At 35.4% G+C, this 144,179-nt stretch overlaps 11 protein-coding genes and 1 pseudogene across 17 annotated transcripts; 6 read left to right on the top strand and 6 right to left on the bottom strand.

Annotated features, from left to right (window-relative positions):
• Window positions 1–3,843: 3,843 nt before the first annotated feature.
• LOC145579369 (ras-related protein RABA1f) lies at window positions 3,844–6,079 on the top strand. The gene is made up of 2 exons (XM_081636607.1): window positions 3,844–4,064; window positions 5,647–6,079. Exons 1-2 carry the CDS (start codon window positions 3,844–3,846, stop codon window positions 6,077–6,079), a joined length of 654 nt encoding a protein of 217 aa, XP_081492733.1.
• Window positions 6,080–18,683: 12,604 nt separating this feature from the next.
• Window positions 18,684–22,578, bottom strand: LOC145579370 (uncharacterized). Its single transcript, XM_081636609.1, has 9 exons — window positions 22,556–22,578; window positions 22,234–22,332; window positions 21,111–21,145; window positions 20,930–21,001; window positions 20,694–20,780; window positions 20,581–20,615; window positions 19,915–20,000; window positions 19,073–19,138; window positions 18,684–18,969 (listed from the first exon to the last, which is right to left on the bottom strand). Exons 2-9 carry the CDS (start codon window positions 22,298–22,300, stop codon window positions 18,932–18,934), a joined length of 486 nt encoding a protein of 161 aa, XP_081492735.1. The 5' UTR covers window positions 22,301–22,332; window positions 22,556–22,578; the 3' UTR covers window positions 18,684–18,931.
• A 6,998-nt stretch (window positions 22,579–29,576) lies between these two features.
• On the top strand, window positions 29,577–32,042 carry LOC145580299 (uncharacterized). Of its 2 annotated transcripts, XR_014099373.1 has the most exons (3): window positions 29,577–30,641; window positions 31,421–31,902; window positions 31,984–32,042. XR_014099373.1 is itself a non-coding variant. In XM_081637724.1 (2 exons), exon 1 carries the CDS (start codon window positions 29,726–29,728, stop codon window positions 30,620–30,622), a length of 897 nt encoding a protein of 298 aa, XP_081493850.1. In that variant the 5' UTR covers window positions 29,577–29,725; the 3' UTR covers window positions 30,623–30,641; window positions 31,421–31,947. The 2 variants fall into 2 exon arrangements, 1 of the variants encoding a protein (XP_081493850.1); XM_081637724.1 differs by lacking the exon at window positions 31,984–32,042 and having other exon boundaries at window positions 31,421–31,947.
• A 669-nt stretch (window positions 32,043–32,711) lies between these two features.
• Window positions 32,712–34,252, bottom strand: LOC145579371 (cyanidin 3-O-galactoside 2''-O-xylosyltransferase FGGT1-like). The gene is made up of 2 exons (XM_081636610.1): window positions 33,343–34,252; window positions 32,712–33,228 (listed from the first exon to the last, which is right to left on the bottom strand). The coding sequence occupies exons 1-2, from the start codon at window positions 34,250–34,252 to the stop codon at window positions 32,735–32,737; spliced, it is 1,404 nt and encodes a 467-aa protein (XP_081492736.1). The 3' UTR covers window positions 32,712–32,734.
• Window positions 34,253–34,300: 48 nt separating this feature from the next.
• Window positions 34,301–41,483, bottom strand: LOC145579372 (uncharacterized). 2 transcript variants are annotated; one of them, XM_081636611.1, is made up of 9 exons: window positions 41,030–41,483; window positions 39,073–39,276; window positions 38,433–38,921; window positions 37,426–37,539; window positions 36,812–37,009; window positions 36,275–36,505; window positions 35,374–35,494; window positions 35,156–35,293; window positions 34,301–35,002 (listed from the first exon to the last, which is right to left on the bottom strand). In XM_081636611.1, the coding sequence occupies exons 1-8, from the start codon at window positions 41,435–41,437 to the stop codon at window positions 35,181–35,183; spliced, it is 1,878 nt and encodes a 625-aa protein (XP_081492737.1). In that variant the 5' UTR covers window positions 41,438–41,483; the 3' UTR covers window positions 34,301–35,002; window positions 35,156–35,180. The 2 variants fall into 2 exon arrangements, with proteins under 2 accessions (XP_081492737.1, XP_081492738.1); XM_081636612.1 differs by having other exon boundaries at window positions 34,301–35,005.
• Window positions 41,484–46,972: 5,489 nt separating this feature from the next.
• On the top strand, window positions 46,973–47,407 carry LOC145578194 (DNA repair protein XRCC3 homolog). The gene has a single exon (XM_081635557.1). It carries the CDS (start codon window positions 46,973–46,975, stop codon window positions 47,405–47,407), a length of 435 nt encoding a protein of 144 aa, XP_081491683.1.
• Window positions 47,408–68,710: 21,303 nt separating this feature from the next.
• Window positions 68,711–77,364, bottom strand: LOC145580300 (COP9 signalosome complex subunit 4). The gene is made up of 14 exons (XM_081637725.1): window positions 77,103–77,364; window positions 76,812–76,963; window positions 75,108–75,211; window positions 74,941–75,001; window positions 74,455–74,547; window positions 74,240–74,340; window positions 72,822–72,930; window positions 72,699–72,743; window positions 72,526–72,594; window positions 72,327–72,418; window positions 72,170–72,212; window positions 71,463–71,522; window positions 70,300–70,359; window positions 68,711–69,200 (listed from the first exon to the last, which is right to left on the bottom strand). The coding sequence occupies exons 1-14, from the start codon at window positions 77,230–77,232 to the stop codon at window positions 69,126–69,128; spliced, it is 1,194 nt and encodes a 397-aa protein (XP_081493851.1). The 5' UTR covers window positions 77,233–77,364; the 3' UTR covers window positions 68,711–69,125.
• A 1,425-nt stretch (window positions 77,365–78,789) lies between these two features.
• Window positions 78,790–86,452, top strand: LOC145580301 (uncharacterized). Of its 3 annotated transcripts, none has more exons than XM_081637727.1 (6): window positions 78,802–79,275; window positions 79,661–81,007; window positions 83,330–83,395; window positions 83,484–83,682; window positions 83,811–83,910; window positions 86,196–86,452. In XM_081637727.1, exons 1-5 carry the CDS (start codon window positions 79,273–79,275, stop codon window positions 83,879–83,881), a joined length of 1,686 nt encoding a protein of 561 aa, XP_081493853.1. In that variant the 5' UTR covers window positions 78,802–79,272; the 3' UTR covers window positions 83,882–83,910; window positions 86,196–86,452. The 3 variants fall into 3 exon arrangements, with proteins under 3 accessions (XP_081493854.1, XP_081493853.1, XP_081493852.1); XM_081637726.1 differs by having other exon boundaries at window positions 78,804–79,275; window positions 83,327–83,395; XM_081637728.1 differs by lacking the exons at window positions 83,330–83,395; window positions 83,484–83,682; window positions 83,811–83,910; window positions 86,196–86,452 and adding an exon at window positions 82,836–83,293 and having other exon boundaries at window positions 78,790–79,275.
• A 2,952-nt stretch (window positions 86,453–89,404) lies between these two features.
• LOC145580302 (transcription elongation factor 1 homolog) lies at window positions 89,405–102,503 on the top strand. Of its 2 annotated transcripts, XM_081637730.1 has the most exons (6): window positions 89,430–89,556; window positions 98,003–98,129; window positions 99,621–99,748; window positions 100,940–101,010; window positions 101,997–102,018; window positions 102,104–102,503. In XM_081637730.1, exons 3-6 carry the CDS (start codon window positions 99,639–99,641, stop codon window positions 102,162–102,164), a joined length of 264 nt encoding a protein of 87 aa, XP_081493856.1. In that variant the 5' UTR covers window positions 89,430–89,556; window positions 98,003–98,129; window positions 99,621–99,638; the 3' UTR covers window positions 102,165–102,503. The 2 variants fall into 2 exon arrangements, with proteins under 2 accessions (XP_081493855.1, XP_081493856.1); XM_081637729.1 differs by lacking the exon at window positions 98,003–98,129 and having other exon boundaries at window positions 89,405–89,556.
• A 119-nt stretch (window positions 102,504–102,622) lies between these two features.
• Window positions 102,623–104,731, bottom strand: LOC145578195 (ABC transporter G family member 20 pseudogene; annotated as a pseudogene).
• Window positions 104,732–107,048: 2,317 nt separating this feature from the next.
• Window positions 107,049–110,569, top strand: LOC145579373 (putative pentatricopeptide repeat-containing protein At5g37570). The gene is made up of 2 exons (XM_081636613.1): window positions 107,049–109,212; window positions 110,298–110,569. The coding sequence occupies exon 1, from the start codon at window positions 107,200–107,202 to the stop codon at window positions 108,838–108,840; it is 1,641 nt and encodes a 546-aa protein (XP_081492739.1). The 5' UTR covers window positions 107,049–107,199; the 3' UTR covers window positions 108,841–109,212; window positions 110,298–110,569.
• A 985-nt stretch (window positions 110,570–111,554) lies between these two features.
• LOC145580304 (transcription factor VOZ1-like) lies at window positions 111,555–117,835 on the bottom strand. 2 transcript variants are annotated; one of them, XM_081637731.1, is made up of 5 exons: window positions 117,680–117,835; window positions 116,183–116,443; window positions 115,921–116,076; window positions 112,972–113,488; window positions 111,555–112,595 (listed from the first exon to the last, which is right to left on the bottom strand). In XM_081637731.1, the coding sequence occupies exons 2-5, from the start codon at window positions 116,408–116,410 to the stop codon at window positions 112,042–112,044; spliced, it is 1,455 nt and encodes a 484-aa protein (XP_081493857.1). In that variant the 5' UTR covers window positions 116,411–116,443; window positions 117,680–117,835; the 3' UTR covers window positions 111,555–112,041. The 2 variants fall into 2 exon arrangements, with proteins under 2 accessions (XP_081493857.1, XP_081493858.1); XM_081637732.1 differs by lacking the exon at window positions 117,680–117,835 and adding an exon at window positions 117,494–117,628.
• Window positions 117,836–144,179: the final 26,344 nt, after the last annotated feature.

Here is a 144,179-nt window from a genome sequence, read left to right on the forward strand (position 1 = left end):
ACAAAATCAGATATCAAAAGTTAAAATTTGAAAAATGCTCAACCAAAACACGATAAGCAGTATAATACGGAATGTCGATGTTCAATATTAACAATTCAATTGAATTAATAGGAACAAATTTCGAATTATGTGGAGTACTTTACTAAGATAATTTAGCAGTTGAAATTGTCAGTGAACAAATAAGTAAATAAATAACAAACCTTGTAATTGGAGTACGCAATTTTTCCCACTTTCTCGCTTACCACGGTTCATAGATCAAGAACAAAATATGGAATGTTGGACTGTGGAATGTAGGATGGAAGCTGCCAGCAGGAGTCATCCAGACATCCACAATCTTTTATGTACTCCTTCGTAATTATTTAGCAGATAAAATACACTAAATATTAACGAATACTCCCTCCGCGTTTTAATAAGTGTTACACTTATCAAATCCGGCCTTGTTTTAATAAGTGATACACTTCCTTTTTTGGCAAAAAGCTACATTAAAATATTATATCTCTCTCCTCTCATGGTCTCCACTCAAACCAACAACTACTTTTTTTATTATATCTTTCCTCTCACATTCATTACATTTCAATAAACTATTAACCTCTCTATCTTTCTTTTACAATTTTTTAATACTTCAACTACCCCACTTATCTCTTATTTTATTTAAGTTAATTAAATTACCTAAAACTATATGCCGGTCAAACTGTAACACTTAAAAAAACACGGAGGGAGTAACAAACAAAAGTGAGTGCATCTAGGCGTATACGGTCTACGTGTTTCACATGCACATAGGAGGGCAATATGGGTTTTTTATTTTTTTTTGTTTCTCTCTCTCTCTTAACGGCACATTTAATATATCATTATGCATGTAGTGGTACTTTTTGCGATCAAATTTTCAACCGCTGCTTTTTCTCATGTTCCCATTATGGGTGAGCAAAAAATCAAGGTACCCTTTATTGAAATCGGAACCTGTTAGGAACCGCAGGTTCAGAAATCGAAACCTGTACAAGAGGTTCCGATTCCGGTTTCAGGTAGCAAAATGGAGAACATGTTGCAATAGGTTTCGGTTTAGGTTCTCAATTTTTTGGAACCAGAACTTGTAGAGTCTGTAACCTGATAAAAGTATAACTTAATTTCAAATTATACACCAATTATTCTAACTTATTTTTTGAATAATAAATTACAATTATAAATATATGTATTAAATTTGTTAGACAGCTACTATTAGTTTGTTTTATTTGCAAGTTGTAAACGTTATAAATGACCAAGCAGTTTTTTGTTTACAAAATCTACAAAAAGTTAGTAAGCGTATCACAAGACAGGGTACCCTGAATCGGAACCAAAACCTACAAGTATTACAGGTTTCGGTTCCCAATTTCCAAGAACCTATTCAACAAGTTCTGGTTCCGGTTCCCATTTTGAGGAACTTGTTCCAACAGGTTCTGGTTCTAAGAATTTTAACAGAGTACGTACCCTGTTTTGTTCACCCCTAGTTCCCATTATTCACAAAAATATCATCCTAGTTGTTTCATTGGTACATAGGCCATATGCGCCAATACTTCTCCAACAAAGCACACAAATTTTCGTGATTCAAACATCATGGGTTGGTAAGATGTTATTCTTCTGTAAAACGCAGTAGAAAATTGAACAATGAGGAAAATTTTCTCATGAGGAAAAATTCCTTATGAACATCTCATCAATGAGGAAATGCAATTTTCCTCATGGCGTGAGGAAATAAATTGATGAATAGTAGCAAGTGGGCCCCACCACCACTTGGCCCACTTGCTACTCTTTTTTTTTTGGCTTACTACAGTTCTAAATGTCGTGTTTTGTGCATCATTGTTAATTACAACACCTCAAAACTCATCGTTTTGAAGGTGCTATCAGCAAAAATTGCTGTCAAATAATAGTAAATACTGTCAAATAATTAATTAAACTAATAACAGCAAAAACTCGTCATGTAAATTCTTAATTAAATTAATAATTACTATCAAATAATTTTATTTTTTTTTATAACAAATTAATTATAATTAGATTTAGTTGTTTTATAATCGTTATTTTATAAAAGTATAAATTGTAATAAAAACATAAGTTAATAAAATATGGTTTTATTAAAGTAAAAAAAAACAATTCATAAATAGTTTTGCCTTATTTAAATTTTTTGACTTTTTTTTTAGAAAAGCATTAGTCATAATTGCATAAATTAAGGGAGTAATTTCTTTACTTAGAGTCATCTCATCAATTCACAATCAATTAATTTAACCAATCAGAATTTAATATGTATAAAATAGGAAATAAAAACTAAGTTAAAAGTGAAATATATCCAATGTGGGTAAATCTTTTTAAAACGCCCAAAATAGTATAAGAACGAAAATTCACAATACTTCACCAAGACTAAATTATTAAACTCAAATTAAAATACCTAATATGTTTCACCATATGTAAAACGAACACACTACACCTACATCGGCTACATGGTGTAATTTTATTGAAATTAATGACAAAGCATGAAAAATTAAAAATTATATTGGAAATAGTCAAATTTATTCGAAAAAATCTTACTAATTCAATTTAAATTCGGATCAGTTTGGCTCGGAAAAATTATGGCTTCGACCCCAACTAGTTTTTCCATTATACCCTTAAGTACTAAACATAATTATTGGACACATATTTTGTATATATATATTTCCTCCGTTTTTTTTTTTTAGTTAACACCGTTTGACTTTTACATTATTCACATGTTATACTTTGACTCACTTTTGTGATTTATAGATATAATAAAATATAATCATGTGGGATTTTGTTTGAATCGTCTATATGCATATTTTATTAATATCCACTTTTTATAATTTTACAATGTTGATAATTGAAGTTATTAAACGTTAAAAACATACGTTGGCAAACGTGATAATAAAAATGTGTCAACTAAAAAAAACAGAGGAAGTATTTTTTTTTTTTGGGTAATGCTATATGCAGTCCATATAAGCATTTAATATACTTTAATTTTTAGTATTTAGTTATAAATTTATCGACAATTCACGAGTAAATCGGCAGAAATACTTGCGTGGACCTGATCCACAATAATATTATTGTGGACTCGAGATTTATACACACGCAACTGGCATTATATTGAACATAGTGACCCTTATTTTTAACATAGCAACCTTTAATAAAAGTTGTATAACGTGTAATACTATTGTGAACTTGAAGTATGACGTTATGACCCTAATTTTAATATAGTGACTTTTATTATTTATATTGACCTTATAAAATATTTCATTAAAAAAATTAACCTCTTATACCCTATATATTACCAAAATGACTTTTATTTTCAACATAGTGACTTTCATTTTATTATAGTGACTTTTTTTTTATTAATAAAACAACCATAGTTTCTCTAATGTTAGTGGTCCACAATAAATTAGTGTGAACCAACCATTTAAGAATTTGTAGTAAATCGGTGTTATAAATATTTATTTATTGTCAATTCTTTTCATTTTTAGCTTTTTTCTATATGCAGCACTGCTGTATATATCTTTTTCCATTTTTTTTTAAAAAAATAAATCTAAGATCCATCTTTGATTTTTGTTGTTCACCCTTTTGACCCCACAAACAAAATAAAAACAGCCTATGGAAGCACGCAAATCTCTCGCTCAATAATTTCCGTTTACACTTTGCATTTTTGCAAGCATAGCAACCCCCTCGAAAGCAGGAAGTTAAAGGTAGAGAAAAAGATATGAAAAGAGAGAGAATTTTGCAAGAATATTATTTAAAAAAAAGAGAGAAATAATATTGCAAGAATATTATTGAAAAAAAGAGAGAAATAATATTGCAAGAATATTGTTGAAAAAAAGAATGGCAGCATATAGGGCTGATGATGATTATGATTATCTGTTTAAGGTTGTATTAATAGGAGATTCTGGTGTTGGAAAATCCAACCTTCTTTCTCGATTTACTCGAAACGAATTCAGCCTTGAATCCAAGTCCACCATTGGTGTCGAATTCGCTACTCGTAGCATTCGGGTTGATGATAAGATTGTTAAGGCTCAAATTTGGGACACTGCTGGCCAAGAAAGGTAACGTAAACAATTGCTTATTAGTTATTACATTTTTGTTTTAACAAATGCATGTTTTTTCATCCGTTTTATATTGATATAATTCATTCTTTGGTGTACATTTAACATGAGTTTTGTTTATTAAGTTTTGTGCATGGTGGCGATGTTTCGAAATGAATTATACTGTCCCTTAAGATTCCTACTTCTTTCTATTATGTGAGGAATAAATGTTAAAAGTAGAAATCTAATTAAGGGATGGAGGGGATACCATAATATCAAAATAATTAAAAAATTATGAGGGGAATACAATGTGCAAGCACCCAAAGAAATTGCACCAGACATTTAAGTGGGTGCATGCACATTGTTTACTATTAAATACGAAAAAAAATAAAGAAAAAGGAAGATATTAAGAGCATCTTCAATGGTAAGCTAATTGTTAAATTAGCTTGCCATGCCACATATGATTTTTAGCTAATTCTCTTTGTAGCTATTTTGTACTCTAATGGTTAGCTAATAGCTTGTTAATTAAATAAGCTTGATTTTCTCAATTAGCTATAAATTAATTATTTTAATATGTTAATCTCCAAAAAAATTGGAAACATTTTTCTCAAGCAAATTAGCTTAAACAAGCTAATTTGCTTGGCCAAGCTAATTGTAATTTGTAACTCCAATGGTCAAGGTAGTAGCTAGAAAATTTTGAAAATTGCAAGCAAGTCCATAGCTATAATCATTAAAGTTGCTCTAAGAGACCCTCCTTACGAGAAAAACCGCTAATGTAGGATGCATGCATTTTTATTTATTTATTTTTTTTTTTTTTTAACAGAAGGATGCATGCACATTGTGTATGCTGTATGCATGTGTTGTGTATGGGGAAAATTTGAAAGTATATATGGAGATTTGCTACATGTAAATTTTAGGCTTTTGCTGTTCGTTCAACTGCTATGCATATTGAATTGACGGTTAATTTGCATGTATATTGTCATGATAGATCTTTAGAAATCGCATTACTATGGGGTTTAGCTATTTGTAAAATATTCCGAGGCCAAGAAATTTGGAATCAAGTTTTGTATACAATGTGTAATGTTTTTGGTGCATTGTTGCTGTTGTTGTTGAATGCTTGAAATATGTAATGTACTTGTGATTTAATGTACAAGTGAAGCAAAAACATTTGAGAAATTATATGGGATAGCATGTCAGTGTGTTTTAGAATGATTTTATAAATTGGACACAATTAGGCTTTTGAAGCTGATTTTATGCTGTGTATAGCTCAACATTTTATATGCAAGATTGCAAGAAAGATAAAACTTTTACCTTGACTTGAATTAAGGCCAAAACTGTTTTCTTAGAAAGAAAAGAGGTAGAAAAAAAAAAAAAAAAACTGAATTAAGGACAAGACATTCAGCCTCCTCGTCTCCTCGTCTCACAGGCAGGATGGCCAAGTTGTGCTAGTGTATAAATAAGCAAGAGTTGCAACGTGCACCATCTTCATGGCATTTTCTCTTCTTTGGTTCTGATGCTTCTACAGTTGCTTCCCTTGTGGATTTTTGATTGTTTTGTCCTTAGTCGATTATGGTCTGACTTTAGATCTTTTGGCTTAATGAAGGTACCGTGCAATAACGAGTGCATACTATCGAGGAGCTGTTGGTGCATTGGTTGTTTATGATGTTACCCGCCATGTCACGTTTGAAAATGTGCAGAGATGGCTTAAGGAACTCCGCGATCACACAGATTCCAACATCGTGATCATGCTTGTTGGGAACAAGGCTGATTTACGTCACTTGCGTGCTGTCTCTGTAGAAGATGCCAAAGGTTTTGCTGAACGGGAAAACACTTTCTTCATGGAAACATCTGCCCTGGAAGCATTGAACGTTGAGAATGCCTTTACTGAAGTTCTATCCCAGATCTATCATGTTGTGAGCAGGAAGGCACTCGACATTGGAGATGACCCAGCAGCATTGCCCAAGGGACAGAACATAAACATTGGCTCCAAAGATGATGTATCAGCGGTCAAGCAATCCGGATGTTGTTCCAATTAGTCAACAGAGAAAGGGAAAAAAAAAAAAAAAAAAAAAAGAACAGAAAAGTGCAGATTCAGATAAACAGGAAAATTAAAGAGGATAAATAGTTATATTCTGCTGATACACCCTGTTCATATCATTAATGAGGATTTAATTTGATTAGTTACTTTGTATAGTTGCTACAGCTATTTCTGATTAGGCATGGACTTGTACTTCAGCTACTTTGATAGTTTGTTTATGTTTCATTCCTCTTGAATTTCAATTTTGCTGTCTATGAATCTGATTAGTCTGATGCTTACCTTGTTGATAAGTTGATTCAAAATGTACCATGCAATTGTAAGCGATGTCTACTAAGATTAAAGGACAGCACAGCAGTCGGATAAGAATAAAAACCAAAACCTCAAAGTACAAAAATGACAATGTCTTGGTCAAAACAACAGCACAAAAGTCAGATAAGAGTCAAAATCTAAACCTACAAGTTGGAAAATGACATTATTCTACTTCGTATTTTTCTTTGAAGCCTCAATTGATCTATCTTAATGTTGTATGTCTATGACAAAGCAGGAAAGAAAAATGTAACTTTCTTGGAGTTTCCACAAAGGTTAAAACAATCTCCATCATTAAATCGCAGAGTTCGCATTTTTGAAATTAACAGCTACAAATCTGCCTATGGAAAAGAGAGATTTCCGACTTTTTGTACAATCACATACTAGTGAATCAAGCACACAGGGTAAAGCAATAAAAGTCAAGCTCTCGAGTTGAGCAGGGGTTGAAAGGGAGTTTGAAAAGGGTCACTAACATACATACTCCATAGAGCCAATGGTCTGAAGTTCAGCTCCAACATGATACCTCATAATGACACAATGTACATCAATAAAACAACCTGCGCCATTATCAGGGCACGTTCTACCTGTAACTGTTTCTCCATCTGCAATAATATAGTATCCAAAATTTAGCCAATCCAGACTAACATCGGAAAATGCAAACCACAAGAAGCAAGATAGGTCAATAAGCCTAATGCTCTCGACAATAACTAACACAGAAATATGCTCAATCAATACCTAAAAGAGAAACTTTATCCTTGATTAAGCCATCTGAATGAGCTTTTTATCGTTTTGTGGGGTTCTCATTAGAAAAGCATATCATAGACCAACATCAAATGTTCATCACGCACAGAGAATGTTCATACGTTCATTGTCTTCATACAATTTGAAAGTATACAGCAAGACACAAAGCATGCTTTGATTTAATTTACAGTAACAGAAAGGCCAAATAGCATAGCTTGCTGCTTTAGGAATTAGGTACTTTCATTTTGGTAGAAATCTGTGCTTTAAGTTTATAGAATATCTCAATACACAAACATCTCAACAGTAATACCTATTCATAAACACCTTCATATGGAAACAAAGCATGTCCCTTCTTTATATCCTCTTGTTGATAACCTAGCTTAGAGTTTACCTTTACCAAAAAAAAGGATGTCCCGATTCAGTTAGCAGTTAGCCTTTACCCATGTTTTCTTTAAAAGTTGAGTCCCCTGCCCACCCACCCACCCACTCATTTTTTATCCCTATATAATCTCCCTCTTAAATCTAATGCTCTAGCTCAATGATAAGATTGATAACCTTAAGCTGGAATACAGTATAAATCTTCTCCCAGGCAGCTTATCAGACAGAGGAGAACAATACTAGTGGCAATTCAAATGCCTCTTCTCTAGACACCATGTTCTGAAATCTTCTCTGGACTCTGGTAACAGTACTAGTGACAAATCAAACACCCTGCTCAATATATGCTACCTTTTATCTGGGCGGAGTAAATTCTTCTCCCAAGCAGCTTAGCATACAGAGGTGAACAATACTAGTGAGTGGTGACAATTCAAAAACCTCTTTACTAGATATAATAATCAGAAATTACTAAGCAGTGCCAATCACCATGCACAAATTTATATCAAGAAGCCTCATCCAAAATCTAGGCCATACAGTTTATCACAAACAAATTTTAGCCATGCATGGCACCCCATTACAGATGCTGTACTTAATTTCCAACAGTCTCCTCCATGCTTAGATTATTGTCTTGTAGGCCAACTCTCCATGCAATATAAACTTCTCACTCACGCCATGAGAGAAGGCATTAAGGCAAATTTCTTCGCATACATTTGGCTGTTCCTTCCATCTACTAATGCATTACATCATGTCCAGCATATAAGAGGATAGACAGTAAAGTTGTCAATCCAAGTACTGTAGTTTGGTCGCCCACATTCCATATTGGGGAAAATAATTAAATATCAAAAGAAACTCTACATTGACCTTTAGATGGGGTCAAGATATCCTCCAAACTAAACTTGAGCTACCCAAATAGTTTAGGAGTATTTCGTCAAAGTAAACATGCTCAACGCAGCAACCAGTTATTAAGTTGAGATCTCGTGTAATGCCTACTCACAACTCAATTCCAACACTTACTAGACAAGGAAAATGGAAGGATCATGAAAGTAAAGCTTTATTGGAAAACCACCACACAACAATCTTCAACATGCTACAGACCCAACTTATTATTTCATTCAAGGTTATACTTTGAGAACACCTCCCTATCCTAGTGCGGTTAAAGGGGTAAGTAGCAGAATAAAGACAAGATCACAAGAAATCATGTCAAAGAAAAGTTTGCACAAGACTAAAAAAGCTATATACTATCGAAAGAGGAGAAACAACTATATGTCTGGGTTCCCCTCAAAATTTGGAAAGATAAGCAATCTACAGGATCCGCCACATAATGATCTTTAGGATATTACAGACCTATATACTTCTCACTTTCTCAGTTCTTACATAAAAAACCAACACCTTAAGACAATAGGAACCTTCAAAAGCTTGGGGTAGGCTCAGTGTGGTCAGTCAAGTAATCAGCAGAACACAGATGCATAAGATTAGAAGAAATTATGAGCTAGAGTCCTAGATAATCTTGCACAATACTTAAACTAACACAGACACTATCGGAAGAGAACTAGCTATATGTTTGGGGTTCCCCTGAAAAGTTGGAAAGTATAGGGAAAAGATGAGAGCATATTTATTTCAATCACTGAGAGCCTCTAACTATCCAGTATTCCAGTCCCTCTCAGCTAACATCTCCCTCCCCGCCCCCTAGGCTATCAACCTATCCACAAAGCATAATCATCATTACAGCCATAAACATCCCTAAGTTAGGTTACAAAAATAATGATTAAACCATTCCATTATTCTCTTCCCTCCTCTATCGTCTACCTGCACAATCGTCCTTAAACCAAAGACTTGCTCTTTCATCAATATTTTATCTTAAGCAAGTTTAGCTTCAAGTCTTAAGACTTGGATGTGACATCATTTTTGGTGGTCCCCATTGAAAATGATATCATTAAATTCTTGTTAAAACTCACTAAGACTTGCACAAATTTATCACTTTAGCCCTAACCTCAAATATATGACATATTATATGTAGAAAAGTGTAAAAAAAAAAAAAAAAAGTATAATAAAAATAAAAGTGAGGTGGGTGAAGTGGGTCCCAATCTCAAGTCTTAAGTTGAGTCTTGGAATTTCAAGACTCAACTTTACACTTGTTTGAAATTTAAGAAGAAAAATGGGAAAAGTCTTAAACATGAGTCTTAAGACTCAAGATGATGATGTCACCCCAAGGCCACTTGCTCTAAGAGCAAGTTTAGCCCCAAGTCTTGACATCATCATCTTGAGTCTTAAGACTCATATTTAATACTTTTTCCATTTTTCTTCTTAAATCTCAAACAAATCTCAAGTTGAGTCTTGAAATTCCAAGACTCAACTTAACATTTAAGATTGGGATCCACCTCCCTTTTATTTTTATTATTATTATTTTTTTTTTTTTTTACACTTTTCTACATATATATATAATATGTTATATATTTGAGTATTAGGGCTAAAGTGATAAATTTGTGCAAGTCTTAACAAGAATTTGATGACATCATTTTCAATGGGGACCACAAAAAATGATGTCGCATCTAAGTCTTAAGGGGCTAAACTTGCTCTAAGCCCGTCTAAATGACAGAAGCAATTCAACCCCAAAAGACAATGTCATCAAAATACTTATACGAGTAGTTACTAACTTACTATAATAATCCTGAGTCCCGACCCTTCAATTTACCTCAACTTCCTATACGGAATACTTGACACTAACACTTCATTTTGGACAAAACACATAAAAATGGTTGCATCAGAGTCTTCAGGCTAAATCCAAGCAACTTATTTACACATATACATTGGGCATTTGGGCTCCTTACTAAACTCAACAATCTCACAACCAAACATAATCATCAAACATTCATATTCACCCCACTAAATCACCAATCTCAAAACCAAACAACACAACATTTCCATTATACAAGTACATTACAAATCACACAACTCTACTCAAATCACAATAAATCGAGATTAAAGCTTCCAATGAAAAAAAAACGACCCAAATAACATTTCCCCAATAAAAACACCCATGAAAACAAAACCCATTTGACAAATTGAGATAAAATTCATAAAAAAAATTGGACCAAGATCAAAAACTAACCCCAGAAAATCATTTTTCTCCTTGATTTTGAGCAGAAGTTGAAGAACCCTCAGATTTTCTATGGTCAGAATCTTTAGAAGGAAGAGGGTTACCACCTTTGATGATCCAACCAAGAGCAAAGAAAGCACCACCAGCAAGAATAGCAGTACCCCAAGCATGAGAATACCATCTGCTGTATTGCCTTATAGCAAACCTCCATTGATCTCTCAAAGTTGCAGCATCCGGGTTGAATGATTCGGGTGGGTTTGGAAAATGGGCCCTTTGACCCGAATTAGAGCCATTAATGGTTCTGCCATTGCTGCGAGCTTCTATTGAGGGTTTTGTTGACGGTGATTTTGATGTTGATTGTGGGGTAGATGGTTTTGGGTGTTCGTGGTGGGTTTTCGGGTTATTGGGTTCTGCCATTTTTGTGGGATTTATTTAAGCTTTTAGCTTTGGGAACTCTTCAATTTCAGTTGTTCTTGGTTTCTCGTTTTTTTATTATTTTTTTTTTATCTGTTTGTTAGAAATGTGCATGAAAATCGATATGCTACCGTTTGGATAGCACTAAAAAAACAATGCGTATGTAGTCATGTCTTCTCCTTCCAATCTTGAAGTTGGGAGTTAATTCTCATTAGATATAGGGCCTATTTTGATTGACTGAATTAAGCTGAACTGAATATTTTATGAGAGAACGAAATTAAAAAATGAACTGAAGTGAATTGAAAATAATCTGAAAAGAACATGCCTGTAGTTTGGGGTGGGGATTTCCTTAGCCTTCCCAACCAAAAAAAAAAAAATAGTCATATCCGATTAGATAAATCATAAATGTTTAGGTATTCAAAATTATGGATCAAATATAAAATACCTCATATAAGATGGTTATGTTACACACTACTTAAACACGTACTCAATTTGTCCAAGCCATTAGGTTAATATAATTAGCTTAGTTTACACATATCAATGAGTAAGGTCATAAGGGTGCCGAAGAATCCACCTAGATCGTACAAATAAACTACGTAGTAAATCAGATTAATTATAGACCAAACTAAAGAGAACTTGTCTAGTTTCAAGGTCGAGAAATATGCATTTTCAAAAATAAAACAACCATTCGATTATTTCAAAATAAAGCGACCATTCCATTATTCCAAAATAAAATAAACTTTGACAAACATCTGCTCAAAATAAAATGAAAAACCGCGGTAACCTAATTAATTTAATATGTTAGCTGGACATGTGTTGTAGCGTGATTTGTTAGGAATTTCTCCGTTTCAATTTTCTATCGAATACGATTCAAAATCCTTTAAAAATCATTCTCGGAGTGGATTGGTATATTGTGTAAAATTGTGCATAAAAATCTCAAAATAATTATGACTAATTTACTCCTTCAATGTAATTGTGTGGATTTTATATTATAAGCTATTTTAAGACATTAAACAATAAGCTTTCTTTTATTAATTGCGTTTAGGGGTGAACACCGGTCCAGACCCAGGACCGGAATCGGATTGGACCTGGACCGATTTATATGGACCGGTAATGGACCTGAATTTGTCAATTTGGTTCCGGTCCGGTCCAACCCGACCCAGTTCAGGTTCGGTTTTCGATATGGAGCATTTTATGTATACCCCTAATTGTGTCTATAAATCCATATTATTTTAAAAATTTTGGTGAATTATAAAAATCTAAAATTAGTTTGATCCAAGTGTTGGACAGGTTTTATCAGTCCGGTTCAATTTGAATCCATTTGTAGCATAATTGATTCGGTCCCTAGATGTTAAGTAAATTTTCAAGTTTTTAGTGTTTGATACAATCCTTTCAATTTTGGACGTGAACAACCGTTCCATGAACTTATAACCTTCTCAATTCATCAATCACCAATCTCACAAACAAACAAGTACATACACAAAATTTCCATTACATTATTGCACATTACAAAACCCAACTCAAATTACAAATATAGATGTGAATAATTTCAAGATAAAACGTTCTAGTGACATACATACTCAAAATTCAATACTCATATTTCCTTAAAAAAACAAAAGTAGGAGTACAAAACTCAATTGAGACTTTATCTAATCTAATTAAATAAAAACTGATAAGTGCAAACCCAAGAAAATCACTTTTGTTGTTGATTTTGAGCAGAAGTAGAAGAACTTAAAGATTTTGAATTATTTGAAGGTTTAGATTGAAGAGGGTTAGCACCCTTGATGATCCAACCCAAAGCAAAACAAGCCCCACCCGCAACAAAAACGGAGCTCCAGGCAAGAGAAGACCACCTTATGTACCTCTTCACAGAAAACTTCCATTGATCCTTTAATGTTGCAGCATCCGGGTTGACCGACTCGCGTGGGTTCGGGTAATGGCTCTTTTGACCCGAATTTGAGTGTTTCGCGTCTTGGTGTTGGGTTTTCGGGTTATGGTGCTCTCTCATTTTTCAGCTTTAATTTGTGAAGGTATACTTATTGCTTGCAAATTTTTAATAAAGATATAAAAGCGGTTGTGCATTTTGTTGTAAGCAGATTTGTAACTTGTGAGTTTGCCATCTGTTACTGTTAACATTGCTTGGTGTGCAAGTAGGATAAGATGCTCATGTTGTAGAAAGGTGGTGGTAATCTAGTTGTTCGGTTTGTGTTTGGATCCGGCAAAATAAGTTTATCTGTCAGATAAATGAATTTTTATTAATTTGATAGCATTTCTATAAATATATTGAAAAAGCGTGGTCATTTATTTAGTATTTTGGTGAGTTGTCTAATTACTTGTGATAAACTTGAATTTGCTTGTATATAAAATTGTCACTCGATTAACAATACTGATTGTGATAAACTTGAATTTGCTCCTTTTTCATTACTCCGTATAAAAGTATTAGAGAAATTAAGTTATTTGAAATATGCATGTTGCACAATTATGTTTTACATTTGTATTTTCATTGAAAAAATTACAAAATTGAATGTCCATAATAAAGTTGAGAGGCAACTGTTTTTTTTTTTTTTTTTTTTTTTTTTTGACAGCTCATGATTTGAAAATCAAACCTATCAATTTAATTACTTTTTTTTTTTTTTTGGAAGAATCAATTTAATTACTTAAGAAAGTTGAAACTTGAGATTTGAGAAGGCAAAGTTCATTTTTACTTGTGTTAGGTTTAGACTTTCAGAGTAACTTATTGAAAGAGTAGAGTACTAAGAGTTGTTCTAACTGTTACTCTGTTGAACTTAAATATTATATTGAAGAAAATTATTATGATCTTCACATTAAAAATCATTACGTTAGACCTTAACATGACTAGTTTGACTAATAATGTCCTGGCTTGTTTATATTAAAACGAAAGAATGAATTACCTTGATCAATTGAATCAAGGAGACGAAAACAAGCTCATTTTCTACACAAATAAATGTATTTAATCGTGTCAAATATGGGAAACACGGCTACACAATATACAACTACGTACGATTCCAAATACTATTGAAAAAAAAAAATTATAACAACTATTTAAAAAAGAAATCATTAAATGAACGTAATTTGATAGAAACTGAAGCACTTCCGTACACATATTTCCTCTTCTTAGATGGTCTTTGCTTCATGAAGTTAATTAATTGCCACCACCACCGTCACTAGGTCCTGATGCTAAACGTTCGAGCAAATAAGCCATTTTATTCTTTGTCCATTCAGACAAAGGGTACTTAGAAAGGTAACTATTACTCGTATTTGTAAAATCTTCTTGTAGCATTCTGGTAGCTTGAACACGAACCTGACACGAAATTGCTATTACTAGCACAAAAAAAATTATCAAAACACTACGTCGATCCATAACATTCATTTTGCTTCCTACTTAATTTGCGATCGTGACACTAAAATCCTCTCTTAAAATGATGAATTATTAGAAGGTTTAGTTGTGATTTTGTAGTATTTTTGCTAAGAAATGCTTAGTATATATAGTTAGCATTCTTACTAACTGGAGTTTCCACGAAAGTAGGGGACTTTAGCTTTGACCGTCAAAATGGTAACACATACCGTGACAATAACAAAAGAATAAATTCAATAGGCTGCTATAAAATTGAGTTCAAAGTTTTGAATTGAAAAAAGAGGCAAATTCATTCTTAGAGAAGTATCTAGTTAGGAATTTAGGAAGCATAACGTCATTTTTGATTACTCAAAGAAGAGAAGGTAGAATATATATATTTGACTGTTCTTATACCTAATTTCTTTTTATATTAAAAAAAGAAAAAAAAAAAAAAAAAAAAAAAAAAAAAGGCTGATAACCTTAAATCATCGTAAATTACGAGCAGTGGAAGTAAAATAGCTTCGAGATTTTAAACTTTTACTCTGTTTCAAGAAAAGAAAAAAAAAAAAACCATTTACGGAGTACTGTCTTTGCATTGAATTGAGTGAGCAAACTATCAATACTAATTTTTTTTTTCTTTTTTTTTTGAAGCAACTATAGTACTCCCACTGTTTTTTTTTTTTTTTTTTTAATTTTTATTTGCATCACTTATTATAGTAAAAGTAAGATGGAGACTATAAAAGAAAAAGTATGTGAGAGAGGATAAATATTTTTATTATTTTAGTGGAAACCATGGAAGAGAGAGAAATAATAAAATAAATTGAGTGGGGTTTAAAGGAAGAGAGAGAAATGATAAAATATAGTATAAAGTTACCAAATATCGAAGTGACGTATTTTTAAAAAACACGCCCCAAAAAGGAAAGTGGTGCAAATTAAAAAAGGAAAATTTGCAAATTGCAGCCATTTAAAGTTCGTATTTTGCAAATTGCAGCCATTTAAAAAAAAATTGCAAATTGCAGCCTAAAAGTTAGTATAAATTGTAAATTGCAGCCCAATTCAACTTTTTCATCGGTTTACATGTCACAAAAATTTCGGTTAAGGTTTTAGGGGTCATTTTAGGCCTTAAGGATCCGAATTGATCTCGGAATTAGCAAAAAAAATAACGTAAGTGTCTCATTTTTATAGTTTCTCACAAATCGATACATTTTAATTACGCAAAACGAGGCACTTGCGTTATTTTTTGCTAATTCTGAGCTCAATTCGATCCCCTAAGACCTGAAATGACCTCTAAAACCTTAACCGAAGATTTTTCGACATGTAAACCGATGAAAAAGTTGAATTGGGCTGCAATTTACAATTTATACGAACTTTTGGGCTGCAATTTGCAATTTTTTTTTAAATGGCTACAATTTGCAAAATACGAACTTTAAATGGCTGCAATTTGCAAATTTTCCTAAAAAAAACGAGAGAGTACTAATTAAACAGCACAAGAAATAGTACTAGGACTCTAGGAGTAATTTTTTAACTTAGAGGTTTATTGCAAATCAACCACTAAGACATTTAATTTAGTTAATACTCTAGTGAATCTCAATGGGCCGGGTTGTTGTAAAATTAGTGTTTCAAAAACTAAAAATAATAGAATGGACATTGCATTTGTTTGATCAACATAAGATGTTGTGGCCTGATAAATTACTGCCTCTAAAATGAATTCTAGCGTAATCGGAGTGTTCAATTGCATCGCTGGTACGTTTCCCGTTTCCGGCCAATTAGGGATGAGAATAATAGGTAGAGATGAGGATGAGAATGTTAGGGGATGGGGATGGGGATGGGGATGGAAAGGCCAACACCCACCCCACTCCACCCCATTAACATCCTAGCGTTTGACACAGGAAATAGAGATAAGGAAAATAAGAGTGGTATGAGAATAGGAGATTGACGACTAAAATAGGATTATAATATGCATCATCCTATGTTTATTACTCCACGACTCCATATAATTTAGGAATAGGAAAAATTCACATGAATAATCTTAACAATGGGTGGTCTTTTCATATTAATCTCAACTATGAGTTATCATGGAATAATCCGAACTATAAAGGGTGTCTTCAAGATATGATCTATGTTAACCATTCTAGAAGGTTATTGAGCCACATGGCATGTTATGATTAGCTAATAATTTTTATCAAATAAAAAAAGGTAATGGCATACTTTATATATAGCTAAGCATTAAATATACTTTCTAAAATGAAATTAAGTTGGAAATTCATGAGAAAATCACGCGCGAATCGGTATAATGAATATTAATCTATTAGGTCTGACAATCCCTGACCTGACCTAAACCCAACCTGAACTGAACCCGAACAATTCGAATTTGACCCGAATCGACCCAAATTTTATATTTCGTAATAATATTAAGTTTTACACTATTTTTTATAGTTTCTAAGCCTAACTCGAAATCTTACTCGAACCCAACCTACTGACCCGAATTGCCACCCCTATAATCTATCCTCATTATTTCCTTTTTTAGCTTCTTTATATAAGGGCTATGTTTATCATTGTGAAACACTAAACATTGCCCTCAAATCTTCGGGTAACGCCTACATTTATATCAGAAAATACGTTCCTACCCTTGTTATAAAACCAACCAAATTTACCTCAACTTTCCACCTTCACTCTCCACAAATAATAATAATATTATTACTAACATTTTGAAGGAAGAATTAGTGAGTAGTAATCATGAGGAAATGCGTGGCTTGAAGATTATACTCATGAATGTCATGAGGCTCTCGTAATTGTTCTGGCTGCTTTGCCCAATTAATAAGATTTCCTCTGTTTTTAAAAAAAAAGAAAGAAAAAACAAAAACTTATTAATTACTAACTAGAAAATAGCTTCAATTCTGGGTGTTAAAAAAGTACTTCCTGAGCAAAACACCCATTTATTTCACACAGCCAGACAGCTAAACGCCCAGAAATTTCAAATCTTGGATGGTGGTTCGAAATTTCTGGCGGTTCCACATGAAACGCCTAGAAATTACGAACCTCCATCGAAGATTCGAAATTTCTGAGCGTTTCCACCCGGAGATATCGAAATAATTAGGCGTTTCTGCCTGTTTCAGAAAATTAAAAAAAAAAAAAAAAAAAAAAAAAAAAAAAAAAAAAAATTCCTTTTGACGCGCTTTCTCAGCATTGTCGTGCGATGAGATGTGTAGATCTACACTTTTGGAATGTTTTTGTAGTGTGGGTGGTGGTGATTTGTAAGTAAAGGGAGGTGGTGAAAGTTTTTGGAGTGGTAGAGGGAACTGGGTGGTGAGGGTGAAAGTCGTTGAATTAAAGATGGTATTTTTTTGTTTATATAAGGGTAAGTTCGTAAATTTAGTTTTATTTTGCGGGCGTTACCCAGAAATTTGTTGGCAATATTTAACAACCCCTTGTCATTTTCCAATTAAAAAAAAAAAATTAATAAATCAACCTTAATATTCTCAAAAAAAAAAAAAAAAAAAAAAAAAAAAAAAAAAGCAGCCAACTTAATGTCAGTGCGAGGGTAGACATGCGGCAGAACAAAGTGTGGCGATGCTACGTTGCATGCGGACAGGGGTGTCTTGGTGGTTGATGACGTTGATTGATGCTACTTCATTAGTTTTGAATAAAGAGGAAAGAGAATTAGCGGCAACTGGAAATGAGAATTACAAGAGAAATTAAAGAGTGCAAGGAGGAGGCTTGGTCAATGTTAGGTGAAACTGTGAAAGGTATAGCAGCACGCCAGAGATTGATGCAGGTGGTTGAATGGGATGTGTTATTTTTATGGCAATTACAGAAATGGGGGTTGTTTGTTTGAAGCATCAAAACAAAGGAGAACGGGAAGTTCTACAGTGGCCGACGGTGGCATTAAGGAGGAAATAGGCAGGCAAGGGAGAGAATGAGAGTGAGAATGGTGAACGCAATTGGTCTGGTGGTGTGTACCAGTGATAGTAGAGCTGGGCTAGGGGAGGTTAGTGTTATTAAAAAATAAATAAATAAATAAATAACCTGCTTAACCGGTGACAAGTCATATCAAATCATTTTCGCAAGACACCCTTCCTTCATAGTTCAGATTATAATCCCCTCCATTGAACCCTAGAAGTGACCCACCCACCCACCTCTCAAGGTATGAATTCATACCTAGTTCCCAATCAACCTCTATTCAAAGGTTGATAAAAACATAAACATCCAAACTCAACTATCTCTTCATACCTAATTGACATAAATTTATGCCAAAGTACGCCACTGAGTCCTCAAAAAGTCGTAATAACACAACCAAATCCATATACTCCGGAGTAGAATGAATTGCACCTCAAATTAGAACAAATATAACTTACAATGCACAAAATGGTTGCTCAATGTTTATAGAAGTATAACTTTTCATTTGCTATAAGCAGAATAACATGGTCAACCATCAAGCTAAATTAAAAACAGGGTAAATTATCACAACCAGCACAATTTGGGGAATATTTATGCATAACTTTAAAACAAACAAATTATAGCTATTAAAAAGCGAAGATTTGTTCAAGATTTTTCCTCTGCCTTCAGGATTTGCGAGCTTCGACTTTCTTTTGTTCCTTGGCTGTGGCAAATACGTACAGTTAGAGATTCCCAAACACTTGGCATAAACACAAAAGATAACAAAATTAAAGACTATGGTCTTTCAAAACCACCAAAGACCTTACCAGCTTTTTCCTCCTCTCTCTTCCTAGCAGCCTCTGCCCTTTGTTCACGAATAAGTTTCAACCTCTCTGCATATGAGCGTAACAAAAAGGGTAAGTGGATGACGCTTTAACTTGGTTAAGCATACTATGTTAAAGGTGCCAGAGATGATAACAATAAGAGTATAAATACATATATGACCGGGGATTAGTACCAACAGGGATAATTAGGGCATCCCATTAAACCAAAAACCCTGTCTTAACAAGGCTTCAGATGACCTAAGCTACGAATCCTGAATTATCAAGGATACAAAGCTGCAATCCTCTTCAAAATCCTACACCATGCTTAAGTGATTATTACTTTATCATTGTAATCAGTAAATTATGATAATCAAATATTCACAGCATCATCCATGAAAAACACCTCCCACACTAAATGACATTTCAGTATTTTACGAGTATTAACTTTAGCACGTTAACTTGTCAATTATAAAATTCGAGTATTCACTATTCACTGCATCACCTCCAAATTACCTTCCTCACCTATAATGATATCTTGAGCACAGCACTTTCTCTTTTCTACTAAAAAAGTTATTAAAAGACAGCATTCCCTCTGTCACCAAATAAAAAATTTCATTTGTCTACTAGAAGTGGTAATAAGTGTCTCTCTCTCTCACACAACACACACAAAAATCGAGAGAGAGAGAAGTTAAAGTAGGACAGTCAAATAGGCAAAGGATGTCATCATGAAATCAAAAAAATTACTACGTATAAGTTTCCTGCATCTATGACAAGTGCAAAAAGATAATACAATCAATACAAATATTTGATAGCAGCAGAAGCGAGAATATAATCTCAAAACTTACCTAGATCTTTCTTTGCTTGTTCCGTTTTCCCTTGTTCTTGCAGCTTCATGTATCTTTCATGAGCCCTCTGTTTTTCCAACTCCTCCCTAAAAAATAGATAATATATACCATGGTCATATTCTGAATAGTGTCGCTATCTTCACTCAAACTACTTAAAAGCATCCATCAGATACAACCTACTAATCACAGCATTTTTTTCATATTTAGAAAATCTGTTTTTCAGTCCCCTGACATATCTAGGATGGTTGCCACAAAGTGCTATAAACAAGCCAAACTTCATAAAAGATGTGGCAATTTATATAATCAAGCAAAATACTCTAGCAACTTAGTCTCATTCCTGTATGTGAAACACATAAGTAGTAAAACACATAAGTAGTAGTCATGCCTACTTCTAACCAATCCAAATCAGCTGACAAATGCATATGATCCCAACCATGAAATAGTCCTAGGAAAGATGTTTAACATGTTCATAAAACTATGTAACAATATCAATCCAGTTATCTCACCAAGACAATGTTGCAAACAGCAGACCTTTATTGGATAGGGCCATCGCACAAGACATGCAATGGAATATTTCCAAAAATTATTTTTACAAGATGAAGAGCAAATTCAACACTTAATAAACAGCCTCAAAAAAATAAAAGCATAACAAAGGCATCAACAAACCTCTCACGTCTTGTAAGTTCAGTTGTTTTGTCAAGCTGTAAAAAAGTAGAAGTAAAAGTAAATTCCTTGCATTAACCATTCAAATAAAACAAGCAGAAAAAAATTGTACTCACATCAATATCTTTTGCCTTTAGGTTCTGTTTCTTCACCACGTTGGGGTTGTCGATCTCAATGATCCCCTGTGTCCCTTTCATCTTTCGCTGAAAAAAGAAACAGAATGATCACGAATAATACAGGATCTAATAGGGAACAGGACACAATCTAGAAGCATAAATATACAAAATCTATGGGGAACTTTATATAAACAGACAAATTAAAATGGACCAAGAAAAAAAAAAAAAAGGCTTACTTCAGTATCTTCATCAGATTCTTCTTCCGATTCTTCTTCTTCCTCTTCTACCTCTTCTTCTTCTTCTTTTTTCTGATAAAAAGGGTCAGTGAAATTGAATCATAGATGCATTGAACCATGATGATTTGCATATACTTACATATTACAGACTGTAATATTATATGACAAGTTAGACAGTTACCTGTCTAAAGGTGCGTGGACGAGAAGTTCCACCTACTGCAGTCGTTAAAAACAAAGGAAGATTATGTAAGACTTTGCTTCCAAGAGAACTAATGTGAGGTGTACATATACATGCACATGAATACATCTCCAGCTAAACATTCACAAACACACACAAGGCATATCCACAGTAAAAAGCAACAAAAATGTGTTCAACAAATTTGCAACCCTATTCAATTCATGAACTACTCACCAATGTGCCATGGTACAAGTACAACCAAGTTTTTTTTAAAAAAAAATGATTCAAATATGGGAGCACTGCACATAATGGCTTGCAAAAAACACAACAGACTAATGGACATAAGACGGTTATTATACACTACCCACTTATCAGAAATAGCTTGCTCAGGATATTTCACCAGAAATTCCAGTAGAAGTTGCTGTAAACACTTCAAACTGTCGGAAGTATTGGCACAATGAATCTTCTAACCTATGATATATATATAAAGGTAGAAAGCATATACTACTTATAACAACCACGGACCACCCGAGTCCCACTCGTGCCATTCATGAAACAGGGCCAAAGGTATAAAGCTCCACAATATATTGTCAATTATAAACAAACAAATCGATATAACTACTGGCATCCCGGCATCCCAATCCCCATGGCTTCCATGTACAGCAGGGTTTGTGAGAAAGATCGATGTACACAACTTAGACCCACAATTCCATATGCACCAAGTTCGAAATCGCATTAACTTCCTTGGTTTTACACTTTAACTAATTACAACCAAAAACTTTACAAGAATCTCAATAACATAATTTCTCAATTGTATAAACAAAACTAACATCAACCGTCAAAATTCGAAGACTCCATCCTTTAATTCACATAAAAGACAAAATCACAAAGCAATACGCTTCAATCTTCAACTCCCAAATTTCCCAATTAGACGAAAGAGAAACAAATTGCAGGATACGAACAACCAAAACAAATACATCAAAAACAATCAACACAAACAGCAACTAATTTCTACAATTCAATTAAAAAAAATCCCCAAGTATATGTTTGAATGAACCCCAAATTCGCAAACCCTAGATTCAAAAAAGACTCAATTTTTATAATATAAATTGAATGAAAAACTTACAAATATCTTCGGGAGTTGAAAACTGGCGGCGGCCAGTAGGCTTGCCCTTGAATTTTCCTCTTCCCATGGCGGATGCTGTTGTTGTAGTTTGCTCAAAAACTGCGTAAATTCAAAGGAGAAAGGAATTTGAAGAAAGAGAAAATTGGGTGTGAGAAGAATCAAAAGTTTATACAGAAAAGAGTGAAACTTTAATCAAAAATAATAATTGGGGATTATTGGGAATCCTCTTTATCTTCTTCGTTTTCTCTCTCTAAAAAAGGGTCGATTCGAAAAACCCTAATTTTTGGTTCACTTTGTATTATCAAACGGAATTTATGCTCACCTCGACAATTTTGATTTTTGAAGTCCACTTTGTTTGTACTTTGTAGTTTTGTAGAGTTGTATGACTTGTATGGTTGTTTAAGTTCTAGTGGTGCACAATATCAAATTGACAAATGACAACTAATTTGTATCTTAATCGAATTAGATTTTTATTTGCAATTTTTTATCATCGAGTATATTTATTTTTGGTAAAATAAAAATCAAGAAAATTTTATATTTGGTAAGTACATAATAATATAAACGTATTGACATTTTATTGATCCTTTTTTATCCTATAAATTAGTGTATAAGTAAGATTAAAGTTTGATCAAATCCAAAAATCATACTCCGTATCATGTTAATTGAACATAACCACTTAATATTTGCTTTTTCACTCTTGTATTATGCACTATTCTCACTGTACTTCATCCGTCCATGATATAGTGTATATGTCATTTAACGCGGTCTTCAAAATATGTCTTTGAGCCAACCGCCACCATTATCTTTGATCACGCATCAACAAATATTATAAAGTTGATATTAAAATACTATACACTGAATAATATCCTATGATATCTCACATGAATAAGTTTTTAGTAATTTTGTATACAATAATGAGAATTAGTGGTTGATGTTCGACCATGAAAAATTACATATGCACTATATTATGGGACGGATGAAATATTTGTTGATCATTAAAGAATGAGTATTAATATATACTTGTATTTGTATAATTTTTATAGTAATGAGTATTAATCTAACAAAAACTTTTTTTTAACAACAAAAACTTAATTTTACTTCAAATGTAATTTCATTTACTTTTTTTTTAAAAAAAAAATAAAAGAAATTTCATTTACTACTCTATATTTCACTAATTAAAAAACGCTATTAAATATATTTTTGACTAAAATTACATAGTTTAGCTAGGTTTTCACTTACTTTAAAATTGAAAATTAAAACTACTCTATAAAAGTTGCAAAATAAAGAAAATGTCATTGATGATAATGGAAAATATGTGGATTGTCAAATGTGTTGTTCTAATGCCAAATGATTCTTTGTTTTCATTTTAGACTTATTTCTTATCGGAATTTGATTTATTTTATCACTATGTTCACAAACCTTCTTCAATAAAAGCTATATATATCAATTTATTGTCGTCCTCAAAGGAACACTTTGTATTAATTTAAATTTCTCTCTCTTAAAAAAATCCTCTACCGTCTTTCTTCCCCCTTATTAACTAAATCCCATGAGAGGCAAACCCTATGTGAGCTCAAAGGTTTATGGGCGTTATCAAGTTCAATTTTCAATGAGCCTTCGACAAGTAATTAAAATGATTGTTCATTTAACATATTAATCAGTCTCTTGCTTGCAAAGAAGACGCATGGATGGTTTTGTGTTGTTTTACTCATCACTAAAAGGTAGGATTTATGGTTGCAATTTTTCAGAATCGTCAACAAAGATTTAGTTGTGTTGGGCTTACTCTACCACCACTGTCGGAATTCAGTTTGACTCAAACTGAAGTTTTGTCGCAATATTCCGACGAAAAAAATTCCGTTGGAAAATAGATTCTGCAACGGAAAAAATTCATGGGAAAATAGATTTTGCGATGGAAATATTCCGTCGGAAATTAGATTTTGCGACGGAAATAGTATCCTTCCGACGGAGTTTTTTTCCGTCGGAAAATCGCGAGGGGCATTTTCGTCGCTATTTTCCGATGGGCTTTTTCCGTCGGTGTAATATGCAGTTTGCGACGGATTTATTCCGTCAGAAGCAAGTGTAAAACTGTCGAAAATAATTCAAAAATACAATTTCAAATTTGTATTTTTGTTTTGAATAAAATGATGTAAAACCTGAACACCTGCAGAAGTTTTTGTTTAAAATAAATTAATTAACGACCTAAGAAATTATATTTATTTACATATATATATATATAAATTATGTCCTAGTACAAAAGATAATCCGAACTAATTTAATGCCCATACTAAACAAAAGCTATGCTAGAGTGAAGCTAAGCTAAACAATCGTCGGGGTACCTTGGCCTGCTCCGCCACTACCCGGGTCGTCCCTAGGGTCTCGATGCTGAGGACGAATGATGGAACATGTGTCGTTGTTGGTGAAACGACTCATCATCTCATCCATACTCTCCTTGTATCTCCTCTCCATTTTGGCCTTTTTGGATTCAATTTGGCTTTGGCATCTCGACTTCCATTTGAGTTTGGAGAGCTTGCGCCCTATTCTCCATCTGATCTTGCATCTGAGAAATGATAGACGGCGTGTATTTTTGTGAAGAATTGGAAACTCAACCCATCCGGTTGCCATAGTACAGCTATGCACTTTGGCCAAGTCCCTTCACACGACCCTTCTTATTGCGCCCACCCACCGTCTCTCAGAACAACTCATCCGGACTCTTCCGAATCCCTTGACTCCTTGCTTCTTCGAGCTTCTTCTGGCAGGTCTCCTACAAAATATACATGATATTAAAAAAAAAATTGTTAAAAAAAACTACCAACAACGTAAGGTAACGGTTCTTATTCTTGAACATTCAAGCAAATTTAGCCAATAATGTTTTCTACCTTGGCCATTTTCTATGTTTTTAATCAAATGAACTCATTATTTCTTTTAACATGCCAATAATACATAGTTTTAGGTGTCTATGGCTTGAAATCACATCAAATGAGCACTTAACACATTTTAGGAACCATATTCATCCAAGTTCAATCAATTTTGGGCTATATGGCTTCTAACTTGCCTATTTTCTACGTTTTTAATCAAATGAACTCATTCATTCTTCTAACGTGCCAATAATACATAGTTTTAGGTGCCTATGGCTTGAAATCACATCAAATGAGCACTTAACACATTTTAAGAACCATATTCATCCAAATTCAACCAATTTTGGCCTATATGGTTTCTACCTTGTCTATTTTCTATTTTTTTATAAAATGAACACATTCTTTCTTCTAACATGCCAATAATACATAGTTTTAGGTGCCTATGGCTTGAAATCACATCAAATGAGCACTTAACATATTTTAAGAACCATATTCATCCAAATTCAACCAATTTTGCACCATATGGCTTCTACCTTGCCTATTTTCTATGTTTTTAATCAAATGAACTCATTATTTCTTATAACATGCCAATAACACATAGTTTTAGGTGCCTATGGCTTGAAATCAAAAGAAATGAGCACTTAACAAATTTTAGGAACCATATTCATCCAAATTCAACCAATTTTGGCCTATATGACTTCTACCTTGCCCATTTTCTATGTTTTTAATCAAATGACCTTATTCTTTCTTCTAACATACCAATAATACATAGTTTTAGGTACAGGTGAGCATGGGACGGGTACTCGTACCGTTAGTACTAACGGTTCGGGTACCCGATAACCAAAATCACTAAAAGTGATATCCATAACCCGAACCGATAAGTCCGAGTACCCGGACTTCGGGTACCCGAATTTTCGGATCGGTTATCGGGTACCCAATAAGATATCCAATAATGATAATTAAACTTAATTATTTAGTTATTAAGATATCATTTACCACTAATTAACAACAATACCATATGATCTTAACCAAATTATTAATAATATTATTAATAATTGATATTATAAAGTGATTATGGAGAAAAGTAAGAGTTTAGATTTAAAAAAATAGATTTAAGTAAGGAAAAAAAAGCAAGAAAATGCTTATAGGATCGGATCGGGTAACCGTTAATTTTAAATGATACCTAATAACCATACACGATAACAAATTATCGAAACGGGTATCAGAACTATTATGGTTATTGGATCGGTACCCAAATTTTCGAAACGGTTACGGATCGGTTTTTCAGGTTTTCGGTTTTTCGGGTAGTTTTGCTCAGCCCTAGTTTTAGGTGCCTATGGCTTGAAATCACATCAAATGAGCAATTAACACATTTTAAGAACCATATTCATCCAAATTCAACCAATTTTGGCCTATATGACTTCTACCTTGCCCATTTTCTATGTTTTTAATCAAATGACCTTATTCTTTCTTCTAACATGCCAATAATACATAGTTTTAGGTGCCTATGGCTAGAAATCAAAAGAAATGAGCACTTAACACATTTTAGGAACCATATTCATCCAAGTTCAATCAATTTTGGCCTATATAGATTTTACCTTGTCTATTTTCTATGTTTTTAATCAAATGAACTCGTTCTTTCTTCTAACACGCCAATAACACATAGTTTTAGGTTCCTATGGCTTGAAATCAAATTAAATGAGCACTTAGAACATTTTAGGAACCATATTCATCCAAATTCAACCAATTTTTTCTTATATGGCTTCTACCTTAAAATAAAAAAAAAAGGAATACAATCACCACCTAAGTGAGAATAAACGTACAAGAACAGTCCCAACCGGGGAATATTCAAGACATACTCCTATAATGTGTATGCCTTGAACGGGTATCTAGGCATATGATTAGGCAAATGATTTTTATTTAAAGATATATAAACTAAACTAACATATATACATAATATTAAACAAATATATCATGATTAAACTTAACACAAAAGTAACATATCATAATACCATAATATTAATATAAACCAAATCAAATCAAACCAAACTAAACTAACATATTATAATATTAAATCAAAATAACATACATTATATAAAAGTAAACTAAAATAAGAAACATTATATGAAACTAAACAAAACTAAACTAGATTATACTAAACTAAAGTAATCTAACATACATCATATTAAACAAAACGAACCAAACCAAACTAACTTTTCATAAAATAAAACTAATCTAACATACTTATATAAAACTAAACTAAATTAAACCACATTATATTAAAATAAACTAAACTACATTATATTAAACTAAACAAAAACAAACTACATTATATTAAATAAAGTAATCTAACGTACATCATATTAAACTAAATCAAACCAAACTAACATTTCATTAAAGTAAACTAACATACTGATAAAAAAATAAACTAAACTAAACTACATTATATTAAACTAAACAAAACTAAACTAGGTTATATTAAATAAAGTAATCTAACATACATCATATTACTAAACTAAACCAAACCAAACCAAACTAACGTTTCATTATATTAAACTAAACTAACATACTTATAAAAAAATAAACTAAATTAAAGTACATTACATTAAAATAAACTAAACTAAACCACATTATATTAAAAATAAACTAAACTAAACTACATTATGTTAAACAAAACCAAACCAAACTAACATACATACATTTATATTAGGGTTTGTAATGTGACTAATCTTTAGATCTGTACTTCTTTCGGACAATTAAACCACCTAATTGTACAAATCCTACAAAAAAATTAAAAAAAAAATAAATAAAATAAATAATGGTTTTTTATTAAAAAAAATTAAATTGAAATAAAAAGGGGGGGGGGGGAGTAGGACGACTTACTAGAATTTTCAGTCGGCTACAATGGATGTGCTTCAGTCATGGCGAAGGAAGGGAAGAGGCTGGAGGCTGCTTGTGGTGGTTAGGGGTTACCCGGTCAGATTTGTCAATTTTTTTTAAAAAAAAATAATAAAAAAATAAATTAATGGGCAACACTGACCTAGCCGCGGCAAGTGCGTTGCCGACAACACCCACCGCAGTCAGGGGAGGCTCGACGGTGGCAGCCGCGGAATCTTTCTCTTCCTCCTTCTCTTTCTGTTTCTCTTTCTCCTTCTCTCTCTTTCTTTCACCCTTCTTTTCTCTCTTTCGTTGTTGGCGGCAGGTGTGCGTCGCTATCGTCAGGGGAGGCTCGACGACTTCTTTCTCTTTCTGTTTCGTTCTCTCCCTTTCTTCGCCCTTCTTTCTCTCTTTCGTTCCCGGCGCCATTAGGGCAGATCGTCGGCGCTGCCGTCAGGGGAGATCGTCGGCGTCGTTCCTTCTCTTTCTCCTTCTCTCTCTCCTTTTCTCTCTCTCTCTCCTTCTCTTTCTCTCTTCTTCTGTCGTTCTTTCCCCCTTCTTTTTTTTAGGTCAAACCGAGCACAAATCGAATTGGTTTTTTTTTTCAAAAACTTATTTTCCGACGGAAATTATTCTGTCAAAATTAAGCTGTTTCGACGAAATTTTCCGTCACAAATTATTTTGCGACGGAAAATTCCGTCGGAGGAATTTAATTCCGACGGAATATTTTTTCGTCGTAACAATTCCGACAGAAATGGCCTCGGATCACTGTTATTCCGTCGCTATATTGCGACGAAACTTAGTCCGTCGGAAATTTTGAAATTTGCGACGGAAATATAGGTCCGTCGGAAGATTTCCGTCACTATTTAGCCTTTTTCTAGTAGTGATAAAGCTCGATTTTGGAATCAGACTTGTTATAAAGCTCGATTTTGAAATCAGGCTCATTCAGGCTTGTCTTTGTTGTTCCTTCAATTTGAGATATTTATTAAGGTTGTTGGTTTTGGTTGTCTTGGTCCTTGTCAAAAGTGAATTTCTCTGTCTATCTACTATTGATATGTCTCTCAGTCCTTATTACATCACGTAACAAAGGTAAATTGTATACCTTTTGGAAAAACAACGCAAGGCAACAAGAGTTCATATCGTGCAATCAAGTTCCTCCGAACATGAAGATTTTTAGCTTTTGTTTTTATTACAGTATGGTATGTAAGAGCTAGTTTAATTCATTTATGTTTTCGGTTGAACAATTTTTAGTTATTAATAGTTAATTAGCATATGTCAAAAAAAATACACATAAAATACAAATTGTGGAAACATAATTATTAAAAAACCTCCTCGTTTCTCTTGTAATCCCTAGAAAACCCTTATAACTTTCCCAAAACTACAAATACAATTGTTTTTATAAAAACCCTCAAGATTAATTACCAACTCATTACGAAAAATAAGTTAGGATGAATAGAGTCTTCGAGTTGATTGAAATAGATGGTTGTAAAACAAATCTAACAATCGCCCGAGACATCACCCTATCAACCCATGAACCCGAAACGATCTAATGCCAAGAGCCCAAGATTGCCAACTCCAGCGGTCATCTTATAGAATTCTGCATCAACCCTTTCCTAAAATCCTTAGTCTGTAAAACGCCAAAAACCCCTAATATATTGTTTCCTCCTTTTCCCTGATAATCAAACGAATTCAATTTTCTAGGGTTTGTTTTCTTCGTATTCTCTCTCCATCAACCAGAGAATCAAACCTTCGCAAGCTCAACAATGGCGAGAAACGAAGAGAAAGCGCAGTCTATGCTCAATCGCTTCATCACTATGAAGCAAGACGAGAAGAAGAAGCCCAAAGAACGCCGACCTTTCTTAGCCTCCGAGTGCCGCGACCTCGCCGAAGCAGACAAATGGAGGCAGCAAATCATGCGAGAAATCGGTCGAAAAGTTGCCGAAATCCAGAACGAAGGTCTTGGAGAACACCGACTTCGAGATCTCAACGATGAAATTAACAAGCTAATTCGAGAGAAATCGCATTGGGAGCGTCGGATTATTGAGCTTGGAGGTCCGAATTACATGAAGCAATCGGCGAAAATGACGGATTTGGAAGGAAATATTGTCGATGTTCCGAACCCTAGCGGCCGAGGGCCTGGGTATAGGTACTTTGGTGCGGCGAAGAAGCTTCCAGGAGTGAGAGAATTGTTCGAGAAGCCGCCGGAGTTGAGGAAGAGGCGAACGAGGTATGATATATACAAGAGGATTGATGCGAGTTATTATGGTTACAGAGATGAGGAAGATGGAGTTTTGGTGAAATTGGAGGGGCCGGCGGAGGCGGTGATGAGGGAGATGGCGGTGGAGGAGTGGAATTTGATGGAGGAGATTAAGAGGGAGGCGAAAAAGGCGGTAAAGAGCGGCGAGGTTGCCAATGTGAAGGATATTTTGTTCGAGGAAGAGGAGGAGGTTGTGGAGGAGGAGAGGAGGGAGAAGGAGAGGCTCGAGGAGGCGGATGCGTTGCAGAAGGACTTCGTTGTGCACGTGCCGTTGCCGGATGAGAAGGAGATTGAAAGGATGGTTGTGGAGAAGAAGAAGATGGAGTTGTTGAGTAAGTATACTAGTGAGAATTTGTTGGAGGAGCAGACTGAAGCTAAGGCTATGTTGAATATCAATAGATAGAGTGATTTGCAGCGGCGTAGTAAGTGATTTGTACTTAAAGATTGCAATTGTTTCGAATTTTTGTTAGTTTGATGCTTAGCAAGAACTGGTTAACATATAGGTTTCTTTCTACCTTATGTTGGGTATAATTCAAATTTAGAATGTAGATTATCTATTGATATTCTATTTCCATGTCTCGTTTTGTTGGTATGTTTATCATGCTGTGTGATTAATAGTTGCTTTTACTATGTTGCCAATGCTATATCATTGATAGTGTATTATGCATTAGATATCTAGATGTTTATTAGTTTAAACAAGAATTATTCAATATACGATACTGATTAGTGATTAGTCTATGTTGATGAGCTTGTTAAGAATGGTCGGCGCTGGTGGAGTGTGAATTATATGCAAGGAGTGTGAATATTAGGCCAGGTCAATTATTTGGGGTTGAGAACCTTTTTATGTCGCATTCTAGTTGGTCTTTTGAGTGGTTTAGTCGGGTTCTTTCGCTGTAATATATTGAGCTATCCTCAGTGTTAAGTATCTGATAGGCTCTGGACCTATGCAGTTGGACCAGCTGCTCTAGTTCTGTTTTGATGCTTGTTGACATTGTAACAAGTCAAGTGGAATGGAGTGTATTTGGTCTTTCCTCTATTTGAAACTAGTCTTCACTATTATAGGGAAATTTGAACTAGTTATGCAGTAATTGAACTTGACTTGTAACATCTATTTATTTTGGTTTCCTGAAATACAATGGGATATTCTTAATGGGTGACATTGAATCCTGCACTTATATTATGTTTGCTTCCTTTTTTCTAGATGTGTTGATCATCCCTTTCAAGAAAAGGAGAAAGCTTACATGATTAACATGAGAGATGATTCGTGCTCTCTTCACCCATGGATAATTTTGAATGGTAACTTTCATATTGGAGAAAGAAGTGTTACTGCTTTAAGGTTCTGTAAATTGTGGACGTGGGAAGATAGCAATAACCTTTACTTGCTGCAGCACCAAGACTTTTACTGTTTCTGCTTCAGCATTCTGTGAAATTCTTTGATTTGTAGGCCTCTGATACATGGTTTTAAGAGGGAGGTATGTTTGAGGCATCGGGTTTTGCTGCAGCATTGTTTTATGAGAGTAATGATCAGTCTTTTATTCATCTGTTTCTTTTCTTTTGTGCTGCTTTTGGATTTGCGCTGTAGACATAATGGTGTATGTAGCAACGCAGACATTTTTTTAAAGAAACAGATAAGTCAACTGTTAGGTACCCCCTGCAGCAGTGTAACCAGTGTTCCAGTAGACGGTGTAGATTCTGAACCATATTACAGTATTATGAATTTATAAGTAATTTTAGTCTCAATTTCTAATATTTCTCTTTGTTTAGAATGGCTTATCCGTCTGACTCTGTAGTACTGCCTTCATAAACTGCATCTTTTGGAATCTCCATTAGGGCTGTCAAATTGGTCGTGTCGGGTTCTTGTTCACGTCGATATTAACTATCCGATGATCATTATTGATAACAATCTCAAATGTTTGGATTCATGGGAGTAGCAAAGAGCAAGTGTCTATATTGAAGTTTCTCATAAGAGTTGCGAAGTATAACAATAAAGGAATCAAGGGAAATCAACTAAAAATTCAAGAGACCTCCAACCCCTGTGTTTTCAATTGCCTCTTAGAGATCCTTTGTTCTTCTCCTGCAAACTCTTGATTAGCTGTATGAATTGTACAGGAGTGATACTCAAATTCGGTTGTATTTCCATATCATCAACCTCATTATCTTTCATGTCGTTATCAGAATTGGGATCTACGATTGTACATCTTATTCCTTATTTCCTTTCCTCTATTGTTTTATTTGTTTATTATGTTTACTCTATAATCTCTATTATACTGTCAAGGCTAGTTTTTGCAGCTGTTAAATACATAAGCCCTGGTGTTTGTCGATGTCTGAAACTAGTGAAGATGTCCATGAACCAACAACTACAACTAGTATTGAGCTTTAACTTCTGTCTTATATAGAAAAAGATGATATTGCATTAAACAATTCCATGTTCAACATTTACTACCTTTATTTTAAACATTCATTTTTGATGTTGCATAAGAAAAAACAGCAGATCTGGTAGTTAAATTTGAGCTGATCATACGAGAATGTCTTTCAGACTCTGTATGAACCCACTGATATAAGCCTCTTCGAGTCCATCTCTTAGCAAAAACTCCCTCCATTTTGAATGGCTAGCTCGCACCTTTCTTCCCACTTCATTCTCTACCTCCATGACTGTCGCCACTGCCTTACAAACTGCCTCACGAGTAAAGAAACCATCCTCATCTCTTTTCTCAATCTCCACCCCGAGTTTAAGATCAAGGCTCATCAACCTTGCATTGATAGATTGATCTACTGCGTGAGGCAACATCACCAATTGGCAGTTGCAAACTATAGCTTCCGACAAGGATCCAGCCCCGCAGTGTGTTAAGAAGCATCCCACTGAAGGATGTTGTAATATCAATTGTTGTTGCACCCAATCAATGTGAACAATACCTCTCCCCTTTGTTCTTTCCGTGAACCCTTCTGGTAAGGCTGACTCAAGCGTTGAGCACTCTGTAGGCAACTTAAGGGCGGCCAAGAATGGTTTACCTGAGATATTAGTAATATCATCAAACAATTATTCTCTATAAAATCAACTAATATATGTGGGATTGGAGTTCAGATTTTTGCTCATAATACTAGTGTAACAAAACATATACGTACCTGTTAGTTCAAGTCCCAAAACAAGCTCTTGGAACTGGTCTTTCTGAAGGAAACATTCGCTTCCAAGTGCACAATAAACCACACTACCATTTCCGAAATCCTTCAACCAATTGTCAAAGTACTCATCAAGCTGCCCAGCTGGTAATTCTGGCACCACTGGTCCAGCGAGGAGAACAGGCTTACGATAATTCTTCTGTACAAAGTCACAATACGGCCCTTCCATCTCCCTACAAGTCTTGATACAAACAGCATCACACTGTTGGAAAGCTATCGAAACTCTTTCCAACAATGACAGCCCACTGCCTCCAAACTCCGCTTCAGATGCACCAGCCAGACTGCGTGCTTCATGGGCTCGCAGCCTGACAGAAGGTAAGGGAAATCCTGGTGGGGGCTTCTTCATTTCTTCTTCTGAGAAAGAGTTGATAGGCAGATTCCTTGGCTGAGGAAGCAGGTAAGCAACTGTCACTAGGTACACTGTGGAATAAAATAGAGACTTAACCTGATGTTTTCGGGCTATTTTAGGCACCCATTCAGTGAAGTCAAAGAAGATAAAATCAGGCTTAAGACTAGAGAGATAGAACTCAATTGTATCCTGGGTCTGGTCCATGGCAGTCATAATGAGGGGCCGAGAAGAGGCAGGCACATCTGCAGTTGTTTCAGCTCCAACGGGTAATCCATCCACAGCCGGGACTCTGATAGGAATTAAAGTGATGAGGTTCGGGTGGTGGTTGTGAGAGGCAAATCTGTGTTTGGTGTTGGTTGGGAGGAAGAGCGAGATTTTATGACCCTTCTCAGCAAGTTTGTTGGCTAAGTGGAGAAAAGAAGTAATGTGACCGAAAGCATACCATGGACACATAGCTATATGCAAGTGCTTGTAATTTCCATTGGCAATGCCATTTTCCTTGGACATTTTTCAATGTGTATTAAGTGTATTATTTGTGCATTCCTCCTTGCAAGTTTTATGAGCTGTCAGGCCTTGCATACAAGAGGACAGCCTTTTCACAATGATCTATATGGCATAATCAATTTTGGAAATTTACAACTGAGTGTACCTATCAATGGCAACATATTACTACTTTCATTATATTTTTATGTTTGTCCCATTTGATTTTTGTCCCACCTTGATTAACAATATCTTTAATTACATAATTTGGAACTATATCTGAGCTTTTCAATTGTATCTTCTCATAGTAACAACTCCATTCTTTTTGAGACAAAATTAAATACAGCTTTTGATTGAAGCATGCCTGACAAAGAAGCAATTTCCCAACCAAGAAATGAAGTGAAGAAGATGAACACTAGGGAAATAGCAGCTGTAGCGTCAACATCAGGAAGATCTCTTTTGATATTCACCATCCAACTAAAACTTCAATTTCTGTATGCAACAGATTCAGTCCCCACATTCTAACTCGAGCTTGGTCACTTTGATTCTGGTACTTCTAGTACAACTTCTGTTTCTTACAGTGAGTTCTTAAACAGTATCTGAAACCAACACCGCGACCAAAGATAACAAAGCAATTCCAGATAGAACATGAACAACGGGCATGCTTTTGCGATTGCAATTGCAACCCCCATCTTGTTAGGAATGCACTCAATGTAGGGGGTGATAAAAGCCAATTCACCACTGTTGTCATTTTATGATTTTCTGAATAAAGTTACCCTGCTAAGGTACAAAAAAATTGGATTGGTGAGTAAAATATCACAAAACTAGATTATTTGCACAAGCCCAAACAGATTTATATCCCTTCCATTTAATTATGAAATTTTGAGTACACCTTCCTGTGATCTAACTCATGCTAGGGTCAGAACTTACATTAGAGAAACAACAGCCAATGGCCTCACAGCATTTGTCTGACCAATGCAAAATGATTATCTTGATTCAATGACATCAACAACTCCAGCACAATCACCTTCTCGGGTTTGTGGATCTTTAGACGAGGTTCCAAAAGCCCTGAAGTTCAAATTATGCTCAAAAAAGGTAGGAAATCAGCAAGAGAGGGCAGCAAAATATGAAGAGCAGCTAAAACATACCAGGGGACAGCTCCTTGCCACCATACAGCTCCTTGGCTATCGGATTGTTTGACCAGTGATTAACTGCCACAAGACTCGTAGGCTGGAACCCAACAATTCTTCCCTCAGGTGACAAAACAATCTGTATTCACTCGACAATTAAACCACAAGAGCCAATTAAAGTCAATTCCTCCTTGAGTCCTTCAACAAATCTATAGAAGCAGCAAATTATACATCACACTGATCACAGTACTAGTTCACCTCTACAAAAACATTTACGCCACAGTATGAGTTACTTGCCAATTAATTCTCAGCTACATGATAGGACATGTTGGGACAAATCTATGCATAATTACAGAGGGTTAGGGGAAAAAGCCCCCCTAAAAGTCCCCTAAAAATTCTTGCCTTTTTTATGTCAAATGTTTTGATATAGCTGAACAAAAATTTGATTAGCATTCTAGCCTCTAACAATGAAACTAAGAATATAGTTTTAGGCAAATAGCAGCCAAATCAGGAATTCAAAACCTAAGTGGACAAGCCTGTTCTCTTAAACTTTAGAAAATGAAATTCATTTTAAAAAAAATATAATAAAAAAAAAAAAAAAACTGATCAGTAAAGGTCAGCTTTGATCAGTAGTTCAATGACTGCATACGAGAAAAACACAAGAGAACCATCAAATTTTAGTTTTAATCAATAAAAATAAGATTTAATAAGTAACATTAAAGTTTCAGTAAAAACACTCTGTTCAAACATGTAGCCATTTAGCCCTAATTAAAGGGATTAAATTCATGATTTCACCATCAAATTCCTCAAGTCCACTTTATGTGAAATAATTGGCTTGGAATTTCTGATATTCATCACCACTACAGAGTGAACGCCTGATCAAAGGATAAGAAAAGAAAAATTAGCAAATGAAACATACCTGATAACTAGCAATGTCCTGGACAGACGTTTCCAGCTCCTCCTTATTTGTTGCAGACACTTCAGAACTGCTAGTATTATCTTGATCAATGGGATCAACTTGATGATTATACCTTAAATACATAGGAAATTCCCCAATCCAAGCTCCAACACTTGGTTCAAATGTTACTTCTCCATTCCAACCATAAGAATCCTTAATCTTTTTAACAATTGCAGAGCAATAAGCATCCAGCTGTGAAAGAGAATTATCGCTATAAGATGATATTCCCAAATCAAAAACCGCATAAACAAACTTAGACAGAGCCTTAGGAGAAAAGAAGTACAACTCATAAGAATTTTAGACGACACTTGTTGGACACAGACATCGAAACAAGAAAGTTACAAACAATTATGATTAAATGATAAACTGCAAGCATTATCAATTATTAGAAGACAATAATGATTTCTTTAACAGAGTTGCACCAATGACAGACTTCTCATAAAAATCTACATATAAGCTTATAGACAATTATGCTATTTTCAATTTTCAGACATATACCTCAGAATCCTCTAGTTTCAGAAGCTGCACTTGTTCACAATTGTTCTCTGAGGATGGAAGCACATAATTTTCTCCCGGATATTTTCTTCTAGTAATGTTTAGATGTGGCATAAACAGTTTGATCAGCACGCCAACAGAAACCAGTAGAGTTGCAGTGACAAGAGTGGTTCTCAGAAAACCAACCAAAGAAAAACCTCCCTGGCAGAAAACCAGAAGTTTTGGATTAGAAAGGTAAACAAAGGGTCGTAAAGGTATCAAAATAGTTGCAAAGCTATTCCCCCAAACTCAAACCCTCGCCCGCTGAGCGAAAGAAGGGAAGAACCGAAGAGGTAATCAAAAGATTACCAGATAAAATCATGCAACACTTTTGAATTTATAATAACCTACACACTCACATTGAAGAGGTTATCAAGCATTTCCTACTCACTAACCACTATATGGGTATTAGAACCATAATCTGATGAAGTCATTTCCTTAAAAGCAAAAGGCAATCAATAACACCGAAAAAAGGGAAAAAAATAAAAACAGAAAGTAAACATCTTCATCAAGTTCCAACTACACAAAAGCGCATTCCTAGGGGAGCTTGGAAATTATATATAACTGCATACTCACACCTTATTCTTTGACAGCTTTTTCGGACTTCTGACAGCATCACATGATAGCTGTTGTTTACCGGGAAGTGTGCAGACATCCTCGAAATATATATCTAGAATGTTAGCCAATCCAACCTGCAAATAGTAACATTTGTCAAGTATATGAAGTAGGCATTACTGTTGTCATGAAGCAAATATCCTTCACCAATATAATACTTATTAAGCTTTAAATTATTTTACATTTGGTAATATAAATATCTTTAATAACCTCTCACAAGGCCCGTAGCCTTCTTTATCCCAACAATGAAACATTCATCTGACTAACTTTCATTCAATCCAGATATTCTATCACATACTTTGTATTTTTTCAGTTACCATGGTTCAACCTACCTGTCCATAAACTCTCAAAACAAAACCCAGTCTTCCCAAGCTCACTACATATCTGAGTTTTTGTTGCTTAACAATTAGCTATAGAAATAATTTAAAGGTTGAGTATGAAAGATGACATTAAAAAAAAACCAGTTAATAACAATATTGATTTTTTTTTATTTAAAAAAAACATTAAAATAAAGCGTCTACAAGTCACACCAGTCAAACAACATAAGATCATCTTCCGCACTTCCTATTTCCATTCCATATACATTAGCACTCTCCCCGCATCCGGACACCCTATTCTTCCGTATACAACTATCTCTTCTCACATCACTCTTATATCTTTAATTCCAGGCTTCTTCTCTATCGTACAATCAATTTCCTCTACTCCCCCACAACCCAACCCGACTGCCCCCCCCCCCCCCCCCCCCCCCCCAAAAAAAAAAAAAAAACTCCCTCTCAATACACAAAATTCAAAGCTCTCATGAGGAGAACACCTTTACATTGATACTTGCACACTGCAATATTTTTGTCCAAATAACAAAGTATATAGAAATGGATACATTTCCTCATCAAATCTTTATACGTAGTACAACGAATTAGAAGAAGAGAGGGGGGGGGGGGGGGGGGGGGGGGGAACGAGGGGGGAAAATTACCATTTCCGAATGGGTTAAGAAAACTTCCCAACAATTTCCCATTGTCCTTTTCCATCCTTCAAACTTCAGATTAGTGAGTCTATCAGCATCAATCTGAAGCTTATAAGCAGGTACATACTCCATTGTCCACATACTAAATTCAGATCCACCAATCTTTTCCAATTTAGATTGCATCAATGACGTCCAAGCAGAGCTCATTGGTTTCTTGTTTGTCATCTTATACTTTGCTCTTACCACGTTGAACTTATCAAAAAGGCTTTTGGCCTTTTCAACTATTTTATCCTCAAACCTATGTATCATAACTGATGAATCTTTTGATGAAAACTGCTTAGTTTTTGAAAACCAATTGAAGAGACCATCTGATGTCCTCCCTGCTGATTCCTGAAAAAATTCCTTTTGAGTGCTTTCTAGAGCCAACATGCAAACAGCTTCTGCAAGTCCAGCAATGACCTTATCATCTGATGAGCTGAGAACAAAAGAAGCAGTAACCTGCCGATGGCAAAGGCATAAGAGAACTGAACCAATCAGTACCATGAGATACCTGCAGGCCAAACATGTTTTATGTGGTATTACAACAGAGAAAGGCAGATTATTTATCACAATATTGTCAAAACAATGCTAGTAAGGAATAAAGCTTGACCTCTCTTGGGCTTCCAAGATCCTCCATATTTCTTTGTGATCCAGGTCGAAATACTGCCAATTCAAAGTTCCAGAGCTCCTGAACTACAACTTGTCTAAACGTCATTGCAAGTATATTACTTGAATTTGTGCTAGACAGCATATCTCCAGGGAGGGAACTCCTTAGCTTCCTTGCTTTCTCTTTCACCTTCTTAGCTGGGAGAAACTATGAAAACAAAGAACAGATACTCAACAATTAATCAAAAGATTAGAAATAAACTCCATCAGACATTATCCTACATTCACTTTTGGCATCATTAAGAAAAATGTAAACCAGTAAGCACCCCAAGTGGGATTGTACAGCATATCATTCAGTCTGAGGTGATTTGCAGAAATAAATCAAGGCATAAAATTCAGTCCTTGACTAAGTACCACCAATATAGTCAATTTACTAAATGTTTTTTTTTTTATTGCAACTGTCATGATTGATATTACCAAAAGTAAGGGCCAAATGGCTGAGATATGCTCCATGATTCAGATATATTGGGACCAAGACACAGCAACTACCTAGCCCCTCTACCACTGGTAATTTAGTAGGCCTTGCCATCTTTAGAGGACCAAATGTACACATCCTTACAAGTTAAAACTGATGAACTAAAACCTATAGCAAGACTCTAATTTTTAAAATACCAATATAAGCATCAAATTGTAACAATACATAAGCTATAAAAATTCCCCTTCCTTCTTACAGAAACTAATTTAAATAAATTATCTTCCCAAACCAAACAAAAAAAAAGGAACTTTCTGTTACAAGCAAAAATCTATTCCATCTTAAGGGGCAATATCCACTTTCAAAATGGTAAAAAAAAATGTATTTTTTGGAAACCTGTAAACAATGTGCAGTCACTCCATTCATAGGATTTGAGGCTAGTAATAAGAAATAAAATTTAAGAGCATCTACCCTTATTTGAATAGATAATCCTGTGGAAAACGAATAGAACTTGGTGCTAAGAGATTTGATGTAAAATAACACTTACATTAAACAAAAAAGAAAGCCCTGTAACAACATAAATTTTGTGGGTATTCATCCTAAACCCAAATGCTTCCCTAAGTAACAGCTCATTTCACCTATATATCATTTGACCTAATGTCTTAATCTAACCCAATAGTCACCAAAAGGTCCAAAACAATACATTTCTTTTCTTTTTTTTTAAAGCAATTTGGACATTCATGTTTCCTCAATATCCACCTAAAGCCAAAGTGATATCCTTCCAAAGAAATGTGGGAGTGTATTGCAAGTTTATCAATCCACCTCACACTCCTTGGTAAATTCCACAGCTCCTCATACAACAACTTACAACAAAATAAGATTATGTTGCTTTAAAATTCTCTTTTAATAGGCAGAATCCCCACCTCCACCACACATTTGAAGGAGTCAGAACAGCAAAATGTTCACATAACTGACATGAGACTATCTAGATCAGTTACATAATTCAAAGGACAGCAATTTCCCAAATAATTACATGCTTTTGGCAAGGAATTCCCATACATGATCTCTCACTTTTTTAAGCGAAAATGAGTACATTATACACCTACATTCTTCCACATTGATAGAAATCATACCCATTTTCTTCCAAATTACTGTAATAAAGTTTGTGCTCATTTTCCTTCATAATACTCATGTTATATTGCCCAATTCTTTAACACTTATCGGCGGGTCGAACATATCAACATATCATGAACAAGTACACCCAGGTGTATAATCAACCTACTCTAATCACTACAAAGTTCTAATAAATGACTAATGAAATGAAATTCCATCATTCCCATTTAATACATTTGCAAAGGACAATAATTCTTCAAAGAAAAAACAACACCAATTACAACAACATAAACATAATTACACATCCATAAGAAACATAATTCTAAAATCAAAGCACAACAATATGATTAATATCCAATTAAAAATTCAAACTAACCAGCCTAGTAGAAACAGTGCTATGCTCATCATTAGGACCAGGGTAAAGAGCTTCAACAACCATGGCAGACAACCCAGCATCAACATGTTCACCGGCGGCTTCTCCGCCGTCAGAAGCGGCGGCAGTAAGGGCTTGCTCGAAGGCGACGGAGCCGGTGAGAGAGAGGCGCGCCATGTCGTTTTCGTAGGTGCGAACACAGGGGAGTGAATTGCCCTGCGACTGAGCCACGGCTTTAAGCATGGCTTGTTCTTCGGAAGAAGAAAAAGAGGAAGAAGAAGAAGGTAGGGAGTTGAAAGTGAGGTGATTTGGGGTTTTGAAGGGGAGTTTGAAAAAGGGTATGGAGGGTTTGAAGTGGGGAGAGAAGAGGGTGGAGAAAGAGGAGAGAGAAAGTTGTTGAGGAAACGCCATTGTTGGAGGTTTTTATGAGGTGGTGTGAGAATTTTGGAAATGGAGAAGAAGAGGGTAAACCCAAGTTCCTCTTGTTGAGAAACAAATATTGTTTCTCATGGGGGTGAATTGGGAATTTAGACAATTACAGCTAGTGACTTTGTCCACCTATTTTATCACTGTGTCCACTTGGCAGATGACAGTGTTGACTGGGATTTTAGAGGCGTTAACTCTTATAGATGACGGAAGGAACCCTAATGTTTGAGACGTTACTTCACTGTATAGTGTTTGTCATTGATTATTTGGATTTTTTACCTCAATACCTTTCTTTACCTTTGCCGGAGGAAACAGTGACGACCTAACAAATTGAAGTGGTAAGACGAACGGCGAAAATTAGAGTTGTAATACGACTGCGAAAATTCCAATTGGGGGGCGGCGAATTGCAGCCGGATCGACGGCGAAATATCAATTGGGCGCGGCGAACAGCAGCGGTAAGAAGTCGGCGAAAATAACAATTGGGTGCGGCGAATTGCAGCGGTAAGACGACTTTGAAACTTACAATTGGGGGCGGCGAATCCTCCGGTTATAACACTGCGGGGGGGGAGGATGGAGGAGCATACAACTGGCAAGCTTTCTGTCTGGTGTGAAAGGTGAGTTCCCGAATCAGCATATATTAACTGTTTTTTTTTGCGATTAATTGAAATAGATTTGAAGTTGGATTATATTTGAAATTGGTATTATTTTGTATCAAGTGGAATTAGTTATGGTATTTTTTTGCAATTGGAATCGAATTGAAGCTTGATCTTACTTTTGTATTAACTGGCATTAGTTATGGATGTTTTTTGCAATCGAAATGGAATTGAAGCTTTATCTTATTTTTGTATTTAACTGGCATTAGTTATGGATGTTTTTTGCAATTGAAATCGAATTGAAGCTTTATCTTATTTCAAATAGCAATTACTTGTTTGTTGACATGTAATAACTTTGTAGCAATTACTTTCAAATATGTTGACATGTATAAAATGGACCATTATATGAAGTGATTATTTTATATATGATGAGTGTGTTGAATGAAAGGATTTTGACTTCTAATGCGCTGAATGCCTGTAGGCTCATCTGAATTTAGATGAGTACATATACTTTATATGTTGAATGTTGATTATATCTATTTTAATGGTCCTTCATTTGACAAACCTATATACTTTATATACAGTGGTCTGAAGATGTGTTGTGGTAATGTGTCTGTTGATTGTAAGGTCAGTGAAAGTGAAAGCTATTCTTGTGTATTTTATTTTGGAGTTGAATGAATACATAACTGTAGTTTTTATTAGTGACATTGTTAGGTTTTGTGATATATGTTGTAGGTTTGTGATGGTGAGGGAAATGGTCTGGTGAAGAACAAGGTACGTCACACATATAAATCTTTAATTTATGGTTGCAATTTGTTCAATCTGGATCGTTGGTTGTCCTGTGTTGATAAGTATAAACGGATATCCCCTGAATGTAGATGCAGGAAATTGAGCAAATGGCAGAGCTGTCGATGCCTAAGACAATTAATTTACACCCTGATTTGTTTAAGGACAATAGTTCAAGTGTTGGTGGATCTGTCAAAGCTAGATCAGAGGTGAATGCTTTGCATAGAAAGACATGTAGCAGAGTAAGTTATAATTGTAGGACAGATATGGTTCTTTCCTTGAGTAATCTGCTGAAATTAATCTGGTGTACATTACTTTATGTGCAGCCTCCCAACATGAACTGTCGAATAGAGTCTTTTGGGCGAATATGTCAAAAATTTGATGAAAGAAGGAAACGGTGGGTTAATGAGATGGGTTTTTTTGGTCTCCTACACATGTCCCCTGAGATGCATTTACCCAGACAACTGGCATATTGGTTAATGACCCGGATTGATCCGTTAAGTGGAAAAATGGTCACTCCAAGCGGTGTAGAGTTTAAGTTTTCAAAGAACCAAGTTAGGTGGGTTTTAGGTATCCCAAATGGTCCTAGAGCTGTCCCTTCTATGAAATCGATGACCGAAGAGGGTAGAGTGAAAGTTCAAAAAATACTTCTCCGTCATGGGAAATCATGGGAGTCCAAGTCGAGCAAACCCCGTGGTGGTACGGTGTACACGTCTGTAGGTATACCTGTTACGCCTGAAATGTTGGATCGGTTGGAAGGTTACTTTGATGACTCACAGGAAGAGGAGTTTAAAACTTTGTTCTTGATTGTGGCCTTGGAGATGGTGTTATGTCCCACCCAATCTCCGCGTCTTGCTGCTGATCTTTTACCTGCACTAAGCTGTGCTATGCAGGCTGTTGAATATGACTGGTGTGGTTTGGTCCTGTCCAAATTCATGGATAGTGTTAGTAGTTTTGCCAGAAGATTTTATGCAAATGGGTATGCTGGAGGATGTGGTGGTTGTGCAATTTTTGCTGTTGTAGGTGTTTAAGCTTTCTATTCTTTCTGTATTTAAGATTATTGTTTCGTAAAATTTGTTTGGATTGCATACCATAAGTTTGAAGTTTGCCTTATTTGACATGGCAGATATTTTATCTGGACCGGTTGGATAGAGATCCTGTTGACTGGGATGCATTTCCCAGGATTAAGGTCTGGAATATGCGGCAAATTGGCATAGCATCGAAGTCCGACAAGTTATCTTCAGGGGACTATGGGAAACTAGGGGTAATTGATCTGAAACCCCCACTGCCAAGTTGTTGTGTTTATGAAATATATTTGGTGTTTATTTATGTTTATTGTGTGTAGTCGTTGGATGTTGCTTATGGTGAAAGACACCCCAGGGAGGCAAGGGATACAGAAGTCCCTGCTGATCATGAGATTGTCATCGTGAGTATCTATGTCCCTTTTTATGTGTTAATGCTTGTGAATTAGTACCGACTCAAATTCAACCAATTTTAACTATTTTGGTATTTTGTGGTGGTGTTGATCCAGGTCGCGGATCTGCCAGCAGCTGGTGTTGGATTCAACTCCAAGAAAAGGAGGGGTCGTACCTCAAGTAGATCTGAGTGTAAGCGGTCGAAGTCAGAAATGTGAGAGTCTCATTTGGATGTGAGTAATAAATCTTTCACACTCTGCAATGTTTGCAATGTCTCATTTGGATCCAATTTGTCTGCAATGTTTGCAATAAAGGACTTGTTTTACAAAGTTATTGTATGATTTTCAGTTGTAGTTGTAACATTATGGTACATTTCAATTGTAGTTATTAGTTTATTAGTTTTTCCTGTATTGAGTACATTTGAGTACATTAGTTGTATTGAGTACATTTGAGTACATGATATTATATTCGAGTTATATTAACACCACAAGTATAGGTAGGACTTCAAAGTGTAGACATTATAAAATATAAATTTAGACTGGGCCCTATAGGCCATATTACAAACAAACTATTACAAAATATAAAGTCTATAAATTTAGACATTTCTGGGCATATTACAAACAAACTAAGTACAAAATATAAAGTTAGGAGAGACTAGACATATTTGGACCATATTACAAACTAGCACAAAATGTAAATGGCCCACACACAACTCCAAGCCCCGGCCCATATTACAAACTAGCACAAAATGTAAATGGCCCAACACACAACTCCAAAAAGTTGTAATAATTTAGTGGTAGCAGCTATTTATGTTGTATAGCCCACTTTGAGCCCAGCTCAGTTAGCTCATCAAGTTGAAAACCAACATTTTTGCTGAAGATCATAACAACATAACCACCTATCACTCCACATCTAGATCTGCCCTTGACAATCCGAGCATGTACTGGCTGACAAATAACTCTGGCCATGTTAATTGAAACCCTGGTCTCTGTAAGTATCAAAATGTCGGGAATGTGGACTGATATTACATGGCTTAAGTTGTCCATAAATGATTTCCTTGCCATGTCACGGCAATTCCATGTGACTATACGGCAAACTGCAGTTTCTGTTGGAGCTACAGTCACTTCAAATATTGTAGCAATTTTCCGGCCATCTAACGGGTTCTTACTTGTCCAATTCGAAACAAGCGATAACTTTTTCCAGAGGTGAACACCACCCACACTTATTAGCTTGATGTCGTTGGAGTCACTGTTCGTATGCATAAGATGGTCGCCTTCCATAAGGGCACAACTTTCCCTTAACCGTGGCAACACTGAGCATGGGTCTAAGATGTTTTTAATTGACTTCGGAATGACATGCTCGTATCCGTCTCCTTTAGTACCACCTTCATCCAGCAGGATCCTCTGAATTGCGATCTTGAGAGGCTTTGGAAGCATAGCTAGGTCTGAGAGATCGGGAACATGTGCAGGGGAAACTTTGCCCCCCTTGCGTATTACAATGAGGTCACCCGTGACGTGACCACCTCTGGCTATTTTAAGTGCCACATCCCGAGCTCTTACAAGCTGTGTTTGAACTGTGTCACCATCCCCGATTAGTAGTGACTTGATCTCCCCCAAGAAACCGCTTCCATTGTAGCTGTTTCCCCCAATTGGCTGGGGAAACCTATGTTGAATGTCGAGTGTTTGAGTTGGTTTAATGATCAATGGTACTGGCTGGTTTGTGTTACAAACAAACAATTTGCTATTTGCGTTTTTCGTTATTGATGTTTTTGAATCTACACTCTTAATACTCCTTACCGGGATGGCTAATTCGTCTAAATCCATGATTGATGGTGGGATGGTGGGCTGTATTTTGAATATTGGCTGTGTTGGTTTGGGTTTTGTGGAAAGTATTACATATGGAAGAAAAGTTAGGTAGTGGTTTTTTTTTATTGTAGTTCTTCCCGCCATTTAACTCAACATGTGCCTTATTTTCCCGCCAAAATAGTCCACGTGTCAGGCCAAAATAGGAGGTAAGGTAAGGTAGTGCTACTAACCTATGCGTGCGTGAGTAGACTAAGGGAAGAAGGTCTCAGATCACTGTAGTTCGAGCCCAGCTCCTGTCCTTGTCTATAAAGGTGGGCCAAAAACTTTATGCCCTTTTTTAAAAATGTCCTTTGCGTTTCCCTTTCATTTTAATGTCCTTGTCTATAAAGGTGGGCCAAAAACTTTATGCCCTTTCATTTTAATTGATTTTGAGAGCTACCCAAAAACTCATTTGACCCCAAAAACTCATTTGACCCCAAACTTTATCCCAAACCCCTAGAAGTTCTTGGATTTTTTGCCATTATAATCCTATCTTATCCATTACACATATCAAATACGTTTATGTGTTGTGTTGTAATGCATCACAAAATTATGACCATTTGCAATCCAATCGACTTAATTTTGGAGGGCGGCATACAAATAGGAGAAATAACTGAAATTTATGGAGAGAGTGGGGTAGGTAAGACCCAAATATGCTTGCAGCTTTTGTTAACATGCTTATTGGAGCCGCAGGATGGAGGGTTGTACGGGTCATCAATATACATACAAGCATGTCCGGTGTTTCCTGCCGAGAGACTAAACCAAGTAAGTACATATTTATTACATAATAAAGTTGTCGATGAGAATCCGCTAAGTTTAGTCAATGTAAAGAAAATAGATTCTGCAGACCAATTACTTTTAGTGTTAAGCCAAGTTGAGTTGATGGTCTTGCATTCTCTTGAAGGATGTAGGCATACAAGGGTTGTTGTACTCGACTCAATAGCCTATTTATTTAGGCATGAACACAACAACACGGCTAAAGGGTTTAGCGATCGTAATCGTATGCTTATGTCTGTAGTCAATAAAATGAAAGACATTGCAAAGAAGTACAACATTGCAGTTGTAGTGGTCAACGAAGTCGCGGATGTCTTCCCTCCAAATGTGTCAGGTACCTTTACATCAGGTCGTGAGGTTATGGCATCTTTAGGACCCAAGTGGCAAAGTATGATTCCTAATAGGATGTTTATCTCTAATCAATACAATTTATCTAATGATTCATGGTATCGTGAGTGGAGGGTTGTGAAAAGCTCAAACTCAAACCTAGAAGGCCGTCGCTGTGCATTCCGCATCACCAAGAATGGTGTTACTGGTTGGTAGTATCAACATGTGTAACCGTAATTAATTAGCTATTTTATTGTTTTTTATTGTAGAAATAAACATATTATTAGCATGAGTTTGATTTATTAGCATTAAAATAATTTCATTGGTAATTTCATGAGTTTGATTTATTTTCGAAAAAAATGATGGGTTAAAGTTTTAATCAACTATATGATCAAATGTTTAAAGTTTAGACATTACAGATCGAATATATGCATCAAATAAATGTTCATAATATTTGTTAAAGTGTTATTTATTATTTTAAACTGTATATTTTTCTAATTTAAAGTCAAAAATCTACAATTTTTTTGGATTGAATAGTCTTCCTTAATTTATTCAATGTTTTAAAATTAGTATGGAAAAAAACTGCCAAGAGCGCATAGAAATTCCATTTTAATGTTAAAAGTTTATGATGAATAAAACTAAAATAATTAAATAAATAAATTTGATTATTTTTTTAAAAAAAATTAATTAAAAACTGCCAATATTAAAACCACACATTAATAAAATCAATTTGATTTTTTAAAAAAAAAAATAACAAACAAACTTACTAAACACGCCACACATATTATTCAAACATTAGAGAAATAGATAAACAGTCCCAAGGGACAAGACACATCATCAACTGATAAGATAGTTCACTGCGAGTACACACAGACTACGTGACAAACATTACTACATCAAGTTAAAACTTAAATACAACACAACCCAACTTAATTAAAAAGTTCGACTACAGTAGTAGATTTAGTACACAACATGATAATATTATTAGTTTTAAGACCCCTGCTAAACATCATCGCCATCATCATAGTAGCTTAGACCTCCATGCCAACCCTGACCTGCACCTGTTCATGTTTGTAAGGTTAAAGTATAATTAGTTATAATCTTAATTTATGAAACATTTTTAATAATATTAATAAAAGTTAATTTACAGGTATAAGGAAAAGCTGAAACACATTTTTTTGTAAACAATAAATAGGCAAAAACAAATTTTTTTTCGACAAATATCAATACAACAAATTTTTTTTACCATAATGCCCTTTTAGAAATATAAGGAAAAAAAAAAATTTAGAAATATAAGGAAAAAAAGAACATAAATATTTAAATCGTCCTAAAGGTAAAAGTGTTTTTTACCAACAAATAGTAACTCGAGAAATTTATTTTTACCACTATGCAATGCCCATCCAAACACAATTAGAAATTACGAGGAGAAAAAAAAAAAAAAAAACCGCATTAAATTGTATTATAGTGGAAACTGAAATTTAAGTGAAAAAAGTAAATAATATTATAACACAGCATTAACAAAACAGCATTAAGGAAAAATAAAACGAATTTACAAGTCCTACAGCATTAAGGAAAAGTCCTACAAACACCCACACGTTAATTTCTCATAAGCTCAACCATGAAAAGGAACTCTTTAGGGATGGCATTAGAGATGAAGAATTGAAACATACCCACTTAACTGAGTAATGTCACAGCTTCAAGTCCCTAAGTGAAAAAATTAAATTATTATTGTGGAATTACTTACCTTCACTCCTAAACTCCAACATGCACAGAACCCACAACACGGAGGGGGGAAGAAGTGCAATCAGCCACATACACCGTAGCAGCAACCCTTGCTGCATCCCACATGATTACACTCCCCCCATGGATGCCCTTCCCTTCATCAAACTTCCAGGTGAGGGTTGTACCCAAGGACTGAAGAGTCCTTGTCAGATTGGTGGCTTGTGACCCAACCTCAGTCACAATAATTAGAATCGGGTTATGGGTAGCGACAACTTCGCGGAAATGGGGACCGAAAGATGGCCTGCTGATTCTCCGGCCATTCCAAAGGACCACACTAGAGCCGAGTGCCAGATTTGGTATTCCATCCTCCGTTTCACTGCGGATCCTTATGCCACAGTACCGGCTTGACATATCATCTTCTATGAATTGGTCCCGGAATACAGTGAAAGACAGATTTGTAACTGGCGACCGTACCTATTAAAGCAACAAATAACTCAATTATAAGATTAAAGTAAAAAATAACTCAAATTACCTTAAATAATTATAGAGTTACATGAAAAAAAAAAAATAAATAAACGGGGAATATCAAAACAAATTATAATATTTTAAACCATTACCTGTGCGTACACAACATCATCAGTGTAAGAGCCGAATTCACAATGGAAGTTCTTGCCAATTGTGTAAATTGGTCCACTGCGAGGAAGGATAGGCTTTGGATCAATCAAAGAGGCTAGCTTTTTTGGGATGATTGGGGTAATCCCTTCAAACTCGGGTTCTTCTTCGCTTTCTAATTCACGAATTGCTTGTTGCACCCCACCAAGTGCAACAACATCAGCGATGTTTGGCAAGTGGGCTGGAGATACAACCCCATCCTTGCTCATCATCATCATTTTGTTCAGCAGGCCTTGCCTTTCAACAGGCTTTGCAACAATAGCCCGGAGGATATCGCTGTCAATCACTTGTTTGTTTAGATGGCCATTTTCACTGATAAAGTACACATAATCGTTAAAGTCCATCTCAGGGACGAAATTCTTGGTGTGGGTGAAACAATGGATGGCACCTGTTGGTGTTTCACCGTAAAAGCCGGGTGGGTAGGGAATTTGGTCTGCCATGGTATTTTTATTGGGTAAATTTTTTAGTGAAAGAGAATATGAGTGAAAGAGATTGTTGTACAATGCCCTTTGATCAAAATGGCCATATTTATAAAGAAAATTAGGTGGGTCCGGGAAAAAAAAAAAAAATTCTTCATTTTAGGATATGTGGTGGGACCACACATAACAATAAATAATAATACTCCGTATTTGTATATTGTCATCTATATACCCACCACTTTCAAACGTGTGGGTGCAGAAACCCTAATTTATAAAACCCTAATTTTTATCCTTATTTGGAACCCCCAAGATCATAAAACCCAACAAGTAAACAACTCGTATCTAAAAGCCGAATATCGTTGATTTACCTTAATTTATTTTTACGAGTTTATGGCTTTTTTACATTTATTTAATTTCAATTTAGTTTGGCTCGTGCAGGTCCAATCAGTTCAGTTCGTTTCAAGTTGAGTGAGTTAAACTCCTAAATTCTGTGTCTCATATTTATTTCAGCTTTATTCTGTTCAGTAAGAAACAATAAGTCCAGTGCGGGACAGTTCATTTTTTTAATATTCGTTAACGTGCACAAACCCTTATAAACGTTAGTTGATAAATAGTTGAAACATTTAAGGTCTTTGATTGAGTATGTGAAGTGACAAGTAAGAAAATTGTGGCAGTGTCCACATAGGCTTTTAATATAAATGATAATATAAATGTTTCACAAGCAGCTAACTTTAACCAAAGTAGCTGATTTACCCCTATAATATTGTTACCAAGCGACATCTAAATATTTCTTCTTTCTTTTTATGTAAAATTAAGATCTAGTAGTTGTTGATTGATGTGTCGCGTAACATAAATAACACCATTACTATGTCGGCGGCCAAATAAAGGTTGGATCCCAATAGACTATATTTCAATGAATTCATTTGACTCAAATAAAAATAACTACTAAGCAACAACTAATTAAAAAGTTAATTTCGATCCCAATAGACTACAATAATTTAAAAAGTTAAATTCGATCAACTATGAACTAGTATCTTATAAGTCATAGCAACAACAATTACCTATTTTCACGCATAACATCTCCACTGTTTAAGTAGGTTCTAAAATCTCCTAACAATCAACTTCATACATAAAAGAATCAACTTTCGTTGTAAAACTAATCACGTTCAATACTATTTCAGTATGATAATTGATAATAAAAATCAGCCCTAATAAAGAGGATTTATATATTGATTAAATAAGGAATTAGAATATAAAAACACACCGATTAATATGTTTGTGATTTCCTTTAGGGACATGTTAGGAGTTGTCAATTAAGGAGTAATAGTCTTATTTTGTTGTCAACTAATACAAAAGCTTATATTTAATAGTTTACAATATTGGTACTGTCGTAACTACGTAATCAATATATGTAACAAAAAATTTTGTATAGATCCTGTTTACACTAATATTAGTGTACATCGAGCAGTATAAAGTAATAGTCAATTTAGGTTAACTTTTTGTCTTGTTTTGAGTAACTTTGAACATCATATGTTTTTTTTTTTCAATCGAACAAGAGAAGTTTTACAACGGTGCTAAAATAACTTTCAATCACTAATATTTGAACTTTAGTCATTTAAAATATGATTCTTTACCAATAAAACGTAGAATATTTATTATTTGAACTGGGTTACTTTTATATGGATTAGGATAACTTTTATTCATTCATTCTAGGGGTAACGTTTGATCACTTTAAGATATATTGAATTTTATATAAAAATGACATTGTGACAAGTGTCATTATAGATTCGCTTTTTTAGTATAGGTTAATAGATATATATATATATATATATATATATATATATATATATATATATATATATATATATATATAACGATTAATTATATAGATAACATTATAGTTAAAGAGAGTATAATTTTTTTAAATATAAAATTCAATGCAATAATAACTCTTTATAAATTTAATAACAACCGTGCATTGCACGGGATTTAAACTAGTATATATATATAAGTATATATATATATATATAAGTATATATATATATATATATATATATATATATATATATATATATATATATATATATATATATATATATATATATATATATAAGTATATATATATATATAAGTATATATGTATATAAGTATATATGTATATATATATTTATATATATATATGTATATATATATATATGGATATTTATAGTGTGTATATTTATATATATATATATATATATATATATATGTATATTTATAGTGTGTGTGTTTGTAATATACATTTGTTTATTTAGTATGTATATGTATATTATCTTTTTTGTTAATAAATTATTTTAGAAATGGAATACCCTTTTAAGGTAAATTAATTGTATTGGTCTAACTCATTATGTTACATACCCACATACCCATAGCATATCTTTTACATAATCAACTTAATTAAAGCTTCACACTACTAAGTTACTAGACTCATCTAATAAAATCTCTTAAGAATTATCTAATAAACGCCACCACCACCTTTTTCCCACCTCATTCCACCGCCAGCTCATTCCACCATTCCCACCTCTCTCCACCACCGCCACAACATTTATCCCTTTGAGAAGCAATGAAAAAAAATCACAAATCGATCGTATCCCAGCTTGCTAATCTACAAATTAGTGGTTCCAAAAAAAATATAAATTTCCATCCTAAATTACCAACCATGTACTTCAAACCGATTCCCACCGCTGAAGGCCCAGAGTTGAAATTCAATAATGTCGAGTATTATTACAATGACCAAGACCTCAGTGACTTTAATCGCTTGTCAGTTGAACAACTTCATGACGAGTTGTGTTCAGCCCCTGAATTTGGTTCGAGCTACGGCACGCCTTTTCGTGTAATGCGCACACAGGATGATACAACTGTGCGACCGGCATATATGCCCCTAATTGGAGATGCGGAAGCGTATGGCCACAAGTCATTACCAGTTTTTTTAAAATGGTTCTGTATTAGAGAATGTCCTGATATCCCATTATATATTTCTGTCGAAATTGAACCAATATTCGACTTGAAGATCATTGTCGATTTGGACCACATTCCAACATTCGCCCTCCCTTTGTCTTTCCGGGAAGTTTTTTTAGGTGCTAACAAGGTTGGAGTACATGTTATGGAGGTAAAGGACTCAGTGTCGTCAATTTTTTTTACCGTGCAAGCATCTGTCACTTATTTTAGTAGCACCAGGTATTATAGCGTGGGTATTAGTTCGGAATCATCTTCAAATAAGTTAAAATTTAAGAGAGGGAACATAGTGGTTGTTTGGAATACACGGAACGCCCATAGGCCTTCATTTCGTGAGCAATTTGAGCTAATTCACAACAAATACAAGCCCATGGTTGTGATGATGACTGAAGCAAGGTGTAGTAGGCCTATGCTTCCTCATGTTAGGAGTCAGATGGTCGGTGAGTACAGGCTTGAACCAGTAGGACCCAGCTCCGGCCTGGGCGGTGTCCTCATCGCTTGGGATAAGCGCGTTGTACCCTATTTCACTAGACGACAGGATACACTATACGGTCATGTAGTTTCGGTGCATATAAAGGTAACATTATTTTCATTAAGATTTATTTATGGTTGAAAATATTGTATGGTTAAATGTTTTTTATTTGGGCTGCAATGAAGTTAGATTGAAAGTGTTAGAAACATGTATGAATTTGCACAAAATAATTAATCAGGAATTGTATTACATGTGTTGCTAAGTCGTTTAGTTTTTATTACTCGGTTTTTTTTCCCTCTTTAATTAGTAGGATTTCAACATTATGTTATATTTATGGGTGTGGAGGATCTTAATTTGTATTGAATTGAATTTACAGTTGAATAGCTTTAGTTATTTTAATTTGAATTTATGCATCAATATGCTGTGTTTTGATTTATATTGATAATCAGCTAAAAAAAAATACTAAGACCTCTTGTAATAAAGTCTAGTGAATGAATGTTTATACTGGTGTTTCGTACTATGTTAAAAATTTTTATGTTAATTTTTTTTTTTTTTTTTTTTTTTTTTTGGTTATTATAAACTGGCAGCAATCATCAGAAGACATGTTACTCTCATCTCGAGCTATTCCTGCTGCAAGATATTGCCATGGTGATTCCGACTCCGACGATGAAGTATACGCCGCTTTCACGGAGTGGTTCTACAACTCGGGTGTGTTGGCCCTAACGGAGTAAAGGTACTTGATAAATAAATATATATTATAGGATTATTATAGGAAGACACTTTTTATCAATATATGATTAATATAGTACTTGATAAATAAATAACAAAATTCGAGTTAATATGTGATTAATATACTACTTGATAAATAAATAACAATATTTCAGTTACAATATTTCAGTTACACACGGAATTACCTAATAAGATTAATAACTGGCCAAAAAAAATGAGATTAATAACTGGGGCCCTTGAATTAATATTATTATAGTAAGACACTTTATAAATATATGATTAATCACTGGGGCCCTTGAATTAATTTTCATTACATATGGAATTACCTACTGGTGGAAATGATAGTGAAAATAACTTAGAAGTGTATGTCCTGGCGAGTCGTATAGTATTATATGCTATATGTAGTATTATACGTCTATTGTGAACCCTACTGATGTCCGTATGTGTATTTAAGTGGCAAATTCCTTTATGGATTCCCAATTTCCCAGTAACAAGCTTTGCCCATCCAAAAGTAGGATAAACAAATAAACCCTAGTATCCAAAAACAAATACACCCTACTTCCCAAAAACAAAACATACATATTATTATCTTCATTCGTAAAATTCAAAAAATGGCGAGACGTGCAAGGATGGTTGATGGGAGTCCAGTATTGTTGTTTGTTGGCCAACCCACTGGCCAAGTCCCAGAGTTGGACATATTGGCATACGAGTTCTTTTTTGAGAGTAGGGATGAGGGAGAGCTGACCAAATTATCTTTCGAGATGATTGGCTCTATCATAGTTGACCCATCTACCCTTAATTTGCAAAATCATAATTTGAAAATGCGGTTAATTGGTGGTGAAGGTGGCTTAGTACCTGCTCATTTCCCCAGTATATCAGACACTTATCCTTTCAGAATCGAATTCAAGTATTTCTTAAGGTGGTGCTTTGGTGCATATCCCTTTACTAACCCTGCACAGCCACATTGCCTATTACCAGCAATGGCCGTCGTAGACCCTAGGCCTGAGCTGATGTTAGATTCAGAACCCTTTTATCTTGATATGCTACATGTCCGCATTCATATGGCCTCATATGCTGATGCATTTCAGCTAATTTCATCCCCTTCATTCCCTAGCGCACTAAATCTAAGTGTTTCCTACGCTCATGAGACCCCCTGTAGACCAGGCCACCACGCAGTCGACCTAGATTCGTTGTTCTTGCTTCCTCAAAGCACTAATGTCCCAGTGCCTATCGACTGCAAAATCGTAATTTGGAATGTCCGAGACCTTACACGGGAATCGGCTCGTCTGCATTTTACCCAGATATTTCAACGATTTCGCCCTGAGATTTTAGTCTTGACAGAAACAAGACAAACTACGGACAATGTTATTGAGATACTAACTGGGTTGCCAGGTGAATATCAATTCGTACATTGTCTGGGTGTGGGGTTGTGCGGGGGTGTTTTGGTTGTTTGGCTTGGGGGTGTGATAAGTGTAGTCCGTCTGTATGCTCCACTTGTTCGCTTGAAGTTAAATATCCAGGTATATTTACAATTTATACAAATATAATATAAATGACATTATGTTAAATTAGTACAACAATGGCTGATTTTCAAGTATTTTTTCAGGGTCATCGACCATCAAGACGAAGGCTATTTTGAAAGGAAGATTGTACGTGTGCACAATTGATGTTTTGTTGCCGGCACAAGTTATTAAAAGTATCGGCTTTTGTAATTTGGCTATCTATGTTGAACGTCTTGTATGGTTAAAACTACTAGCTAGAAGAATCATTATTAGTAAGTGTAATAGAGGGTTTGTATTAACCTTTTGTGAGTTCCTCTATTGGTTTGGTTGTATTGGTTTGGGTTAGTAGCATGAAAAGAATTTCAATATATTTTATATCAGAACCTTTGTATGTAGTACCGGAAAGGGGAAAAAAAAAATTATGATAGTATGATAGTAGCGCGAATCAAAATTGAAAATCGAAAAGGAGTACCATTACGTTTTGATTTACATTTACATTATATTAACTTCTTCTCAAGGAAATCAATTGAAAATGGATAAGCTCTATTAAACTATATTTTAATTACAAAATGACACTGTTAGGAAAGATTAGGAGAATACTATGCATTATTATCAATATTATCATATAAATTAGTTTCATAATATTATCATATAAATTAGTTTCATAATATTATCATATAAATTAGTTTCCTTAATTATAGCCTTATTTCACTCAAGATAATTGTTAGCATAATTTTGTGATCTATGTAGTGTACATATATGATATGAGATCAATGAGAATAGCTCAAGCTTTGAGCCCTTATCACTTTGACACAAACTCACCAAACATAGTTAATCCTTTACTGTTAGTAATCAAATTTTTATTTAATTGCAGGATAATGCATGCGATTAATATATGTAAATAATGATAATGATTGTAGATATACTTTTGAATAATGTTAGTAATCTAAGTTATGGTTTTTTAGTGATGTGATTTTTTTATAACAATTAATGCTGATTTGATTTGTTATAGGTTTTTAATAATAAAATTTAAAAAAAATTACAGACCTATAACAAATATTAGGTCATCTGATATATGTCGACATAATGCTATTTCATCAGGGGTGTATTGCATAAACAGACATGTAGATTGAACTAGATGTTGACACAATGCTATTTCATGAAGAGTGTAGTACATAATATGCGTGTACATGGTAAAAGATGTCGACATATGCTATATGCTATTAGGATGGATGTGTATTGCATAAATCAAAGTGCGTATGTGATGTATTGCGTTTACCAAGGTCTGCAGCATGTGAAGTATACACAGTGCGTAGCATTAAAGTCGGTGGTAATTTCGTACGAAGCTAATTTGAGTTACCACCGTAATTCCAACTTCCAAAGCTGCGAAAGATGAAAATAAAGGACACATCAATCTTGTTGAAGGTGGCGTGTGTCAGTCTTGCGTGATGCAGTGTACAAAAATCAAATGATGAAAGGTGCAGATTGAAAAACGGGGGCAAAAGGGGGCAGTGACTTGTCACAATCAACTTTTTAGAATATCTAAATATATCATTTTTGTTGAAAATTCAGAGTATGGAGCTGAGCTAATTAGCTGTTACCCACCAAAAGTGACTAGTAAAAGCAAGAAAAGTGGTACAAGAATCAACGGTTAAAAAAAGTCAGGTAAATCTAAAATTAAATATGAGTATATTAGAGCAATATTTTTTTTAAAAAAAAACCGAGTGTATTAGAGCAATTATGTAGTGGGTAACAATAAAATAATCATTATATGTGAAATGGAAAAACAAGGGAGTATACCTTGATACTAAAATCATAAAAAAATCATGGATTATGGTAACAATAAAATAATCCCTCTTAGTACGACGAATGATCATACTAAAATCATGGATTATGGCAAGCAAGTTGTAATCTAATTTATTTAATGTGTTGCATAAGGTATCATGTATTATTTATTTAATATTTGATATTAAATAAAAGGAACCCAAGTATGGAAGACCCAGATAAAACAAATAGATCATTAAATCAATCTTGCTTATAGTTCATTAAATCAATCTTGCTTACTTGATCATGCATTATCCTATCCTGCAATTGAAGTTTTTAAACAAGTTGGCATTATAGTTAGAAGCTTCGACAAATAATGAAAAGCAAATAAAACGAAAGATTGGAAAAAGACTTTAAAGCTAGATGACAATACGCTATTATTGTTGGAAAAAGATTTTAAGGTCATTTGAATCTTACACGAGAAGGCAAAAAAAAGTCTTTAGTATGAAAATTGAAAATCTATCAATGCTCCCTCCGGAATAACAAAAATTCGAGTACAATTGTTGTAATTGTCAACTCAACTAGGTCTTGCTTTGATAACCACTTGTTACAATTTCTTTTTTGGTTTACAGAAATAAGAGGTATTTTTGGATGCTAGAATTGATGTTAAAGCCAAAAAAACGTCCGGATATGACCTAAGCTTAAGCTTACTTATGTTACTATCCATAGCCAATTTTTATATATACATATATGTAGGTATATATATATGCATAGGTATGTGAATATGATCCTTAGATCTGTAGTTATCCATTGAATCTCAAAGATTAAAGATTATCCTTCGGGGTGACCATTATTCGGATGAAAACCAGAATCGAATCTAATATAATTCAAACCAAATTATATCAATTCAGATCGGATCCAAAGTTTAAATCGGATTGAAATTACCCTTATCTTCTAAGTTTCTCTTAATTTATAAGAGAAAATATAGTAATGTGGGATCTAATAAATACTCCCTTGTTCGGATGCCAAAAACCGAGATAAGCGAATTGCGAATTATGATAGCGTTAGTTACCAAAAACCGATCCGCATTACTTACCAAAGCTGGCCTAGGTCGGATTATTTTCTAAAAAGCCTGGGATCGGATTGGATTACTAAAAACCCTCAATTTATCGAGATAAATTGAGGGTTTTTAGTAATCCAATCCGATCCCAGGCTGTTTAGAGAAAATAATTAATTCTTAATATTAATCATGTTAATATTAATCATGTTACATTGTGTTCGTGATTATTACAATGTTACAAGAAATGCATTAGTTATATTCGTAATTGCATTAGACCCAATTGTTAGTTCCAAATTCGGGATTGCATCAAAAGAATCGAATAATAATTCGGATTGGATCGGATTTGGTAAGTAATGCGGATCATCATCCTTAAACCCCCTCAATTTATCGAATTGGGATTTGGCCTTAATCATCCTTAATCATCCTAACGTATTCATTAACCTTTAATTATTTTCAAAAAGACACTTATATCCTAAATTATTTTCAAAAAGACAATTATATCCTAAATAATTTTATAATCCGTAATAATTCAAATCATCCCCATCCCCTATGGGAAATTTCAAATCCCCGATCTTCGAAACTGAAATTATTTAATCACTGCTAAATTCATATATCAATGTAGTTTGGGGATTATTTAAAAAAATAACACCATTTAAATAAAGAAATAGCATTTAAAAAAAAAAAATTATTTTGTATAATAAAAGACACCATTTTTTTTTAAAAAAAATGGTAGACCACTTAAAAGTAAAGAAATAGCACACACAACACATATATTACAACCCACATTGCCAATTATACCCACCGCAGCTCACTATATAAATGAAAGGTCTCTCACCCTTGTGTTTCCCGCACTATCTTTACATCCAAGTTAGCCTAATTACCCAAATATGAGTTCACCTCCAAACCAAGTTCCACCTCCCAATGATCCGAATTTCCCACCAGTCCCACCCCGTAGACGTCGAGACGGACCCATTCCAAGGCACCGCAACAAGCACCATAAGGTGCAAAATAAGCTCCTCGCAATGGCCATAGCTGGCAATACCTTTTCCCGCATCACTCACGGATGCGTGATTGATGGACCTTCCTACCCTACGGCCAACGATAATAACGTTGGCGAGGGCTTTGGAGGGAAACTCAAGCCAACAACTGAAAAAGAGGTCGACCCTTCACCTCAGAAGGAGGTCGAACCTCCAGCTGAGAAAGAGGGCGAACCTCCTGCCCCTGCCAAGGAGGTAGCTGAGACGGAGGTTGATGAAATCCTCGATGCTGTCGTAGTTAGCCATGGAGGCCATGGAGGGCAAGCTACTGAGGAAGGAGGAAACGCAGCACCTGATCCAATTTACCCTAATCCGGCGAATATGGAATTGGGTGAAGATAATGGCAACCACGACCCTGATGTGGTAGCTATTGTGGGTCTTCCGGCTGTTGCTCCTGTCCCTACAATCACATTTACGGTGAAAAGCCTAACCATAAATGATCCTGGGGTGGAGTACAGGCTGAGGATCAATCAAACCTTCAAAAGGGTGTACTATCACTATGCTGAGATGGTTGATCGACTAACGGATGATTTTACAATCATGACTTCTGATGGACCTATTTGTCAAGATGATACCCCTAATCGTGCTGGTGTTAGGGACGGAGATATGCTATATGTTCGTGGCGAGGTAAAATAGAGTTCTTTGTTTTGACTAATATGATTGTCTTTGTTTGTGTTTACTTTTTACTAAACAAATAATCTGGTTAATCTTATTTCAGAATGCTGACTTTAACATGGATGCAAGGGTGAAGCAATTCTGTGTTCGTCAAGTCCGCACACGCCCCATGAAGATGATGTTCAAAGTCCGTGTTGATGGGTCTTTCAAGAATGTCTTTCAGAAATGGGCTGAGGAAGTTGACATGGATCCTAGGGACATTGTCCTGATCCATGAAGACAAGCTTTTGTCTCCATACCACACTATCCGTGGTGTTGGGATGAAGAATGATCAGGAGGTGTTTTGTTTTACCAACCGTTAATCACACAAAGCATTGGGCCTATTCACCGTTCTCCTCTTGTCATAGTTATGCCACTATAGAAGTGGTTAATTAGCTTAAGTTTCAAATTCGGTGACAAGAGTCTTTTGTAATGTCCTTCAATTCAGATGTTTATATGTTAGTAGTTGTAATGTTGGTGGCATATGTGTTTGTATGGCCCCTTTTGGTGAAAGCTTTTGCTGGTAGTTGGTAGTTGGTAGTTGTTTCATCTGTAAGAATGTCCTGGAGGACCTTGTGTGTGTAAGCTGCTGGTATTTATGTATTATGTATTATGTATTATGTCTTGTGTTTGGTAGTTTCTTGTTTCAAGTAAAATACAAATGGAACCTAAAGAACTTCATATCTAACTTTAATAGGTTTTTTAAAAAATCTATAAGTAAGTAATCGAAAAAAAGCGATAGCAAAGTAAGTAAACTCGATAGACCCCATAAGGAAATTAAGTAATGCAGTTTATTATGGGGAAAAAAAAGCAATAAGTAAACTCAAAGAAAGCAATAAGTACACTCAAGGGCCAAAATAAATTGAGTTCTTATGGTGGGAAAAAGCGATAAATTAAAGTAATAAGTAAACTCAAAAAGACCCGCCAATAAATTAAAGTATAGGTGACGAAAGCGATAAATTAAAGTCTAGTAATAACTTAATAGACCCTAATAAAATAATTTCTTAGTTTCGTATATGGTGACGAAAGCGATAAATAACTCAATTGACCCTAATACTATTAATTTCTAAAACCGATAATTAACTAATTTCTTAATGTATTATGAAAACAACCTAATAACTAAAATCAATACATCCTAATAACTAATAACACTTTTCCTTTTTCAAACAGAACCGCAACGTTATGGAGGGGGGCTGATAGGCTCTGTGTGATAAACTAGGCTCACTGTGAATAGATATAAGATGGGCTCACTGTGAATAGATATAAGATGGGCTCATTTTCTCTCTAAACTAAGAGTATATATATGGGCTGAGGTGGTCTGTATAAAGATTATGTATATATGGGCTGAAGTGGTCTGTATAAAGATTGGCCATTTGTAAATATATATAAGATGGGCTCCTTTTCTGAATACAAATGCCTGCGGCCCATTTGTAAATAGATATAAGATGGGCTGCTTTTGACTAAGAGTATTCCAAATAAGAGACAAAAATAGACAAAAACGAGTAGCTACTATGAAACATAAGTTCAGTATTCAGCCTAAATTAGGAATAATGAGTAGCTACTATTGAAACTGCATCAAGTATTCAGCCTAATTAGACAAAATGAGTAGTATTCAGCCTAATTAGACAAAATGAGTAGCTACTAAATACTAGAGGAAGTTGAGTTGGGTTTTCCCAGACTTCATACACCCAAAAAATTGCCGTTTAGTTCATACACCTAATTAGTGAAGTACAACGTTTATGCTACAAAATCACAGATTATGTGGACAGGAGCACTAAAATTCAAATGAGACATCAGAGCACGAGTCTTCAGCATCAATGGCGACCCTCCTCCGTTTAACCTGGCACAGGGAAAACAATGCAAATCATGTGCACAACCAATAAATATAGCGCCATTTGTTTACAACAAATCATGTGCACAAACACAACAAAATGATCACTATACATACACGTGTGGAGCGAGGGTAGTTTGAGGACGTCGCGTTGTTTGCCAACACATGTTGTGACTTGGAAGCTGAAGCAGCCTGTACCGATAACAAGATTATCAACATAGTGTTGTTTGAATACAAGATTAAGTGCAGTGTATGAGAAGGAACTAACTTTGAGGGGGCCTTTCGTGCTGGTATTTGCCTTCTTATTGGGGGCCTTTGCTGTCTTTGAGGGGTTGGCATTAGGAGTCTTAGGCTTCCTCCCTGGGTTCTTCTTCTTTGAAACCTTCAAAATAAGAGCCAATTACTTTAGCTGCTTTGGTAATAATAAGGTAGTAAAACATGAGCCAATAATAAGGTAATAATAAGAGCCAATAATAAGGTAATACCTTTGCCCCCTTTGACTTGCTTTGGTCATGATCAGCTCCGAGAGATAGATCATCTTCATCAGGTTGATGAGCAGAGGGACCCTGTTATAAAAACAACAACATCTATTAAAACCTAGTGCACCAAGATTGTAAGATTGTATACATGTGTGTATGGTTTCCACACCTTCTTTGATTTGGGCAGTTTGTATCCCATTTCAGCCAACGTCTTGTGCCTTGAACCTTTCGGCCTGCCCCGGGCCTTCTTCCTAATGGGGGGATCCTTAATAGCCACAGGTTCTGCACTGTCATGGCACACTGGAATGTCTGTTTCTTCTAGTTGTGGTCTCTGTCCATCCTCGGGAGTGTCCGGAGTGTCTCGTTGTGGTGCCGAAGAATGCATATTCACCGATGATGGAGTTGGAGCAGCGATGACTTGGCCGTCAAAAAAGGGCAACGGTTCTGCCCGCTTCTTCCGGCTTCGCTCATTTACTTCGGAGCTGAGCTGTGATAGGGTGCTTATGACCATATCAACTGTGTCGTCATTAATCATTGCAGCCGCATCACATATAGGCTCAAACGTGTTCATCATCTTGTTAAACCGTTGCACAGCCGCATCATCACATGGGTCATAATAAGGCACCTTAACTCGTGTGTGTTTGCGGGGTATGTCCTTGCGCCACCGGGTTAGTATGTATTTCTCAGGGATATCAAAGACTTTGTTCTGATCTAATATGCGAATGCAGTGCTTGCATAAAATGCCGTGAGTTTCAAACTTTCGGCAATCACAGCTGACCTCCTTCACATCAGTAGAAAACTTCACAGAGTATAGTCTCCTGTAATCTGTGATGACTTCTTTACTTGTTCCTTCAGGTACGATCCAAACCCTATCCTCAAGAACGTATTCCATCAACGTCTCAGAAATTTTCTTGGTATCAAGTACATAACAATACCCCATCCGAGCACATTCAGTCTGCACTTCTTGAAATTTGTTGTCCGTGTATATCTTCTGGAACAACTTCTCAACTCTAAAACCACTCACCAACCTTCTCAAATACTTAGCACCTCTCGCATCGGCATTCACCTCATCACGAACCCGCTTCTTCATCGCCCTTGAGTACTTAACAGGGAACTCATGCAACTTTGTATGCCTGTTTACAAACCCATCAAAAAAGCGGTTGATGCTTTCAACCCTTTGAGTCGTTTTCATTCCAGCCCAGAAGAATTCCTTCATGTAGGCCGGAACCCACATGTGACTTTCCTTGTGTAAGCTTAGGAGCCACTCATCATCTTCGAGTTCATACTCATATAGCATTTCAGCCCATCGAGAGTGGAACTCAGCCGGCGTAAAACTCTCGTACACAACCCTCTTAATAACATTTTTGAATTCATGGTACCTGCTTGAACAACCCGGGTGTCACATTGCAGTCAAAAGTATTAAATTTCACCAATGTTTCAACATATAAAGGCGTGGCGCACTATGAAAAACCATATCTGATATACGCACATACCCCATAACCATATATAGTACTAAATTTTGCTGTTCAAAATGCCATATCTCTGTTCATAAATATCATTAAATTAATGGACCAGATTAAGTAGCTATACAGTGGACAGGCTGATCTAATTTTTAAAGTACAAATTATGCAGAATATGATCAGGATAATGTATTATGATGATACAAATCATGCTCTAATTATATGTAAACTTAGGTTGTCAGCAAGTTCCCAGCAATAAAATTATGTTCCTTATTTTGCAAAAATAATTTGTATGGGCCTTCTGTGTAATAATTAATAGTGTAAATTTCAGAATTTCAGATTACTAGTCTAACAGATCTTTAGCTTTCAGAATTAACAAGAGGTAATATATGTTCATAAATATTAAATTTTAGCACAAAAATATCTAACTTCGATAAAATTCATTACATCCACTAACTAACTTAACAGGACAGCAGCAGATCAGGTACTTATCATATCTAAAGCATAAAGAAGACAGGCAAAATAATCAGAAGATAACTGAAGAATACCATGTTAAGAAAACATTTACAGAATTCAAGAGAATTCAATAGAGATTCTCCTCATAATACATCAAACAGATCAGGAACTTATCATATATCATATCTAAAGCATCAAACAAACAAATTAATCAGGAACAAGCATGAGACAGCAGCACAGGACAGCCAAGACACAGATACAATACCAAACAAATTAATATAAATGTACATTGAATAAAAACATAAACAAGAGCAAGCAGCCTCTCACCGTGCTCGCTTGCCAAGTTTATCGGGAATCTTGCTCAAAATGTGCCATATGCACCATCGATGCCTTGTATGTGGCATAATTTCAGCTAAAGGCCTCCGCATAGCAGCTGCTTGGTCTGTTAGAATGGCCTCGGGAGCGCGATTGTTCATACAATGTAACCACTGCCTGAAAATCCAGGAAAAGGTATCACAGTCTTCATGGGAGACTAGTGCACAGCCAAGCAACAACGACTGGCCATGATGGTTTACCCCCACAAAATTCACGAATGGGAGTTCATATTCATTTGTCAGATAAGTCGCGTCAAAGCAAACTACATCTCCAAAATCATCATAGGCAGCCCTACTACGGGCATCAACCCATAACACATCCTTCAACCGGCCTAATATATCCAACCGTTGAGCATAATAAAAATTAGAATTCCCAGCTTGCATCTTTTGAAAATAATCCATCATAGATACCGCATCACCTCCAACCATTTTCAGGCGCCGGGCTTTGTAAACTTCATGTTCCAAATCTTTCACTGTCAGCTTTAATCCCCCATTTCGTTCCGCATCCATACAGCCATGAATATGAGAAATAGAAACACCTTCTTCAAAGAAACTGAACAACTTCCTCTTCACATTGGAAGTCAATTCCTTCATACGATACTCCTTAACAAGCTTTGACTTGCGCGGAGTAGGATCATGGCCAGAATGCTTTAACTCCACGGTCTTCAATTCCCAATCACCATCTCCATTCAAACTAGCATATACTTTGGCTTTGCAAAGACATTTCTTCGAAGTCCTCTTCCCTTTACGCGATTCATCATCACACACTTCCCCACCAACAGATGCTGTTGGTCCGGATATTTCCATAGCTTTTGACCTCTTCTTCGCCTCCCTTGCTGCCCTCATGTCAGGTCTACCCCAACACTCGCACCTCCAAGTTGTGGCAATTCTCTTTTTCTTATCAATCTTGGAATTAACTCCCTGCACCCTTGTCACTCCAAAGCCCTGTTGCTCAGCATAGTCCTTGTAATATGCTTCCACAGCTTGCCAAGATTTGAACACCATACCCTCTCTAGGAGGGTCCACAACTTTAACAGCATTGACCTGGTTGCTAGCAACAACAGTTTGTGTGGTCTCAACTGTCTTCATGGGAGTTAAGTATGGATTACCAACTGGACCCTCAGTTTCTGTCTCGACTATGTCATCAAAACCATTCAAATCTTCCTCTCTTTCACCAGTATTATCACCATTTTGTCCTCCTAAGCGATCCTCAATCTCAATTTCATCTAGGCCACCTATGCAACCTCCTTCTACATTTTCGAAGCTATCCTCCATTATTTCTTCTGAAAGATTGTCAATTTCCATGACAATGTCTGAATTTATAAGGTTCAAATTAATCAATTTAGTTATCACATTACAGAAATCCAATTACAAAAATCTGCTAATTTCACAGTCATAACCCAAAAAAAGCTGAAGACATATGTTCCTAATTTCACAACATAACCTGCTTACTTTTTGTAATTGGATTTTTGTATTTTGATTTTTTTTTTCAACAGGCATTTGTTCCAAATTACATTTTTTTCCACTCTATTGTCTTTTGGCTTGTTCTGTCTCAAGCATGCTCTGTTTCTGTTTCTTAAGTCCAGTAGTATATATTATCTTTCTGTTTCTGTTTCTCTTTTTCTACTCTATATTATCTTGCTTAATTTGATTATCTTATATATTATCTTCTCTTAACTCAGCCATTGCCTTGATGAGGAGGCGCATTCTTCACAACCATAAACCATATAAAAAATCGAATTACTGAAACCCATAACATTACAAAAGCAATATCAAATAACACAACTCCCACACCCACACAAACACGAATTAACAACAAACAGCTAATTAGGACCACTTCACATAAAAACAACGAATTTAACCAATAAAACAATCAATTAACACTAAATTAAAAACCTAAAACAAAAATTCAAGTCATAAAATCGCAAAAAAATTAAATCAAAAAGTTAAATCGCAAACCCTAACCTTCCATGACGCCAAGATCCCCTTTTTCTTCAACTACTGTACGAAGTCATCCCTCAAATTTAGATCGATCTGGCCTCAGATTCCACACAATTTCATTATATATATATATATTTTTTTTTATCTCTCGATCTTTCTCTTTCTTCGTTCTTTTCAGCTCAAATATACGAAGAACACTTTTTACTGAGATATACAACTTTTTACTACAGTACAACCGTCAAAATACAAATGGACGTTAAAAATTTGAAGTTAGCGGAATTTTTAGGCCTAGTAAACTCCGTCTACCCAACAACCACATCAGCATCTTCAGGATACCCAGATCACCACATAAGCATCTTGAGTGTTTATTACAATCAGCAATAAATAATAATAGTTCACAGTTCCCACAGCTCGAATATTACGCAAATGCCACTAGAGAAACAGAATATGTTTCTCAATAAGAGAAACTGGGGGACGCCCAGAAGAAGATGAACAAGGGGATTCGAGGGTTTAAAAGGTTTTAAAAGTAGAAACTACTCCGTAGAAAAGAGAAATGTTTCTCTTATTTATATACTCCCTCCGTTTCCATTAGTTGCACCACTTTTCATTTTTGATCGTCTTATATTAGTTGCCATATTACTATATTTGGAAAGGAAACACTATTATTTTATAATTTCTCTTTCCAAGTAACGTCACTTTCACAAATATTTTATTGTTTCTTTTATCCTACCAACCATACCCACACTACTTTTTTTTTATTATTTCTATCTCTTACTAATAATACTTTATTTTATTAGCTTATAAGCCTAATTTATAATTTTCTTAAACTATGAGTCAAGCCTACTATAGCAACTAGTGCAAAATGGAGGGAGTACGGAGTAATTGAAATACGAGTATGTTTCTCAAAGGGTAAAGTTGCACGAGTAAATAAGACATCATTACTTGATAGTTGATATTCTAAACCGTTACAGCGCTACTTGGTACAACAGTCATACCCTCAACCATTGCTTAGGGGATAATTTTCGAATGTTCCTCCTATTTGTTTAAATGTATGAAGGCAAATTATGTGTTTAGAATGCGGATAACATACTAATTAGTACTTACCTTGTTAACACTTTAAATCCAAAATTATAATTAATCAGAAACTGTGTTAGGGATCTCAATTCAATCCGAGTTCAATTTGAATATGCTATGGAGAAAAAGTCCAATCTGAACCCGTTTAAAAATAATCCGAATCTGAATAGGAGGATTGGACTTGGACCCTACACAAAGTCCGACAGAGTCCGATCCGAGTCCTACTCAAGACAATATGATGTAAGAAATGAAGTATATTAGGGACAATACAAGCCTACACATTTCAAAAAAAGTATTCGGAGGTCCGAATAACGGAACGGATCGGATTCGAATTCTAAAATTACGAGTCGGATCGGACTCGAACTTTTCGGATCCGGATTTGAATCCGAGTCTAGAGTCCGTTTAGTAAATGGATCAAGTTTGAATTTTGCTATATCCAACCCGAATCCGATCCGTTGCCAGTCCGTTTATTACAGTTTTAGAATGTTCCTTTCATGCATAGCTAATCAGATACGTAGTATAATAAATCTACGGGTGTTTAATTGTAGGAAATTGAAGTTTGGTCAATTAGCTTCCATAGTTTTGAGGGTTGCTCTTGAGGATCCATGGAATCATGGATGCCTTAATTCCAGCCAACTTAACGAAATGCAAAGAGGTTGCACCGTCATGAATATATGCATATATATTTTGGAGTATAAGACAGTTTTGTGTTATGAAAGCATGATCAGGGCGTTCAACGTGCACACAAATAACTTTGTGATCTACACTACAGTTAAATAACTTTGTTTATTGTTAGCAGATCACTTATACAAGGACACCATAATTTTCATCAACTGGAGGAGGATATCATCCAACAAAAAATCCAATACAATACGAAACCTGGAGCAACTGATAATTTCCCAAATGTATTCAATTTGTCAACCGGAAAACAAGCAGTAGAAAAATTGACAAGCAAAATTGGTTGACAAGAATAAAATTCAGGAACTTTCTGTGCAAATGAAACAATTTGTATTGATACTGTCCACCAGCACCAGATGGACAAGCGAGTTTAAAAAAGGAAGACAGGATCTTAGCAAAATGATGGCTTCCTTGACAAGTTAGAATCAGTTTCATCAAGTGAGATTTCTATACACCCTATCTAGTGCCTTCTCTCCCCTAAGAAGAAAAGCCCAACCAAAGAAGCTGATTGCTCTTGTATGCAAATGCAGGAGCAACTACAATATACGAATTAAATTGTCATGCCAAAAGTCTTCAGCCTCAACAATTCCAGCAGCTGTGACTGAATTGCATCCTGATCAAACAGGAATTTGATAACCCTTCTTCGCCATGCCATCAAGGATATCATTAAGGGATTGACATAAGCCAACAATCTGCAGAGTTTGACAAGCAACATTAACCCAAAAAAAAAAAAGAAAAGAAAAAGCTTAATGTATTAGCATGCCAAAGCACAGTATTTACACTACCCCAACAAATGAAGAAATTTCCATTCCCCTCACTTTATCTGCAACCTATGTTACAATGTATCCATTCATGCATGTGTATATATTTGCGCAAGAGACAAGTGGGATAAAAGCATTAAGCTTGAAATCAACAAAATTTGTATGACTACTAAACAGTTTCCAGCCTCAAGAGTTTTCAGAAGGCAGTGTGATTTACTTTAAGTTAGCCTGAGAGTTTTGAAGATAGGATCTTAAGATTCCCAACGTTTCATTACAAAGAAGCTTCAAGGCAAGAAGAAACTCAAGACAAGGTAACCATCTTTCATCTCACTAATTATTCTTAGTAATTGATTGTCTTGGTAGAAGTTTCAAAATATGTATTGAATGCTTGGTTACATGTATACTATCCCAGACATTAATGAAGGTTAGTTTTACAAATTTTAAATTTAACGATCCTCATGCCTTTACAACAAGGGAGCCGAGATAGGTACAAATAATTGATTGATCACTTTGCTAGTACATAAGTGTCTTAAGAATCCACATAGCTGCCTCAAATTAAGGGTGTTTATAAAAGTTAATCAAATGCAGCACAAAAATAGAATGCTCAAACTCTAATGTACACAAGGAGACTGTAAACCAGTTAGTGATAAAGAAAGTTGCAACTTTGATAATGGATTCTTTAGGCAGTGATGTTTCACAATCTAGATTCTATCACTTCAAACTCTCGTAAAGAAGAAGTGATCTGGGATTCATAAATATTCTATCATATCTCACAAATGCCCTGGTTGGGCATAAAAAGCTTCTGCATGTGCAATCAAGGTCTTGTTGCGCGAAAAGACAGCCCCGGCTCAACCTTTGTAAAGTCATATTTTACTTTCCTTTTTACATCTCTTCCCCAGCCCAGTTTTTTTTTTTTTTTTTTTTTTTTTTTTTTTTTTTTTTTTTTTTTTTGCGCACGGGGGGGAGAGGGGGGGGTGCCGCAATTAATTTTCAAATTCCAAGCAAGATATGAAGATATGATAGGAATTACCTGCTGGTCCCACTGTTGCAGTTCCTCTGTGTCGTCTTCAAAATGTATGACAGCTTCCACCTGATGCATGAATTATTCAACCACAAACATATATTAAGATAAAGCAAGCCAACTACTTTTCTAATTGTGCTGTATAAATCAATAACCCAACTTCTCAAAAAAAAAGACTCCCTCTGTCCCTTAATAATTTTCACAGCCTATTTAGGTTTAAGAAATCTTTTCATTTTCTTTTAGCCACGTTGACTCATTCTCTCTCTCTATCATAACATTTTCTCTCCGCAATTTCACTCTATCCACTACCAAAGAGTTCACAGTGAACACTAATCCTTAATATACATGTCAACCCAAACGTGAATATCTTTTAAAGGCAAAGGAGAGTAGAGCTATAACATCTATTAATCCATGCCAGGTTTAGGACAGATGCCCACCAAGAGCAATAAGTAGAGCTATAACATCTATTACTCCATGCCAGGTTTAGGTCAGATGCCCACCAAGAGCAATATGATACTTCCTCCACTCTAGTAATATTGCAACAACTAGACTTTTGCACTATTGATCATGCTTGTTTGACCACATATTATGATTAATACATTAAGTAAATAATATTCATGTGGGATTTTGTTAGATTTGTCTCATAAAATACTTAATATCAACTTTTTATAATTTTTTACTCTTATAGAATTATAGATATTTAACTTAAAAGTGTGCTTTGAGATGCGTAATTTCGTCCTTGTTGCAATATTATTGGAACGGAGGAAGTATCACCCAAGGTCTTGTGCTATGCCATGGGTATTTATTAATTATGTTTGATGTTTCAGCAGTGTCCCACATGGACAAATTATGTTACCTTTGGACACCATACATATTGAAATATTTGGGATAACAAAGATGGATGTTGATTACATAACAATCATCACATAAATTTTCCTATTCCCTGTTCATATCATGCTCGCCACTGTAAAAGCAACAATCATATATCACATACTAAAATCTGGATTGTGTAAGAATGACTAAGTTATCTATCAATTTACATTTTTATTCAAGAAACATTCCTCTTTTTCCCTCTTAAAGGACATAACTCTATTCAAATTTCATCCCCAACCATTAACAATTTTCAATGAGTAAAGTTCAAAGACGATTCATAAGATCAAATTTAACCATACCTGATCAATTGAGCCCCTCATTCGATCTTCATATATCATTTTTGAAGCAATCTTCTCAGCCTGCCCGGAAACAAAAACAAATTCAAAAATATCCAACTCCCAAAAGCGTATTAGAACCTCGACGAGAGAGGCATATGATAGGAAAATAAGAACATCATTTGAAACGTAAACAAGCACTGGTGTTGCAACTTAAGAGAACTTGAACCAAAAAGCCATTTACAGTTTGTAGAGGACATTCAATCTAGCCAATAAGTAGTCACCAACATCTTCAAAACAAAAGATAAAATGGCAAGAAATAATAGGCATGATTGAAAAATACAAGTAAACTGATAAACACTAGTCTAAATTCCACTTTACGTTCCAATGAAGACGGATGACCAAATAAAATCAAATGACCTCAAGAATAGCATAATACATTCATCTTTTATCGTCCCAACGCTCAAGAGAGTCATAGCACTAACAACTCATTTTAAACGAAAACATGAACGTGGTGAAGACTCGAACTAAGCATTACAGTTGTTACATCTAACAATTGCACAACCACGCAATCTAAAGACACCAAAAAAAAACCCAAAATACCACCATACATAGAATATATGATAGAGGGATAACAAATTCAAATAAAGAATTTCCAAAAGCATACTCAAGCAACAAAAAAAAAGACAATACCAATTATCAAAGTATACTCAAGCAAGATAGAAACCAACCTTATGAGGAGGGATGCCAAGCAATGTACCCAATTCACCAAAGCTACACAATGACAAAAAGACATGAAGATTAAGGTCAATAGCAATTAATGGAAGTAATGAAACAGTTCAAACCTTTTCCTTTTGTACAGGGGGCAGGAAGGAAGGAATTACTTACCTTATGTTCGTGTAAAGTTTACTAGCACTTAGAAGATTGTGCTCAATCATTGCTCTATCCAGCACAGTAAAGTTGTCGGGCAAAAGTGCTTTCTGTCAGAAAATTAGGTGTGGAATTTTCATAAAAATTAGCCATAGCCCTGAAAGTACATAATTCAGCGAGAAATTGAGGATTACAGTGGTAGAGTGCAGTCTACAACCTGATGTGGTTTCAATTCTTCTGCAAATGCATCGATCTCAGGTTTTCTCAGAATCCTTTCTAGATAAACCTAAATTATCAAGTACTCGTATTATGTTAAAGAAATGGAAGTCAAAACAATTGACAGAGATTATCACATGTATGCTAAACTACAATGGAAAAGGCAGAGATAACCTTCTGCAGTATTGGATAGATCTTTAACTTTGAGCAACGTTCATCCTGTAAAAAGTTCAAAATTTAAGCATCAAGAAGGGGGAAAAAAGCAACATATTCGACTCATCAAGTAAAGATGCATACCTTGTACAATGTAGCAAGAACCCGAGAACGTTGGGGCCCAGCACCAGCCAATATCGTGCAGGTGACAGCAGCTGATAAAGCTTGCTCTAGTGCTACTTCGTCAATTTCTCTTTCAAAACAAAACATATAAAAAGTCAGCATGCTAATAATTCTCAAGATCAAAAGTCTCAAGCAGTCGAGCATCTCCACCCCTCTCTCACCCACCCAAAAAATTAGAAGAACAAAAAAGTAGAGACCATGAAGCACAGACACACAGTAAAGTTTTTGCAGTATATTATATTTACTTGACTGTCTTGACCTCAACAATAACATCCAATTGTATAAAACTACAGAAAACCATGAGATTCGAATATATATATATATACACACACACACAAATGACCAAACAAGCACAATGACCTATACCCATTAATTTATGCACCAGGTTCATGTGATTGCAACAGTTGCAATTTTTAAAAGGCTCACCAGCTGCTACTACATTGATTTTCACAGTCAGAAGCAGCCATTCATATTACTAGATACACGTATCAGGTGTTTGTTCAAGTTGAAGCATCAATAAACTTGTCTGTGGATGTTGGAATATAGAAAGTTGATTAACCACATTCTCAAACTGCACACTACTGGAACTCTGGAAGGCCTGAAACCAATTAATGTTAAAGGAAAAGTATTAACAGCCTATGAAATCTCCCATTATCCAACATAGATATTTATATCAAAGTGTCATACAGTCATACTCAACCTTATTCCAAATAGTATATGTGATTTGTTACCCACAAACTAAAGCATACATACCCCTATGTCCAAAATCTGGTATTTTACAGAAGATTTGAGCTGCAGTGAGAGTCAATGTACCATGGAACCTAATTTCAGACCCTGAACTGTTTAGGGAACATACCAGGAACACAATGGGATAGTCACAAATTTACAACTATAGACCACATTTTCACTCTTTGCACAAGAATCATAGCAAGTCTAAAATTATCATAATTATTAGTCTTACTATAACTTTGTAATAACAACAAATCAAGCCTTGATCAAAGGTACCTAGACCACAGTACATTCTGGTTCATGGAACGGGTACCAAAATATAATGTCCCACCTTACTTATGTTAACCTAATCCAAAAGTTTAGTACCGATTGGCACATTCAAAGTCACGTTAATAAGGTGATCAGCAAATTCAGTACCTTGGGCTCGACAAATCAGATACATTACTAAAATTCAGATCACAATAAATAAAAGAGCAAAGATCAACATAATACTACCACTTTTTTCACATGAAGCATACACAGCACGATTATTAAAGGTCCCCCTATTTAAATTTATAATAAGCAAAAATCGCATCTATTAGGAGAGTAATAAAGTCAACGGAATGAAATATTTTAAAAATAAGAACAATTATTAGGTTTTCAACACATACTCCTCTCCTATTTGTCGCTTCTCAATCTGAGATATGTCATAATATCGTAGTGCTGCTTCTAAGAACTTTCTTTTCAAGTCTAAGATCCTTGCATAACAAACCTATGCACAAATGAAGGCAAGATGCATCAGAACATGTACAGCTTTACAAAAAGAAAAAGAAAAAGAAAAAAAAAGAAAGAAGCAGCATTTCTCACAAAAAGGTAAAATATCAACCTTATACTGCAAATTTAATACTTCATTTTGGCTGTTGCTGACCAGGAAAGATGCTTTGTTGATAAAAGCTTCAGCATTTACTGCATCATCATCCTTCAAAAATAACAAACATAACGTTAACTTTGTTGAAAATTTGAAATACTGAAACCAAACTTCAATGAGCTTTCTGGATTTTCCTCTCAAATAACAAGAAAGAGCAACAATACTGGTTAGGTGAGCAACCCATCCCCCTCCAAGATCCTGTTAACCTCTGACAACATTGTTTCATCTAGAGAAACCTTATTATTAGGATGGTTTTTGACATTGGACATTGTTTAGAAACCTTACTAGCCAATTCCAAGGCATTAGAAGATAACTAAATAAACACTCAACAACTCAAACCCAACGAGATACACAAAAATCTCTTTATCGAATGGATAGTATGGCTTATTTCCAACCGAGTGGGGCAAAATATAATATATACAGAAAATTAACAATGCCAAGTACCTCAAGATACAAACGGGCAATCTGAACACATTTTAATAGCCTGTAGGAATCATCAATCCCTCTGAAGAATATCAAAAAAATGGAAATTATTAAACTTAAGGGTCAAGCAGGACAACGAATAGTGCACTAGAGAGAGAGAGAGAGAGAGAGAGAGAATAAAGTCTGACCTCATTCCAGAATCCAAATCAATTCCACTGAGCATCTGAGCTGCTTTTGACCATTGTTGCTCAGACTCATACAACTCAGCCAGCTTTTCCCTGATGGTTAGGGCCTGCAAGTCAAGACAAAGAAATATGAAACTCAAGATTATGTCTTCTAGTTCTAAGAGCAGCGGCAGGTAAAAATTCTCATTTACCAAACCACAGCGGGAGCTAATCATAGAGTCACAGACTTTAGCATTACAAATATAACAGCAACTTCATGCACATAAAATATGTTCCACAGACCAAAAAGACAGTGACCAAGGGTTGCACCATATGTAATTCTCAAAATATGAAAGCACTGATCACCGAACGTCAAAGTGTCCTCATTTAAAGAAAATATGTCTCAAACACATAATTTTATTTCAAATTGACTACATCTGTTTGTAAGAGCTCAAGACCTTTGAAACTGATCACACATAAATCAGGATAGCTTCAATGCTGGATGCTTTAGTATATGTGTCAGACAAGAAAAATCCAAACTGAATAGCAACATTACCAACAAAACATATTGCCAGAGTGCAAAGTGACCATTAAAAGGTGTTAAAAAAAAAATGCCATCACACTTTTCACTTCCTACCTAAATCAGAATTCTGAATTCCATGCTTTGAATAGATCAAGGATCAGAAGATGACAATAAAATTCAAGTTGATGGTGAACAAAAGTGGCCAAACACTGCTAGCTCAGTACAAGTACCCCACTATTAAACAGCAATGTGCTCTTGAGGGTTAAATCATTCGCAAATGCCTCCCACTAATCATCTTTCATCTGGGATTATGGTACCATCACAATTAAGCTAATTTTTTTGAGGAAAAGTCAAAACTCAAACATATCAATTCTACGTCTTCTGTATTGGGTCTTGGTATTAGTTATCCACTTGTACATACATGACCAAAATGCCAAAGGGTAGCTGTTACATGCTTCTGGCACAGAACTGTAAAAATTTTACCATAAATAGATATGGCGCCCATTTCAAGACAGATTATTTCACTACCAGTATCAACATTAAGTGAATATACTCTTCCTTCCTGAATAAATGTCCAAAACCTCTCAGGCTAACATTAAGTATCCTATGTTCTATAGTCGTTTACTACTCTAAATCACACTTGAACTCTTGGAGACATACAAGATTCCGAATTGTTGCCAAACATGCTCATTATATGGTCAGCACATTTTACACAGGCACCAAAAATAAAGTTCAACTTCGAAACCACAACTTCAAATCCTCAACTCGAGACAATTTGGCCATATAAAAAAAGCTCGTCATCCAAGCACTTCTTTGCATGCAGATAATTCCTCCCATTCACCAACACCCCATTTATCAAATAGCAACTAGTATACCAAACTTTTGACGAACTTTACACAACTAATACAACAACAAAACCTTAGTCTGAAAATGATTTGAACTAAAAAAATTAAACGAATTTTACACAACTAACAACTAAACAAATTAACTCTCCAAAAACTGAACAAAAAGGCCCAGCAATCATCAATACTGACCGAATTTTAAACAACCAATAAATAACCAAACGAGTAAAATCTCTCAATACTGAACAAAGCGCCCCATTTATTCCGAAATTTCGACAAATTTAACACAACTAACATAAGCACTCAACGAAGCACAATACAGATACTAATCCTGTAAATAAAAAAATGGAGTAATAAAAAAACCTGCTCCTCGAAAGAAACAACGCGAGGTTGAATCTGCTGAAGGGTATAATGAGCAATTTCCTTCTGAAGTTCGGGCTCCAACTTCCCTAATTCTTGCGTGAAACTCTGCAAAAGCTGCCGCGAAACCACCAGCGGAACATCATCCGACAACACTGTAATTCATCATACAAAAATCAAACACATAGTTGAAATTTCCGAAAAAAATGCATCAAAATTTTTTAAAAAAAAAAAAAAAAAGAAATTAATTGGAAATTGAATTAGACGAAAAGGGAAAGAGGAGAGAGAAAGTACTGTGATCGATGAACTTTTTGGCTTGAGAAACATCGTTGGAGGATAACACAGTAGAGAGAATGTGACGATATTGTTCGATTTTCTGCCTCTGATCGCCGATTGCAGCGGCACTTGCTAATGCGCTATCCATAGGTTTGGATTTTTGGTTAATTTGATGTGAATTGATTTCGAGATTTGGGGATTTTCAAAACCCTAGTTATGGCAGATGGAATTTCAGAGGGTTTTGTGTACAGTCGAGAACTGGAGATTAGAGAAGGATACGAGAGAGAGTATTTTTTTTAGTCTTTGTGGGGAAAAATCAACTTTTATCTGTCAAAAAAAAAAAAATTGAACTTTGTCAAAAGCTAATACGATACGATAATTCGATACGAATTTGATCCGAAATAAACGTATTTGGATCAAGAATTTTTGACTTGTTTACATAATTGGGTTGACACGAACCCGACACAAATCAAACGGATTAGGTTTGGGTTGAAATTTTCAATTACAAACCGGCATACATAAGCCAATTATATAAATAGGTCAAACGACAGTCCGTTAATCTGAACCCTACACTCTTAACCTATCAATCAAGTAGTAAAAAAATAAATTTTTTATTCAAAACTTTAATTTTGTAAATTACCTTAAAATCATTGATACATAATTTTTTGGCGGACAAATTAAAATTCTCAACTTTTGTAAATTAAAATTTGGCGATTAATTTGGGACAGTTCTTATGTATGGTTGTGTTGCTAAAACAACTATTTTTAAACTCTTGTAGTGTCTTTTGCTAAAACTACTAATTTTAAACTTTTGTGATGTCTTTTGCTAAAACTACTAACTTTAAACTCTTATAGCCTCTTTAATGAATTAATAATGTAAGGGCTTGTTCTTTTCAGTTTAATTTCAGTTCAGTTCCTAATTTCCTTCTCTCACAAAATATTCAGTTTAGTAAATCATAATAGGCCCTAAGTCTTTTAAATTTTTAATTTGAATATTATTTAGTTTATTACAAAAAGTGTTGGGATGGTTAATATTTTGTTTAGTTCATTTTAATTGATTTTTATTTCAATCACGTTTGGTCATGTTTAATTTCAACGGTAAATAATCTATTTATCAATATAATATTGTGTTTTAGGTCCATTTTTCTCTTTCCACCAAACAACCTCAAATTTTTTCCTAGTGATCTAAAATGGTACCGCTTTGTTAAAAAATACAACAACTTTGGACAAAAGAGTTACTATGCTTTAATTTTTTATTAGTTTTGACTTTTGAGCAACATTAAATTCTAGATTGCTTTCTTAATTGCCAAATTGGCCATGTTGGTACACAACCAATGGACCAACTTCGAATTTCAAATTGCTTTTTTAGTCACCTGTAATCAATGTTCATAGCTTCATATGCAAATCCAATGAATCAATATTAGTATTCACATAGATATTCAGACTAACAAAATTTTATATCTTAAATTTGCACCAAAATATTAACTCACAACACAATTATTATCATTTCCTAAAATCGCTTAGTCGTTAATCTCATTATGTCAATGAAGATTCACAAGTCAGAATCTATGAAACAGATGCAAATGCGAGGGTTATTGTTCGCCGTTAATCTCGTTATGCTAACGAAGATTTCCAAGTCAAATACTATGAAACATATGCAAACACAATGGTTATCGTTAGTTGTTAATCTCATTATGTCAGTGAGAATCTACGAAACAGATGCAAACGCGAGGATTTACTAGATTAGGATCTAACAAAATATATGCAAACACGAAGGTTATTTTATACCCACTGTATTTAACAAGTGGAATAAAAAACTAGCCAAAAAAATATCTTTTACACCCTCTCACGTTTTCAATTTTCAGTATCAGTTTCACTCCACACTCCGCACCGCCACCAGGCTGCTTCTCCTCCCTCCTCCATCAACCACCACCGCCGCCGCCATCAACCGCCGGTTTTCACCTTCTTCTAGAATCTTCTAGAACACCACCGTCACTACAACCACCGCTTTCCTCAGCTTATCGATCAATGAACCACCGCATACGCCGTCGTTTCGTCTTCTGTAGACAAATTTGATCGAAGATCGGAAATTGTTGATGATCGTGAGTTTCTGTAAATGAATTGATGGTACTTGTGTTCCTGATTTTCAGTGCTAAGATCTTAGTGAAGTTTGCTCAACAACTGCATTTATGGTATTTCCCTTAATCTCATTGATAGTTTTGATTTTGATATTTTCAATTTTTGTTGATTAATTTTGCTGCAGATTTTATGAATTTGTATTTTAATTGTTGTGTTTGAATGTAATTTTAGGCAAATTTAGTTTTTTTTTTTTTAGTTTGGTAGTATAGTGATTGATGCAGTAATTGAATTTCATGACAATCTGAATTACGAAGTATTTTATAAGTTGATCCAAGGAAATTCACCATTTTCTTAATTAGCTTGAATTTTGGGGTAATATTGTTTTCATGGAATGTTGTAGTAGAAAATTTATGTGATTTTAATGGTGCATTTTAGTAAGTTTGATTTTGAATGTGATTTAGAGTAGTTTTTTGAGTAAATATGTGTTGCATGTTGCAGTCTTATCAGAATTGGATGTCGAAGGATGGTGGGTGTTTGACTGATGGGGAGATAAGTTATGATAATACTACTAGAATTGAACCCAAGCGTTCACACCAATGGTTTATCGATGGTGGTGAGGCAGGGTATTTACCAAACAAGAAGCAAGCGGTAGAAGTTCCCGGTAGCAATTCATTTGTTGGAATACCGACCTCTACTCTGTCTCCTTGGGGAGGAGTGGCTGGCTTTAACTCGGTTCCTAGTCAATTTACTGAACAATTGTTTGATACTGATGCTATTAGGTCTACTAGTTTTGATGAGAGAAATATTGCTTCTGTCAGTATGGGTAGTTTGAATACTAGAAGAAAGGTTACGGATGATCCATTTGGGAGTAATTCCTCATTTGGTCTATCTATGACTCATTCATTGGAAGATCCTAAGTCAGGGATTAACTATGGTGGGATAAGGAAAGTCAAAGTTAGTGAAGTGAGAGATCCTGCGGACTTCCTGCCATTGCCTACAAGGCCTGCCTATGCTAGAGAATCTGAGGGTGTTATGTCAACTGCTCATGGTTATGGCAAGGTAGATGATAGCGGTATATCTATGGGTCTGACATATGGTCGAGAGGAGGAAAATATTGTAGCAGTTGGGGACTCTTATGGTAGGGAAGATGATGGTTTTATATCAATTGACCAATCATTTAGTAAAGATGCTGGCAACACATTGGGAATGGGGCATTCCTACAAGGCTGATGTTAGCACTATGTCAATGGCGAATACATTCAGTGGTGCTGATTGTAATATAATGCCAATGGCTGAAAACTTTAGTAAGGGAGATAACAATGTCATTTGCGTGGGAAACCTCAGCAAAGGGGATAATATGGTCTCCATAAATCATACGTACAGAGGTGATAGCTCCATCCCAGCTTCTAACAATTACAACAAAGGGGATGATAGCACCACAACAATTGCTCTATCTAGCAGCAAAAGTCAAAACCATGCATTGTCCATGGGCCACTCATTCAACAAGGGAGACAGTAACATAATATCCTTTGGTAGCTATAATGGTGATAATGATATAGATGCTTCAGGGACACTCACATGCAATTATGAAGTGCTAATTGGTCAACCTTCAATTCAAAGGTTTGACACATTAAATCAGAAGGATTTGACTGTCTCGAATGCTGATGCAGCCATAGTTGCTGCTCAGGTTAATGCTTCTAGAGCAGATTGTACCTCCAGGATGAAAGAGGACATTAAATCAACGAAGAAGACACCTCCCAACAATTTTCCTTCGAATGTGAGAAGTTTGCTTTCTACTGGTATTTTGGATGAGGTTCCAGTGAAATATATTGCTTGGTCACGAGAGGTAAATCTACTTATTTTGTATTCATTTTTGACTTGGGGAGTTGGGGAAATTGATATTAACAGTCCCAACTAGTGTTTAATTGATAGTAGTCCCACATTTGGGGGTGTCATCTCAAAATCATTCTCACCGGCACTCCTTTGGGGGTAACTTTTCAAAACAGTCCTCACCTGCACTAGCCTGTTAATAAGGTTAAAAAGACCTGTATTTATAGTTAGATTGGTTGGCCTTTTTGTAAACTGCTTCCATTTTGTTTTGGAAAATATGTAAAAAAAATAAACCAACATTTTTGCGGTTAGCTCACAATATGTTGAACTTTTGATTAACTACGAGTAAGTCGACCTATGTTTAAGTAATAACTTTCAATGGGTTTTTTTACCGGTAACCAGCAAGCTAAATAATCAGCAGGTTCCCAAGCCATCCAACCACCGCAACCCTCTCAAGCCACCCAAAACAACCAACAATTTTTTCCATTACCGCCGTCCCACCTCTCCCTTTTTATCTCCTTCAGCCTTTCTTTCTCCTCCCACTCTCTCTCCTCCAAACCCCTCCTAAGACTGGGAAGTGGCCTGCACTAGATGATCAACCTTCAAGGTTTAATAGGGGTTTAGGGTTTGCAATTGAGAGAAATTGATGAAGCAACTTGGGTGGAGTTTATTTGGTGGTTTTGCCGCTAAAAAATGGATGAATAAGTGACGGTCCATGGACCATGGTGGGGTTTGAAGGATGGTGGTCTACGCAGATTAGACATGAAGAGGAGAGGAGAAAATGGCCGGCGTATCTACGTCTGCATCTGCATCTGCGGCTGCCTTTGCCGCGGTCATTGCAAGGTGGTCCGCCTCTTCCTCTATTGAAGCCACTACTGAAAACAGGTCTGCCAGTGGAGGGAGAAGGAGAAGAAGAGAGAAAGGGGGGTCTGGTGGAGGGAAGAGAGAAGGTGTGGTGGAGGAGAAGAGAGAAAAAAAAAAAAAAAACGGGATGGTAACTGGTGGAGGAGAGAGAGAAAGTAGTGGTGATTGGTGGAGGGGAGGAAGAGGAGTTGAGGTTTATGGAGAGGAGAGAGAAAGAGCTGTAGATAGAGAAAGAGCTGTAGAGAGAGGAAGAAGGAGAGTTTTTTATTTTTTATTTTATAATTAGAATAAATAAACTAATTAAGACACATAGCATGTTTAACCTTTACATCCGGTTACTACCAGGTCATAACTCATTTTTGAAAATACCCAACAAAGATTGAATTGCTCATAGTTAATCAAAAGTTCGACTTAACAGCTAAAAGGTTGGTTTATTTTTGACAATTTTTCCTTCTTTATTCTATTTTGTTTTATATTTTAAAATTTGGAACATGTACCCCACCTCCTCCCTATCTTGCCCTTCCTGTCTAGCTTCTCACTTGGTCTTGCTGGCAAGGTGGCAACCTGTTTCCTGATCAGAAAAGCAGCACCTGCATCCCTTTTCAGCAACCCCATTCCTTGGTTATCCTTGTAGCGTAGCTCATCCCTTCATAAATCCATTCCCCCCTCTCTTTCCTCCTAGCTCAGCTTTTGTTTATTATTCTAAATATGGGGATGTCATTGATTTTGCTATTTTTCATATAATTGCCAGCTATGATGACAGAATCAAGCTTTAAGCTTTTGCTTTGAGATGGCATATAGGTTATGGAGACTAAAATAAGAAGTGGAAATAGAGGCAACGAGATATTTGATTATTATGGCTGTGCTAAGATTAAATGGTTGGGGTTAGTGGCACTTATTATAGGGTTTTTTTTTGGCCAATATGATTTATTTTTTGAAGTTATTGAAGTCTGATATAAACTTTTGGTGTACTTTGATAGTTTTGAAGCATTTACCTGGCGTACGGGTATGGTATGGTGACATGTAGAGAAAGTGGGAGGAGATTTAAAGGAAGAAGGATAAGAAGATGAGTATGGTGGGGGTAAGAAAGTGAGTAGGTCGAAGAGGGCACGGAAGTTGTCAACGGTAGGCTTCCTTTTCTGATGGTGGTCTGGTAGATGTTAGTTCTCAGGTGGCATTGGGAGTTAGAGCTAGTAAGGGTGGTTGGGACTTGGGAGGGTAGGAATATGGTCTTTAGTTGGAAAGGGAGTGGGAACGCAGAAGGAAGCAGAGGAAAAAACAAATTGACTTTTTCTTCAGGGTATCAGTCATAAGATCAATATGAAATTGCACCCCTTAAAGTTAAGACCATTCTGTTAATCAGCAATTTGGACCTTTAGAGCTGATGGGTCATAGTTGGGACTGCTAGTATCAAAGTCTCCTTTTGGCTTTAGCTTATTAATGGTGATATTACTGTACTTTTATATCCTAGAAGGAGCTCCGTGGCATCATAAAAGGTTCTGGATATCTTTGTGGATGTCAGTCATGCAACTTTTCCAAGGTCTGTTGTATTCTATTCTTTAAACTTCTTGTTGGAAATTTGGGCCAGCATTTGATCTGATGAGCAGATTTATTATCTGTTTGTTTAGGTTATTAATGCTTATGAGTATGAGCGTCATGCTGGGTGCAAAACCAAACACCCCAACAATCACATATACTTTGAGAACGGGAAAACCATTTACGGGATTGTTCAAGAGCTTAGGAATACTCCACAGAATATGCTGTTTGATGTTATACAAACAATAACAGGCTCACCCATCAATCAAAAATCATTCAGGCTTTGGAAAGGTGACTGCAGTTTAAATTGATTGTTTCATTTTTTTTATTGAACAAATTAGTCCAACCTTTGTTATTAATAATATTTCTTTTAATGGAATTTGCAGTTTCTCATATTCTTTTTTTTTCATGTTTGTCAGAATCTTTCCTGGCTGCGACCAGGGAACTTCAGCGCATATATGGTAAGGATGAGCGGAACCAGTCATTATAAACTCATTTGCAGCTGCAGTATAAAGACTGGTAAGCACATCCCTACTCTTCTGTAAAATTTTACTGATTGAGTTGTAAATTGTGTGTGATGGAAATTATGTGATAAAATTTGTCTGGCATGTAATGAGATGATAAAAAAAAATAAAAATAAATTTGTGCCCAAGCTTATTTAGATTATAGAACAAAGTCTAAAGGAAAGAAGAGATTTTCTTGTAGACTTGTATTTCTAATGTCTACTCTTTGTAGTGGGGGAGAAAAGATATTAATTGTGAGGGATTGAGGCATAGCTTGACTCACTCATCCAAAGAGAATTTCCCTCCTTTATTTTTATCATGTATGCCATAAAATGACTGGGATGATGCTCTATACCTTGTGTGATCTACATTGATGCTCTATTACAAGGTTTACAATGATGCTGGTAACCGTGCGGTTAGGGCTTGATTATAGCATGCTTTGGTTACAAGTTTTAATGCTTGAAACTACGTTGAAAGTAACACCAGGCTTTTGAGTGATTAAGATAAGAAGTGAATGTGCTATGGAATACGTTTTGAAATGCCCCTGAACATGCCAAAGAAAGATTTTATTTTACTCTGTATTACATTTATCTGATTAAATATTTATTGTGTGGTGACTTCGTTTATAGTACTCCATGCTCCTTATTCTGGGATTTATTTATCCACTGTTCAACTAAAGGACTTGAACGCTGTATGAATAGAGCTTGGAAACATGAAAAAGGGATTTGGATGGGAAGAAAGCGAACTGGAAGGATTCATTTATCTTCTGTTTTCAAGATTCCGAGTCCTTATAATGTCAGAAAGAATTTGAAGTGAAAATGCAAGCTCACCCTTTCCCTTCCCTCTCCTGCATGCTCCCCCCCCCCCCCCCCCCCCCCCCCCCCCCCCCCCCCCCCCCCCCGCGTATAGTTCAAACACACTCTTAGCTCTAACTAACGTCCCAGAAGGTTGAATAAGGGATACCAAGTTTAATTTACAACTTAAAGTAAGGACAGATGAGAGCCAGTAAGCTCAGTTGAAGGTCAATAGTTAAAATAAGTTTAAAACTTAAAATAAAGGATAATAAGTTTAGATTAGGAATTTTGGGTGAAGAACAAAGCCTTAGTCATGAAACATCTATTTTTCATTCTTTGTTTTTAAATTTTATATTGATGTATTTAGAAGCTAAAAGTTTATTGTGTGGCTGTCACCTTGTTTCCATGGTTACAGTGTGATGCTTGCATCACTAAACATAGAGTGTGTGTTTTGGGATAGTTGGTGATTGCTAAAGCAAGAACTGTTTTTCATCTTTTAAGTGAACATTCTGACATGTACTGATATTATCTAGGAAGCACAAAATTTTTTTGGTCCCAGTTTTTGAGTCCCCAAAGTCCCTAACGTTTCTGAATACTGTCGTTTTTGTGCTAATGAAGCTAGAGATGCCTGTGACTTTAGATTTTCCCTTTTTTGATATGCTTCCGTTTTTGGTATTCAAGTCGTTTCCGTGTTACAGTGTAATGATTACCTATCAGTTCAAGAGCCCTTACACATAAGTTTTTGTTTCCACACGCCTAGATACTAATGGTTGACCTACTTTATGATTCGTAAATCGTTATACTTTATACTTCCAAGAATTTTTTTAGCTGAATGGACCTCTGAATTTCACAGAATCTACATTTTTGAATGACATATAAGAAAAAGAGAGATAGGAGGAAGCAGAGGGAGGGAGTGAGGGACATGATTGTGATTTGTGACTGCTAGGCTTGTTAAGCTTGTTTGGATATATGATATATCAGCACTCAGCAGCTTTTTGTGGGACTTTTGTTTTAAATTTGAATGCCTAATTTTCTATAGGGACTTTTATTTGTTCTCCTGATCATTTGGATGTGGCAAGAGCAACTTTTTAATTTTATTTATTTATCCAATTTCATTGTGATCATCATTGTGATCCCATTTAAACACCGTGTCTGATCTACAATTTGTTTTGCCGTTGAGCCCTTCACATTTGTCTTTTATCTGTATCTGTAATGACTGTTAATTTTGCTTCTCCTTTTATAATTAATTTTTCAAAAAACACTGAAACTTATCTTTTGTTCTTTCAGCCAATAACTGTACATAACCTTATTATTGTTATTATTATTATTGTTGTTGTTAAATTTAACTTATGCACACTCCAATTATTCCATAAAATGCAGTTTGCAGATCCTTTAGCATGGTTGGAATTAGTTATGTCAATGTAGTTCAAACTTTAATGGCTGAGTTTCCAAATTCATGTATTTGGCTGTATTTTGCTTATTGTGTTGAAAATATATTATTGTGCAGGTAAGGATGCCAAGGTTCTCTGATGCATTGGTGAATTTATCTTATAGTTTTGCTTCGAGGTATCAACTCCTTCAATACCAACTGTATAAAAATGGGATTAGTTGACCAAAATTATTTTTTTAAGATTTGGTCTCAACTTTTGTAATAGTAATTTTTGTTTTCCGGATTAACATATTAGACCAGTGCTTGTAAATGATGAAAATGTTGGATGTAGATGAATTTTTGTATAAAGAATGGAATGGTCTTTATTTTGCTCACCTTTTTCCTTTCCTTTTTTTTTGTTTTTTTGAAAGGGTGCTCAACGAGCATTATTATTAATGATGGGAAATCATACCTTTTTTCTTTCAAATGATTATCTTATTATGTCCATTCTTCATATCCTACGGTTCTTTACGACGATTTATGTTAGCTGGCCTCAAATCATTTTGGGACTAAGGTTTTGTTGTTGGTGGTGTTGTACTATTTTAGCCAATAAAAACAATTTTCTGCAATATGGGTTATAACAACCAAAACTTCCAAATAGTACTTTCACTAGATCATGAATTGTTAATATGCAATTAGAAAATTTTAAGCCCTGTTCTTATCAGATTATTTTCAGTTCAGTTCAGTTGAGCTCTAATAAATTCAGTTCAGTTTAGTTTAGCTTCTAATTTCCTTCTCTCATAAAATATTCAGTTCAGCTCAGCTCAGCTCAGCTCTAATAAGTTCAGTTCAGTTCAGCTCAGCTCATTTCAGTCAATGAGAACAGGCCCTAGTAGATGGAAAATTTTGTTTGGACATCATGCTTCACATTACAGCTGACTGACCATAACCCTGTTCGACATTCTCCTTGGAGAGAAGAAGATGTGGCTGATGCCCATGATTCATCATGCCATGTCCTTGGTGTGAATCTATGCATGGCTTAGAGTTATTATTGATTAGGCCTCTACTAAAAGTTTGAACTTTAGGGTGTGTTTAACATTAGTTTTCGAGTAACTTTTAGCGATTTGACTAAGGCAAAATTACACTCATTGACATAAACTTTAGAGTATGTTGAAAATATTGACACAAACTTTTAACACTCATTGAATTGACACTACTTGCTAAACACCCAAGTTTACTCTACATCGATCATCTATATAATCTTATTTTCCAACAAAATAAGAACTATTTGAAGCGAATGAATATTAGAAATGAATTTTATAATTTTATGAGGGTTTAAAGTTAAGTAAAAATTAGTCGTTTGGTGTCATTTATGTCAATTTTGTTATTTTTGAAGCAATTTGGTGTCAATAATTGCAAAACTCCACAAAGTTGGTGTCAATGAGGGTAATTTTGCCTTTGACTAATTCTAGCCATTACTTAATACAAAAAATCGAGCGTAAGGTAACTTGTATTGAAAACTAACTATACGAGTACTAGCTTTTGAAAATTAAAATTAGTTGTTGACAAAAATTTTCTATACTTTTAGGCCCTGTTTAGCAATATATAATTGTTGAGGTAGCTATTACTCTATTAGCGGTTGTTGTTGGCCGTTAACAAGCTACTTCTTCCGTTTCTATTTAGTTGATGCGTTCAATTTAGACACACATATTAAGGAGAGAAGAGAGAGTGAGAGAGAATGATAAAACAAGTGGAGTAGCTAGTAAATGGAAGGTATTAAACTTACCCAAAAAGGAAACGTGTCAACTAAAAAAAAACTTCATAAAAAGAACTACGTGTCAACTAAAAAAACGGAGGTAAAGTATTTACTATAAAGATAGATAGTTAGAGTTCGAGTTAATAGATTTTTTTTTATCCTAACTACCCTCATTATGACCTTTGTTAAGTTTGTTATTTTTGTTGTTGTTGTTGTTGTTGTTGTTTTTTTGGATTATAAAGAATTATATCATTACTCCGTATTTTTACTCCTAAAGAGAGAGAGAAAGTGAGGTTTACAAAATCCACTTTTACATAAGTTATACTCCGTTAGTGATATGTACTCCCTTCATACTTTATTATAGTCAGATTAGTCATTTAATCAATAAAAGGTATATTAGTGGAAAGTGTTTTATTTGAGCTTCCGGGAGGTAAAGAGAAATTATTCGAGGACATGAATTTCATTGAAGAGTATGATTTGTGTGTAAGATAAGTGAGGGTTATATAATAAAAAAGACTATTTGAAATAACTCATCAGGTGAATGAAAAATCAAGTATCCTATAAGGCTATAATATTTAGTCTAGTGGTAACAATCATGAGGTGGGATTTCTCGTATCTTCTACCATTAGAAAGGACTTTTTCATGTATTCGAGTCGGGTTGTTTTGTGAGAGATTGAGAGGCTCCGATTTGATAAGACTTTTTCTCCTTGAAATAATAAATTAAAACGAGGAGAATAACCAATTAATAACGAACCAAATAAAACTTGATAAGATTCTTATCTTAGATCCTATATTCTCTACATGTGTGCATTATATACAATGCGGTCGTAATGATGTAATTAAAAAATTTGAAGGGAATAAAAAAGCGCAAAAGTTAAGATTTGATGAGTTATTTTAATATTTTGTTACCTTAAAAATTAATGAAAATGAATACAATCCGTTACTAGGGCTGGCAATTTCACCCGAATTCATGGATAACCGAACCACCCGATCCGATTAAATGGATAAAAACCCGATAAAACACGGATTTTATATGGATGATGGATGGATCGGGTCGGATTCGGGTGGAGCTTCATCCATCCATCCATCCGCTTATATTTTTTACAAAATTTTCAAATATTTTTTTTACCTATTTGTAATACTACATAAATATATACTTCATATATACTAGTAATATAAGTTAAACTTCGTATAATAGTGTGAATGTTGGAAAATTTACAGATTTCGTCAACATATATATCAAATTATTAGTTAATGTATATTAGTATTATGACTAAAGGATAGTGTATTTTATTTCACCCATTGTCCACCCGATCCACCCGATTCATCCGCGGATGATGCATGGATTGGATGTGGATGAGAATTAAATGATGATGGATGGATTGGATGACGGATGAATTGTTGGCGGATGGAGGTGGATTACGCTTCACCCGATCCATCTCCGATCCATTGCCAACCCTATCCGTTACAAATATTTAGATTTAATGGTTCACAATATACGCGTATGATTAACTTTCCTTTTCAGGTTTAGCATCGTTTTTTATTTTCAATTTTATGATTTTGAAAAAAAAAAAAAAAAAAAAAACCGATACCAAACAGATCCTTATGTATTCGGTTTTTTACGCCTTTAAATAGCTGCACCCAACTCTCTCTCTTTCTCTCTCCTCCATTGAAACGCGTACTCCGAATTCTCCATTAGAGCACCTTCTGAGCTTTCTCTCTTCCGTTGAAGCAATTTCTGAGGTAAGATATTTTATTTTTAATCAAATTACCAAATATCAATTTTCTTATCTAGGGTTTTTTTGTTAATTTAATTGTTAGTACAGTCAATTTAGGGTTCTTCTAAGGGGGATTCTTGAACTGTTGATTGTAATTACTGACCTTATGAAAGATTTTAACGCTCGATTTTGTTGCTTTAATCTTTCTTTGTGCATTTTACGTTGATATTCTTAAGCGAGAAGAATTAATTTTATGTGATTGTTCTATGATTCTATCCTAATTTGGTCATTGAGAGTTTGAGTCAAATTTGATTGCCAATTTGTTGCTTTGTTCTTGCCTAATCGTGTACACAAGATGAACCCTTTTGAGGGTAATAGAGCCTGCCTAAGTTCTATTGAATTCGCTCGAAAGTTTAGCACCCAAAAATCCCTTGTAAGATGTTTGATGATTAATTAGGCTTCAACATAATCGAATCACTTCAACCATTCAGCCTAATTTTGCAGGCGTTTGCTTATAACCCTTTAATGTGAGGATGGAACTATGAGTATGGCCTTTACTCCCTGGCTCAGGGACGGGCTTGGTTAAGCGATGGGTATTTGATAATTGTCTAATGTTTCGAAAAGTGTGTTGTGGCCAGGCATGTGTTCTGTTGAAGAAAAATGCAAAGCAGTGTTTGTTATATTAGGTTGCAAGCATTCTCGTAGCTTTAAATTGTTGCTGTTTCTTTTTCTTTTTTTTTTTTTTTTAATAAATTTTAGTTGAGAGGATTATTCCAATACCTAGAACAACCCTGTGAGTTGAACTTTTGAAGGCATGCACAAAGACTTTACAATATCTGAAATTCTTTCAAATAGTAGTCCTTTAAGAGAACATTGTCTTATTAACCCCCCCCCCCCTCACTCACAAATGAGGGTTCTTAAGGAATGATTAGTGGTGGGCATGGGCCGTGCCGGGCCTACCGTGGGCCGTGCCTAGGCGGGCCATGAACAGTGTCGTGCCGGGCCGTGCCGGGCCACGGTGGAGGCGGGCCGTGCCGTGCCGTGCCGGCCTTCAAGCTTCCCCTGTCCACGGCACGGCACGGCCCACCGTGCCGTGCCGGGCCGCCCGTCGTGCCGGCCCACGGCTTACCCTTTTTTCTTTTTTTTTTTTTAAAAAAACAATTAAAAAAAACTTTAAAAAAACTTGAATTTTTTTTATGAAAGAAAAAATTGAATTGAATAATTATACAATTTAATATTTGAATTTAATAATTATTAAATTTTTTATGGAGTTAAGTTATATTAAATATTGTTTAAATTATATTAATATTTATTGTTCATTCATAATGGAAAATCGTCTGCGTTGGTTTGGACATGTAAGACGGAGACCCGAGGGTGCACCGGTGCGAAGAGTGGAAGAGTGGGACCATGGAGGGATTAAACGAGGAAGAGGGAGACCAAAGATGACTTGGTTGGAAGGAGTGAGGAAGGATATGAAGTGCATGGATTTACGTGAGGATGAAGTTTTGGATCGTAAGGGATGGAGGAGAAAGATTTATGTTGATGACTACACGGAATAATCAAATTTGGTTCATGTTAGCCGACCCCACTTTTGGGATTAAGGCTTTGATTGATTGATTGATTGATTCATAATTTACTATATATCATATTATTCATATAACTATATAAGTATTAGACAAAAATTAAATAACAATATAACATATTCCATAAAATTAAAAGTTGAAAAAATTCATTCATAAAAATTTATTAAGTAAAAGATAATATGAAGTACAAGTGTACAACTAACAATAATTAATGAATAACTTATTTTGTTATTTTATTATACGGCTAATGTTAATAGAGTACATAGCCAACATAGGAAATACTAACATTTTCACTAATTAATAGAGTACATAGGAAATACTAGAATTTTCGCTAATTAATATTAATTCTCGAGTTGTTGGTAATCTTCAATCAAGGTCTTCATTATCTTCTTCGTCTTCATCTTCGGCTTCATGTTCACTAGCTAATGCGGAGGAGCTAGTTGAACCAGAACGATCGGAACCATCGATGTTGTCGTTGGCCGTAAAAGTACGATCTTGGATGCGTTCTTGGGCATCCATCCAATCCTTCAAGCAAACACACATTTCTAGTGTTTCGGGCAACAAACTTGTTCTTCTATCGTCTAGAACCCTTCCCGAAGCACTAAAAGCTCGTTCGGAGGCAACGGAGGAGGCTTGGATGCTGAAAATATCACGTGCCATTGCCGCCAAAATTGGATGCTTTGTGCTTTGGGATTTCCACCAATCTAGGATGTCCATCCCCAACCTCGAATCTTCGTCCAAGCCTTTCATGAAGTCGTAGTTTAAGTACATTTGCAACTCCGAAACATCGCTTTGTGTTCGCCTTGATGATGATCCACTACCTGAAAACTTAGATAACATGTTAGCAGCTTGGGCCGCCAAACTTTTGCCCGTTTTACTTACGCTTTTGGATGTTTGAGAAGGGGCAAAATGAGTGACGGTTCCATATTTAGATTCATAAACTCTATATAACTCAAAAAATTTATCTTTCACATGATTTTTATATTCTTCGGCACCATCACCGAGTTGCATGCATTCATAGTAAATATCAATTAGCATAAATGTGCCATCATACTTTGATCTAGGATCTAAAATAGAAGCAAACATATAAACCATAGGAAGCTTAGTGTAATATTTACGCCATTTAGCCTCCATTTGTGGAACATAATCATTGTAATCTTGTTGTGATCGATGTTGAGAAAGAAGTTGAGCAAATAAACATGCATTTTGAAGGAAAGAATGAATGCAAGGAACATAAACAGAAGAAAAACAGTGAGTCATACTATATAATAATTGTAAAAATTGCATATATTTTTCACAATTATCCCAATCGGAGTCTGCTATCATGAATTGTGGATACTTATTATTGTAAAACAATGAAAATGGAACTCTATACGAAATTGCCTGACTCAACATGTCATAGGTGGAGTTCCACCTAGTTGGACAATCCGTTTTTATTCTAATAGGCTTTATCTTATTTTGCTTAAGATATCGCCTCCATTCCTGATACCTACTGCTAGAAGACATAATAGACAAAACAGCATTTCGAATTTTGGAATAGTATGGACCAATTGCTTCTTGTCCATCCTTAACACACAAGTTTAAAACATGACAAATGCATCTAATATGTAATGCATCTCCATCCATTATGACATTATGCAAGTTTGGTTTAATTAGATTAGCACTAGCTGTCATGGATGTTGCATTATCAAACGTCATGGACATGATTTTGTCCCTAAGACAATATTCATCAAGAGCACTCATAATACAATTAGAAATATTAAAGGCCATATGGGGGTATTCAAGCATTTTGAAATAAATAATACGTTTTTGCAATAACCATTCACTATCAACCCAATGACAAGTAACACACAAATAATGTAAATCATAACCACCATCCCATGCATCAGAAGTTATAGAAACTCTTGAAGTAAGAGTTTTAAGTTCTTCAATTAATTTCATTTTGTATTCTAAGTAAGTTTTCATGGCAGCTGTTTTAACGGTTTTTCGGGAGATTTTTTTGTGTTGGGGTTGTAGTGCTCGTTTAATGTAATTGTTAAACGGATCACTTTCAGCAAAAAGAAAAGGTTGTTCGGCTTGGACTATCATTCTCCCAAGTTCATCCCTATCCCTCTCATAATTGTAAGTGAAGCTATAAGGATGGAATTGAGAAATTTTTGGTTGAGTTGGGTCAGTACTAGGGGCACCACATTTTTCACTGTGTCGGTTTAGGTGCCCCGTACCGCCTTTGGCTGGAGCCGAATAAACATTACCACAAGTTTTACACTTGGCTTTTTCACCATCTTTACTTAACAAGAAATATTGCCAACATTTACTCTTTCGGTTTTTCAAAAGGGTCATTTCTTCTTCGGTGTACCATTCAATGAATGGGTTATCAGATGGGGGAATAGTATTTTGGACGGATGGGTCACTAGAGCCGGCAGGTTGTGTGTTGCTTGCTTGAGTTGTTTGATAGTTAAATTCAAAAGGCATATCATGTGCGGAGGCATAATAAGGTGGAGATTGGGTCCTTTGCCATGGTTGGAATGCCCCTTGTTGATCTAATCCGGTGGAAAAACCGGTAGAAAACCCGGGGTGGGTGGGATTGGCCATTGTAGGGATTTGCATAGTAGGGATTTGCATTGTAGGGAGGGGCATAGAAGAGCCTTCCAATGATCGTTTAGATTTGGCTTTTTTAGAGGAGGATTGGTTCGGGTTTGATGTCATGATTAATTAAGATTATTAACTAATAAATAATAATTAACAACAATATTAACAATTATAACAAATTAACAATTATAAGTTTATAACACTAACAAAGTAACAAATTATTACAAATTATAACAATTAACAAGTATAAGTATAACTAGTAATACTAACAAATTAATAACAATATTAATAACAAATTAACAAGTAAACAACAATTAAAATAATATTAATAATAACAAGATAAAGATAAGAAAGATCTTACAACCGTGCTTCAAAGCTTTCCACTAAACCGAAATCCAATTTTTTTTCTTAATTATTACTTAATTAGTAATTTAGTATAAGAGAATAAGAGATTAAGAAATATTAAGAGATTATAATTTATAAATTATAATATATGAGAATAAGAGAGTAAAAGAATGAGATGAGAAGATGAGTTGTGGAAAGAATTGGAAGTTGAGGGTGGTATTTATAGGTGAAAATAGAGCCGTTTATAGCCGTTTATAGCCGTTGGAGGGAAATAGAGCTGCTGTCAACTAGCCGTTACCCACGGGCCGTCGTGCCGGGCCGGGCCACTCAGCGGGCCGTGCCGTGCCGGGCCATATCCCGTTACCCACGGCCATAATTGTTAATATTGTTGTTAATTATTATTTATTAGTTAATAATCTTAATTAATCATGACATCAAACCCGAACCAATCCTCCTCTAAAAAAGCCAAATCTAAACGATCATTGGAAGGCTCTTCTATGCCCCTCCCTACAATGCAAATCCCTACTATGCAAATCCCTACAATGGCCAATCCCACCCACCCCGGGTTTTCTACCGGTTTTTTCACCGGATTAGATCAACAAGGGGCATTCCAACCATGGCAAAGGACCCAATCTCCACCTTATTATGCCTCCGCACATGATATGCCTTTTGAATTTAACTATCAAACAACTCAAGCAAGCAACACACAACCTGCCGGCTCTAGTGACCCATCCGTCCAAAATACTATTCCCCCATCTGATAACCAATTCATTGAATGGTACACCGAAGAAGAAATGACCCTTTTGAAAAACCGAAAGAGTAAATGTTGGCAATATTTCTTGTTAAGTAAAGATGGTGAAAAAGCCAAGTGTAAAACTTGTGGTAATGTTTATTCGGCTCCAGCCAAAGGCGGTACGGGGCACCTAAACCGACACAGTGAAAAATGTGGTGCCCCTAGTACTGACCCAACTCAACCAAAAATTTCTCAATTCCATCCTTATGGCTTCACTTACAATTATAAGAGGGATAGGGATGAACTTGGGAGAATGATAGTCCAAGCCGAACAACCTTTTCTTTTTGCTGAAAGTGATCCGTTTAACAATTACATTAAACGAGCACTACAACCCCAACACAAAAAAATCTCCCGAAAAACCGTTAAAACAGCTGCCATGAAAACTTACTTAGAATACAAAATGAAATTAATTGAAGAACTTAAAACTCTTACTTCAAGAGTTTCTATAACTTCTGATGCATGGGATGGTGGTTATGATTTACATTATTTGTGTGTTACTTGTCATTGGGTTGATAGTGAATGGTTATTGCAAAAACGTATTATTTATTTCAAAATGCTTGAATACCCCCATATGGCCTTTAATATTTCTAATTGTATTATGAGTGCTCTTGATGAATATTGTCTTAGGGACAAAATCATGTCCATGACGTTTGATAATGCAACATCCATGACAGCTAGTGCTAATCTAATTAAACCAAACTTGCATAATGTCATAATGGATGGAGATGCATTACATATTAGATGCATTTGTCATGTTTTAAACTTGTGTGTTAAGGATGGACAAGAAGCAATTGGTCCATACTATTCCAAAATTCGAAATGCTGTTTTGTCTATTATGTCTTCTAGCAGTAGGTATCAGGAATGGAGGCGATATCTTAAGCAAAATAAGATAAAGCCTATTAGAATAAAAACGGATTGTCCAACTAGGTGGAACTCCACCTATGACATGTTGAGTCAGGCAATTTCGTATAGAGTTCCATTTTCATTGTTTTACAATAATAAGTATCCACAATTCATGATAGCAGACTCCGATTGGGATAATTGTGAAAAATATATGCAATTTTTACAATTATTATATAGTATGACTCACTGTTTTTCTTCTGTTTATGTTCCTTGCATTCATTCTTTCCTTCAAAATGCATGTTTATTTGCTCAACTTCTTTCTCAACATCGATCACAACAAGATTACAATGATTATGTTCCACAAATGGAGGCTAAATGGCGTAAATATTACACTAAGCTTCCTATGGTTTATATGTTTGCTTCTATTTTAGATCCTAGATCAAAGTATGATGGCACATTTATGCTAATTGATATTTACTATGAATGCATGCAACTCGGTGATGGTGCCGAAGAATATAAAAATCATGTGAAAGATAAATTTTTTGAGTTATATAGAGTTTATGAATCTAAATATGGAACCGTCACTCATTTTGCCCCTTCTCAAACATCCAAAAGCGTAAGTAAAACGGGCAAAAGTTTGGCGGCCCAAGCTGCTAACATGTTATCTAAGTTTTCAGGTAGTGGATCATCATCAAGGCGAACACAAAGCGATGTTTCGGAGTTGCAAATGTACTTAAACTACGACTTCATGAAAGGCTTGGACGAAGATTCGAGGTTGGGGATGGACATCCTAGATTGGTGGAAATCCCAAAGCACAAAGCATCCAATTTTGGCGGCAATGGCACGTGATATTTTCAGCATCCAAGCCTCCTCCGTTGCCTCCGAACGAGCTTTTAGTGCTTCGGGAAGGGTTCTAGACGATAGAAGAACAAGTTTGTTGCCCGAAACACTAGAAATGTGTGTTTGCTTGAAGGATTGGATGGATGCCCAAGAACGCATCCAAGATCGTACTTTTACGGCCAACGACAACATCGATGGTTCCGATCGTTCTGGTTCAACTAGCTCCTCCGCATTAGCTAGTGAACATGAAGCCGAAGATGAAGACGAAGAAGATAATGAAGACCTTGATTGAAGATTACCAACAACTCGAGAATTAATATTAATTAGCGAAAATTCTAGTATTTCCTATGTACTCTATTAATTAGTGAAAATGTTAGTATTTCCTATGTTGGCTATGTACTCTATTAACATTAGCCGTATAATAAAATAACAAAATAAGTTATTCATTAATTATTGTTAGTTGTACACTTGTACTTCATATTATCTTTTACTTAATAAATTTTTATGAATGAATTTTTTCAACTTTTAATTTTATGGAATATGTTATATTGTTATTTAATTTTTGTCTAATACTTATATAGTTATATGAATAATATGATATATAGTAAATTATGAATGAACAATAAATATTAATATAATTTAAACAATATTTAATATAACTTAACTCCATAAAAAATTTAATAATTATTAAATTCAAATATTAAATTGTATAATTATTAAATTCAATTTTTTCTTTCATAAAAAAAATTCAAGTTTTTTTAAAGTTTTTTTTAATTGTTTTTTTTTAAAAAAAAAAAGAAAAAAGGGTAAGCCGTGGGCCGGCACGGTGGCCGGCACGACGGGCGGCCCGGCACGGCACGACCGGCACGGTGGGCCGTGCCGTGGACAGGGGAAGCTTGAAGGCCGGCACGGCACGGCACGGCCCGCCTCCACCGTGGCCCGGCACGACACTGTTCATGGCCCGCCTAGGCACGGCCCACGGTAGGCCCGGCACGGCCCATGCCCACCACTAGTGCTGACCCGGCCCATGCCCAGCTCTAGGAATGATACTTGGCTTTTGTTTTGGAATGAGTACTTGTTGAGAGTTTGAGACATTAGAATAAGGCTGGAATTTATGAGTTTACGATGTAACTAACTGAAGTTTTATGCTCATTCCCTAATTTAAAATGTACTTTCAATGTTAAGCAATGAGCTCTGTAACCAACTTTAGCACAATCTCATTTCATTGTGTCAGAATTGTTGCATTCACTTTCCAATTACCATCTTTCTTCTCCTTCTATATCTATATGTTAGTCCCATATACTTTTTTGGGCGTTTGAAAAAGATCTACCCATATTGATTATATTCCTTTTTGACCTATTTTTTCCCCTATTATACCCTCATTAAAATTCTCAATCATCGTTGATTCTGTTTGGTTTTTTCCTAGATTTCCACCGACATAACTTCATTCATTGAATTATTTTATTACTTCTTTCCAGATTCTTCCACTCTCTTCTCTTTCTTCAACCTCTCAATGGTCTTCCATGGTGCATGAAGAACCCTAGTTTTCTCTCTCCTCAATTTCAAGGCTAATCCTTCATAATTCTCCTTAATTCTTCGACATTGGTAAGTGAGACCAGATTTAACAAAGCCCTATGTGAAACCTTAACTTTCTCTCTCCTCATAATCTTTTATATCTGGTACTAATCCGACTTGTGATTTGTTGTTTATCAATAAAATTGTGTTTTCTGTCACTATAACGGTCTTTTAAGACTAAAACCTTGTCTTGATTGTTCTTTGTTGGGTCAGCTTGGTGTAGATCTGTTATTAATGTTGTTCTTCGTCGTTTTTCTCTTCTCAAATTACAACCATGGAGGACATGAATAATTCTGAGCGAAAATATGCAGAATCTGGTCATTTAATTTTCATAATTTTCCATATCTTTAACCAAATAAAAGTTGTATTTTAATTTTCATGATTTTTATTTAAATCTGATTGGTTAAAGCTTATGAAATGTTACATTTGATTGGTTAATTGTAATGGCAGTGGATTGATGACATGGCAATAAAATCCTAGCTAAGTCACATGCTCACCGCAATTATGGTTTATAATGATTTGGAATGAGCTGAAATGTAACTTAGATTCTTAAGATCTTCTTTTCTTATTTTACGTGATTGATTCTATATGGGACTAACATATGGAAACGGAGGGAGTAACTATTTTGTGTCACTTTCTTCCCAATATAACTGTCATCCAGTCCATCCTAAAAATTGTGCTTTAATTGGAAATGTTATCGAAAAAAGATTATATCGTGTGAAAGAAAAGACCAAAACATTACTTCCTTTTTTTCTTGAGTTGCTTTGAATGGTTTAGCTTTATAATTTCCTACATAGGAATTCGTATACTATCTTTCAGTCTTTCAAAAAGGCTATTTATAAGCACCAACCTCTTTTTAATTCAAACCTTTAGTGTGGAGCAAGTGGAACAATGTTTTTAGTTATAAAGGCTGTAGATGGACTAGATTTACTAAAATTTTTCTCATGGATGAATTCTGCATTGGATATATTGATTCAATTTGTCACCTGAACAAGTTCTCCAAGTATTTTATGATAAGCTAAGGTTGATGATAATGACTAAAATGATGATTGGTATCACCTATGAAGTTTTATTGATGTAATTAAAGCTTTATTACATCACCGGTTTGCATAATTTGGGACTATTGCTCTTGGTAATGGTATCCAATGGTTGTCAATCCTGTGTGTGCCATGAGAATGAGCCATTCTCGTTCTTGTAGTTCATCATACCTGGGTGATCTCTTTCCACTTGTCCAGTCATGATATACTATGTCAGTTCATAAACTTTTCTGATATCTGGTTTACTATATTTCTTGTCTAATCTAGTGTGTGTGTGTGTGTCCACATGGGACATACTTTTCATTTGTGTTTTCTAATCTGTGATTCACTAAGTCTAAACTGTGATTCAGTACAAAGTTCATGCATTTCTTTCACAAAGGGGTTTTAAGATGTTATTTTATTTTATTTTTATTTATTTATTTATTTATTTTTGCATTGTCAATTACTCTTGTTATGTGTCTTGTCTTGACTGTTCTTTTTCCAGTGTTGTTAGCCTCACGATATGGGGAAGAGAAAGTCAAGAGCTAAGCCTCCTCCAAAGAAGAGCCTCAAACTTGATACTGTTTTTAGCTGCCCCTTCTGCAATCATGGGACCAGTGTAGAATGCCGCATGTAAGTATATTTTGCATCTGTCTTATGTTTTTCTGTTTGAGTTCATGAATCTAATGGGGAAGTTAGATTTGCTGATTAAGTCCAGTTGTTCAATGAGGTATAACTATGTAAGTGCTTGTTTGGGTGACATGTAAAAGTATGAGAAGTGTGGAAATATGAGGTGTTTGGTTGGAAAAAATATAGGAATTTATATTATCTAAGAAGTTCTACTTTACACAAATTGATGAAAGAGGTGAGTGGAACTTCCTGTGTGTAGTTGATTTTCTATGTTGCTGAAACTCTTCAATTTACCTCAAATACCTGTGCAAAATCCTTGACATGCTTATATGGGTTTGGACACTTAACACTTCACTTTGGCTATTAAGTATTTTTTACAAAAGCCAAGTATGTCACTTTGGACATGCACCTAAGTCTGTAAAGTATCCAAGGAAAACAGCAAATCAGCAATGAATAAGGAAAATTAGTATACTTCCTTGGAAATATATTTGAGTATATCTATGGGCAAACAAACATCCTAGGTAAACGGTCTTCCTAACTTCCTATGTTCCAACCAAACACCCATAAAGTTGCATTAGGCTTCATTAGATAACAAATTAATTTGTCTTAGTCCAAAATGATGGAGTATTTTTGTAGGAAGTAATAAAGGATAGAACTATAAGACCCAAGAACTTGACAGTTTGACATGTTAACACCAATATACTTACTATATGACAGTTTTGCATTGCTCACGAGTAAAAAATTTGACCCAGCTAAACAAAAGCTCACAAACTGAAACTATAATTTCTTCCAAATGCACCACCAAATCGCCGACAGAGCCGAGCCCTTTCCCAAACTTCAGCAAACCCACTTTCATCCTTCTTATCCAATCAACAAAAACATCTTTATTGAATAGGGTTTAATAATCTAGCACATCTTTTCACCGAACAAGGTTGAAATGATATCACTTTTTAAGCAATTAAAACCCTGCATAGAGGGAATAATGAAATTAACATGAAGGGGAAAGTGAATACTCTGAATAGTGAATGTGACACAGCTATGTTCTAAGTTCTAGCCTTACCACGAGTCCATGATTATTTCTTCCTTCTTTGTGCTGTTTAGATCTTACTGTATTCATGAAGAATATTTCATATAAAAGCAGTGTAATCGGGCTAAATTTTGAACTGACATTGTATTACTTTACCCGATTTCTAGTGATATGAAAAACTTGATAGGCGAAGCCCAATGCAGGATCTGTCAAGAGAGCTTCAGCACTTCAATTACAGGTACTTTTCTGAGCCTTACTAATCGATCATCAACTTGCTCTACCAGTGTATTAAAAGCGCGCCTAGGCGCAAGGTGATAAAGGGTATGCGCTTAACTTGGTCCAGGCGAGGTGTTTTTGGTTAGGCGCACAAAGCGCGTGCCAAAAGCACACGAGGTGCACCTGAACCAAACTTCAGCCAATTTTTTTAACTGACCATATAGTGCACCTAGGCGCTGCAGAACCCCTTTCGCTTCAGTGAGCCTTGAGCTTTTTTTATACATTGCGCACCTAGGCGCTGCAGAACCCCTCTTGCTTCATAGAGGCGCACCTAGGCGCTGCAGAACCCCTCTTGCTTCAGTGAGCCTTGAGCATTTTTTATACATTGCGCTCTACATGCTGTCTGGCTTTGCATAATTCAATTACACACAACTGTGATTAAATTAGAGAAATTTGCATGTCATTGGGTTCATTCTGAAATGATGAACAGGGACATATTCCAGCTAGTATTAATTCTGGACATCTTAGTGGGTTTGCAAATTGTTTGTTATTATTATTATTACTTTATGAAACCCAATTTCTTTTTCCGTAGTAGCAAGATTTTCCTGTCATTAGGATGATTATGATTTGGTGATCAATGAATAAAATTTTACCTAGTGGAACTGGTATTTGAATAATTCTTTATCTGGCCTCATGTTGGTAGATTAGTTGATTGTCCACCCAAAAGGAAAAAAAAAAAAAAAAAAAAAAACCCAAACCTGATATGCTGCTTATCACGGAATCTACCCACAATCTTTCTCTATTTCTCTATCCTCACTTTCCTTCCCTGGCTCCCTGCTATGGCAAACGAGGTTGATGTTTTGCCTGTTAGATTGGCATATTAAAGCTGATGTTATTGCTGTCCATTGCAAAATTTGGATTCAATTTTCATCTACTATTCTGTGTATAATCTGAGGATTTGAGTTTGACTGATATTATTTTTTGTACCTTTCCTTTTGTTGTCTGCAGCTCTGACTGAACCGGTTGACATGTAAGTCTGACTTACTCAATAATATCTTGTGAGTTCTACTGTCTACTATATTCTCTTTATCCTTACATTACTTTTGTATTTACAGATACAGCGAGTGGATTGATGAGTGTGAGCGAGTCAATACCGTGGAAGATGATGCTGAATAATAAAATTACGAAGGGCAAGAAGGCTGTTAATCTGTCCAATGAAATAATCGTCCCTTGCCCATTGTTTATGCTATGGATGTGCTGGATTAGTGGAACCATATGTCTCTAACTACTAAAATGTGGGCTGTATCTAAACTTTGTATTATGAGAAATTCAGCATCTCATGTTCAGTGACTACAGTAGATCTTAGGCAAAGCAACTGGTTTGTTCTTGTAAGTTGTAGCATATGCCATCTCGGTAGCTTGCTTTCTGAATGTAACACAACTATAATACTGATTGGCCAAGAATAGTCTGAAGTCTGTACTAGATGTTTGGCCTTATTTAAATTTTTCATCAGTCCCCTCTAGTTTTATATTTATACATAAATGAAAGTTTTGGTTTGGCCTATAAAACTCGACAACAACAATATTAGATTAATTAATTTGGTGGAGTTGAACTAACCATGGGAAAAAATTCCCTCAAGTCCGCTTGTTTTTGTTACCAAACAACAAAACAATGTAAAATAAGATCCTAAAGAAAAAACCCCAAGCCACTGTAATCCAGAAGCAATCAAATTTACTCAAGTCAGTGATGTCTAACTGCTGCAGTATGTTCGAACCTCTCATCACACATGAACCAGTCATTTTGATCCCTAGAATGCTGCTCATGCTCTCCAGTAACTTGCCCTTCAGAGCAAGCGGAGCATCCTTGAGGGGTGTGTTATCAAACATTTGGATCCCGCTAATTAAACACTTTATAGGGTTGCTGAACTCATTAAGTAAAACCCCTTGATATGGATACCCCATCAGAACATGGGGCACCAATGCAGACAGGAAGGTCACAAATGAATGTGCTGTCCAGAATGGGACTAACATGAACCCGAAGAACCAAAGGAACCCCGAAAGCCCACCTCCTAACCTGACAGCCCAAAAGGTTATTGCAGAAAAGTGAAGGAGAACAAGATCAGAGATGGGAGGGCAGTGATGACATTAGAGAGAACATAGGAAGATCTTCTGTAAGTGTTATTTGAAGTTTCTCTCATAAAGACCGACCTCTCTTGAATAAAATGAGGAATGGCTTCAGCACAAATGAAGAATGTTGTGACTATAGCAGCAGCAAAGAATCCTAGCCGTTCTTGTACTCCTTTAGGGGAGTCATCTAACCTCCAAAACACGGTAGCTAGCATTGCACCAGCAAGGATCACTGCACCAAACCGAAACCTGAATGATTTAGGCATTCTTTTTGAGTTGAGCAATGATCTTTTCGCGAGCACATAGGTCTCAACCCAAATTGGATTGGAAAACTCAGGAACCATTATACTTGATTATGCTAAGAATTTGCTTTCTGAAATCCTTGCATTTACTGCATCAGTGAAGGACAAAGCTGATAAATCAGTGGCAAGCTCTGAATGATTATTGTTATTCCTCCTTTGGCAAGATTTGTTAAATTCCACCAAACTTGTGACACCACCAGGAGAATTCTTGAGCTCGGAGATGAGATCAAGAGCAAACTCGGCCTTGTTTATATTTCCTAAAATTGAGTGATTACATGCTGCAAAAAACTCTGTGATACCTGAAGGTGAGCCACTATAGACTGCTTGTCCTTCAGAAAGAATGATCAGGTAATCCATGATGCTTAGAAGCCGAGAACTAGGCTGATGTACTGACAAGATCACAACGCGCCCCCTTCGAGCACTGCCCTGCAGAACACAGGCCACTGAGAAGGCATTTGTCGAGTCTAAACCTGAAGTAGGTTCATCTAACAGCAAGATAGCTGGGTCACGAATGATTTCAATGCCTATCGAAACTCGTTTCCTTTCACCCCAGATATTCCTCTATGCTCAACATCTCCAATCACTGTCTTAGCAGCCTGCCTTAGACTGAGTTGGTTGCGCCCCCTTCGAGCACTGCCCTGCAGAACACAGGCCACTGAGAAGGCATTTGTCGAGTCTAAACCTGAAGTAGGTTCATCTAACAGCAAGATAGCTGGGTCACGAATGATTTCAATGCCTATCGAAACTCGTTTCCTTTCACCCCAGATATTCCTCTATGCTCAACATCTCCAATCACTGTCTTAGCAGCCTGCCTTAGACTGAGTTGGTTGATTAGTCCTTGAATTCTCGCTCTCTTCTTCGACTTTGACAGAGTTCTCGGCAGGCAAAACTCTGCGGAATACATAAAAGTCTCCTCTACTGTTAGCCCTGAAAATAAGATAACATCCTGCATAACATAAGCTGATTTTGATTTCAGAATGTTGGCATTAGACCTCAAAACTTCTTGGCCATTTAAAGTTACTGACCCTTTTAATCTTTCCTTTGATATTCGACCCGCCAATGCATCAATTAAGGTTGATTTTCCAGACCCACTAGCACCCAAAACTGCCATGATTTGCCCCTCTTTCACTTCCCCTGATATGTCATGCAACAACAGCTTTTCTTCAGAGTAATTTCTTGAAGCATTTCTATAACATACAGGTGCTAGTTTTGGGTGTATTTTGACACTGTATGTTAGGCTTTGGAATGCAATTACAAATGGGTTTGATGGTAGTGTTGTGATATCAGCATCATTAAGCTCAATTATCTGTTTCATATTTTCAATTAGTGAAGATAAAATCTTGCTTACTTTGTCAAATGATGGCACAAATATTAAGTTATTAATTACAAGTAGTAAATAAAAACTGACGAGATGCATTATGATTTAGCTTAGAATTTTTTATTGCATCATTTTGGCTTTGGTATCAAGTTATTCAAATTTCTAGCATGTGAACTAAGAGGTAAAGTTCAAATTCATGTTTTTCTTTGTACAAATAAGATGATGTTGATTAAGATATTATATTCAAGATGAAAAAACATAGTGATATTAATTTAGATACCACAAACTTCGTATTAAAATAAGGGTTTACTTGACTACCATCACGTTCAAGACATTAACTAGGTTACAAATAGTGTACTTTGTATATCTTACATTCGGTTAAATATTGCTCAACGCTTAAGAGTAGAGGGAAGGTAAGGGAATCCCTCTACTCCCAAGCAAATGTAGTTGGTGGGCCTCGAATTTGTGACTTTGGTGAGATCCCCACCAACTTCACCAAGCTTTAATGCCCTGTTCTTTTAAGTTTCTGGGCAGAGCATGGGTCAGCAAAGTAGAGCAGATTAAATTTCAATAGAGTAGAGCAGAGCAACTTTCAGGATAACAGAGCAGAGTAGCTTTCAGGATAACAGAGCAGAGCCGAGCCGAGCAGAGCAGATTTCAACATTATTATTAATACTATTATTAATGTTATTATTATTAATGTTGTTGTTGTTGTTGTTATTATTATTATTATTATTATTATTATTATTATTATTATTATTATTATTATTATTATTAAGTGCATATACCATTGATTTAGGTGAGTGAAAACATAAATAAATGTGTACCATATTTAACATATGTTAATAGTAGAAAGATAAAAGACAACAGTTTACTTATATTCATTTCACAAAAATTATAAAATAAAATGATTTAATGAGTAATAATTATTTTACTTATAAATATGTCTTAATCATATATTTTTAACTTTCAAAATAATAATGATATACAAAGTACTACTTGAAAACAACCTCCTTTTTTTTTTTAATTCACAAATTGTATGAAAAAATTTGAAAAATAATTCAACTGAATGATCTAACAATCAATACCCACATTAAATGTTTCTATACATTGTGATTATAATCTCAAAGGTTTATAAAAAGAAATTGTTATTCATTGTTATTATTATTATTTATTTTTTGGAAAGAATTATTATAATTATTAGAAATTATTAATTAATAATATTATTAAATATTAATTCTTAATAGTTTGAATTATTAAATATTATTATTGATAACTATTATTATTATGATTAATAAATATTAATTATTATTAATATTAATAGTTATTATAATTATTTTTAATATTAATAATTATTATAATTATTTAAAATAATAAATTATTATCATCAATACAATATTAATTATTATTTGAAAATAGAGCAGAGCAGATTTGATTTGAGTAGAGCAGAGCAGAGTAATTCTAAAGAACGGGCCCTAATTTGCTTTGGTACTTTACTACTCCCTCCATTTTTTTATTTGTATCACTTTGGATTGCACAAAGTTTTAGGAGAGTAATATAATATTGTGAGTGGGTGAGTATTTATTTATTATAGTAAAAGTAAGATGGGGATCATGAAAGATAAAGTATGTAAGAGAGGATAAATATTTATATTATTTTAGTGGGGACCATGGAAGAGAGAGAAATGATAAAATAAGTTGAGTGGGATTTAAAGTAAGAGAGAGAAATGATAAAATATAGTATAAAGTTAACAAAAATAGAAGTGATGCATTTAAAAAAAAAAAAAAAACACCCCAAAAAGGAAAGTGATGGATTTAAAAAAAAAAAAACCGAAGGGAGTACTTTGTATATCGGTGATGACATTGACAGATATTTGTATAGTCGTATCTCATACTCTATTATAGGCAAAATTATTACTTCAAGTAATAGTCTACCAATCAACAGTTAAAAAATTGTTCCGCGTTTAAATTAATGAAACGTTTTGACTTTTTATACTATTTATCTAATTCTCTTTGACTAATGTTAGTGGTTTATAGCTAAGAGTAATTATAATCTTATGAGTATTCAGAGTACGGAATCGTTCCAATAAATAATTTATTAATATTAATTGTTATAATTTTACTTATTACAAGTAATACTCCGCTAAAGTATTGCATTGACATACGATATGTACACGAGAAATGTTTACTTATTTAAACACGAAGGGAATATTTATTTACTAGTATAATTTTGCCATTTGAAAAACATGTCTGGTTTATTATACTTGCCAATTTGGAATTTCTCAGCAAAAAGCCCTTTTGAAGACATCAACAGTTTCAGTTTCAACTGTCATCATTCTCATGGAGCAAACTGAAGACTCGTAGAACAACAACAACAAGAAATGAGCGAATTCAAACAACTGCAGTGACAAACATCCATTGAGAAAATGCCCAAAACATCGAATTTCAAATTCATACGAATAATCAATGAAGCATCAATTACCTGCATCATCTCCCCCAATAATCACCCTTTTGAAATCCTGCAACACTCTTCGATGCTTCGAGCAAATCCACGTTCAAATCATTCGAAAGGGTCTTGAACATGACAATTACTTGATTTCCAACTTCGTTTCACGCTGTTGTACATCTTTCTCTCTCCTCCAATATGCAACCAGTGTGTTCAACTCTGTTTCATGCGCCAACACTTGTCTTTGGAACTCCCTGTTAAAGGGTCACTGTAATTACTCTTCTTTGTCATCTTCTCTTTCTGTGTTTTCCGCCATGAGAGCTTCTTCTGAAGGTGCTCCAGATAAGTACACTTTCCCGCCATTGATGAAGTGTTGTTCGAATGAATTGGATGCTTTTGTTGGGGTTGGGATTCATGGGTTGTTGATTAAATATGGGGTTGAGGATGATGTGTTTGTGGGTTCGAGTTTGGTTGATTTATATGGGAAATGTAGGTTGATTAGGGATGCCCAGAAAGTGTTTGATGAAATGTCTGTCAGAAATGTGGTTTCTTGGACTAGTTTGCTTGTTGGGTATGTTAATTCTGAGGATTTGGTTAATGCACGGAGAGTGTTTGATGTAATGCCCAAGAGAAACCAGGTTTCGTGGAATGCCATGATAAGTGGGTATGTAAAACTCGGACAGTTAGATGGTGCTAGGAAGTTGTTTGATGAATTGCCTTTCAAGAATGTGGTTTCGTACACAATGATGATTGATGGGTATGCTAAATGCGGCGACATGTCCTCCGCGAACTTCTTCTTTGAGCAATGCTTAGTAAAGGATCTTGTCCTATGGTCAGCTTTGATAACAGGGTATGCGCAGAATGGGCTTCCTTATGAGGCTGTGAAGTCTTTTCTAGAGATGAAGTTGAGCAATACTAGGCCAGATGAACATATAATGGTGAGTGTAATGTCCGCTTGTGCGCAAGTAGGGAATATGAAACTTGCTAATGAGATTGATTCATACATGAATCAAGGCTCGTTTGATCTCCAACGTACGCATGTTGTTGCAGCATTAGTAGATATGAATGCTAAATGCGGTAACATGGAGAGAGCAAGGAGTTTGTTTGATAATATGCCTAAACGGGATTTAGTCTCATACTGCTCCATGATTCAAGGCCATGCTCTTCATGGTCAAGGAGCAGAGGCTGTTAAATTATTCTATAACATGCTTTCTGAAGGGATAACACCTGATGATGTGGCCTTCACTGTCATCCTGACAGCCTGCAGCCATGCGGCACTGGTGGAAGAAGGTTACTGCTTATTTGATATGATGAGTAAATATTCAATTACCCCCTCGCCTGACCATTATGCTTGCATGATTGATCTTCTAGGTCGATCTGGCCGCTTAGAAGCAGCCTATGACCTTCTTAAGTCATTACCACTTGAGGCCCATGCTGAATGTTGGGGAGCACTTCTTGGGGCATGTAGATTACATTGTGATACTGAATTGGCTGAAGTAGTAGCCAATCGACTAGTTGAACTTGAGCCTCATAATGCAGGAAATTTTGTTTTGTTATCCAATGTCTATGCAGCAGCAGATCGTTGGTTAGATGTTTCTAATGTAAGGAACCAAATGGTTGATCGGGGACTGAATAAAATTCTTGGTCGTAGTTGGGTTTAGGGTCAAAAGGTTATTGGTAAGCTGGGTACTTCTTAGACCTCATCCACAGCAGGAGACATTCCCTTGTTGGATTTTTGCAACATTATATAATACCCTAGTTTTTCATCAAAGTTTTTGTCGTCATATCGAAGTCCACTAATTTCTGACTGAAAGGATTTTTGCTCCCTTTTTAAAATGTGGTTATGCACAAAGTGCCTCTCCTAAGGCATAGGACTGGGTATGCTGAAACTCTGTAGCCCATAACAGACTAACAGGTGACCTTTGTCACCTGTTGTTATGGAGCATTAGTCCTGCTGTGTGGAAGACATTCTGGAACTTGCATGTGAATCTAAGAGACAGTTACGCAAAGTATGTACTATCACATGTGTCAAGGTTTGTTCTCTCCCTTGACTTTATATAACCACCATTAATATATAAAAAAATACAATGCTAAATTTTTTGGTCTTGTTACTTATCCTAGTTTAGGCTTTCTTTAGCTAATCAATAACTTGATTTTGCTCTTATCCATCAGAAAATTTGTTCTTTTTTCAATTTGTTTGATCAATTTATGTTGACATTTTCCAAACTGTACTAATTTTTTGAGAGAGACAAAGCGTGATTGTTTGTTTTTATCGCTGATTAGATCCTGAATGACTGACTGCTTCCTAATGACCACTTGTTCTTCTACTTATATGATGAATTGATGGCAGGGGAACAAATCATCTCTCATATAGACAAAGCAGTGTATAGAATGTTGATGGAGTATGTGCTCCTCAATGTGTCATGTGCCAGAGGAAACTTGAATAGAAATCGTCTGTGATTACATAATCTATTGTCATTGGAAAAATGGTCTAAAACACTGTCTTGGCTTCTGCATAGAACATACTTTTAATGAATTGGGCTTTTAGTATGTGGTTAGCTACCGAAAGTAATGTGAAAATTGGAAGATGAAAATGGAATTTTTGGTCATGCGTTAAAGAAGGTAACCTGAAGTTCTTCCTGAGTTGAATCCATATGTTGGAATTTGTGGAAATGCTTGACCTATATTAATGGTGGAACAACACAATAGAAAGTTGTATTGTAAATGAGAGAAAATACTCCCTCTGTCCAGAGTTTAACTTCCAGAATTTATAGTCACATACTCACATGTATGAAATTGGATGTTGGAAAATATGTCATCCTGCCTGAAATGTCACAAGTGCCAGTATATTAATCAATCAATCAAAGCCTTAATCCCATGGGTCGGCTACATGAACCAAAAGTGAACACAAGTCCCAGTATGTCCATAAATATATTTAGCCATGGGGAGAAAGATAGAAATGATTTAATGGTTGTCAAATGTGTCATATTTTGGACAGAAAGAGTATGGTTCTGTCTGCTGATCTTGTTTGTATTGCTAGTACCACTGCTGCATTCACTCAGATGTTATTGGTTGGTTTGGTGCATAGTAATTGACAGCATTATGCAATTGATTGCAGATACTGATATCATTCAGAAGGTACCTGCCAGATTCTAAAGAATATATTTGGTGCTTGCAGAACCTGCTGTGTTGCTTCAGATGATGTACAGGCAAATGGGCTTCAGTGTTCTATTCCAGCAGATTGAAAACTTAGTGTATGAAGTCATACCCTCGAAGACTAAATTTTGAAACATCAACAGCTTACGATCTCAGGGTCAAGCCATGGGATTTCACATTTTTGTGTAGTTTAGTGTATAGGATTATTATTGAGCAACAATTGGTTTCCTTGTGCAACTATGCTTGAAATAAGATATGATTATGACAGAATTCAATTCTAGAAGTGAACATATGGGCGCACCTGAGAGTTTTACTAATGCAACTTTAGGAGAGAAGGAAATCAGACCTGAGTGCACCTATTCTACGAGCACGTTTTATAATTCGCCTTAATAAGAGCAAGCTTCAGTTTCTCTATACCTTTTGTACCACATAATTTTGCTTGCACCTTTAATAGTGTGATTGTGAACTGCAGAACCCCTTTCTCTTTCAATGATTTCAAGCCAGGAGACTTTTTTCAGAAGTCATCCACCCACTAATGATGGTCACTCACGAGAATGGAAATTTAGTGCCTTTTGTAACAGTGGTGATTGCACCGACCACGCTTGTTAGTTGATTTCAATCGATCTGAATTTAAATTTGGTTTTAGGATTAAATCCAATTCAACCTGAAATGCCATTAACTCAAATTTGGTATGATTCCATAAAAATAAAAGTTTTACACTCTGTATATGTATAACAAATTTGTTTTTATGGCGTTATAAGCTCAAACATTGACGGTTGACCTTTAAGCTTTAAATAGGTCAAAGATATAACATCAACATTTTCAACCTTTTAGGAGGATAATTTGACCATACAAATTTGAACAATTCAGTTTTAAGAAGGATAATTTGACCATACAAATTTGAACAATTAAGTTTTAAGGATCCAAACATCCATAGTCCAATTCCAAGGTTCAATCTTTGAAAAAAGGAAAAAATAAATAAATAAATAAAATTGAATTTCTAATAGTATTAGTAATTAATCCAATTAGAATGAATTTGGATTTGATTTAATTTAATTCAAATAACTTTCACCCTAAATAACTTTCTTCTGAAATAAAATGGATAAAACAGCCAGATTCACGGATGTGCTGGGACATTGTGCACATTTAGCTCATTTTAAGAGTCATTTTCACTAAAACAACAAATCATGTATCTTCAAATATCTGAAGTCACAGCAAAATATCAAGGATTACTTGTCATACCATGACATGATAAGTTGTTTACATAGATGTGGGAGATGACGACAACAATTGAGAGTTGACATGTATCTCATTTCATAGCAGAAAATGGAGTGCAACAGAAGCTATTACATAGTTTATGTAGGACATTAAAAGCATCCGACGAGCAGTCTCCAAATCATGTAGAAACCAGCATTAGAATGTACAGCCACCCTACCAAATGAGATACCCTTCACTATTATAGTAAATAGAAGCGATTTTTAAGCTGTTTGTAACCCCTCTTCACTTGTCAGATATACTCCAACAATGACAGAAGCCATTGTCTTTGTTTAGGCTAAAAACCACGATAAATTATATACAAGAACCTCAGATTTAAAAAATGAGGATCTCACCAATGTTATTGGAGATGATCAAAACCTAAAATGGAACTGTCAGTAGATGAACTAAACCCGCCAACTAGACATGTCTGAGATTGTTGCTCACTCTCACTATTTCAGGTAGTAATCACCTATATTCTCCACAAGATACCCATATGGCGGGCCAACTCCATGACCAAATGATTTATCTCCACTGATCAATTGATTTGGATCAGAGCGGTGATTTCCAACACCATCTTTGCTGTTAAACTTAGCCCTTCCTTTAAGTGGACGCCTGTTATCAAGCGGAAACTCAGCAGTAAGTCTACCCATCTGCTTTTGGAGCTCAGAAACAGTATCATTTGCTGTTTTCCCTCTAGGAGTTTTCTTACGATCCACCAACTTCAGTTCCAATCTATACAGTGCACACACATCACACTTGTTGATCTCGTACTCATAGAGATGCCATTCATAGTTGTTCAGTGGTTGAGGATCCATATAATAAGATCTTTTCAGCCCACTGAACTCATCCATGACTTGCTTTCTTGACTCATGCCACCCTCGGCCACTGTAATCTGGTAATGATCTCTGCTTTCTGTTTCCACTCTCAAATGCTCTTCGAGGTTTGTCAAAGAAGAGCCACTCCCTAATAGTCTCCCCCTCAAGAACTGAGAGATCAAAAAGTTCTGCAATAATATGGAAATACATGCTAAATGAATACATAGCAAATGTGCAAATGTAAAGATAATAACACATCCAAGGAAAAACAAAGGAACAATATGCCTTCCCACTAAGATTATCACACAACTCTTAGTGATTAATAAAGGCTATCAACCATTAACAAAGTAAGTAGAATGTGATCTGAAGGGTTATTTTCGGGGAACAATTTTATTGAACATTGACAAATGTGCTCAATTATGAAGTAGAGCGTTACCATAAAGGTAATTTGGGGAAATTTTTTTGTTAAATCTTACTGTAGCAAATGTGACTTCTACAACGTGAAACTATGACACTTATAGGAAAATGAGGTAACAAGTTGATAAGCATGTAACAGAAACTTACCAGGGGCGTTCCAAGGGGACTTTGCAGTTGCTGCCCCCTCACATTCTGGAATGCCAACATCTTTTCCTTGTGCTTTCGCACTCAAAGCAGCAAAAAGCAAGCCATCCTTCAGGCCGATGCCTCCAGGACGTAAGACCGGAGTCATTCCAGGAGGGCCCTCATTCAATGCAAGAGTAGCATGGAAGCTACTGCAGTAATCTAACCACCAGTCTGATCCTTGGGCAGGCCTAGGACAATCCCATAGTGCACATTTTGGACCCAAAAAAGCAGCAGGTGGTGGGCATACATTTGGCAGAAATCCTGAAATTGGATGTGCGTACAGAGCACTTACATCAACACCATTATATCCACTAAGATAATGATGTTCAAGGTCCACATGCAGATTAAATTGATTGTAATCCAGCTGGTTGGCCATATCCATATTAGTCGTTGTCAAACTGCGAAATCCAGGAGATCCTTTGCATTGATCAACTGGTGAGAAATTCTGCTCCTGTGATCCAGGCTTGACTTCAGGGCCCTGTTAAAGCCAACTTCAAAGTCAATTACCATATTAATTTCTAAACTTTTTTTTAACAAGATTAGTTTAACTGTCACAGTTTACAACAAGCTCTAAGAGCAACTACAGATAATGAAAGTTTTTTTTTTTTTTTTAAAAAAAAGAATCATAAAACATGACTGATTTAAAAAATAACAAAAAAGAGGTTTTATTAAAAAGAAAAGAAAATCACTGAAATTAAATCACGGGCACAACTCAAAGGACTCGATTTATAAAATTTAAAATTTGAAAGCAGGAAAATTCAAGTTGTGCTTCCGCAATGAAGTTTTCATATACAAAACACTAAGTGATTACAGAATACTTAATGTCACAATGATGGGCCATAACAATTTTGTTCTCCTTTTTACATTGTAGCTCTTTTTTTTTTTTTTTTTTTGCCTTTTCGGTGAAGTAGAAAAATGTGGGAACTATAATTCGAAGACATGAACAAAGCATATGGTTCTGGAAATATAGGAGATAAGTCCCAGCTTAGGCTGCTCCAGCAAGACAACAACACCAAAAATGAAAGTTTCAGCTAGAACAAACAAAAAAGAATTAAAAAGGAATCACAAAGGAAATTTGGAATAATATAATTCAACTGTTTTTTTAGAATCTCTTCTCTTTTTCCCTGGAACGGAATCTACTAAGGCTGGTGACTAGAGACTCGTCTTATGGAGCAAATGAGACCACTTTTAGGTTGCAAACCCATGAAGATAACACCACTCAATTAATTACTTTTAATATCATCAATTTTCTCCACAAATTAAAGAGTAGGGCTTTCACTCCAAAATCTAAATCTATAATATCTTCCTTTGTTTTCACAAATGCCACAAATCATCAATGAAATAGGTGTCAAGGATCCGATCACACCATCCTGGGTATGATTCATTAGCAGGATCTAATCTTGTATCAGATTGGGTAGACAGGGGAAACAGCCCTTTACAATCAAATAAGATAGAGGTTGATATCTTGCAGCTTTTCTCCATTCCTAAAAATATTGTTCACTTTCTTGCAATTTCTTTTTGTTCCTTGGAATAGGATAGCATATCTTGAGCATTGATTGCATCATATTATCTTAGAAAAGGAGTGATACATAGCCAATTTCTCCAACACACTAATTGGCATAATAAGTCAGCATATGTTATCATGTGGTACGGCCGTACGGGAAAGATACTACACCATAAGGAAAAAAGGGTTTATTAGGCCTTTGTTTTGGTTTCCAGAAATCAGATATATCCATAACAAAGCTCATATATATGAGGTTCCGATCAACAGAAGGAATTTAGAGTTGATTAGATTTCAAAATATATAATGGAAGTCCTTTACTCAAAACATGCGTTGTACCTGGTAAACCTAAAAAAAGATCAAAACAGGAATGCAAAATTGAAGGTAACTGCAAAAGTCAATCAAGAAATAAATAAAATATGCACCAGCGATTCCATTCCCCCCTATTGTTTGACAGCTGTAACTCTCATGGCTCGTAACATTTAAAACCACGAATTCCAAAGCAATCAGACGATTTGGGATGGGGAGAGTAACCTAAAGTTGATGTCTCTAATACAACAGTGGGGTTTGGTTGATTAAAGGTAAATATTTAAAAAAATAAATCAATAACTGATTAAAAAATAACAACAATATATATATATATATATATATATATATATATATATATATATATATATATATATATATATATATATATATATATATATATATACACACACACACTTGATTAAAAGTGAATAAAAATAGACAAAGATGTAATGGGACTTTTATTTAGGGATAAGATTTATGGGTGAAACCGTGAATTGAGACTTTTATTTTAGAATAGAGGGAGTAGAACAAAAGCCAAGGAGTTTCCAAAAGCCAGGTGTCTGCTGATTTGATCTCTAATGCAAAGGTAACCCAGACCTTTGAGCCTTGTCTGGGGAGTTACTATTCTTTTTGAGAAATAAGAAAAGAGAATTCATGCATCACATGCTGATGAACTTAAAGCATTCACAAAGTGACAAAGCTAACTCAACAAGGTTGCACTATGTACCCTCAATCATATCCCAACTTCTTTCACTAACATTCATGAGAAGCCTCCTGGTGCATAAAGGATTGACAACAGCTATGGTATACTAATTATTCAAGTTTTTGCTTTCAAATATATCCTAGCTTTCCTCTATCCAGCAATTTCTTGTGTCATTTCCAGAAGTGCCAAACACGAATCTCTATGACTTTATATGACACTGAATGCCTACGCAACATTTAGAAAATATTTTAGACTAAAGTTTCCACAATGTGCAAGGTGAGGTAGGTGTTCCTCAACAACGCATGCCACATATCAATTTGGCAGAAAAATGCAAATGCAAATTTTCTCAGTTTCCATATAATTGAGAACCATGAATATGAAAGAGGAAGTAAAATACCTCCTGGAAGCCTATAGCATCTCCAGCTTGAAACTTTTGAACATCAGGTTCAGACTTTGGCAGAGGAAGCTCAAATGGACTTGTAGCATCATCTTCTTCATCACAAAGGTGCAACAGCCGATAGATGTCCGAAGAGAATGTACCAAGACTATCGTTCTACAAGAAGCCAGTTTAGTCATAATTGTCCATACTCCTTTTCTTCATCATAGAACATGCAGCACTAATAACAGGAAGTAAAGAAACAAATATATGAAATCCTCACTTGTACAGACGACGCAGGTGAGGGCTCATTAAGTTCAGATTTCCATTCACGTAACATTAGATAGACCTGCTCTTCAAGAACTGTAGCATCAAGTGTGCGGCTATCCTTCCTTGCTGACTGCAGATCTGAAAATATCATCTGAAGATCATCGACTCGATTCTTTGCTTTATCCTTAAAGAGCTGGTGTGATGCTGACTTGCAGCTGTTTCTCTTCAAACCCTTCCTCATTATAAATCTCAAAATTCAAAGGATCCTATGTAGCTACAACAAAATAAAGAGCACAACTTCAATCATGTCAAAAATATTAATGCAATATCACAAGGCTTCACACTTGATGGCATATCTAATAGATAAAATGATGCTTAGCGGCCTTAGCCATCAGAGAATGATACAGTACAGATCCTGCAACGGATCCAATCAACAGAACACAATTGATTCAGAAAGAAACTTGTCAGAAATTGTCAAATGGAAATAGTATCCTCCACTTCTAAGCTTCCAACTAACAACGCCCTCTTAAGAACAGTACGAAGCAGCTTTCACAGGTGAAATATTCTCATATGACATCATTTGGTTTAATAACCCTACACAATCCAATCTCTTATCCCCACCCCCCATCCCTCTTGGGAAGCGGAATCTATACAACTATACTAGTTATTGTTGCCATACCAAACTCAATCCATGAGATGTTTATTCATCAAGAAAAACAGAAGCCCACAAAATCATTCCCTCATAAACTAAGATCCAATGGCATCAAAATATTTAGAGCACACTCAGATATCAAATAATTTCACTTCTGATCAATTGAACCTCCAAAACAATATTTCCACTTCAGTGAACAATCCAATCATACACAAACTTCTCCAAACAAACACATAAATCATAATAAACAAAAGCCAAATTGTGATTTTAACTTCACTACAAAAACAACACTACAGCACTAATCACACCTGAAATTCCCCAAACAATAAATGATCTTAAACACGAACGCAATCACACCCAAATTTCTCCAAACAATCACACATATGATCTTAGCACAAAAACCAATTAAGAATAAAATAAAACAATTCTAATCACACCCAAATTTCCCCCAACAATCACACATGATCCTAACACAAAACCCATTTGAGGATCAAATGAAACAACTCCAATCACACCCAAATTCTCCCAACAACCATATAAATGATCTTAAACTCATAAACCCAGTTAAGAATTAGGGTTCAAAAGGACAAAAAAAGCACCAAAGTTTAAAATAAATCAGGAACTAAATACATTAAAGTATCATCATAAAAACAAAGAGATAACAAAACTTACAGAAAATCAGGATGCAAAACCTCAAAAAAACTAAATGGGTATCAACAAATATGGATGCAAGACACAAACAAGATATGTAAAGGGGTGAAAAGGGGTCAAAAAAAGATTAAAAATTGCAAGTGATAATCTTCAGAATAATAAGAAAAAAAACATGGGGTTGAAAAGAAATGAAAAGTAGATGCTCACCCAGAATAAATGAGAGGTCGATCGCCAAATATGAGAATCGAGAAAGTCTGAGCACTGAGATGGCAGTAGAAGGAAGAGGAGAGAGAGAGTGAAGGGTGTGTGAAGGGTTAAGTAGAGAGAGAGAGAGAGAGAGAGAGAGAGAGAAGGGCTCTACAAAGCAAAATTCTGTAGGCAATTACAGATTCTTTAGGCACTCGTATAAATGCGGGGGTCCAACAAAACCATGTACAAATATGTATGAACGCGGTAAAATGATGGGAATTCAAGGATAGAATGTCTTGTTTTTCTCTTTTATTGGAAAATGGAAACTATGTAATATTGGTGTCATGCTAATGCGGACTTCTCAAAATGTACCGACAAGGTATTAACGAGTATTTGGATTAATTGGTAAGAGACTTATTTCATCTAAATCAAAGATTTAAGGTTTTGTTTTTGGTGTAATCAACTCATTTTTCTTTGGATAGGTGATAAATACGGCCTCCTAACTAGGTACCTCAGTACATGTACATTTAGTGTTAGATTATCTGTCTTCGAGGTTGAATCCGAGGATTACCGCTCTGTTGCTAAAGTCAATACTGCTTTAATAAAGTTAAAAAGTAATTTAAGAATAAACTTTAAAATATTGTACCTTAGAAGTAAGATATCTAGGGGTAGCTGAAATCCCCTAAGCAAGTGTCACATGCAGGTCCACATTAGTGTCTTGGTAAGTAAGTAGGTCTCCACGTGGATAGTGATGGAGTAGTAGACATGGGCCATTGCAAATACCTAATACATATCGATAGCCAGTATTATCCCATATAGGTTTAACCCTTGAAAGTGAAAAAGCTATAAGAATTATGAAGGAAGTTGTAGTTTTCTCATTAAACGATTACATATATATAATATACAATTGGTATGGGCTTTGGCTAAGTTAGGCTATACAAGATTACAATTAATCAATCACTAAGATTAAGGAGTAGATTAAGGCTAAATTATATAGACTAATTTACTGACTAATATTCCTAGAATCAAGGTAGAGAATATTTACAAAATAATAGAAGATATTTAATTTGAGAAGATCATTCCTTAACACGCCCCCTCAAAACGGGCGACCAAGATGAGAGCCCGATTTTGCTTGTTAGAATAGAGAAAGTTTGTCTTGGTAATGGCTCGGTAAGAGCATCTGCTAGCTGGTCATTTGTTGAAATGTAAGAAACTCGGAGCTGACCACTTTGAACATTCTCCTGACAAAATGATAATTAAGAGCTAAGTGTTTCATTTTGGAGTGAAACACCGGATTTGCACTTACATAGGTGGCTCCGGCATTGTCACAATAGATGACTAGAGCTGATATAACTTTATGTCCAAGTTCCTTAAATAAATTTCGCACCCATAAGATTTCAGCCGTAGCATTTGCCACGGCACGATACTCGGCTTCGGTGGAGGACCTTGCTCTTGAGCGTTGTTTTCTGGATGACCAAGAGATTGGATTCTTGCCTAAGTAAACAATGTATGATGTTGTAGAGATATAATCATCCTTATCTCTAGCCCAATCAGAGTTGGAGAAAGCATGGATAGTAAGAGGAGAGTTTTTATGCAGAGTTAAGCCCATGTTGAAAGGAATGGCGTCCTTCGAACAAGTGTATTATTTCGATAGGGGTTCGGAATTATTAGAAAGCTAATTTTTCAGTGAGGTCAAGTGATCGGAATGCCTGGGTGGAGGCCGCTTCCGATCAATAATATTAATGCATATTAATATTACAGCTTAATCTTGACTGAACCCTTCGGGTCACACTCAAGCAACTAACGAGCCGAAGCGACGAATTAATTAGGAATTAATTAATAAGTCGACCGAGTAATTAATATTTAGACGTCGAGCGTCGAAAGTCGAGTCGAAAATAGTAAAAGACGTGAAAATAATAATAAATCAACAATGACCAAAATACCCCTAGCATCGAAAAACCGAGTGCTAGGGGCGCGACAAATGCTAGCAGCCCGCACCAAGTGCGGGGCTAGGCTAGCATACCGCAACTAGCAGCTCGCACTAGTGTGTGTGGCTGTGCTAGCATACGGCAGCTAGCGGCCCGCACACTTGGTGCATGGCTTGCTAGGCCGAGGCACCAGCAGCCCGCACATTTGGGTGCGTGGTGTGCTGGGCCGAAGCATCACAACAACACCGTGGCAGCCCACAAGGGTGCCATGGGTGCCCAAGTGAGCTGCCACGTGGCCGAAGCTAATTGGAAGGCTAAAAGGGGAGGTGGCCGGTTATGGGAGTAAGAGTGGGGGGCAAGTTTGGTCCCCCCCTCCTCCAAATGGTCCTCACCTACTTTTCCTTATGAGCTTGCCACTTGTTGATTTATTATTAGTTTGATTATTAATTTTATTTTAGCTTTAAAATAAAATGGGAAAATCAAATTCTCCCACATTGATGGGAGAGCTTTTCACACTCTTGCATTTCCCTATAAATACCCAACTTGGAGTATTGTGAAAAGCACTTGAGTAAGAGTTGGAAAAGACATCACTATATGTGAAAACTTTTGAACTGAAGAGTTGAAAAAGGCATCACCATTGTGAAAACCTTTGAACTCAATTACTCGGGTTTTGGTCGGGCCTTGCTAACTCCAAGGCATTAGACCCTAGTCGGTGTTCGAGTTGTGGGTGGACTTCCGTTGGAGGTCGTCGTAATTTCGAGGCTAGCTTTCGAAGTAAGAGCCCCTCGAGGTCGGGCGAAGCACAAGTCAAAGGTATAATTATTATCTTAATCTTGTCATTAAGTTAATTATGTTTATGGTTTTATTTATTGCGAGTGCGGTCTTGTTTTTGGGTTTGTTTCCGCGGTGAGTCGGACTCACCAAACCCCAACAGTGTTATCGAAGCCTCGCTCGTTTATTTTTAAAATCATATTATTTTTCAAGGTGTTATTATGGCTTAATTTTTCTGGTTTTAAGTTGCTAATTAGATTAGTAGCTCGGTTTATTAATTTTAATCCCCTATTAGAGCTGACTTCAGCTCCCGAACCCAGATTTCGACCCAAAAATAGTGAATTTTGGGTGGAAAAGGCGTTCTAGAAATGGTTTTTCCCATTCAGGATTCTGTTTTTAGCCAAAAAACGACCAAAAATGCACTTTTCGAGGGATTTTTCGTTTTGACGAAAAATTTTAAGTCTTTCTAACCTTGAAAATTAATTGCATATTTATGGTGGTTATGTAATTGGTTCAATCCTTATTTTATATGCAATCTTAAACCACTTTAGGCATGATTACTTGGTAGTAATTTGTGTTTGAAAGCTTGGTTTTATTTTTCTCATAATTGCAAATTAATTGCATTAAGTGTGAAATCTTTGTTTTTTTGAGGCTTCTAAGTACTAAAGATTCAATCTTTAATTATGTTAAGTGATTGAAATTTTGAGTTACTAAATTCCATGAATTTTTATTGAACTTTGTTGATTTAATTTTTTTTTGTTTAAGTTGATTGGAATCATAAAGTTTGAAACTTGTGATAGAAATTCGTTTATCTTCATATTGGAAGATATAATTTTTCAAGGATTCACAAGTATTAAAGTTGGAATCTTTATTGAACTTATGTTCATTTTTCCAACTCCCTTTTATTTTGTCAAAATCTCAAGACTAATTTAAATTAATTAAATTAATAGTGAGTAATTGCCCTCTTATTTTTGTTGCACCAAGTTAAACCAATTTTATTAAAGAATGGTTCTTGGAATAATTTTTGGTTTTATGCACCTGGATGAATTTATTTAAGTTGGACTTGTTATATTTTCATTTTTCCTCAAAATTAATTGATTTTAAAATTAATTTAGAATTGATTAAATATGTCACACAAAATCGGGATTTTTCCCGAGGCATGAGCACCAAAATCGAGGCCAAAGAGCCCCGAGCATCCTCTCGGCCAGCCGAGCTGCTCACGCAACCCGTTTGGGGCTGCCGTGGCTGCTGGGTGCCTCGAAGTGGTGCGTGTGTGCGGGAGAGCTGCTGTGCGGCACCATGGCGCACCATGGCAGCCGAGGCAGCCGCATGGTGCGGCAGCAGCTTGCTGCTGTGCGCGCACCATGTGTGCGACCTTATGGCTTGCCGTGGGTAAGCTGTGTATGGTGCATGCTTTGAGTGCGTATGCTTGGTGCTTTGGTGCAAAGGGGCAAGCAGCCGTGGCCTTGTGCCTAGCACCTAGTAACCCGTAGCAAACGCTACTAGGCTCTACCTAGCTAGTGCTACGTGGGGTGGTGAAGGCACATGCGCCAAGCCGTATAGTACGAGGTTGCTAGACAACCTTGACTTTCATATGACACGTATGTAGTGCGTGAGCCACTTGAGTACGGTTGGCTTTGTGTTTGCTTATTTTGCCGTTTTAATTATTTTATTAATTTAATTTGGTTTTAATTATTTTAATAAATTTTGGAGGCTAGGCCTCAGTTTTTTGAGCGGCATTTGCAAAAATTTTATTTTGGCAAATAATTGGGTTTTACCGGCTTAATTAATTGGATTAATTAAGTTGGATGCGGAATTTAGTGAGAGCTTCAAATATTAATTGCGCTTATTTACATAATCGGTTAAAACAACTTTGACTAATTTTAATTAGGCGTGTTAATTGGATTAACCACCTAGATTAGTTACTAGTTATCGCGTGTTTATGCATTTTTACTTGTTTTATTGTTGTAAAATGCATGGGCCATTCACAAATAGTGAATGGATGAATGGAATGTATATTCTCTCACAGGTTTTATAAAATGGCAACTAGTGGGGCCCGATTAGGATAGAAAATACGGACTGCGATCCGTGATGTATTTTTGTAAATCTAAATACGGTCTGTGTAGTGCTGTCAAATTTCAAATCGAAACCGTTTAACTGCCCGAAACAAACCGACCCAGATGAGAACCGAACCGATTAAAAACCTTTTTTTTAAACCAAAAACCGACCTGAACCGTATGTGAATGAACCCGAAACCGATCCGATCCGAATAACGTTACACCGTATAAGAACCGAACTCGTTAATGAACCGAACCAGTTCTAAACCGAACTGAAGTCATACCGAATCGAAAAAGAACCAAACTGTTTCTAACCCGAAACCGCTTTCAACCCAAAACCGTTTGAACCGGGATAAAAACCGTTTACACCGAACCGTTAACAACCTGCGACCCGTTAGCATCGAACTGTATATAAACCGAACCGTTTATAAATCGAACCGCTTGCAAACCGAATCCAAACGGTTAGCAAGTACTATCAAATTTCAAACCAAAACCATTTAACTGCCCGAATCCAAACGACTCGATAAACAATCGATTTTTTAAAGCCGAAAACTGATCCAGACCGTAATTTAGTAAACTCAAAATGGAACCAATCCGAATAATGTTAAACTGTAGAAGAATCGAACCAGTTATAAACTGAACTGAAAAAGAACCGAACCAATTATAAACTGAACTGAAAATGAACCGAACTAGTTATAAACTGAACCGAAAAAGAACCGAACTGTTTCTAACCCGAAACCGTTTCCAACCCGAAACTGTTTGAACCGGGATAAAAACTATTTACACCGAACCGTTAACAAACCGCAACCCGTCTGTACCGAACCGTTTACTACCCGGACTGTTTACAACCCGAACCGAATTAAAACCGCTCAAGAATAAAATGAAACCGAATCGAACCGATAACTATTTAAACCGAATTAAAACCGACCCGTGAGACACTTAAACCGATTTCAAACCGACTCAATTTATTACCGAACCGAACCCGAACTGTCAAACCGTTTTGACAGTGCTAGGTCTGCGTACCGTTGAGTATTTTTGTACCTTAATATTTAGAATAGTCCTAATCGTAGATACTAGTAGTTGCATAATTTTGGTCAAGTCTTGAAGACGGAGGTTCTTGGAAGACGAAGCCATGAAGTTGCAAAAGAAGACCTTTTAAAGACTTGAAGAATTCAAGGGGTCATGCTAGTTGCCAATATGCATCAAATGCTTATGCTTTACATATTTATGATCATTTATATATGAATTATATGTTAGATGCATGTTTAGGATTTCGAATGTTGTGATGATTAATTAAGTTCACTTAAATCAACCAACATAGAAACCCTAGGTCCCTAAAATATTGAGTGAAATTGTCGTTCCAAAACAACACTTATTGACCTATTGAGAGTAGTGATGGGCTACGCCAAAGCGAGGCATCACTATTACTCCCTAGACTCATATGGCATACCGGGTATGCAAGTTGGTTTTGGTTGTACTCAACGATATGAGTGATGGAGCTCTAACATGTCGTGGCAAAGTGAATAAATTGTTGAGAGAGCATTAGATGCGACGATTTATTCAACCAAGAGTGGCTTGGAGCCATTAGCAAAGTGTTGCTTACCTTGGGAGATTGAGTACTAAGACAAGCCAAAGCATGCTTAGCTACTCTTTGTTTCCTTGGATCTTGGAATCGACTTATTTTCATAAAAATAGGACAATTTTGTGTGTAAATAAGACGTTAAATAAGTTTGAAATATGCATGAATTAAATTTAATCTTATTTAAGTATCATGAATGGTTTCTAATTAAAATTCTTTCAATTGTAGAATCATGTCTTCAAGTAACTCAAACAACCAGTTTTCATTGCGCTCAATTCTCGACAAGGAGAAGTTGAGTGAGCCAAATTTTCTTGATTGGCAAAGAAATTTGCGAATTGTTCTCATGCAAGAGCAAAAGAAATATGTCCTTGATGAGGAAATGTCCGACGCTCTTAATGAGGAGGTGACTCAGGCTTCCCTAAACCGATGGCAAAGTGCCAATCGAGATGTCAAATGCATCATGTTGGCCACAATGTCTCCCGAGCTTCAAAAGACTTTCTTTGAGAAGGAGACGGCTTTTGAGATCATTTCTGAGCTGCAGAATATGTTCCAAGAGCAGGCCTGAACTGAGAAGTTTGAAACCCACAGACAAATCCTTGAGAGCAAGCTCAAGAGAGGAGAGTCAATCAGCCCACATGTACTCAAAATGATAGGATTATTTGAGAACATGGGAAGGCTTGATACAGGGTATTCAACCGAGATGGCAATTGACATCATTCTCCACTCGCTGCATAAAGGCTATGATCAGTTCAAGATAAACTATATTATGCATAGCATGGAGAAAACCCTCACTGAGCTTCATGGTATGTTGAAGCAAGTCGAGAAAACGCTCAAGGATGAGGGAAAACATGATATGCTCATGGTCAAATAGGGCAAGTCGTTCAAACACACGGGCAAAAAGAAGAAAGGCTTCAAGGGGAAAGGTAAGAAGAACTTTCCGCCTAAGCCGAAAGCTACCAAGGACAACAAGAAAAAGAAGGTAGCATCTTCTAAATCTGATTTCGAATGCTTCTATTGTAAGAAGAAGGGACATTGGAAGAGAGATTGCCTCAAATTCAAGGAAGATAAGAAGAACGGAACCGTTGCTTCTGAATCAGGTATATTCATTATAGACTTAAACTTCACTAGCTCAACATCATGAGTATTAGATACCGGATGTGGCTCACACCTTTGTTCCAATTCTCAGGGTCTAAGGAATGTTAGGAAGCTAGTGAAGGGAGAGGTTGAACTCCGGGTCGGCAATGGAGCCAGAATTGCAGCCGTATCCGCAGGAACTCTCAGTTTGTATTTGCCCTCTGGGCTTGTTTTGGAACTTGAAAGTTGTTACTATGTTCCAAACATTACCAAAAACATTATTTCAATTTCGGCGTTGGACGCCAAAGGTTTTGAATTTCGAGTAAAAGACAATGACTGTTCGTTTTATCTCGATAATGTTTTATATGGTATTGCACATTCTGAAAATGGTCTTTATATGCTTTCTTTAGACAAACAAGTTTATAATGTGAATAATACTACCAAAAGAGCTAAGACCATGGATTCGAATCAAACTTACTTATGGCATTGTCGTCTTGGTCACATTAACATCAAACGCATCAAGAAGCTTCTACAAGAAGGCGTTCTTGACTCTTTCGATTTAGAATATTTTGAGCATTGCGAAGGATGTTTATTAAGCAAGATGACAAAGCAGCCATTCTCCAAGTTGGGAGAAAGAGTAGGTGACTTATTGGGTCTAATACATACCGATGTATGTGGACCAATGAGCTCCGCCACAAGAAATGGACATTGATATTTCATCACCTTCACAGACGACTATAGTAGATATGGCTATGTCTACCTCATGTCGCATAAATCTGCATCGTTTGAAAAGTTCAAAGAATTTCAGAGTGAAGTTGAAAATCAACTTGGCAAGAAAATCAAAGCCCTTCGATCGGATCGAGGTGGTGAATACTTGAGCCAAGAATTCGATGACCATCTGAAAGATCATGGCATACTTTCAGAACTGACACCTCCAGGAACTCCACAATGGAACGGAGTATCCGAACGGAGAAATCGAACCTTGTTAGACATGGTACGATCAAATATGGGTCTTAGTGATCTTCCTATCTCTTTCTGGGGACACGCACTTCTAACTGCGACACTAACACTGAACCGTGCTCCATCGAAAGCTGTAGAAAAGACTCCAAACGAATTATGGACGAAGAAACCTCCTAGGTTGTATTTTCTAAAGATATGGGGATGCGAAGCATATGTCAAGAAATTGATTTCTGACAAACTTCATCCCAAATATGATAAGGTTTACTTTGTGGGCTACCCAAAAGAAACCAAAGGGTACTACTTCTACAACAAATCGGAGAACAAAGTGTTTGTTGCTCGTGATGGTGTCTTTTTGGAAAAGGAGCACCTTTCCAAAATGACAAGTATGAGGAAAATCGAACTCGACGAAGTTCGTGAGGATGAGCAACAAAGTCAGAATGACAGTCAAAGTGCTCAAACATCATCTGTTGACAAAAGTCAAAGTGATCAAAATATGCAAAGTCGAACCGACAATGCAAATGCTCAGTCCATTACCCTACGTAGGTCTTAGAGGCCGAGATCTCAACCTGATAGATATCTTGGTTTAGTATTAACCGAGAATCAGGACATCCTGATCATGGATGGAGATGAACCGACAACCTACAAGCAAGCGATGGCAAGCATCGACTCTGCTAAATGGCAAGAGGCCATGAGATCTGAAATGGATTCCATGTTTGAAAATCAAGTCTGAGACTTGGTTGACTTACCCGAAGGTTACATACCTATCGGATGTAAGTGGATTTTCAAGTTGAAAACCGACAAAGATAGAAATGTATTCATTTACAAAGCTAGATTGGTAGCAAAAGGCTATAGACAAGTTCATGATATTGATTACGATGAAACCTTTTCTCCAGTCGCAATGCTTAAATCCGTTCGGATCCTCCTAGCGATTGTTGCATATTACAATTATGAAATATAGCAGATGGACATCAAAACCGCCTTCCTAAATGGTATTTTGGAAGAAACTGTGTATATGACACAGCCTAAAGGTTTTGTCGACCAAAACAACGCTGGAAAGGTATGCAAGCTTAAGAAGTCCATTTATGGATTAAAGCAGGCAAGTAGAAGTTGGAATCTACGATTCGATGAAGCCATCAGTAAGTTTGGTTTTATCAAGAATCCAGATGAGTCTTGTGTTTACAAGAATGTCAGTGGGAGTGACATTGCCTTCCTGGTCTTATATGTCGATGACATATTACTCATTGGAAACAGCATTCCGTTACTAGAGTCTGTAAAGGCTTGGCTCGGAAAAAGTTTTTCAATGAAAGACTTGGTAGAGGCTCAGTACATACTAGGCATCAAGATCTATAGGGATAGATCGAAAAGGATGATAGGATTAAGTCAAAGTACTTATATTGATAAGGTACTAGCTCGTTTCCAAATGGAATGGGCCAAGAAAGGTCACCTACCCATGTCACATGGTATAACCCTAAGCAAGAAGTAGTGTCCAAAGACACCTGATGAGCAAGAAAGGATGAATCAGATTCTATATGCTTCGCTAATTGGATCGATCATGTATGCCATGATATGTATTAGGCCAAATGTATCGTATGCCTTGAGCGCTACGAGCCGATACCAATCAGACCCAACAGAGGCGCATTGAACTGCGGCCAAGAATATCCTAAAGTACCTGAAAAGGAACAAGGATAAATTCCTGATGTATGGTGGCAGAGATGAATTAGTTGTTGAGGGTTATACCGACGCAAGCTTCCAGACAGACAGAGACGACTTCAAGTCACAGTTTGGGTACATATTCTGTCTCAATGGAGGAGCATTTAGTTGGAAGAAAACTAAGCAAAGCACAGCTGCAGATTCTACAACTGAAGCCGAATACTTGGCAGCATCTGAGGCAGTTTGGATTCGCAAGTTCATTGGTGAACTTGGTGTTATACCCTCCATCAAGGGTCTAATAGACCTCTATTGTGACAACAATGGAGCTATTGCTCAGGAGAGCCAAGAGAACTTCAGAAGGTCAAACATGTCAAACGGTGGTTTCACATGATTCGAGAATGGAAATCAGAAGGTAAAATCAGCATTTGTAAAGTTGGAACGGATGACAATGTAGCCAATCCACTGACTAAACCTTTGTCTCAAGTGAAGCACAACAAGCACGTTGAGGCAATGGGAATCAGGCACATTAGAGATTGGCTTTGATTTCCTTATTTCAGTGTTTTAATTAATTTTTGGACAATTTTAATGTAAAGCACTATGATGAACCATTCGATTTTGGAGTAATTAAATTTTTCATGCGATTTAAATCACTTAGTTGACTATTTAATTGTGGTTTAGAATTAAATAATGAGTCCATTCGATTCTTTGAATATTCAAAATAGGGTATCAAGACCAATCTTGGTAAGGAAACACCTATTAAGTGAACATTGAATATTATGATCGAAAATTATCCCTAATCGAGGTCATTTAAACGATGGAAGATTAATGACCATTTGAGATTAGTGTGTAGTTTGATTTATAGCACCGTTTCTTGTGCTACAAGGACATGATCGTCATGAATCATTTACACAGGTATTGGTTTAGAACCGTACTGGATCGACCTATGAGAATACTTTAAGAGATTAAAAATCGTCATAAGTATACTTCTCATTATTGCTATCGGAACCTTTTTTCCTCGACCATGAGTATTGTGAGCTTTCTTATTTGAGTACTAGTCCGCTTTGATGATTGTCAAACGTCTGCCGTAATAGGGGATTATAACGGCATCACTCGGGCGGCTAGGTCCTCTCAGTAAGAGAAGCTGCATTACAAGACTGGAAATGTCCCCCTATAAAAATTAGGGAAAATGTCTTTGTTGTTTACAAGGCCTCTCGTAGAGCGAGACTGTAAAATGCATGGCTGTGCTCGGATGGATTTTAGAAATCATCTGTTTATTGACAGTCGGACTCGGAATCGAGAAAAACTTATGGACGTAAGAAGGATGACAAATAAATCTTACCTTATAGTTCATGAAGAGGTATTAAGCGACATAGGAAAAGGGATATACACTAAAAGCACACTTGTCCGGAAGGACAAGTGGGAGATTGAAAGGAATGGTGTCCTTCGAACAAGTGTATTATTCCGATAGGGGGTTCGGAATTATTAGAAAGTTAATTTTTCAGTGAGGTCAAGTGATCGGAATGCCTGGGTGGAGGCCGCTTTCGATCAGTAATATTAATGCATAATTAATATTACAGCTTAATCTTGACTGAACCCTTCAGGTCACATCCAAGCAACTAACGAGCCGAAGCGACGAATTAATTAGGAATTAATTAATAAGTTGACCGAGTAATTAATATTTAGAAGTCGGAAATTCGAGCTTGGAGCGTTAAAAGTAGAGTCAAAAGTAGTAAAAGACGAGACGTGAAAATAATAAGAAATCAATAATGACCAAAATACCCCTAGCATCGGAAAACCGAGTGCTAGGGGCGCGACAAATGCTAGCAGCCCGCACCAAGTGCGGGGCTAGGCTAGCATACCGCAGCTAGCAGCCCGTACTAGTGTGCGTGGCTGTGCTAGCATACGGCAGCTAGCAGCCCGCACACTTGGTGCGTGGCTTGCTAGGCCGAGGCACCAGCAGCCCGCACATTTGGGTGCGTGGTGTGCTGGGCCGAGGCATCACAGCAGCACCGTGGCAGCCCACAAGGGTGCCATGGGTGCCCAAGTGAGCTGCCACGTGGCCGAAGCTAATTGGAAGGCTAAAAGGGGAGGTGGCCGGTTATGGGAGTAAGAGTGGGGGGCAAGTTTGGTCCGCCCCTCCTCCAAATGGTCCTCACCTACTCTTCCTTATGAGCTTGCCACTTGTTGATTTATTATTAGTTTAATTATTAATTTTATTTTAGCTTTAAAATAAAATGGGAAAATCAAATTCTCCCACATTGATGGGAGAGCTTTTCACACTCTTGCATTTCCCTATAAATACCCAACTTGGGGTATTGGGAAAAGCACTTGAGTAAGAGTTAGAAAAGGCATCACTATATGTGAAAACCTTTGAACTCAAGAGTTGAAAAAGGCATCACCATTGTGAAAACCTTTAAACTCAATTACTCGGGTTTTGGTCGGGCCTTGCTAACTCCAAGGCATTGGACCCTAGTCGGTGTTCGAGTTGTGGGTGGACTTCCGTTGGAGGTCGTCGTAATTTCGAGGCTACCTTTCGAAATAAGAGCCCCTCGAGGTCGGGCGAAGCACGCGTCAAAGGTATAATTATTATCTTAATCTTGTCATTAAGTTAATTATGTTTATGGTTTTATTTATTGCGAGTGCGGTCTTGTTTTGAGGTTTGTTTTCGCGGTGAGTTGGACTCACCAAACCCCAACACATGTTACATGTGCCATTGAGGTACCATAGGAGGCGATGCAATGCTTGCATATGTTGATAAGTTGGTCTTTGCATATATTGGGCTAACTTATTGACTGTGAAGGCAACGTCAGGACGTGTTAGTCCAAGATATTGAAGACTACCAATGAGCTGGCGGTATTGTGTAGGATCCGGCAGTGGCTCTCCATGAATAGGCAAAGGAGGATCCGTGACAATGGGTGTGGCAACTTGTTTGGCTTCATCCATGTTGGCTTTGCACAAATTTTCATTAATATACTTCTTTTGACTTAAGAAAAGGCCATTTGGATGGGGTGTGACTTCAACTCCTAAAAAGTATGATAGATCACCCAAGTCTTTTAAGGAGAAACGAGCAGCAAGTTGTTGAATAAAAGATTCCATGAATGATGATGTATTGCTTGTCACAATAATATCGTCAACGTAGACAATTAAATAAATGATGTGACCATTTTTGTGGAGAATGAACAGAGAGGAGTTAGAGATAGTGTTCCTAAATCCCAAGTGGATCAAATGTTGGCGCAATTCATTAAACCATGCTCTCGGTGCTTGTTTTAACCCGTAGAGGGCTTTGTTTAGCTTGCACACATGTGTAGGATTATTAGGATCACTATAACTCGATGGTTGAATGGTATAAACATCATCAGTTAAAGTGCCTTGGAGAAAAGCATTATTGATGTCCAATTGGCGAAGAGGCCAACTTTGGCTTACGGCAAGTAAGAGAATAAGACGGACTGTATAGTCGATTCCCGACCTTTGATTAAATCCCCTTGCAACATACCTAGCCTTGTATTGAATGATATTTCCGTCTTTATCTTTCTTAATTCGAAAAATTCATTTGCACCCTACTACATTTTGTGAAGGAGAGGAGGGAACAAGATCCCATGTTTTATTTTTCATAAGAGCATCAATTTCGGCATCCATGGCTTTTCTCCACACCGGACTTTTGAGAGCTTGAGTAATATTTTTCGGAACCTCAACCTTAATAACCTCGACATTTAAATTCAATTTGTTAATTGGTTTCCTAATGCCATGTTGAAGTCGGGTGGCCATTTGTGGTGACAAAGGTGCATGGTGGTTCACATTTTGTGGTGATGAGGGAGGAGAAGGTGTGAGAGATGTATGTGTGGATGGAGTGGAAGGAGGTGTGTGGTCTGATGTTTCGGCAGTGGAACAAGTAGTAGTGGAGTTATTTGAGGAGTGGGGTGGGTTTGGTGTAGGAGTTAGAATGGGTAAGGTAAGAGGTGCCCATTCTTCTACCAGTGATGTATGTGAAGGAAGAGAAATATTTTTCTCAGATAAAGGGAATTTGTTTTCTATGAAATGAACATGCCTAGAAGTGTAGATACGATGAGAGTTTAGTTCTAGACAATAATAGACACTTTGTGTGGGTGAATACCCAAGAAAGACACATGATTTGGATTTTAATTCCAATTTATGAGAATTGTAAGGTTTAAGAAAGGCAGCCAAAGCTCCTTAGTTTACTATAGTTGGGCTGAACACCAAACAATTTAGAATAGGGTGATTCATTGTTTAGTGTTGGAATCGGTAGACGATTAATTAGATAAGTGGCAGTGGAACAAGCATGGGTCCAATATTCAAGAGGCATGTTGGCGTGTGTTAATAAGGAGAGTAATGTTTCAACAACATGACGATGACGGCGTTCAGAATAGTCATTGTGTTGAGGGGTATGAGGAGGTGTAGTTAAATGAGAGATACCATCAATAGAGAAAAATGTTTTGAGGGATTCATATTCACCACCATTATCCGAGTAGGGAGTTTTAAGGGGTAATTGAAAGTACTTTTCAACAAGAGCCTTATATCGGATGAATGTATTTTTGGCGTCGGATTTATTTTTAAGATGATATAGCCAAATGTATTTGGTATAGTGATCCACAAAAATTATGTAGTATTTGAAACCATCATAAGAGTAAACCGGTGAAGTCCATAGGTCAGTATAAACATATTCAAGAGGAGCAGAAGAAGTAATGGAAGATATAGAGAATGAAAGACGATGACTTTTATTACAAGCACAAGAATTACATTCTAGAGTAGAAATACTAGATACATTTAGTTTATTTTTAGAGATAATTTGCCTAAAGGCATATTGGGATGGATGTCCCAATCGGTGATGCCAATCAAGAGAATTAGTAATTGTGCTTGTGTAGACCTTAGGAGAAGTGGGTTGGACTTCATTGATGCCAGACTTAATTTGCCCCTGGAAGAGAAATGCCCCCGTTGTAAGATCCTTCACAAGAAAAGAGGTGGATGAGAAAGTGATAGAAATATTATTATCTTGACACAATTGTGATATAGAAATAGTATTTTTGGATATAGCAAGAACAACAAGAACATTGTTAAGTGTAGGGAATATTTCAAATCATCCCAAACTTGAGCCCCACTGTGATCATACACTTAAGCATGGTGGTGTCCAAAGGGAAGGAAGCTAGAGTAAAAGAATCGCTAACAAGTTTTAGGAACTTGTAAACCGTTCACAGGGTGAAGGTTACACCCCTTAACGATCCAGGAGATCGTTAACTCCAATAGGTCTGGAACCATGACTGGAAGTTTGGGGATGAAGGTACAAATCCAATCTAAAAGAGAAAGAACCTGCCCTAATAATAGGCCTCTACTTCATTCTTCTCGCATTCATGTGCACTTTCTGACTAACATGCAATCAATAGGTTTACCCTAAACCTGTTTATCTATGTTGGTTGAATTTAATGCACAAATAAAACTATTATTGGCGATCACTTGAATTATAATCATATTAGCCCTAAATAAGATTATTAATTATCTTATAAGCGTGATTAAAGGTAAACAAATTCACTTTAAACATGCATAAAAGGCGTGATCAAGCAATAACAATAATATATATAATATCAAGCAACATAATAACAATCATAATCATAATCTCAATCTCAAAGCATAATAATATTAGCAAGATCCTAGGCATGATACTAACAAGATTAATAACAAACCCTAGCATGTCACTAAGCATTAAAAATCAAAGCTTTAGCCCTAACATGATACATAATATTAGGAAAGAAATAGGAAGCATTCTAAACATGATACTAGAAAACAATAATAACATCTTAACATGATGCTAGGAATTAATAAATAATAAACATGATTTCTACAAGAATAGAGCAATAAGACTACATACTTTGATGCCTCGTGCCTCTTTCTAATAACAAAATACACGCGTTAGTAACTTCAAGGAAAATATAAAATCAAACAATTAAATCAAATAATTGAAATAGAGATTTGGGACCAAACCCTCAGAAATTATAACCTTTCACGTCTAAGGCGAAGGCAACTTCGAACTTGGTTAGGTGTGTCTAGTGCTAATGTATGAGGAATTGTGTTTGAGGGAAGGTTTAGAAAAAGAATAGAGAGAATATCAAGAATTTCTTGATGAGAGTTGATGATTGAAAAAGGGAGGTTTAAGCTATTTATAATGAAAACAGTCCAGATATGATAAAAAAGGAATCGGAGTTCGAAAAGGAATAAAACACGACGTTGTCGCCGCAATAGCCTTTGTCGCCGAGCGACAGAGTGCAACGCCGAGCGACAAGCCTGTCGTCCGGCGCTGCAAGACAGTTTTTGCGGATTTTGTTTTTATCATATCTTTTGATCCAGAAGTCCAAATAAGTCATATAATATGTCGTTGGAAAGCTCTTGAAGTCTACTTTCCAACGGAATCAGATTAAAATCTTTTGTAGATAAAAAGATATGGCCGAAATAGTGGGACGGTGTCAGTTTTGAATAGAGTTTGGTATACCATTCATATATTTTTCGTTATAACTCGGAATTAATATTATAATATATCATTAGAAATATAATTTCAATATCTACCCAATCATATAAGATTTGGATAAAGATTATGAGGCACAAAAATAATATCTGACTGTCTTTGAACATCTTTAAATTCGAATAGAATTAGGATTTAAAAAAAGGAAAGTTTTTAATCAATTTCAAACTGTATGATCTTATCTTTTCAAAAAGGATAATTAAGATCTTTTAGAAACTTATGGAAGCTTCTAATTAATCCTAATTAGTTTAGGAATAGGATTAAACCTTTGGACCCTCCACATGATCATTGGGCCGTAGGTAAGATCCGGTTTGAGCCCAGTTTAGTATTTTGGCCATAACTTCCTCATTATTCATCGGAATTGGGCTTATAATATATCGTTGGAAAGGTCTTTTCAAGCCCCATCCAACTACACTATTATTGGACCCATATCATGGACCAAACTAAACTGGACTGTACGTTTTTCACAAATAGGGTAAGAAAAGAAATATTTTCAAAGATAGAAAGAAGAGATATTTTAATAAAAACATCCTCATCACTAGACTTTTCACACTTTTGCTTCGTTCGATAATCAAATGACGTGAAAGGTATTCATCACTGGGTTTGGTTTTGGGGAGACACATTTGGGTGTCTACATTAAGTTTTAGAGAATTTGAGAAGATAATAGAACCAAAGTAAGTAATTTTTAGGCCTTTACCGTCACCAACATCTAGTTCTTCACTCCCATCATACAGAGTGTGCATAAGAGATTGTTCAAGTTTGTTGTTACATGGTGGGAGGCACCGCTATCAAGAATCCAGGTGGAAGAGGATGATGTAGCAAGGTTGGCAGTGTTGGCTTGTGTCATAGGAGTTGGACGGTTGTTGTGTGGTTGTGGTGGTGGTGTAGCATTAGGAAACTGTTGTTTGAACAAATTGCAATGAGCAACAACATGACCCTGTTCACAGCACCATTGACATTTACCGAAAAAAGGTCTTGATTACTTAGTATGATTGTTGGGAGTTGGAAGAATACCTGAAGTATTGGTATGATTGTTGTTGTTACCGTAGGTATGGAAGTGAGGCCTTGTTGACGCTGAAAAGGCAGTGGCAAGAAGTGAGGGATCAGTACGGCTTTGCTGCAATGAGAGCTCCTTGTTGATAAGTTTCTTGTGCAATTCCTCAAATAAGATGGGTGTATACCTAGCATTCACCGATTCAATGACTGAGGTGTAGGAGTCATCAAGGCCGGAGAGGACTCGATTAATTAAATCCTCGTGTTCAAGCTTCTTGCCCAATGAGGCTAAACGATCGGCACAAGTTTTGAGAGATTTCATATATTCAGTGATGGATTGACCACCCTTGGTGATGCGATTTAGTTGATCCTTGACTTGTTTGATGTGGCCACGAGTAGGAAGGGCATAAGTGCGTTTGAGAATGTCCCACAACTGCTTGGAGGTATGAGCTTCAGAGACCAAGGGAACAAGGTTTGGTGATAATGTGCCAATTAGAGCACCAAGACAAGACGATCTTGGCGAGCCCAAAAGACATGATCTGGGTTGAGTTCCTCTTCACTACTAGCAGAGGTGATAACAGAAGGAGGGCATGGAAGGGAGCCATCAATGTATTGAAACAAATAGTGGCCGACGAGTATAACTTCGATTTGAATTTTCCAGGAAAGGTAGTTTGCAGGGGCGAGTTTGATGGTGGTCTGAATATTGAGAAAAGTGAAGGGTTTGGCAGGGTCATTCCCATTGGGAACTTGATAAGAAGGAATGGAGTTTGAGTTGACCATTTTGGTTAGAGAAGAAAGAAAATTGAGTGGAGGGAGGAGATCGGTAGGCTGATACCATATAAGAATTGTGAAGAAAGTTGTAGTTTTCTCATTAAACGATTACATATATATAGTATACAATTGGTATGGGCTTTGGCTAAGTTAGGCTATACAAGATTACAATCAATCAATCACTAAGATTAAGGATTAGATTAAGGCTAAATTATATAGACTAATTTACTGACTAATATTCCTAGAATCAAGGTAGAGAATATTTACAAAATAATAGAAGATATTTACTTTGAGAAGATCATTCCTTAATAAAAGCGCCAAAATTTGTTGAGAGAGGTTTCCTTAATTGGTACCTAACTTAGCTTAAATCCATATTGAGAAATTTTACATTTATGATGGAATTTTTATATTACTTCACATTAAATACCTTTTTTTTTATCAAAATGATATTGTGAGGGAATGCAATTTACAATTGGGAATAGAATAAACTCCTTGACATTGATGGTAATGGATTCTTTTAAGCTACATTTATAAGATAATATGTGTAATTGCATTTATTGTGTGAGGGGTGGTAGAATAACAAAACTAAACTAGAATGAAATATATTAAGAGTTTAAGAATAAAAATTTAAAGAGCGGGAATTTAAAAACTTCAATTCAAAATATACTTATATTTGGAAATAATTATAAAAACTAGAATAAAAGCAACTAAGTCTTAGGCCCTATTCACTTCACCTTAAAAAGTAATACAGTAAAAATAATTTTAGTTTAGTAAAATTAGTTTCAGTTCAATAAAAATAAGTTCAATTCAGTAAAAATAATTCAGCTTTGGTAAAAATAATTTCAGTTTAGTAAAAATCATTAAACTTAAATAAGAAATATAATAATCTATTAAAAAAATAATAATTTAATTTTAAAAAAAATAATTTCAGTTCAGTAAAAATGATTTCACTTCAGCAAAAATAAGGTGAAGTGAATAAGACCTTATTCTATTCATTCGCAATTTATGTTTTACCAAACTTATATTATTTTTATTAAACTTAATTATTTTTGCTGATCAAAACATATATTTACCAATTTACTATTACATTTTTATTTTAAGTTACTAATTTTTACTAATTATAAATCAATTTTTCTAAGCTTTAACTTTTTTTTTTATTTAATATATTTTTTTAATTAAAATTAAACTGTTAAGACATGATGATTGATGAACATAAAGTGGGTCAAAAAAAGGTGCCTCGTCGAGGTGCGACGTTCGATCTTCGTTAGCAACAAATCCCACTCCCTATTCCTTTAGGGCGTTGCCAGCTAGGTTTCTTATGATGGAAGTCTTATGCTAGGGCTGACCTTTCCATGTACTCCCTCTGTATTAAAATAAATGAAAAGTTTTGAATTTTATGGAGTTTTATAAAAGTTAATTGAATTTATAAAAATAATATGTAGCGGGGTATAAGTTGAGGTAAGAGAACAGGGTAAAGTATTTTTGTGGTGACTATTAGGTAGAAGAATCATGTTATTAAAAAATAGATAATATTATTTTTATTTTTTTTAAATAAAGAGAAATAACTAAAAAAAATTGAAACATTTCATTATTTATACTCGCCCAGAAAAGAAAAACGTTTTATTTATTTAAACGCGGAGGGAGTAAAAATAAAATATTGGTCTAAAATTTAAAATGTAAATATTATATTATTGTAAAATACATAAGTGATTTGGTGTGTTGTACCCTACAAGATAAATGAAAAAATCTTTAAGCAAATATATTAGAATGTAAAGACACAAAATAGCACAATTTAAAACAATTATAAAAATGTATTAATACTGGTAGCTATCTCTTAAATGAAATTTTAACTATTCTTTGGCAGACGATAATCCAAAAATTGAAAAATAGAACAGTACAAATATTGCATTTTAAAATTGTTTTCGATTTATACTCCAACTTAATAGACACAATATTAAATGTTATGAGTGTTGTAGAAATCAGATGGACTAATATCATGAATAATGAAACCAATTTCGATGTTAATTCTTAAAATCTTTATTATCTAATTTCTTATGGTTATAAATTAGTGTTTTCAAGATTAGGAATTAAAAAAAATTACATATAAAAAATATCATAATTTAGAAATTTAAATCATCCTCTATAAAATTCATCAAATTATAATATACATCAATATCATATTAAATCATTTATAAGGTTCAACTACATTATATTTAGTAAAATATAAAGTAACAAATTACATGGTCAATCTTTGATTAACAAAATATATTAAATCTTTTAATAAATGATAATTATTCTCTTACTTATAGTTTTGATCAATGTTTTTACAAAAAATATTAAATCTTTTAATAATAATAATTGTTCTCTAAACAATTGTATTGATTAACGTTTTTACAAAATATATAAAATATTTTAATAAATAATAATTGTTCTCTTACTTATAGTTTTAATTAATTATGAATTACTTTTTTTGCCGGGCCGATGTCCCGGGTCATTGTTTTAAATTAAAATATTATAACAAAATAAAGTGAAATATATTGGTAGTTTAATAAAAAAAAATATCTGTAGACATCTACTTTTGGTCTCCTGTCCCGACAAGAAGTGCTATGACGATAAATAAAACCATCTTTGTGTTGGATCAACGTGAAGAATGCTTATGGACAATTGATTAAGTTACAAGAACGCAAAATGACTAGCCTAACCCAAAACAAAATGAATTAAGGTCCAAATTAACTAAGCCCGATCATAATTATGCTTAAGCCCAAGGTTAAAACCTAATTATGACGGATTTAGAGGCGCCTAGGTTAAAAATCAATGCTGCCGCAGAGAAATCCGCGCGCATCTCAGTGAGTCATGCTGGTCTGGCGAGCGCAACTCACAAGGTTGCGCTTGACACCCAGCGCAAACTCTAGTGATGCGCTTGCGGAAGATTCAGAATTTTATAAAAATATAAAATCGAATCTTACCATAATACTGTGTGCAAGACATTCAGTTGTGTTGCCTATAGCAGCGCATCTAAATCACTTGCGATGGGCTCGCGCACAACCCGTTCTGATGCGCGCGACACCTGCTGCGGCAGAATACTCAAAACCCTAAACGCCTCTCCCCCGGAAAGTCTTTTCTGCCGGACGACTCGTAGGAGGTAGCAAATAGGAAACTTTTCCGGGGAAGGAGGAAGGGAAGGAGGGGCGTTTCAGGGGGAGGGGGCGTTTAGGGGGTGGTTTCAGGGTGGGCGTCGGGTCACGAAAGTAAGGAAAGGGAAGGGGTGGGTTGCGTAGGTGGGGGTGGGGTTGCCGACGCAGGGCGATTCTCTGGGACGCCGGAAGCTAGCGGGGGCGGGTTGGTGGGAGGGCGGTAGTGGCTCGGTGGTGGCTCGGTGGTGGGGCTGGGGTGGCTGGGGTAGTTTTAGGTTTTTTATTTTTTTTTTTAAATTTTTCTATTTTTTTATTTTTTTCTTTTTTTGGCCAATAAAAAAGCGCCACGTGTCTTTATGGCCCCACTTAACAGATTCCTAAACGGAATCAGTTAAGTGGTAGTAAAATTCATTTTTTGGAATTTTGTCTGGTGTTAAAATAAATTTTTTTTATGAGGGTGTTAAAAACCATTTTCGGGTTTTTGTGAGGTGTTAAAATCTAAAATTTCCTTTTTTTATTATTTCTTTCCTCTCACATTTATTACTTTTCAATAAACTATTAACCCCAGTATCTATCTTTTACATTTTTTTTAATACTTCAACTACCCAACTTACATCTTATTATATTTAAGTCAATTTAATTGCCTAAAATTATGTACTAGTGAAACTGTATTACTTATTAAAACACAGCAGGAGTATATATATTAATTACAAATAATATATCACCTTTTAAATCTAAAAAATTATTTCAATGAAAATAAATATTACTCTAATCATTAAAGGTAAGAATAATCAATAATTAACAACACTAATCTATGAGTATTATTAAATTTGTTATTTATAGATTGATGCTCTACATAGATGATATCGTCATTCTTTGTTGTTATAAAAAGCATGTTTGAAGTTATCCAATAATAAATTGAAATTGAAATAAAATATTAGCTAGAGGTATTTGAAAAAAAAAATTAAGAGATGTTTTAAATTCTTTAACATCTATTATATGAATCAATTTATTATTATTATTTTTGGCAAAATCTAATAATACTCCACTTAAAAGATAATTAAAAAGGAGTTGAAATAACTATTTAGGTAAATGTGTATAGAAAAATTACACCAAATAAAAAAGAATATATATTTGTTGTAAAGATGTAGTATAAAAGATTTGGAATGATATTATTATAGAATCAAATATTAACAAACAAAAAAATGGTTAAAAAGGGAAGGGAAGTTTTGAAGGGAAAAATCAGCACCAGGATGTGACACATGTCACTCCCGGTGTCTGTTTTAGTATTAAGTTATTTGGAATGATATTATTATAGAATCAAATATTAACAAACAAAAAAATGGTTAAAAAGGGAAGGGGCCGAGAGTTTTGAAGGGAAAAATCAGCACCAAGATGTGACACGTGTCACTCATGGTGTCTGTTTTAGTATTAAGTTATTGATGATTGATTGAATGATAGCATGTCAAAGACAATAATACTTGTTGGATCATGTGTATTAAATCGTGCTATTCAACGGTACAGATGTTACATGTAAATATCTCTGATGTGAACGAAGAAAAGGCTAAAGAAGCTTCAATTGATTCGGATTATATATATATATATATATATATATATATATATATTTGTTAAATTAATTCAAAGTTATAGATAAACAATTATTGTTTATAATATAAGAGAAGGTTTTGTGTGAGACCGTTTCACGTGAGTCCGGCTTATCATACACACCCATCCCCCACCCACTGCCACCCACTGCCACTGCCTCTGCCACTTTCTACCCACATGTTGGTGGCCGGCGACTACCCTCCCCTGGCGGAGCAGTAGGTAAGACCTTATAAGACCCCCGAAATCTTCTAGAAACAACCACAGCATAAACCACAAACATCAAGACGACAACAACACCCACATGAATCAAAAACGCAAAATCAAGAATCGCAATCGCACGAAGCTTAGATTCCTTGTTGACCCTCCAACCCCTAACAACATCAAGAAGACGATGATCCTGCCAATTTCAAGCTCAATCGTCCCGGAAATCATTGTTAATGTTTGTTGTTCTTCAGTTGAGTTTTTAGTGATTTTTATTTTTCTCTCTTCTTTTTTTTTTTTTTTTTTTTTTTGTGTGTTGGTGAGATATGACGAACCAATGGTGGCGATGATTGTTGATGATGGTGGATGGAGCAAGAAGAAGAGATGGGGAGGGGTCTGATTATTTGAGGAGCACGAAGAAGAACAGGGGATGTCTGATTGAGTGTTGGGATTGTCTAATATCTAATCAATATTGTATAAAATCTGATCAATATTGTCTAATATCTGATACTTATAAACCAATATCTGACTATAATAATCTAATTTCTGACATTTTTAATCTAATATCTGATAACTATAATCTAATATCTGACTATTATAATCTAATTTCTGACAATCAAAACCTAATATCTGACATTTAAAATTTAAAAACTGATAATTATTATCTAATATCTGACCATTATTATCCTATTTCTGACACTTTTAATCTAAAATCTGATATTTATAACTTAATATCTGACTATTATGTATCTAATTTCTGAGTGTTTGTATGACTGGACTCACGTGAGTCCGTTCTACACAATACTTTGTGATAATATAACTACTTTAAAATTTCATTAGTTATTTTGTTATATTTTAATTCTAAATTAAATTATAATCCTTTTATTTAACTTGAGATTTCATATATTTCTTATGAATCTCATTCGTTTAATATTTAAATAAAACTTCTATTATCATAAGTTAATTGATAATTTTTTTTATTTAAAGCAAACACAGAAATTATCTTCGTTGTGTTATTCATATATTATGTTGCGCTGAATTTAAAATTTGAAAATTGTTAATTTTTTATGTGGCGATTTAATTATTTAGTTGCCAATTTTTTTTTTTTTTTATATTTTATTTGTATATTCCTTGTGATCTCACAAATTGATTAGAAATTAGAGATGCGGTTTTTTTAAAAAAAATTCATTTGTATATTTCTTGTGATCTCTTAATCTCTCTCAATTTTTTTTTCTATTTTAAAAATTTTGACATAAATTTCACATAAATGTTTAAAGGGGGTAGAACATTTTGTTGCATTACAAGTTTTTTTTTTTATGTAAATATCATGTCATTCATCAGATAAAACCAGAAGTAAATTTTTTATGTGGCTAGCCACACAATGTGACTACATTGATTTATAAGAATAATCCTTATTTATGTATATGAGTAACCCTATTTATAGGAGTAATCTCATTTCGTTCATTAAAGTAGCTCCAATTCATTCTATGAGTAATATAATGTCAACTAATTTAGAAATAAGTAACCTCATTTGTTCATACGAGTAACCCCTATTTTTTTTGTTTTAAAAACTGAAAGAATAATTCCATTTATGTAAGGGAGTAACCCTTTTTTTCATTTAAGTAACCCACATGCGTTAAGGTAACTAGGGGTAAAACTAATGCGATTTAAAACCAAACCAAACCAAACCGAATTAGAAGTAGAATGCGATTATTTTCTAATATGGTTCGGTTTAGTTTGAGAAAAAAAATTATGGTTTGGTTTCGGTTTAAGGATTTGAAAAACCGAAAAATCGAAATCCAAACCGGAATATAGCCCATATCCAAATTATAGGCCTTGGAATCACTATCATTACTTCATTAGAAGTACTTTTTTTAAACAATTTAAATTCTAATATCTGAATATGATTTTTTTTTTATTTATTTTTTTTTTACATAAATTAAATTCTAATAAATCACTATTCATGGTTTTTATTTATGTGGCAAAATTCTTAATTTATTTTCGTCATTTTTTGCTTAGGTAGCGAGTGAGTTTTTTAATTCTAAAATAAAGTACAATTCTAATTTTAAATTGGTCGAACTAATATCTTTGCTCATGTGGCGCGCCGAATACTCCTGAAAATTCTTATATATATATACAGTACTAGTTTTGTGCTCGGGCAATGCCCGAATTGTTGAGAAAATTTTAAGATAAGAATGCTAAATATAATTATAATAATCCCTTTTAATAATGCAGAATATTTAGACATATAATATCATATCGCTTATCTATATAATAGTATTTTTTTTGTTGTTTTACTTTACAAAACTAAAATTATTTTTACTAATCAAAACTTATTTTACTAATTTTCTATTATTTTTTAGATAAATCAAATATATTATAAATGGATCTTATTTTAAAGAATTTTTTTTAAAACAAATTTTATGATGGAAATAGAACCATAGTAGAATTTTTATTAAAAGTTAGAACTAATTTTGTATATATGAAATATTAGAAGCATAACGATAATAAAACTCTCAATTTTTTCTTAAAAAATCTATCCAAAATTCGCATACCTAGCATCATATGTGTCAATAATACATATTTGTCGCCTACGTGGCGTCGTGACGCGACACTTAACGAAAAATTGAAATGCCAAGTGTTGTAGTCTAACTGCGAGATACAACTTTATTTATTAGTGATATAATATATTAGATTTAAAAACATGCGAAACATAAAGTGAGTTAGAGAAAGTGATGGTTTCTTTCAAAAAAAAAAAAAAAAAAAAAAAAAAAAAAAAAAAAAAAAAAAAAAAAAAAGTGATGGTTCATATGTGTAGTAAATGTACTTGTAGTAGTGTAGTTCGTAATTTGATGATATTTTCAAGTTTTACCTTTTTGATTAAATTGTTTTCATTTTAATTAATAAGCTTACATTTTTATTTTTTATTTTTTTAATTTTTTTCATTTTTTGTCTTCTTTTATATTGTTCCTACAATATGTCATATGTGGATATTAATCTAAAAAAAATTAACAATAATTTATTTTTGTAGTATGTAATAAAATTGTTTTACTTGTGCTTAGTTAGCATTTTTATCTTAACAATAAAACTTTGATACTCCCCTAAATCCAAAACTTTACTTAATGTCTCTTTCCATGAGTGTTGAATGAACACGTACTTTTGTGAATGTCACATAAAGAGTGAGTAGTTATTGTTATCTAATAATCTTATAATCATCCTTTAAAATAGTGAACATATTTGCATTTGATCAAAATATAAAGGTAATCATA

Source organism: Chenopodium album, chromosome 14, assembly GCF_948465745.1.
Source record: "Chenopodium album chromosome 14, dcCheAlbu1.1, whole genome shotgun sequence".
Taxonomy (NCBI): domain Eukaryota; kingdom Viridiplantae; phylum Streptophyta; class Magnoliopsida; order Caryophyllales; family Amaranthaceae; genus Chenopodium; species Chenopodium album.

Coding starts and splice junctions, on each gene's coding strand:
- LOC145580302 (XM_081637729.1), top strand. CDS start 99,639: ATGGGGAAGAGAAAGTCAAGAGCTAAGCCTCCTCCAAAGAAGAGCCTC. Junction 99,749..100,939: donor ACCAGTGTAGAATGCCGCAT/GTAAGTATATTT, acceptor CCCGATTTCTAG/TGATATGAAAAACTTGATAG. Junction 102,019..102,103: donor CTGACTGAACCGGTTGACAT/GTAAGTCTGACT, acceptor TTGTATTTACAG/ATACAGCGAGTGGATTGATG.
- LOC145580304 (XM_081637731.1), bottom strand. CDS start 116,410: ATGAGGAAGGGTTTGAAGAGAAACAGCTGCAAGTCAGCATCACACCAG. Junction 113,489..115,920: donor ATGCTATAGGCTTCCAGGAG/GTATTTTACTTC, acceptor TGGCTTTAACAG/GGCCCTGAAGTCAAGCCTGG. Junction 112,596..112,971: donor GTCCCCTTGGAACGCCCCTG/GTAAGTTTCTGT, acceptor ATATTATTGCAG/AACTTTTTGATCTCTCAGTT.
- LOC145580299 (XM_081637724.1), top strand. CDS start 29,726: ATGGCGAGAAACGAAGAGAAAGCGCAGTCTATGCTCAATCGCTTCATC.
- LOC145580300 (XM_081637725.1), bottom strand. CDS start 77,232: ATGGATAGCGCATTAGCAAGTGCCGCTGCAATCGGCGATCAGAGGCAG. Junction 71,523..72,169: donor TTGGCATCCCTCCTCATAAG/GTTGGTTTCTAT, acceptor GTTTCCGGGCAG/GCTGAGAAGATTGCTTCAAA. Junction 70,360..71,462: donor TGAGGGGCTCAATTGATCAG/GTATGGTTAAAT, acceptor TTCATGCATCAG/GTGGAAGCTGTCATACATTT.
- LOC145579370 (XM_081636609.1), bottom strand. CDS start 22,300: ATGGGAAGAGGAAAATTCAAGGGCAAGCCTACTGGCCGCCGCCAGTTT. Junction 21,002..21,110: donor GTCCACGCACCTTTAGACAG/GTAACTGTCTAA, acceptor CCTTTTTATCAG/AAAAAAGAAGAAGAAGAAGA. Junction 20,001..20,580: donor GAACTTACAAGACGTGAGAG/GTTTGTTGATGC, acceptor TCTATTTTTTAG/GGAGGAGTTGGAAAAACAGA.
- LOC145580301 (XM_081637726.1), top strand. Junction 81,008..83,326: donor ATATTGCTTGGTCACGAGAG/GTAAATCTACTT, acceptor TTTATATCCTAG/AAGGAGCTCCGTGGCATCAT. Junction 83,683..83,810: donor ATCATTCAGGCTTTGGAAAG/GTGACTGCAGTT, acceptor CATGTTTGTCAG/AATCTTTCCTGGCTGCGACC.
- LOC145578194 (XM_081635557.1), top strand. CDS start 46,973: ATGGTCTTGCATTCTCTTGAAGGATGTAGGCATACAAGGGTTGTTGTA.
- LOC145579371 (XM_081636610.1), bottom strand. CDS start 34,252: ATGTCCAAGGAAAATGGCATTGCCAATGGAAATTACAAGCACTTGCAT. Junction 33,229..33,342: donor TTTGGGACTTGAACTAACAG/GTACGTATATGT, acceptor CTAATATCTCAG/GTAAACCATTCTTGGCCGCC.
- LOC145579372 (XM_081636611.1), bottom strand. CDS start 41,437: ATGGCGTTTCCTCAACAACTTTCTCTCTCCTCTTTCTCCACCCTCTTC. Junction 39,277..41,029: donor GCACTGTTTCTACTAGGCTG/GTTAGTTTGAAT, acceptor TTGTTTTCATAG/TTTCTCCCAGCTAAGAAGGT. Junction 35,495..36,274: donor AGGACATTGCTAGTTATCAG/GTATGTTTCATT, acceptor GAGTGAATACAG/ATTGTTTTGTCACCTGAGGG.
- LOC145579369 (XM_081636607.1), top strand. CDS start 3,844: ATGGCAGCATATAGGGCTGATGATGATTATGATTATCTGTTTAAGGTT. Junction 4,065..5,646: donor GACACTGCTGGCCAAGAAAG/GTAACGTAAACA, acceptor GGCTTAATGAAG/GTACCGTGCAATAACGAGTG.
- LOC145579373 (XM_081636613.1), top strand. CDS start 107,200: ATGAAGCATCAATTACCTGCATCATCTCCCCCAATAATCACCCTTTTG.